The sequence below is a fragment of the Mytilus trossulus genome, chromosome 3 (genome assembly GCF_036588685.1).
Source record: "Mytilus trossulus isolate FHL-02 chromosome 3, PNRI_Mtr1.1.1.hap1, whole genome shotgun sequence".
NCBI lineage: Eukaryota > Metazoa > Mollusca > Bivalvia > Mytilida > Mytilidae > Mytilus > Mytilus trossulus.
The window spans coordinates 76,861,837-77,006,015 of NC_086375.1; the positions used below are offsets into that span (position 1 = coordinate 76,861,837).

At 31.8% G+C, this 144,179-nt stretch overlaps 5 protein-coding genes across 12 annotated transcripts in view; 4 read left to right on the forward strand and 1 right to left on the reverse strand.

Moving 5' to 3' along the window:
• The first annotated feature begins 10,831 nt into the window (after positions 1-10,831).
• LOC134712470 (kidney mitochondrial carrier protein 1-like) lies at positions 10,832-38,526 on the forward strand. Of its 3 annotated transcripts, none has more exons than XM_063574041.1 (11): positions 10,832-10,921; positions 18,430-18,563; positions 19,514-19,661; positions 21,954-22,048; positions 22,552-22,637; positions 23,123-23,221; positions 23,549-23,673; positions 24,522-24,582; positions 35,173-35,280; positions 35,979-36,059; positions 36,836-38,526. In XM_063574041.1, exons 2-11 carry the CDS (start codon positions 18,506-18,508, stop codon positions 36,872-36,874), a joined length of 900 nt encoding a protein of 299 aa, XP_063430111.1. In that variant the 5' UTR covers positions 10,832-10,921; positions 18,430-18,505; the 3' UTR covers positions 36,875-38,526. The 3 variants fall into 3 exon arrangements, with proteins under 3 accessions (XP_063430111.1, XP_063430112.1, XP_063430113.1); XM_063574042.1 differs by lacking the exon at positions 10,832-10,921 and adding an exon at positions 16,572-16,680; XM_063574043.1 differs by lacking the exon at positions 10,832-10,921 and adding an exon at positions 18,309-18,327.
• A 9,323-nt stretch (positions 38,527-47,849) lies between these two features.
• On the reverse strand, positions 47,850-51,998 carry LOC134712471 (ER membrane protein complex subunit 5-like). The gene is made up of 4 exons (XM_063574044.1): positions 51,856-51,998; positions 50,735-50,787; positions 49,671-49,774; positions 47,850-48,947 (listed from the first exon to the last, which is right to left on the reverse strand). The coding sequence occupies exons 1-4, from the start codon at positions 51,926-51,928 to the stop codon at positions 48,866-48,868; spliced, it is 312 nt and encodes a 103-aa protein (XP_063430114.1). The 5' UTR covers positions 51,929-51,998; the 3' UTR covers positions 47,850-48,865.
• A 3,536-nt stretch (positions 51,999-55,534) lies between these two features.
• Positions 55,535-75,451, forward strand: LOC134712472 (uncharacterized). 3 transcript variants are annotated; one of them, XM_063574045.1, is made up of 8 exons: positions 55,535-55,633; positions 59,864-60,011; positions 61,898-62,060; positions 62,859-62,990; positions 66,012-66,155; positions 66,923-67,066; positions 68,134-70,047; positions 71,359-75,451. In XM_063574045.1, the coding sequence occupies exons 4-8, from the start codon at positions 62,885-62,887 to the stop codon at positions 71,517-71,519; spliced, it is 2,469 nt and encodes an 822-aa protein (XP_063430115.1). In that variant the 5' UTR covers positions 55,535-55,633; positions 59,864-60,011; positions 61,898-62,060; positions 62,859-62,884; the 3' UTR covers positions 71,520-75,451. The 3 variants fall into 3 exon arrangements, with proteins under 3 accessions (XP_063430115.1, XP_063430117.1, XP_063430116.1); XM_063574047.1 differs by having other exon boundaries at positions 61,975-62,060; XM_063574046.1 differs by lacking the exon at positions 59,864-60,011 and having other exon boundaries at positions 55,542-55,633.
• A 34,010-nt stretch (positions 75,452-109,461) lies between these two features.
• Positions 109,462-120,682, forward strand: LOC134712475 (basic salivary proline-rich protein 3-like). Its single transcript, XM_063574053.1, has 6 exons — positions 109,462-109,608; positions 112,704-112,752; positions 115,140-115,724; positions 116,121-116,705; positions 118,993-119,158; positions 120,502-120,682. The coding sequence occupies exons 1-5, from the start codon at positions 109,546-109,548 to the stop codon at positions 119,154-119,156; spliced, it is 1,446 nt and encodes a 481-aa protein (XP_063430123.1). The 5' UTR covers positions 109,462-109,545; the 3' UTR covers positions 119,157-119,158; positions 120,502-120,682.
• LOC134712474 (basic salivary proline-rich protein 3-like) overlaps positions 112,386-144,179 on the forward strand; it is a 31,903-nt gene continuing 109 nt past the window's right edge. Inside the window, exons 1-7 of one of the 4 annotated variants that reach the window (XM_063574052.1) lie at positions 136,595-136,814; positions 136,957-137,017; positions 139,784-140,254; positions 140,654-141,427; positions 141,476-141,715; positions 142,621-142,786; positions 144,103-144,179. The exon at positions 144,103-144,179 is cut by the window's right edge and continues 109 nt beyond it. In XM_063574052.1, the coding sequence (XP_063430122.1) occupies positions 136,749-136,814; positions 136,957-137,017; positions 139,784-140,254; positions 140,654-141,427; positions 141,476-141,715; positions 142,621-142,784 (1,776 nt within the window). In that variant the 5' untranslated portion in view covers positions 136,595-136,748 and the 3' untranslated portion in view covers positions 142,785-142,786; positions 144,103-144,179. Of the gene's footprint in view, positions 112,556-132,708; positions 132,909-136,594; positions 136,815-136,956; positions 137,018-139,783; positions 140,255-140,653; positions 141,716-142,620; positions 142,787-144,102 lie in introns of those variants that run through there. The other 3 variants (XM_063574049.1, XM_063574050.1, XM_063574048.1) reach the window with 3 other exon arrangements.

The window sequence follows — 144,179 nt, forward strand, 5'->3', positions numbered from 1 at the left end:
CTGAAAAAAATCAATAGCCCAGCACCTCTACACCCCCCCCCCCCCCGCTCCCCTCCCCCCAAAATGAAGTAAATAGTTGCTGTCTAATTCATTTGAAAAGGTCTTCCCAAATCGACTTGACGTACATAGAAATATTCGCCACTGGTCTTTACTCAAACAACGATTCACGCATAAATCCATGACTCAAAAAGGTGTGGGGTAAATGATATGTTTGTCTAGTATCTCAGATCCGTTAAATAACGTTGGAGAAGATATACCATTTGAAACAAACAGAAAAGATAAACATGTAGTGATCCCTAATATCTCAATCCTTTTTTTCGGTTGTAAGCTCGCTGCTGCAGCTAACGTTTTCTGATGCGTAATCGAGACATCTCTAGTACATGTATATTCAAACTACAGCAAATTATAAAAATGGCTTATATTAAGTAGCAACCACTTTACTTAAAAAAGGGGAAGGGTAATTTTGTTTTTTATCTAAGTCAGATTGTTTTTTCGCGCGTACGTTTTTATTTCTTTTTTTTCGATGGTGGTGATCAAATACATTTTTTCAATATTTAACACTATACTGTATGGGGAAACTCTTGATTCAGATTATTTTTTTATCATCTGTATGACCATTTTTTTTTTTATCAAATTGGGGATCGGAATATTTCCATTCCCACCCCCACCCCCCTTTTAAAGTCAAATGGTTGTTCCCTTACCGCTAGAAAAATTGTCTAAAATTTTTGAATACGTAATGAACATTTAAATGACATATTGTTTACAAGTGGAAACAAATCTTAGGCCGTGTTCACATTGACCTAAACTCGGTGTTGTGTTAGTGTAACTCACACATAAACGAAACATCATTACGTTCTCATTGATAAAACTCAATGTTTATATGTAGTGTTAATCATGTTTTGTCTACATGCAGTCGATAGTCGATGTAGGCCTTGTGTAGGTTAAGTGTACACAAAACTAGGCATTCAGAACTTTAATTTTCCCATGTATATTTAAAAAAGAAGCGATTTGTATATAGAATTGATACTTATAACACTTATTTAGTTATTAATAAAGTTCTTTGCAGAAATATTTGTCCAAACTTGATATATTTATTTGTTATAATTTTTTTTACGTAGCCTTATTAACCCCTTATCAAGACTCATCCATCATCATTGCCGAACACATAATTCATTTGAAAAGGTCTTCCTGAATCGACTGGACGTACGCACTGACCGAAATATTTGCCACTGGTCTTTACTCAAACAACGATTCACTCATAAATGCATTACTGAAAAAGGGTGAGGCTAATTGTTTGTTTGTGCAGTATCTCAAGTCCGTTAAAATACAGTTAGAAAAAAACATAACCCCCTCCTTTTGCTAAATACTCCTTGGAGAAAAAATACCATTTAAAACAAACAGAAAAGATAGAAATGTAGTGATCCTTAACATCGCAATTCTGTTTCTTCGTCTGGTCTGTAAGCAAGCTGATGCAGTCTACGTTTTTAATGCGTAATCGAGACACCTTTAAACTACTGCAAATCATCCAAAATGACTTTCGTAAAGGAGCAACCACTTTATTTAAAAAAGGGGGAGGGGGGTCTGAGTCAGAATTTTTTCTCGGGCGAAAGTTTATATTTATTTATTTTTTCCATGGTACCAATTCAATATTTGACACTATAATGTATGGGCAAACTTTGGATTCAGAATATTTGTGCATTCTAATCATCTGTATGACCCGATTTTTAAAAAAAATCAAATTGTGGTAAAATCACCCCCCCCCCCTTTTTTTTTAAAGTCAAATTGTCGTTCCCTAACTGCTAGAAAAGTTGTTTGAAAATTTGAATTCTGTTCTACTTAATGAACATTTAAATGACATATAGTTTACAAGTGTGAACAAAACTTATGTACAGGTAGCTAACCAAGGTGTATAGATGTGAACAAATTTAATGTGAAACTAGTGTGCATTACATTAAACCAAATGTAAACATGTTTACTGTACACAGCGTTTGATGTGAACACGGCCTTAGCTAAACAAGGTGTATAGATGTGAACAAATGTAATGTGAAACCAGTGTACACTACACTAAACTAATTGTAAACATGTTTACTCTACACGGCATTTGGTGTGAACACGGCCTAAGTCAAAGTGTTTTTAACACAGTAAAACATTTTTGATAATCAATGAGTGCGTCAATGTTACAGTAGTCTGTTTACTGTAAGTTAATAAGCTTGGCCCGATTCATCTGTCATTTATGGAAACTAATTCACAACTTTCTGAGACATTCATTTTTATTTCACCATCAGACATGGAGCTACATTTGTAACTAAAGGAAAACACTCAAATTAAAGATTTGACATGATATACTGAAACTTTCTTATAATCAATTAAACGACTGCTTTTTTTAGATATGTGATTTTTCATGGTCAAACTTTTTCATTGTTAACGGACATTTTGAGATTTTTTATTGTAAAAAATGGTGTCTTTTTAAAGAAATCAATATTCAAAATTTAGAACTTCATCAACATGTACAGGAAGCTGAATTATTGCACATCTATGTACTACTTAAAATTGTACTTCGATCCGTTGCGTCCTTAAAATTTTCTGACCGTTCTAAGATTTAATGTACGGAAATGCGAATTGAATGTTTATGACACACAAAAAGAGAAACCAGAATATCTTGATGACCAAACGTATGTACACGTTTGGGCGATTTAGAGCCTTTCAGAAGGAGTGAGATTCCATCCTTGTTGAAAGCCTTGTGGAGACCTCTAGATTTTTAAATTCCCTCCGTTTTTCTCATGGATGGAGTGTGGTCTCTCTTTTCATTTTCCAATTTACCGAAGGTTCCATATGAAAATTTCCATTGGATCATATCTGTTAAACTAAATGTACAAAACAGGCTCAAGAAAAGGCAAATTTTTTTTTTCAAACCCGAACTAGAAATCCATCTTTTCTAATATAGCACCTCACATTATCGTCAATGAGTTCAGGCATGTGAAAAATTATATAATCATACACAAGAAAGAACAGGCGTTCAGCAATAATTATCTATTTAATATTAAGTAAATATTAACATGTACATGTATTTGATAAAGTACAGATATAACAAAGAAACTGCCCGGTATCCGACGTAAGAGTACACTTTTTACTGCACGCGTAGTCGGGTGCGTTCATTACGAGGACACTTGTACCCAACTACGCGTGAAGTATGAGTACAGAATCGTCCCATGCAGAACATTTTCTATGTTATCCTAGTATATAATCCGACAGTTAAGAATAGAATCTGGTCAAATTTTGAAGTTGAACATGTGGGATTTTTTTTATTTTTGCCACGGACCATTTAATTTTCATGGAGGAAGGGGCCTGGTAGTTTTTAGAAAACAATATTCTGACCCTGATTTTGACTTAAAAAATCTGCTGCCTCAATATTTTGTTATATGAAAAAAAAATTCTCAACAAAAATGTTCCCGTTTATATGTACTAGAAAAAATGTTGGAATGTGAAACGGACGAAGACATAATCTAACAGAAGGACAAATTCCAGTCCTCCCTTTTGTGTATACATATGAGAAAATATTTCAAAGTTATTGATTGAATTCAAATCCATCACCCATACGGTACACATTGTAGTCCGAAAAGATGAAGGACTTCATTCCTTTCAAACACCTTTTTAATTGTTTACTAGTATATTTCTTTTAGTTTTGGATAAAATTGTATAAAGGAAATATTACTATCAAGACGTCCTTCCATAAACCTTTTTTTCTGTTCTGACTTTCAAGAAACGACTACTTTTCGCCCAATCGAAATGGAAATATCAATTCGATCACTTCTCTGTTACGGGCTGTATCATTGCATATGGCGTAATAAAAACCAATCTGGAAATCGTAAATGTTCTCAACCGGGTGATGTATTGGTTTCGATACATTATAGAAACACTATGTTTTTGTTATTTGTTTTCCTTACATATGTCATTTCAACGTCATCTGCCTTTCCCTCTTCTATAATGAAAATGAATAGTTATCCCACGAAAAGACTAAATATCCAATTGAAGATTTGTTTATGGCCTATGGTAGACACCAATTTCTTTTGGTTTAACAATTATTTTTTTAAGAAATTCTTCGTTTTTTTCTGACACTCGTAATAAATGTTTTCAAATCAGAAGTTTTACTAGGCCCAAGTAATGGCAGACCTCTTTATGAGCCTGTCCCAAATCTTATTAGTCTTGTATGCTTTCAATCTTATTTAAATAAGTTATGAGAACTTTTCATATGTCGCTCTGTACATATAAAAAAAATCGAGGAGCTAGTGATTATCACTTATTTTAATAAGATTGATATGCTTTTTAAATGTTAGTTCATTTATATGTTTTGGAGTTGTATTACGTCCATTTCACTGGTACCCATTTTTTTATGTGCTAGCTAAGGCCAACCTCCGGTGCCTGATTTTCTCGCTGCGTTTTAGGTCTATTGGTGGCCTGCGGTTGTTATCTGCTCATTGAACCTTCTTTTGTTAGTCATTGCAATGAAGCAGTTTATTTGTTTATAGCAACCAAAACAATTTGACAGTTTTATAATGTCAATTAATGTTACACTCAATCTATATTTTAATTTGTGAAAAAAAAGGTTAATTATGAAATGTAGAGAAAATGGTTTACTGTCACTTATTTGATTTTTGAATTTGTAACATATTTCTCTGTTTGAAAAGAAGTTTTTTTTTTTTTTTTTTTTTATCAAGGATGATATTATAAATGGAGTTTATGCTAAGTCGATATAATCTAAATGATGACTCGAAGGCAAGTTGACAATTAGAGTACATGTAATTTGAATCAAGCCAGTTTTCTCCTGTTTTAGAATTAGCGTTAATTAGAGGATTTTGTTCTATTTAATGAACGTTTTAAAAGGTCATTGTTGTGTCCATTTTCAGAGTAACTCAGGTTTCTTGATTAACAAACGATTGGTTGGACCTGAAACAGTTACGCGAAATTGGACTAGTAAATTTCTATCTCAAAAGAAGCATTTTGTTATACGCTATCGAAGATAAAAGACTTTAACACATTTTCCATCGTTTTACTGATTACTAGTACCATTTGAGGAGAATCAAGTCATTTCATATTATTCAAGTTAGTATTCTTTGTTTTATTGGCGTTCAATGCTCATTGTATCGATTAATTATTCTTGGATGAACTGTTTGAACTAACATGTTTTGTGTTGTATCTTTTCTTGTATATTTGAATGTTACCACCGATGGTTATAAGAAAAGGTAAAACAGATTATAGTTAGTTACATGTTCATTTGAATTATATGTTTCCATTACATGTATTTGCAAAATAAGGTATGTTATTATTGTTTCCATGCCTTCGCTCATCCCACTTTAGACCACAAGGAACTATGTTGGTTCAGTTCAAGCTTAGAAACATGTTCAGTCCAAATTACACAGCGACTCAATTCTGATACAAACGTAAAGCATTTAACAACTTTTTTCAAAGATTGCAATAAAAATTATTCATTATAAAGTATCACTCTATTTCTCTCATGAATAAAAACATATGAGTGTTGATAGCGAAGTTTCTTATTTTGCAGGGTTTTGGACTTCGTGTCATCGGTAAAATGCATCAAGTATGTGTAAACATTATCCACAGGTTGTATTTGTGGATAACAACCATATGATATACTTGTTTTTGTTTCATCCAATGTAAAACACGTTATGTTATACAATTTTCATTGAATATCAATTTTGCATTCATTGAACCAACAAATGTTCCATATTCCTTTCAGAAACCAAACATGTTTGAAAAATTCCTTGTTAATTCTTGCTCAAATTATTATTTGTTCTCATAGCACCGTCTCGACATTTCACTGTTACTGGTTCAGCATGGTGACCGCAATTGGAATATCCATTGGTAATTTTTGGTGTTGAAATATCTATATTAGGGTTTTTTTCACACAAATCATAGTTATTGTTTTTGTGTATAAATGTCATGCTGTCCATCACAGATCATTAATTGGAACAGTATACTTAATATAATTATTATTTTTCTTATTGCTTCAAACAAATGAACACACTGCAGGTAGAGTTGCTACGATGTCAAATGAGTTTGGGTTCACTGAGTCTTGTTTATTGATAGAAAAAAATCACCGCAAATTTACAGATCGTACAATGTTACATTGTTGGGCTTCGTGTGGTTATATGTAATTTGTTGGTTTAGTTCGTAGGTAAAATCGGAAGAATGATGCATGTAACACGATTCAATTTGAATTATCTCCCGTCTACCATATGCATTGCATAAAAAACACATTACAACCATCAATTGGAAATACTAATGAATTTATTCGATGATTTTGCCAGGCAATGGTTTAACGCCAGAGTGAAGACGTAGTCCCAAGTCAGGAGCATGTAATTTAGTGGTTGTAGTTTGTTGCTGTTTTACATATTTGTTTTTCATTCATTATTTTATATAAAAATTAGGTCGTTAGTTTTCTCGTTTGAATTGTTTTACAGTTGTAATTTTTGGGCCTTTTATATATCGCCGACTACGCGGGCTTTTTTCATTGTTGAAAGCCGTACAGTGATATAAAGCTGTTAATTTCGGTGTCATTTGGTGTCTTGTAAAGAATTCACGCATTGGTAATCATGCCAAATCTTCTTTTTCATTTATCAGAATTAAGAAACTGAATGGGTATATTTTGGCGTTTTTCAATAAAAGCGTAAATTTCAGACCTATACAAAATGGAAAATCAACTTGTCTAAAATTTAATTTCAAGAGTTATTTTGAATACTTCTATAATAGACCTGTTTGTAATCAAAAAGTGCAATCTTAAATATTCTTTAAAATGATATTATTTTCATAATTTGTGTACTGTTTCGTAGGGGACAAAATACGAAACTTCTAAACACACATATTTTTTGCAATTTTAAATGTTTCCTATAGACATTCCAGTTTGTTTACTTTAAATACTAGAAAAATATCATTTTGTTTCTGAATTGGAAAACAATTTTTATCGATAAAGATTAGACCGTACTTCACATATGAAGGCACAACTCATGTTACGTAGTGGACATTTTGATGCGTTTCGTAGTGGACAAAACTGTTTCGTAGTGGACAAAAATTTTCGTAGTGGACAAAAAGTTTCGTAAATGACATCAACCCTATTATATGTTAATAAAAAATAATAAAAATTACATGAAACTAACCCTTGTTATTTGTTTTACACGAATATAATTGAAAAAAGATAAAAACAAGACTGCATGGAAGTGGTAGTGTCCACTACGAAACGTTTTTCTCCCTTACTTGTTTCGTAGGGGACCGTTTCGTAGGGGACGTATTCGCATGTTTTATTTTTTTCCCATAATCCCTATATTGCAATAGTAACAAGACTGGTTGTATTCATCAAGGCATTTATCAAGCTGTACACTGATATTTTTTTTCATAATTTTAAACCCAGATAATGAAGGAGATTTAACCCGTTTCGTAGTGGACATAAACAAAAATACGGTATCACTCTGGTCCAGTTGATGTTCTTACCAACAGCTTAATTGCCGTTATAAAAGCATCACTTGTTTTGTAAGACCCTAATGTTTATATCTCTTGCAAATAAAAATTACATTGATTGTATAAAACTGTTTATTGGCAAATTTTAATGACTTCGTTTCGTAGTGCATATTTTGTGAGGGACACACCTTCTGAAATTAAATAACCTAGATTGAAAGCTGTTTATTAAAATATGTTGGCTGTGAACATACTTTTGAATTATTAAAGAACTTATGTAAAGTAAACAAAAAACATTTATTTCTTCATTTTTTTACGATATTTTAGAGTATGAATGTTGAACAGGCGGTATAGGGACATGCCACTTTGCGGGTTGTTTTGGACCATTCAGGAGTCAATATCTTATCAATCCCTCTAAAAATAAACTGTTTCTTTGCTTAAAAATGTTAAATCTAATTCAATGTACTGACTGCATAAAAAATACTTGCAAAAATCAAACACATTTGTTTTTAAAGTGGCTGGGACAAGAAAATACGTTTTTATTAAAAGTAAATAGTTCGAAATTTGGTGACTATCGGTATGTTGAATGTATCTATACCATCGAACTGGAGATAAAGGATTCAACATATGCAGTTAAGTCTGATGTCTCGACTTACAAAAGGGTTTGTCACAGTGCAAACAAAACTAAACGACAAAGGAGATGCATGATTTCAGCTTCCCAATCGTTAACTTTACATTTCTATATAGCAAAATTTTAGCAGCGCCTGCTGCAGTGCTTACCGGGAGTATAAAACTCCCAGTTGATACGATATTTCAGGGCTTGTGTTTCCTATCATTATTTCCTAGATAGAGGGTTGCTGATTACAATGAAGTATTAAACCAAGAGTTCCAAATGGTGAAGCTGAAATCATTCCTTTGTAGATTTTACATACGCCATAACGAGTTGGTTGATCGTTATGGAATAGTTTGTTTCACATATGGTAGCGGATTTGTTCCTAATGTCGTAACTACATTTCGTCTCCTTTTCACGAATGTGACCTTCCGAATAAGATTTATTTACATGAGCAATTGTTTTATATTGTGTTTTGTGTACTAGTGCCATTTGTTTTGTTCTTTTTTAGCCACGTTGTTGTCAGTTTATTTACGATTTATGAGTTTGAAAGTGCCTTTGGTATCTTTCGCCTCTCTGTTATAATCAGAGATCATGTGAAATCCCTGATTTTTAATGGATTTTGCATAATCACTAATTGCCTGTGTGCAATTCCATTAAATAAAACTCTCCTCCAGTTTTATAGTACATTGATATAAAAAAAAAAATGAATTCAGTATCGTTTTACTTTAACTTATATCATCTCCATATATGTGATAGTGTGTCATTATATGAAGGTGATCCTACAGAAGGATGATATGCTGGCGTACATGATAAAAGTCAGCGCTTTTTTCAAAAACACAATAAAGACAATTCGGTCCAAAAACAACTCGGACCGTTTTAAGCCAAATCTGCAATGCCCTAAAAGCCCTTTCTAATGTAGGGTTCAATCGATTTTTGAAGAAAGACGTCGTTGTCTACCCTGTTTAATCAACCTAATCGTATAACAATAATTTGTATACATCCAAAATAATCTGCATTTCAATACTTTTTTCAGTATTTTAAACGTACAAAAATATGCAAAGTGAAATTTCATTAAATTTATTAAGGAATGTTTGTTTTGAAATAGTAATTTTATTTCTTAAATAAAATATCAGCAATATAATTTGTTAACTGTTTCACTAGCATTGTAGTTTTATTCTTTTACTCGGTAAAACAGTCCGGACTTTCTACTACGTCAAAATTATCTCCTTTTTAGTCAAATTAATATCAATATTTTCTGATCGGTTGTCAGGGGGAATTTTTCGAAAGTTCAAAAATGAATATGTAATTATATTACTATAATTATTTATTTCGTTGAAGGGCAGACTGAAAAGGGAGAGGTTGAAGACTATTCCTAATTACAATAGATTACTCACGATTTAAAAAAAAAAGTTAATATGCATTTTTTTTTTTTTTTAAGATCCACACGTAAAAAACATGTAGTTCGCCTACTCTGTTGGTATGTGGAGAAACCAAATGCACAATTGTGCTGATGGGAAGTCAAAGTTTGTAGCTATACCACTTTTAAGACTCGTTTTACAATCACCTAAACAGAGGAGAAATTTCACTCGATTGCGTATTTCTTCTCACAGACTAAGAATTGAACAAGGTCGTAATCAGGGTACTCTTCAACAAGACAGAATATGTCTCAGGTGCACTTCAAATCAGTGAACTTGATGAAAAATATTTTTTATTTTCCTGTAAATCATCTAAAGGAAAGAGAAATTGTTTAAATTCCACTATTAAGTTCTCGATCATTATGCCTAAACTTTTAACGCATTTGATTTCTCAGTAGCCAAAAAAACTGGGACTATTAAATAGTCCCAGCAAAAAACTGACCATGGCTTCTTAATGTAGAGAATCTTGATATCTATCTGTGAAATAGTTTATGAAGACAAAATATAAATTGAAAGATTTTAATCAGGCTTTCTGCACTAGTATGGTGGGGTACATAACACGTCGTATAAGTTCTATTATACCTTTCTGTTTGTAAAATTTTATCTTTTTCGTAATATGTGCATTTTGGCATGTCAATTAGTATTGCCCCTTGGTGCCTCTTGCAGTTGTGTCACTTTAAATAGTACCGACTCCTCTGCCGACCAGGCACGAGGATGACATACCAGATCATACCAGTTATGTGCAACTTCTTACAATATTATCTTAGTACCATATCATTAATGTCTCGATACACATTTTAATATGATGCACCCACCATGCCATATATAGCACCGCCCCTTGACACCTCCTGTAGTTAAGCTAGATATATAAAGCCTACTCACAAAATTCTTTTTTGTTACTTTCTATAGGTGTGCCTAAGAATAAGGTTTTATATATACTCCTATATAAACGAATATATGAAAACTGTTTTTTTTTCATAATTGTGTTTGTAACCGTATGTATATTATACGGTATTGTTTATCATATTTGTAAAAATTTGGTGGAAATAAAGCATATTCTGCTATACCACGTTTTGGTATGACTCATTGGAAAGGTGAATCACAAATACGGAGATAAGATATTAGTATAAAAGTTCAAACGCAACTGAACAATTTGATTGCTAAAATGATTTTAATTTGTAAAACGTTCATAAAATTGAAGAGATAAAAATACATTTTCACATAATCCTATGATTAAGAATGGAATACCATCACACACTGAGATGCGTTTTATATTTAATAATTTAGAAATCATGGTAATTCCGTCCTTTTGTATTGTGTCGACTTTATTTTTGGGGCCGACTTTGTCCCTGTTCCTATTTAACATCCGGTAATTTCCACGGCTAGACAGTTCTGACTCGGTTCCACATGTACACTTGTTGTAACTGTAAGTACATGTAAAGTTTAAATTATTATCCCAGTTGTCAAAAGTATTAAATGTCAAGGATTCTGTACGTTAAGATACAAACTTTGTATTTTCTATTGGGTTTAATAGGTGAAAATCCACAAAACATGAGAAAATGCATGACCTTGACCTATATTATTTACGCCGCATATTTAATGTAGTCTACATTACCCAGTGAGGACATGTGAATGTTTTGTGATTTATTTAGTTTTATCATTCATGTAACATTTTCAACACAATAAAACCATTATTTAATCAAGGATTCATAGGTAACCGTAATCGAATAGTAAGCTTGCTTTCTTCTTCCCGGTTACGAGTCGAACTCTATTTAGTGCAAGTGCACAGGCACTTGTTTCTATCCATAGGAAGGTCGACTATCCATATAAATATATCTTTTACTTATTTGGATAGACGACCTTCCTATGGATAGAAACAAGTGCCTGTCTATTAAAATGTAATTGACTCCAGTGCATCTCAAACAGACTGGAGTCCACTCCTCTGGCCAAAAGTAAAAGTTCAGCAACAAATGGAAGTTTTTAACGACCTTGACTGGCTATACAGCCCTTGCACGGTCGGTAAAAGTTCAGGAAAAACTGGATCGTATTTTATACACAATAAAATATACTTAAATACAACTACAATGTAAATACACTCCTACTGTCTCTTTAAGATTTGGCTGGGTCCAGAGGATAGTGTTCACTCTGGCCCTGAATTCCTCTAGTAATTCCGATCATTTGGACTCCACTACAGAATTGCAGAGTTCATTGAGGGGGGATAGGACTTTTCAGGACTCCGAGATCGGGTGTTCTTAAGCTCAGGATTTCAGGATTGACCCTTTCGGGATCCGGGAATGCTTTTTTCAGATTTCAAATTTTCAGGACGTCTGGATTTACTTTATTTAAATTCGGGACCTTGGGATGTAGTTTTTTTTTTAAGTCCAGATATTTGAGATCATAGCACCAGACTCTGTTTCCATTGTCTGTGCTGCAGTCATTCCTACTGAAGTTTGTATCATATCAAGGAGAGCTGTCCTGGTAGCAACAATAAACAAAGTGAGCTTCTCGTCTCTGTACCTACCCTATGTCGTGAACAATGGTATAATTTGGTGGGAATTCCAAACCCGGAAGCATATTCCAAAGTTGGTCTTGCTAACGTGGAGTAAGCTGTAGTGTTTGTTGCTGGAGTACACACACCTACCCAGATTTCTCTTTAAGAATCCAAGTGTCTTGGAGGCTTTCCCTATGGTCTGGTTGATGGGATCTGACCAGGTGAGATCTGAACTGATGGTGAACCCAAGATTTTCTCACTGTCTTTTGTTTTTTAATCTGTGTCCATGGAGTGAGTAGAATCTCGTGTTGTTGATGTGGTCCATAGACCCGTATGACTGTACATTTTTCTCTGTGGAAACACATTTGACACTTTTTTTCTCATTTTTACAGCAAGGAAAGATCTTTCTGCAGCTAGTCTGCATCATCTGGTTTCCGAATGCGTTGGAAGAGTATCATTCAGCGGCAAACAATCTAGCTCTTGATGTTGTAGCTTCTGGGTGGTCATTGATGTATGCCAAAAAGAGTAAATTGGGACTTTGAAGCAATTGAGCTAGAAGTAGAAGGAAGAACATTTGTACTTCTTTTAATAGCTCGGTCGGTTAACATGGTTTTTTGTTCATTTTAGGAACAACCCCATGTCCCCTCTATGTAATGACTATTTAACATGTTGAATTGTATCCTGAATTATCAAAAGCTTTTTTTTTCAAAGATATGGGCAATATTCTTGATATTTCATGACACATAGACATGCAGTATTGTCTTATTGGACAATATTTTGCCTAACACAAAAATCACTAAATTACAGTCTGCTGACTTCCAAATAATGTTAAACATCCAGAGAAGGACAAATTTTCATTGTGAAATTATGTCTTTTTATACATAAAGACAATATTTCACAGATAAATACTATAAAATGTTTACCTGGTAAAGGGAGGTAAAAATATTTTGTAGTGTTGAGACAATAATTATATTTCATAGACAGATTGTCATGAAATTGTCTGATGATAGGGAGATTATCAACATACATGTATATCATAATTGATAATATTAGCATTAAAGTGTTTTATTTGATTGTTGGTAACAAATTAACAAAAATTAATAAATAGATACAGGTTTAAACAGAAAACTATTGTTTGCTCATCATGAATGGTAAGGAATTCAGAACACTTTTTCAAACATCTCAGTCATCAAGTTGTACTTTGGGAGGAATTTTTGAAAATCAAATAAGACTACTAAATAAATCAGAAAAAAAGGCTTATTCTGTACATGTTTGTTAACAAAATAATGTAATTTATTTCAAATACTTTGTCTTTGACAAGAAAACAAATGATGCTACAAAAAAAAACCTTGGAACAGATACAGATAAAGTAGGAGTTACATATATACTTGCTAAATACAAATTGATTTCAGTAAATATCAATTTTTGAAATGTGCATGCAGCATGTCTGTGTAGTGTTTTTAATTTTGTAAAATTTGTTTGAGATCTAATTTCATGGACATTTTTTCATAGTGAACATATTTTCCTTCATTGAATATTGATTCAGGATTGCATGGGAAAGGTAGATTTAAGTAAAATGTACATGTATCTGTAACATAGGGAACTATGACTTAAATCTCAATTGGCCTTGGCAGAACATCTGTATTAATATCAGCAGGTAAAGTTCATCAATAAAGCACATGTTGATTCATAAGTATTTGGGATGGTTTTATCATATTTTATAATGTAAGCGATAAACTGACCCTGGTATGACGATGTTGAAAATTTAAAAATAGAAAACCAACAAACCCCAAAAATGATGGAAAATATATTGGTAGACATATATCAACACCAACCATGACCACTGCATTACACCCTTACATTTAGAAAAAAACATCTGAAACCTACATGTATTGTCCTTTACGTGTGAAAGAATTACATATATCTTGAATAGGTAATGAGTAAAACTATAAATGAATTATCTTTCTTGGGACAAAATTCTTGTAAGACTCCTGTCTCTGGATAATTATTTCTTCTTCAATACTTCTAGCTACATGTTTTGAAACAAGTGAGTACACTTTAAGTAATCACATAACACTTGTTTTTTGCTTTGTAATCAATTATATTATGATTACTTGTAATAAGAACATGTCTGATTACTGATTACACATGAATACACTGCAAAATGTAATCTATTACAGCTGATTAAGATTATGGTTTACAATTACCCAATGCCTAGTAATAATTAGATATGGAATTATTAACAGCAATTTATATAATATAAGTGTAAGAAACTAGAAAATCATTTGAATAAATCAGGCAATGTCATATGAATATATTGAACAACAGCCACCCACATAAAATATCTTATTGAGCCAGAAGCTATTTCATATGTCAGCATTATCATGATTATTGATTTGGTAACATTTGTGTAAATTTCCTAAGTTGTATATCACAAGTGTATCACGCTACCAGACCTTCCTATCAGAAATGATGAGCTTAATCTAATAAGACTTGAATCTATAACACATGATGGCTAATTGATTGGGAAGAAGCCAGCTGGAAAAAGTTTAATAGTTAATAAATGCTTCTACTCATACATGTAGACAGAGAAAGGTACTATTAAATGTTTTATTACTCTCACTATGTCTGGGCTAATTATTAAGATTTTTTTCTTGTTTTTGTTTTACCTTTGTGAAATGGGTTTGTCTTAAAAACATGTCTTTGTTATAAGAGTACCATTTGGACCATTTTATTTAGTACTTTATGTTAACATTAATCCCAACTAGTGTAATCTACATTTGTATATTATACATGTATGAATAGTGATAGAAAATGACCTTGTCTTGGTAAGAACAGGTCATTAAGTATAACTGTACATGTACACATTAAATGTACTGGTCAGTATAGGTTATTAAATAGAATTGTACACGTACACTTTACATGTACCATGATATAAATGTGTTAGATGTAGAGTAAGTCTGTCATTTCATTCATGTATACATACATGTACAGGATGTAAGCTAAAAAATAATTATTTTTTCAATTTTTTTATGGGTGGGGAAAGGGAGTAGTTTTGGAAATAATCTATAAACAATAATATTATATTTAAAAAAAGTAATAAAAGTTTTTTATTTTTCAAAATGATATATGGCTTTATTGTGCTTATCATGTGCTTTGTCTACCCATGTCTGCAGAAAACACAGTTTTAATTCTTCAGAAAGTAATATACTTCGGCTAACGTGACGGTACCCAAATTGCACCTATTTTGACAGTTTTTTCACCTACGTTTTTTTATGATCAGGAAAAAAATGTCCATACTGTGTTTATTTTGTAGCCCTATCCTTCTTTGTCATATAGGTACACCAATTTAATTTTTAGTCCATATTGAGTCATTAAAAAATGGGTTTGAATCAACCTCCAAACTTTCCATGATTCTGTAATGAGGAGTACCCAAATTGCATCCATGCTTAAATTTACATCATCAAAAGTCTAATAACCGAGCTTTTGTTTAATTTCTTCAAATATTTTGAACAATTGGATATTTGTCCATGCTTACTATTCATATTTTACGAAATGGATACTTATAATATATTGTATTTGCCAATTTTAAGAAGATGACGTTTTGATGACGTCGCATGGTGACGTTTTCGTACATTTTGTTTTTTTCAGTAAACAGTCCATCTGTTGATAAATACTGTGAACGTTTTGTGTATAACTAAATATGTTTACCTATGTTGAAAGACGGCATAGTATCAAATCATAAAAATACAACTTGTTTAGTCTCTAGGAAATCTTGTAAGATTTTTATTGCTATTTTTTTCTAAATAGGTGCAATTTGGGTACTCGGTGCAATTTGGGTACCCTTACGTTATATATATTGGCTGAACATCAGAGTTATGACTGCAAGAACGATGATGAAAAAAACAGAGTATTTTATTTGCAACCAAATTTTTAATGTTATATTAATACCTATTCTGCTGAAACCTGAAGATCAACCACAGGCACTTGTTTCTATCTATGGGAAGACTCACTATCGTTGATATGGGAAGACTCTCTTTCGTTGATAGCAGGTCTTCCCATGGATAGAAACAAGTGCCTGTGAGATCAACTAATACAGGAGCAGATTTCTTATCAATTATTAAAAGATAACAGTTTAAGATATGAATATATCCTTTCTGCAGCTGCTTTGTCAAGCATTTATTTACAGAGAATCATTTCTTGTTGTATAAATGGAGTGGTTTCTTGTTGTAATATCCTGTGGTTTCTTGTCTAAAGGAGTGGTGTCATTTTCCATTCTACTAAAAGTTCGGACTTTAACTAATTAATAGTTTAATTTAAATTGCTCACAAACATTGTACTTTTAACTACATTTAAATAACAATTCTGTTTATTTGACATCAAAACAAATAATTTATTAAAAGACTTGGAATACTTCCATTTAGTCCACATTCCATTCCAATATTATTTAGCCTCTGTCACCTAGATTTCTTCACCTGGATAGTTTTCAACAAAGATTGACCTATAAATAGATTTAATTCACTTGAACTAATAAATAAGGTTTTAAATATTTGAATATACTGGTCATTATAGGTCAGTCAAGGTTAGGAATTTCCGATATCTAAGATCAGTAGGTCATTTCAGGATTTTTAATAAGATAAAAAAAAATGGCACTGCTATAACATTCATTATTCATTTGTACAACAAGAATAGCTGTAAGTACCAGTACAAAAAATGTATATATCTCATTTAAGTAAACATGTTCATTATGTTAAGGTATTTCTATTTATTTGAAAATGATACTTTTTGTTCAATTGTTTAAATAGATTAGCTGTAAATTTATATATATATTATACAAATTTTAACAGGAAAATTTAAAAATTTTAAGTGTTTTAAAGCTTGAGAAACTTAAGGTAAATACTCTCGGGGGGGCCACTTCAAACTTTTTTTGGTAGGGGTGAGCAGCTGAGACATCAAGTACCCCACCCTTTTCATATATTTTGTTTATCAAAAATATATACCTTATCATATATTAATGAACAAAAAACAGACCTATACACATATTTGGATATTTTTCATCTTCTTGTACATTAGTATTATGCATAAATTTTTAGGTCCCGCTCATTTTACGTTCTTGTTTAGAAGCAACGCAGTCACAATAATCACACCTTGCTTTTCCAATGAATTCGTTACATCTTAAACACTTTCCTCTATTTGCCCCTTTTTTATCTTTTATTAAGAAGAATTTTCAATTTCAAAAGACAATAAAATATGTTTTGTCAGATAAACGTAGTAGCACTTCACATAGTATCACTTTTACTGAGATTAACATTACTTAAAAACTGATAAAAAGTCACATTTGCCGTTCCCTCTTGAAGGACGCTGACACTATATTATGGAATTTCTTTAAATGTTTCATGTATACAAACTTTTCAATGTTAATTAGGTGGAAATGTCAAAATGATTGGATTTATTGCATCTATAACTAACCTCAGTGGAAATACCACATTGTATAAATAGAGTTTAATTGGGTTGACAAATAGCTGATGCATTTACGACTGTGGTTTAACCGCATCAAAAATAAATACGAACATTTGATTAGTTTCAGATACTTATGATATAATCCAGCAAGTGATAATATCAACCTATTGATATATTTAATCTGATTTTCTCACCCTTTTCATATAACATGAAGCATAAAATAGTGACCTATTCCAGCGGCTCATCCCTACCAGTCATTACATAGGAAGTGCCCCCCCCCCCGAGTAAATACTTAACCGATATAGTTAAGTATATATTAAATGTGTCTAACCTACATGACCTATATATTAGATGTGTCTAAAGTAAATGTAATCAATATTTCTAAACTGAGAAAGGAAAGTCAGGAAGCATTACAAATGTTGTTGCATTGATATTTAAAGTCAGCAGACATTTTAAAAAGCTATAAATCAATTTTTTAACACACTGAATATATATAAATATAGAGATTTTTAATGAATCTGTTGTTTTTTGTGTGTACTACATGTATGAAATTCAGCTAAGTATCTTTTTCAATAAATCATATGCATGTCAAGTTTACACATAACTGATGAGCTCTAAAACAGACACTCAATTTAAAAGGAATGTAGCAAAGTATTGATTTTATATTTGTTTTTCTGACATTGCGTAATATTACAATCATTTTAATGAGAAGAAGGAAATTCAATTTGGCTTATGTCCAAAATTGTTATTTACTTGTAATGAAACATATAAAAATACAAAATTTAAAGCTTAAATTGTATTGAAATATATTGACAAAATGTTGAGATTTAAATCCTACATTGAATTGGATTAATAAAAAGGAATGGCTGACATATAAGCTCGTAAGACATTCCATTCATTTGATAAGTAACACACCACCATTTTAGATTAGAAGTTTTTATAGAAGACAGTGTAAATAGACATTCTCATACTTTCTTTTCCAGCTTTTTAAATATAAATACTCATATCTACTAGCCTTTTGTGGAGAAGTTGTTGTTAAAAGTAAAGATAAATAAAGGAATGAACGATTGGCGTCCTTTTCTGTATGGAGGAGTTGCATCCATTGTAGCTGAATGTGGTATGTACATGTATGTCTAGTTAATTTGAAAAGTTTCCTCCCAAAAACAAATGTTCAAATATCCAACAGGTTCAATTAAAAAGATTTTCACTGCGACATTGTTTATGATATATACATTGTTACTTCATAAACATTATAACCATGATTACTATATACATTGTAGGTGCATTTTGTATGAGGCTGATTTTTTGTAAATTTATATTAGTTTTCTGGAAATTAAAAAGTGGTGAAACCTCTTACTTACAAATATAAACCTTTTAATAAATAGAATTAACCATGACAGCAAATGATCATCTACAATGTAAAATCATGATAATATTTTTGAAAAGTAATTATCTGTCTGCTAAATAAAATTAAGAATGGAAATGGGGAATGTATCAAGAGACAACAATCCGACCATAGAAAAAACAACAGCAGAAGGTCACCAACAGGTCTTCAATGTAACAAGAAATTCCCGCACCAGGAGGCGTCCTTCAGCTGGCTCCTAAACAAATATATACTAGTTCAGTGATAATGAACGCCATACTACATTTTAATTTCCAAATTGTACACAAGAAACTAAAATTAAAATAATACAAGACTAACAAAGACCAGAGGCTCCTGACTTGGGAAAGGTTCAAAAATGCGGCGGGGTAAACATGTTTATGAGATCTCAACCCTCCTCCTATACCTCTAGCCAATGAAGAAAAGTAAACGCATAACAATAAGTACTTTTAAAATTCAATTCAAGAGAAGTCAGAGTCTGATGTCAGAAGATGTAACAAAAGAAAAGAAACAAAATGACAATTATTCATAAATAACAACAGACTACTAGCAGTTAACTGACATGCCAAGTGCAATGTAGCCAACACGTCTTATTGGTGAAATTTCCATAAATCAGGAGGTTTAACTTGAAGCTGCTACACGTTTGTGGAGAACTAATTATTCATACTTTAAATGACTTGTTTCAGGTACTTTTCCAATCGATACAACGAAAACCCGTTTACAGATACAGGGTCAGATAATTGACCGAAGTCTTACAGAACTCAAGTACCGGGGCATGTCCCATGCTTTCTTACGAATATTTAAAGAAGAGGGATTACAGTCACTATATTCTGGGTAAACTTTACTTTGTTTCATCTACACACAGGAAGTACAAACATGTCTGTTCAACAAGGGTCCGGAAACGGTCATATTTGCCAGTCATGTCCTAAACTGAAACTATAATGTCCTAAACTTTTAATTGGGATTTAGGTCAAATTTTATTTTTCAACAGTAATAATTTCGGTCATTTCGTTGAGATTGACTTTCAAAATCGCCATTTTGAACATATTTTTGTTTTGTTATCGACTTCCTGTAATTAAACTGCCACTCCAATAAAGTGTTATAATCCTGAGGGCCCTCCTCATAACTATATTAATGCCTCGGGGAGCTATTGGCTAATGATTGCTAATCTCTTTACCTGTGTTTTTAATTCACACCTGGCAATTAATCACAAGCTCCAAACTATTATTATAAAGAAATAAAAATTCCATACCAACTGGCTTTATTTTTTAATTACCCAACAGGTCAGACAATTGTCAATTATGACATGTATGATTTAAAATTAAATTAAAACTTGGTTTAATTTACGTAGATTTTTTTTTTTTTTTAACACACGTGCTTTATTTACTATGTAATACGCATGCTTGAAATTCTCATCCACAGATTTAGACAATTAATCGTAAATTTAAATTAATTTCATCCTAATCAAAGCTAGTGCAACTATTTTAATTAATATTCTTGCACTATTAAAGGTAAATTATTAAAAAGCCGATGATTTCCTGTGATTTTGGTAAACAAAACTAATCCCGGAAATGAGTCCGGAATTGTTTGTTTTAGTATTGTCGCATTTCTTCCGGTTTGAATTTTGACTTCAGAATCGAAAGAAACATAAAGTGATAACTGAGAATATTATTGTTTTGAGTCTTTAAAATCAATTTATTTTTAAACTGTTACCTTCCCTTAATTTGTCTTGATCGATTTTTGGAAAATGGTAGGCCAAATCATTAAGCAAATGCGATGCAACAGTAAAACAAGTTGGTTGATGCTGTGAACATGACGATCGAGTATGAGCATACTCATAATGAGTCTCATGCAGTAATGTGATTTTGACAATCATTTTTTGAAAAGGGGCATCAACTTTTAAGTTGTATGAAAATGACCGAAATTAGGTGGAAAAATTTCCGGATCCTTGCTGTTCAATCAATGTATTGAAAATTACAACCTTTTACAATTTTATGGTAAAGACGCCCTAAACATACTTTTAAAAAATAAGATTGAAATTAGGAATGATCATGATGATCATTAATTTCCTCTTCTGTTTGTGAGAGTCAAAAGGACCTTTTTCATGATGTCAGGATTAAGATTTTAGTTTTGCTGGAATTTAAGATTTGGGTCTTTTCGGTTTTATATTGAGATTTACACCTATCTGGAATTAATTATTAAGGATTGTCTTTGACTTCGATTTAATTTCCTATTAAAATTTCAACCAAGTATTTGCCTGCCTGGTCATTGGTATTGACCCATTTTAAGCCAATGATACAGAACTTTATAATCCTAATTTGAGTTAACTATTAGTTACTGTCTAAAATCACAGTGGGGAACTTTTTAAATCTAAGTAGTATTATTCCATAATCAGTTAATTTTTATCTAAAAGGGATTGTCAATCAGTGACATTAAATCAGATTACCAATATAAACAATTTAATTCTTTCTAATCTGTTTACCAAAATAAAGATAAATATTTTTTTTAAAAGGATTATATTTCAATGAATGGAATACAAGCTGTCTACCAAAATAAATATGTTTGTTTTTTAAATGGACAAACATTTACTTGGAGACATCCTTCATACATTGTACATCATGCACATGGTCCCCTATAAGATATCAGATACTAGAGTGCCTACCATGTAAACAGCCTTTCAAACTACATGTATAAACCACTCATTTAACCATAAGTAGTGCACATGACCGTTTGAGTTTTTGCCTCAATTTAATTAAATGCTAGTTAAAGATATTTCTTATGTTCTGTGTATGATGACATGTCACATGCAACAGTTTTGTTAAATACATATTTTAAATATGAAGGTGTAAAAACCAAAACATAATAGTTTGAGTTACAGTGCAGTAATGCATATACATTACAGAATTAGTGATAGGTAAATTGCATCTTCTTATACTTATAAAGTTAAAAATTGTACTCTGCTACAATCTATTTGGGACAGTTTTCACAAACTTATATTCAATAACTCTATGAAATTATATATAACGACTTGAAAATAAATCCTAATTGACTTTTATCTATGCCTTGATCGTAAATTCTTGTACTGGATACATAAAGTAGCATGACAATTTAATGTTTCTACTTCAGAATTGCTCCAGCCTTACTAAGACAAGCATCATATGGAACTATAAAGATTGGAGTTTACCATACATTGAAAAGAACACTTGTTCCAGACCCAGCAGGTAAAATGTTTTAACTTAATGATCTTTTTTTTATCATGCACATTAAAGATGTTACCTTTTACTGTTAATATGACATATAATTCTTCAATAGACTCTCTAGTGGTTAACATACAAATCTGCAACCATGTCTTTGCAACATATACAACGCAAACGAATATGATATGTTAACAATTAAACTTGAAGCAGTAACCATCAAATATCTAATATGCCAGCATCATATTTGGCGCAGTTCACATATGAAGTTTCTAATCTGGTTGATGCAGCTAAATTAAATGTGCTATCAACCGAATTTTTAATATATTTGACATTATTGTGAGTATACATTTTTGTGTTAGATTTTAATAAGGAAGTTGAAATCCAGCATTTCTAGAAGATAGGAAATATCAGAATCCATATATACTGTTAATAGTTCCTGCTTTGATCAAATAAACTGTACTGCTACATTCTTATTTCTTTTAAATATTTGAACACATTTATTTATATGGAATAAAATATAATTGCAGATGAAACTTTATCAGTTAACGTGTTATGTGGTGTCGTTGCCGGAATCCTCTCCAGTGCAGCGGCCAATCCCACAGATTTGCTCAAAGTAAGTTATAAAATATGCCTGTAATACTGTAGTTCTAATTGAGCAAGTCAAGAATGACAATGACCAAGCTTCTATGTCTGTGCGTGACTAAAGCTGTAAACAATGGTAAAAAACCAAAAAGAACATCTTTCATTCTTTGAATATAAAAAAAAGTTCTAGATATAAGATTTGGTATGAGTGCCAATGAGGAAATGATAAGACAACTTTCCATCAAAGTCACAACTTGTAAAAGTAAACATGTTAAACATAATGGGTCAAAGTGTGGTCTTCAACACGGAGTCTTGGCTCAAATCGAACAGCAAACTATAAAAGGCCCAAAAATTATGCATAACACCATTCAAACAGCAAAACCAATGGTCTAATCTATATAAAAAAATGAGAAACAAGAAACACTTTTGAACCACATCAACAAACGACAATTACTAAACATTAGATTCTACATTGATTAACTGAAGTACATATTAAAATAATATTTTATTTTCAAGGTGCGAATGCAAGTTAAAGGAAGAGAAGGAAGTGGAGAAGACATGTTCCATGCATTTATTAACATTTATAAACAGGAAGGATTACGAGGATTGTGGAGGGTTTGTATATTATGTCATTAAATGATTATTAAGTATACAGGGGTTGATAAGAAATTCAGGGGATAAAGTTGTATTGTGAAGGTTAAAATAAGATTTTTGAATCCGATGATTTATTGACACTTTATAGGAAAATAGGCATAAAAAAAATACATGGAATATGGTGAATACATCAGTTTGTTACATATGCATATTTATATCTGATAAACCTGGTCACCAATACATGTTATTAATGATGAACTATATACTGTCAACATTTTTTTATTTTTTTTCTGTCTCAGAATAGTTGTAGCTATTTACTCTTTACATTAAATCTCTATTTTTTTGCAGGGTGTTGTACCCACAGCTCAGAGAGCAGCCACCGTAGCAGGGGTGGAATTACCAGCTTATGATTTATGCAAAAAAGTTATAGTGCAATCAGGATATCTTGGTGATACAAAGCCAACACATTTCTTGTAAGTTGTCACTTACTGCCTAATGAAATATACCCTAGTTTAAATGATATAAATAAATTTTGTTTTGTGATAGCTTATTGTAGATTAAAAAGATAATAGTAGCTTAACAATCATTTATAATCAAAGGGCAATAACTGCTATATTAATTTTAATCAGAATGATTAAGCTTTCATCTTTTAAAGATGAAGTTAAATAGTACATTGTAATAAAAGAGCAAACAGAATCTGAAATGTTTGTCACAGTATTAAACAGATTGTATTTTCTCTTATCTAGTTTTAAGGGTCATAGACCAAAAATAAAAGATTTTGTTAAAAATTTTACAAAAACTTCTGAAATCAAAAAGATTTAGGACTAGGTTACACATCATGATTTTATATATTTTAGTCTAAAAGATGATTTATTTAAACAAATATAGTTGTACAGTAAAAGTTATTTAAACAAATATACTGTTACAGTAAAATATATGTTTTGTCAAGATATTTACAGTATGTTTTTGGTCCTCCCATTTTATTCTTTTCATTGAAATTAGAAACTTATGCTAGTTTTGACATAAAAAAGATAGCTTTTCTCAAAGTTTTATTTCTTTTCAATGTATTATTTAAACTATGATACATTACGAAAATGGCCAATATATGTTAGTTTGGAATATAGGGTCATAACTGCATAGATTGACTTATATATAACTAATTGAACCTTCTTATTTAATACAGAGCTTTACATTTTCTCAGAAAACATGACCAGATGGAAAAGAGAAAAAAAATTGTATTGAAATTAAAATGGAAAATTTGATGGTACAGTGGAAGCATTATCATTTTGCCTTACTTGAATATGAATGTTTTATTTTGTAGATCCAGTTTTCTAGCAGGTCTGGCTGGAGCTATTGCCTCAACTCCAATTGACGTAATAAAGGTAAAAATTATGTTCTGTTATCTTAACGTTAAGAATAATCAGCTTACACACGCTGCTGCAAATGGTATGATCAAAATCTGAGGGGGCTTCTTATTATATAATCAAATCTGCTATTCAAGCTACCTAAATTATTTCAAGCCTTTATTTGTTTAAAAAGAGATTTTTATGAACTGCCAAGATTTTGTTTTTCTTTTCTGGCATATTTCTCCATTTTTGTTCATGTTTAAAATAAAAATAAAGAAAATGCCTGTGGTAAAGATTAAAATTTAGTATTTATTTAACATCTGACACAGTGTAGCTATAACAGCAAAGTCCGTGAGATGGGAGAAATTCAGGCTCAAATGTAAAGAAATTTTACTGAAAATGGGAAATATGTCATTAAACATTACTGGTTTTAATTGGCTGTCATAAACTAGAACTTGTAAATTATTTTCTGCTTGATAGTTATCCTTTTACAGTTTTGAATTTTCAAAATTTTATTTGTATTTTGGCAAGCAAATATTTTTCTGATCTGGAATTTCAGTTGAAAAGTTTGGAAAACTTTCAATCTTTTTTTATAAAATACAAAATTAAAAATAGCACCAGGAATTTTTAAATCTACTTTTTTGTTTGTTTTTGTGCTTGGCTTCATTATATTTTTTTCAATATTTTGAACAATGTTAGCAGATTTGATTATATGGAAAAATTGACCAAATAGAATTTACATTAGATATAATCTATGCCAAGTTTCGGAAAAATTAAGGAATATGCATAAAAAATTGACATCACTACATGAACACATTGATATTTCTACCTGAACATATTAATTCTATTGTCACTGTAACTGAAGGCTTTGGGCAAATTTTTATTTTCACTAGTTAGCCTTGTTTAATTACAATAACTATTGGCATGTTCAAACAAATATTTTGAGGACTTGCGTAATAACGATTCTGGTGAAAATTTAAATTAGCCCTTGGTTAACATTTAACATGAATTTCATTCTATACCTCATACTTGAGAAAGAGAAAAAATAAATCCTATATTATTAATCATGCACATGCACACATACACTAGTTTACAAGAACTTACATATACATGTATTTATAAAAATACACATTGAAATGTTAGACTCAACTCTTATTGCAATATATTATGGCATACACATAGTTTGGAACTCCATGGAAATAATTAGTAAAGAAATATTTTGATCATACCAAGATAAACCTGAATTTTACAAAGAACAGTCCATTTATTGGTTAATGCTGATTACTTTGTCTATTTTCAAATGTGTATTGTTAGACTAAATTAATATCTAAATAGAATTGTTTTCTATTGAAAAATAAGCTAAAGGTACAGAATTCATTGAATGATTTCTTTTTAAAAAAATTGTGGGGAATAAGCTTTTTTCTTTAATAATTCATAACTATTAAGGTTTTCACTCTTGTTATTTAAATTTAAAAAAAAAGGCTTCTCTTGTGAAAAATAAATTGAAAATAGACAAAGATTATATAGATTGAAAAAAAAGATATCTAAAAATATTTTGAAATATTTGTTTGCAAAATTATATATATTATAAATGAAAATGTATTTACATTTTTGAGTTATTTTGATATTTTTGGATAAGAAATTTGCGATTTTGGTTAACAGATAATTTCAATGCAGACTCTTATTTATTACAATTTTATGTTGACTGCTCCATGTGTAAAATCAGTATAAACCCATGTATTCTATCCTCGCATACCCTAGGCTTTAATCTGAATGCAGATAATTCAAATATTGGTAACCAGGCATCTCCTTGGTAATATTTTTAAAACATTTTTTTTATTTAAAATCTCTTCATGATATTTTGCAACATGACACCCTGCAAAAAAGGAGTTAAATTTCCTAGTTCAATTTAGGCATCCATGGTATATCTGCATCCCATTGCATGTTGCCAAAAAATGGTTTGAAACATCAGCATTTAAGGCAATTTACATGAATTTATAACTTCACTTTCAAGTGTTGGGATCATAAAATCATGCATGATGATAGCTGGGAAAATCTTTCTAGCCTCAGAAACTTGATGCATATTGCATCTTTGTTTGTTCATTCATCAATTGGTACTTTTTGTGACCTGTCTCCTCCATTTATCTAGTAGCATAATTAATATTAAAACTCGCCTGCAATTTTTATACGACCGCAAATTTTGAAAAAATTTTCGTCGTATATTGCTATCACGTTGGCGTCGTCGTCGTCGTCGTCGTCGTCGTCCGAATACTTTTAGTTTTCGCACTCTAACTTAAGTAAAAGTGAATAGAAATCTATGAAATTTTAACACAAGGTTTATGACCATAAAAGGAAGGCTGGTATTGATTTTGGTAGTTTTGGTCCCAACATTTTAGGAATTAAGGGCCAAAAAGGGCCCAAATAAGCATTTTCTTGGTTTTCGCACTATAACTTTAGTTTAAGTTAATAGAAATCTATGAAATTTTGACACAAGGTTTATGACCACAAAAGAAAGGTTGGGATTGATTTTGGGAGTTTTGGTTTCAACAGTTTAGGAATTAGGGGCCAAAAAAGGGCCCAAATAAGCATTATTCTTGGTTTTTGCACAATAACTTTAGTTAAAGTAAATAGAAATCAATGAAATTTAAACACAATGTTTATGACCACAAAAAGAAGGTTGGTATTGATTTTGGGAGTTTCGGTCCCAACAGTTTAGGAATTAGGGGCCAAAAAGGGACCCAAATAAGCATTTTTCTTGGTTTTCGCACCATAGCGTTAGTATAAGTAAATAGAAATCAATGAAATTTAAACACAATGTTTATGACCACAAAAGGAAGGTTGGTATTGATTTTGGGAGTTTTGGTCCCAACAGTTAAGGAAAAAGGGGCCCAAAGGGTCCAAAATTAAACTTTGTTTGATTTCATCAAAATTGAATAATTAAGGTTCTTTAATATGCCGAATCTAACTGTGTATGTAGATTCTTAATTTTTGGTCCCGTTTTCAAATTGGTCTACATTAAGGTCCAAAGGGTCCAAAATTAAACTTAGTTTGATTTTAACAAAAATTGAAACCTTGGGGTTCTTTGAAATGCTGAATCTAAAAATGTACTTAGATTTTTGATTATTGGCCCAGTTTTCAAGTTGGCCCCCAAATCGAGGTCCAAAATTAAACATTGTTTGATTTCATCAAAAATTGAATAATTGGGGTTCTTTGATATGCCAAATCTAACTGTGTATGTAGATTCTTAATTTTTGGTCCAGTTTTAAAATTGGTCTAAATTAAAGTGCAAAGGGTCCAAAATTAAACTAAGTTTGATTTTAACAAAAATTAAATTCTTGGGCCTCTTTGATATGCTGAATATAAACATGTACTTAGATTTTTGATTATGGGCCCAGTTTTCAAGTTGGTCCAAATCAGGATCTAAAATTATTATATTAAGTATTGTGCAATAGCAAGTTTTTTCAATTGCACAGTATTGTGCAATGGCAAGAAATATCTAATTTCACAATATTGTGAAATAGCTAAAAAAAAATTAATTAAGAGTTATCTTTCTTTGTCCAGTATAGTAAGCAAGAAATATCTGCAAGAATTTTTATTTTTAATTGGAGTTATCTTTCTTTGTCCAGAATCAACTTAAATCTTTGTTATATACAATATACAATGTATATTCACTTTATACTACCAACTGATAAATTTAAATAATCTTTACCATTCAGTGATTACAAACAGTTTTTTTACATCTTAATATTTTATGATGTATTTAAATGAGTAGTAATTGATGCAAACTCCATTAGAATATTTTAATTGAAATTAGTTTTGGAATAAGGGAAAGGGGGATGTGATTAAAAAATTGGGTTCAATTTTTCTCATTTGAAATTTCATAAATAAAAAGAAAATTTCTTCAAACATTTTTTTGAGAGGATTAATATTCAACAGCATAGTGAATTGCTCTAAGAGAGTTCATTTGAATATATTCATTCTGTGTCAGAAACCTATGCTGTGTCAACTATTTAATCACAATCCAAATTTAGAGCTGAATCCAGCTTGAATGTTGTGTCCATACTTGCCCCAACCGTTCAGGGTTCAACCTCTGCGGTCGTATAAAGCTATGCCCTGCGGAGCATCTGGTTGAGTATTGTACATGTGTATCTACTGCATTTTTTGTATACAAATGTAACCTGTCCAACATTCAGACAATTTTCTAGCGTGTCAGCATATTGATTATGGTCTTTCAATAATAATAGTTTTTAAAATTCTCTACCTTCAAGACATGCATTTTAATTCCTGCTTAAATTATTAAAACCTTTCATTCTTCCTCTGTTAAGAAACTTCTAACCCAGATTGAATTAAATTTGGCTAGACTAAATGGGATCTTACCAAATTACAATATCCTGTATTTTATTGAATTACTTCCTGTGTTATAAGTTTTGCTGCCAGATCCAGTTCTTCTGTCAGTTTTATATTTCTTCTTTAAACATATATGACTAGATCTTTTACTAGACAATGGTTGGGAGTTTTGCTATTTCATGCAGATTTGGTGGCAATCAAACTTTAATGCCAAAGTTTTATGTTATATCTTCCCATGTTGTGGTATTAAAATTACTTTGATATAGAACTCTTAAGTTACTAAAGTTTCTGCATTGATAATAGAAACTTAAAATACACCTAAAATGAAAAATATCAAGATAGCTCAGTGGGATTATATTATTGTGCATAGCATTTTGGTTATATTTTGTCATAAACTACACATTTTGTCTCCAATATTGTAAACTTGGTCTATTTTAGACCATGTAACATTTTACTAGTTGGTTGTATATTGTTTTATAGCTCGAGTTATGAAGCGACCAGAACACGAGGAATGAAGGAGTGTACCCACGTAGAGGAGGATGTGATTAAGCACTGGGGGCAAGGCTCTGCCCCTTCCCTGCTCTCACACTTCTTATTTATGTGGGTTGTAATGTAGCTAAGTGTAATTAATTCAATCAGTTCCTTTGTAGCTGCATCATATTGTTATATTGACATTGTTACTATTATGTAGTTCATTTTTAAACAAACTAATAATGTGATCAGTAATGAAAAAATTGTCAGATGTGCTGGTTTTTGTACAAAAGATTATTTTATTTTTGTTTAATTAAATTTTTATTATTAAGTTTTTCTTGATCATGTTGATTGCAAATATTTCAAAACATATAGAAAATGAAATTAAAAGGAATTTTGTCATGTGAAACTTCTTTTCCCTGAAACATCTTATTTCAAATCAATCGGCTTAGCGGACTTTGGGTAAATGTTTGTATGGTATCATGATTAAAGGACGGATTAAATAGGGCCATGCTATGTGCAATACTGGCTACCTTAGTAGGATAATGGAAATCTTGAATATAGGTAACCCTTTGCTTAAAATATAAACCAGTTTCCAGAGATATTAAGCATATTTAAGGTTATACATGTATTACACTTTAAAATTGTGCATCTGAAAAAAGGTTATTCTTTAGAATTTTCAATGAATGTTATTAAACTTCAACAATTTTACCGTCTTTTCAGTACTGTACTTAAGCTTTTTGTTGGCAAGCAAAAAATTATTTCAAGTGCCCAACGCCTTCTAATATGAGACTACAAGCTCAGTCAAATTTTTGGGGTCTAACATTTGAAAGGCCAAAACTGTAATATTAATATGCACAATTAATTATTTATGAACTTGAGTTAACATTGATCTACACTTTGTGTAATCTTTCAATAGAAATGAAGTATTAAATTTTTGATAATAAATTTTAAATAATTCAGATAGGTTCATCTTTGTTTTCCTGGTATACAAAATAAGCACATCTGACATTCAGTTGGAAATATGTATTTCCATTATTTGTACTTGGAAGAATATTTTTGTACATCAGATTTGATTAAGATATGAAATACCACATTTGCATGTTTCTTCATATATATATTACATTTTTTTCTGTATAAACTCATATTTTTGCCTAAGCTTTGGTGGAAGTCATGATAGTTAATACTAAGATTTAATGACAGCACTAACAATAGAAGAAGATAACTTTATATTTAATGCTACATTCACCTGCTTTATAATAAGAATATCTAATATGATGAGACTTGGTGGTTAAGTAGTTATCTCTTCACCTTTTGTCTTGGGACTTGTTTTATGCTCATGATTTGGTTTGTTTCTCAGATACCATGGCAACTATGCATGAATTAATATATGTACATGTACGTGTGGATCCAATTTGCTTGAAAAGACCATGGCCCCAGTTTCAGAGTTAAACTGTTTTTCGCACTTTAAAAAATGAGATATTGCTATAAGTATTTCAGCTTTTACTAAGAATTAACTTGAACCATTTATAACATGTGTATATTCCTAGAAGTTTAATCCATTAGGCATAATCCTTAACGGTATCTTAGAATGATTTGTAAGGAAATTCAACAGGTGTTGCTCTGCCCATGTTTTGGTCTCTAAACTTATCAGTCTTGTCCTTTAGAAATTTGATTCTCATGGCTGGGTCTTGATAGTCTCTGCTTAGTTACAAGCAATTTGATCAGAGTCTTTTACAGCATAAAAGAGAGTATAAATATGTGTCTTATTGTGTTTATATTGGGTAGCTGTGTCATTGTTGTTGATTTCACAGATTGTATCCATATTTAATGGGTGTAAGCATGACTGTATCCATCTCTTCTTGCAACACACATTGATACTATAGATACCAGTCTAAACTCTAAAGGTCTATATAATAAATATCTGATCATTATACCTTCTAAGGACATTAGTTCACTTTGAAATGAATATGGTAGCTTGACTAATAGATATAATCAGAGTGTCTTATCATGCTAACAGGTCTCATACAGGAAAGCCGGTAAAATTATTCTGTTCTCATTGAATTGGTCATGCTGATTCTACTCTTTTCTGTGCAATACATTTTTAACTTGGACAGTTGAGCCAAAATAAGTACATGAACTGTAAACTTATATGAATATCTTTCATTGTCATTTTAAAAGATATATGTGTGAAACAGTGAATGTGGTATATATGTTGATAAAGCAAAAAAAAATATTGTTAAACAGTTTCAAGTTTTGATATTTAGGATAATATCTATCAGTTGAAAATCACATCTCAAAGTATAAAGGAGAGTGACTTATCTTTGAGATAAAGTACAATTTTAAGGTGAAGTTCAGGTTAAAATTCTCAAAGCTTAACTTTCAATTGATGATTTATTATAACTCATAACCTGATATTACACAATGTATTTTGAAAATAAATGTTCAGGAATTCTATATAATGAATATGATTCATGGTACAATAGATGCTACCGGTAATTGGTCGGGAAAGCTAAATGTTGGTTGAAAAAAAATTATGTTTTATTCTAAATACAAGACATTTTTAATGTCCATTCATTCAAATACCACAGGAAACAGAATTTCTATTAAAAAAATCAATGTAGATATTTGTCTCCCCTAACTTGAACTTCAACCTCAGCTTGAACTTTGTCTTGATGAAAAGTTGTACTCCAAATTTATTGAAGTAGAAATAAGAAAAAAATATTAGAAATGACTTTGAAAAAATAATTTTCTGTAAGAAAAGAATGCGTTTCAAAAAAGGACGGTCTGTTTGAATCTTTGGTTTATTTAGGCACAAATCAATATATATATATATTTAAACAACATTCAGTAAAATTAGCAAGGGTGTTCAATATGGTCTCGCTTAAGAAAGATTGTGGCAAGCCCTTTTTACATTTATAACCCAAAAGTAAGGATCAGGAAATATACCATTTTTGCCTACAATTCTATTTCTGATGGTCAATGACCAAATGGTATTTCGGATTTAGGTCATGAAAAAAAATATTTATTTTCATGTTTTGGTTTTTAGCTCACCTGGCCCGAAGGGCCAAGTGAGCTTTTCTCATCACTTGGCGTCCGTCGTCTGTTGTCGTCCGTCGTCGTTAACTTTTACAAAAATCTTCTCCTCTGAAACTACTGGGCCAAATCAAATCAAACTTGGCCACAATCATCATTGGGGTATCTAGTTTAAAAAATGTGTGGCGTGACCCGGTCAACCAACCAAGATGGCCGCCACGGCTAAAAATAGAACATAGGGGTAAAATGCAGTTTTTGGCTTATAACTCAAAAACCAAAGCATTTAGAGCAAATCTGACATGGGGTAAAAATGTTTATCAGGTCAAGATCTATCTGCCCTGAAATTTTCAGATGAATCGGTCAATCGGTTGTTGGGTTGCTGCCCCTGAATTGGTAATTTTGAAGAAATTTTGCTGTTTTTGGTTATTATCTTGAATATTATTATAGTTAGAGATAAACTGTAAACAGCAATAATGTTCAGCAAAGTAAGATCTACTAATAAGTCAACATGACCAAAATGGTCAGTTGACCCGTTTAGGAGTTATTGCCCTTTATAGTCAATTTTTAACCATTTTTCGTTAATTAAAGTAATCTTTTACAAAAATCTTCTCCTCTAAAACTACTTGGCCAAATTAATCCAAACTTGGCCACAATCATCTTTGGGGTATGTAGTTTAAAAAATGTGTGGCGTGACCTGGTCAACCAACCAAGATGGCCGCCACGGCTAAAAATAGAACAAAGGGGTAAAATGCAGTTTTTGGCTTATAACTCAAAAACCAAAGCATTTTGAGGAAATCTGACATGGGATAAAAATGTTTATCAGGTCAAGATCTATCTGCCCTAAAATTTTCAGATGAATCGGTCAATCGGTTGTTGGGTTGCTGCCCCTGAATTTTTAATTTTGAGGAAATTTTGCTGTTTTTGGTTATTATCTTGAATATTATTATAGATAGAGATAAACTGTAAACAGCAATAATGTTCAGCAAAGTATGTCTACAAATAAGTCAACATGACCAAAATGGTCAGTTGACCCGTTTAGGAGTTATTGCCCTTTATAGTCAATTTTTAACCATTTTTCGTAAATTAAAGTAATCTTTTACAAAAATCTTCTCCTCTGAAACTACTTGGCCAAATTAATCCAAACTTGGCCACAATCATCTTTGGGGTATCTAGTTTAAAAAAATGTGTGGCGTGACCTGGTCAACCAACCAAGATGGCCGCCACCGCTAAAAATAGAACATAGGGGTAAAATGCAGTTTTTGGCTTATAACTCAAAAACCAAAGCATTTTGAGGAAATCTGACATGGGATAAAAATGTTTATCAGGTCAAGAACTATCTGCCCTGAAATTTTCAGATGAATCGGTCAATTGGTTGTTGGGTTGCTGCCCCTGAATTGGTAATTTTGAGGAAATTTTGCTGTTTTTGGTTATTATCTTGAATATTATTATAGATAGAGATAAATTGTAAACAGCAATAATGTTCAGCAAAGTAAGATCTACAAATAAGTCAACATGACCAAAATGGTCAGTTGACCCCTTTAGGAGTTTTTGCCCTTTATAGTCAATCTTTAACCATTTTTCATAAATCTAAGTAATCTTTTACAAAATCTCCACTGAAACTACTAGGCCACAATCATCTTTGGGGTATCTAGTTTGAAAAATGTGTCCGATGACCTGGCCATTCAACCAAGATGGCCGCCACGGCTAAAAATAGAACATAGGGGTAAAATGCAGTTTTTTGCTTATAACTATGAAACCAAAGCATCTAGAGCAAATCTGAGAAGCAGTTAAATTGTTAATCAAGTCAATATCTATCTGCCCTGAATTTTTCAGATGAATTGGACAACTGGTTGTTGGGTTGCTGCCCTCCAATTGGTAATTTTTAAAGAAATTTTGCCGTTTTTGGTTATCTTGAATACTATTATAGATAGCGATAAACTGTAAACAGCAATAATGTTCAACAAAGTAAGATCTACAAATAAGTCAACATGACCTAAATGGTCAATTGACCCCTTAAGGAGTTATTGCCCTTTATAGTCAATTTTTAACAATTTTCATTAATTTGGTAAATTTATGTAAATTTTTACCAAATATAGTTCTCTGTTACTAATGGGCAAAGTTCATGATAGATATAATTGTAAGAAGCAAAATCGTTCAGTAAAGTAAGAACTTCAAACACATCACCATCACCAAAATACAATTTTGTCATGAATCCATTTGTGTCCTTTGTTTAATATGCACATAGACCAAGGTGAGCGACACAGAGCCTCTAGTTTAATCCCCGTTTATATTGTTGAAAAAAAATGGGAAAAAATTATTAAATTTACCAGTTAAGACATTATTTTTTCATGCACTTTGCTAGTTATCAATTACTGGACAGATACACAGACGCACGGACCAGAAGACATTATGCCCCTCTACTAAAGTAGGATGAGCATAATAATAATGTCTAGATCCTTAAGCAAGGGTTTAAAAATTAATGACAAAATACAGGAAATGGGGATTTCCCAATATTTAAGCAATGAATATTTCTATATGACAAAAGTGAGGCCATTTTGACATGTCCATTTTGTTACAAATTTGAATTATTTTTGGATGACGAATTAAAACTTTAATCATCAATCGATAAGTTGGTAGTCATTATTCTAACTTGTATCATGTTTAAAAATCATGTAAATAGAATATGTAGTTATGTTATTTAAAAATTAAGTTGTTTTGAATTGTATATTATTGTATATTTCGTGAGTTCTGAACATCATTTTTCCTTTTCAGACACGGATGATGAACCAGAAGGTATTAAGACCACAACTGGTGATGAATGGAGGTTCAGCAGCTGTAGGAAAAACTATCTATACATCCTCTGTAGATTGCCTGGTGCAGGTATACTTTCTTCTATATAACTGTGGTATCAAATTTTTCATTTATAGATATCATTTTGTAGAAGTGACGGTGTTTAAGGGATATATGTGAAAGACATAAACAAATTAAAAGTAGATTACTATTATCAATGTTAATTTTATATCTTTCATTGAAAATCAAGTCTTTTTTTTTGCAATTCTGTTAAATATGACGCATCAGGATATTTCAATGATTGTATCTAAATTCATATTGTTTATAAATCATTTCTGGCTGTTCAAAGACAAAAAATTGTATTTTGGCACACTGCAGGGATGTGAATTTAATTTCGATATTCAAGATTAGAATTATTTTGTCTTACTTCTGTTGATTCATTATTATTGGCTGGATACCAATTTTTCGTGAATCACGATTTTAAATGTTCAATGAAATACAAACTTCTATAAAGTTTTATCCAGACTTTGGCAGAATCAAGAAAGCAATTATCCACAAACATGAAATTTTTTCCTCAATCCACAAAAGTTGGTACCCAGGAAAATAAATGAATCAGCAGTATGTAATAGCAAGAAAATGAAATTTAGACCAATGGTAGAAAGTTATCTGTAGGTAAAAATGCATTTTTTACCAATTTTAGCCTTGAATTGGATTGTAAGATATTACATGAATACTAATTGGTTTACTTTATTGAATATGACTAATGAAGATAACATTTTCTGTTTCAGACTGTGAAGACAGAAGGAGTAATGGCTTTATACAAAGGATTTGTTCCAACCTGGGTCAGACTTGGTCCATGGAATATAATTGTATCCTTTTAGAATATTCATTTGCATAAATAACAATAACTATAGAAGTTCTGAATAAATTGATTGATTATATAGGGAGTCACTGAAGCATGACTGGAGCAGGCACCCCTTCCTTATAAAAAGTTCTGAATCCTCTATTGACTTCAATCACATATAGTTGAAACTATGGAAATTATGTTATGTGTAGTGTTTTAAGGGAAAGTACTCTAATTCCCTCATGAAACAAATGGCTCTAGTTCTCAGGCTTTAAAATTGTATTGGGTAACAAGGGCGGACCCAGCCATTTTGAAAAGGGGGGGGGGGGATTCAACTATATGTCCCCATTCAAATGCATTGATCAGCCAAAAAAAAAGGAGGGGTTCCAACCCCGAGACCCCCCTTCTGGATCTGCCACTGGGTAATACAGCACTGCACTATTAAATAAAAAAATTACCTTCACAAATGAACTAAGATTTAATTTACAAAATTATTTGTAAATCATATTTTGAATTATGTTATCTTCCTATAGCTTGGTTCAGTGCATGGTACATGTAACTGAATTGCTAGTAAAAAAAATTGCAAAGAGTCAAATGGGGTCATGTGACAAATGTTGTGAGAGAGATTCTTGAAATAGCCCATAATAAGTCATGGTCGACTCGAATGTGCAACTACCATATAAAATGTGAACTGTAGAAAAGACTTTTAACATTTAAACTTATGGGTATTTTAAGTATAGTTATTCTGGACATGTTGTAAGACATTTTAACCTTGTGATTTATTTCCTTAACATTTACCAGTTCTTTATGACCTACGAACAATTGAAGAAAATCCATTGAAGTCTGTGATATTTTTAATGACATTAAAAATGAATTTTACCGGTAATTGGCATACAGCAAATCAGAATGAACTCCAGAGAAAAGAAAAGGAACAAATATGGTGCAAAAAAGATTTTCGAAGATGAAACATTTGGGAAAAATATGGAATCATCAGCTATATATATACATTTAAAGTTAACTCATGAATTCACTTGAGAAGTATAAAGTTGTTAAATATGAATTATATGTCCAAATTGGTTCATTGATCTTTGTCATTTATAAAATTGTAAGAAAGTCATAAGACAGGAATATCAAGTAAAGGGATTTCCATAAATAATTTCAAGATTGTAGGTTCCGGTAATGTTAAAGTTGAACTTATTTTCAAATTATTTATATTTCTCTTATCATGCTTACTTACCTATTTTTTTTGTATCTTTACACAGTATTTGTGATAAATAAGTAGAGTAGGATGATATTCAGTATTATACAAACTCTGTTAGTCTTTTAAATAACATAGAAATTGAGAGAACTGATATGAAGATATAATTTGCGTATGGTAGAATCTCATTGTTAATGACCAAAGAATATTTTATGTATGTTGAATTTTGTTTGAAGTGAAATCCTAAGACCAAATTTCATATACTCAGTAGTTTCAGTAATTTTGTGTATGTAAAATATGTGTTATTTACAAATATGAATTTTACTCACTGTTGTATGAATTTATTAACTAATACACTCAATTATAAAGAATCGAACAATTTATAAATCTTGTTTGTTTGTTACAAAAAATAATGGTGCAAATTTAGATGGTAGATGAAAAAGATGGTTATTTAACATGAGTAGAGTTAACTTCAAAATTGTTTCTTACTACTTATGTTTATTAAAAGATTATTTATTAACTGTAGATCTTGTATGTGCTTTTAATGTTTTGTACAATAATACACAAAAGATAAAAAAAAAAAATCATTGTGATATGCCTTTATATTTCCAATGTCCTGATAATTTTGGTAACAACCTTAAATAGAAAATAGTTTATAATGAAAGTTTGATAAAACTTGGAAGCTTCCATGTCAATTGCAAATTAGTCAAATATTTATATATTAAAAGTTTTTTGTTCTTTTGCCTTAGTCTGTTTTGATAGAAGACCATTCTTTTCCAACTGTTTTCTGAAATGTGATAGAATTTTAAGAATTTTAATTTATGTTAATAATAAGCAAAATGAAGGATAAAGTTGTTAATTTGTTTTATTGTTGTTTAAGTGTATTAAAAAAATTATAAAGAAAAAAGAAAAGTATGAGTTTTAGGTAAAGTTCAATGTTTTTTTTTCAAAAGTGCAATTCTCTTTATTAAAGTTATGTATTCTTAAAGTGGCACAGTAGAGGCATCATAAATAACTAAAAATGTTTATTTTTATATATTTAAATCTAACATTAAATTCAAAAATGATTTTTATAAAATCATTCCATTTTATATGAAATCTGTTTATCATATTTTTTTATGATACAGAGTTATATAAAAATACCTTTATTTTAATTTTATTGATCTCCATATTTTTTTGTTATAAATTTTGTTTTTCCATATTTGGAAGAGTTAGATAGATGCTTTTTCAGTATTCTATGCAGAGAAAAAAAGTGAATGTTGGCTCTTATTATTATAATAAAAGTATGACAAAACTTTTTGTTTTTTTGTTTTTAGCAATTGTATATAGCCTTCAATATCACTGAACTAGTATATATATTTATTTAGGGGCCAGCTGGAGGACACTTTCCCAGTGCAGAAATTTCTCGCTGCATTGAAGACCTATTTGTGACCTTCTGCTGTTGACTGTTATATGGTCGGGTTGTTGTCTCTTTGACACATTCCCCATTTCCATTTTCAATTTTATTACAAACCCTTGTTCTCTAATCTTCAAACTTTGTCGTATGAATCTCCTCCTAAGCAATCAGTGTTACATTTGCCCCATTTTGTATGAATCCTGCAATTTATTTCTAGTAGAAAATAGGTTTTGTGAATATTTATTTTTAGCTCACCTGGCCCGAAGGGCCAAGTGAGCTTTTCCCATCACTTTGCGTCCGGCGTCCGTCGTCGTCCGTCGTCGTTGTTAACTTTTACAAAAATCTTCTCCTCTGAAACTACTGGGCCAAATTGAACCAAACTTGGCCACAATCATCATTGGGGTATCTAGTTTAAAAAATGTGTGGCGTGACCCGTTCAACCAACCAAGATGGCCGCCACGGCTAAAAATAGAACATAGGGGTAAAATGCAGTTTTTGGCTTATAACTCAAAAACCAAAGGATTTAGAGGAAATCTGACATGGGGTAAAAATGTTTATCAGGTCAAGATCTATCTGCTCTGAAATTTTCAGATGAATCGGTCAACCTGTTGTTGGGTTGCTGCCCCTGAATTGGTAATTTTGTGGAAATTTTGCAATTTTTTGTTATTATCTTGAATATTATTATAGATAGAGATAAACTGTAAACAGCAATAATGTTCAGCAAAGTTAGATATACAAATAAGTCATCGTGACCGAAATGGTCAGTTGACCCGTTAAGGAGTTGTCCTTTATAGTCAATTTTTAACCATTTTCTTAAAATTAAAGTAATCTTTTACAAAAATCTTCTCCTCTGAAACTACTGGGCCAAATTCAATCAAACTTGGCCACAATTGTTATTGGGGTATCTAGTTCAAAAAATGTGTCCGGTGACCTGGTCCACCAAACAAAATGGCCGCCACGGCCAAAAATAGAACATAGGGGTAAAATACTGTTTTTGGCTTATAACTCAAAAATCAAAGCATTTAGAGCTAATTTGACATGGGGTACAATTGTTTATCAGATCAAGATCTATCTGCCCTGAAATTTCCATACGAATTAGACAACCCTTTGTTGGGTTGCTGCCCCTGAATTGGTAATTTAAAGGAAATCTTGCTGTTTTTTGGTTATTATCTTGAATATTATTATAGATAGAGATAAACTGTAAACAGCAATAATGTTTAGCAAAGTAGGATTTACAAATAAGTCAACATGACCGAAATGGTCAGTTGACCCCTTTAGGAGTTATTGCCCTTATAGTCAATTTTTAACCATTTTTCGTAAATCTTAGTTATCTTTTACAAAAATCTTCTCCTATGAAACTACTAGGCCAAATTAATCCAGACTTGGCAACAATCATCTTTGGGGTATCTCGTTTTAAAAATGTGTCCGGTGACCCGACTATCAAATCAAGATGGCCGCCACAGCTAAAAATAGAACATAGGGGTAAAATGCAGTTTTTGGCTTATAACTCAAAAACCAAAGCATTTAGAGCAAATCCAACATGGGGTAAAATTGTTTATCAGATGAAGATCTATCTGCCCTACAATTTTCAGATAAATCTGACAACCCATTGTTGGGTTGCTGCCCCTTTTAAGGTAATTTTAAGGAAATTTTGCTGTTTTTGGTTATTATCTTGAATATTATTATAGAAAGAGATAAACTGTAAACAGCAATTATGTTCAGCAAAGTAAGATTTACAATTAAGTCAACATGACCGAAATGGTCAATTGACCCCCTAAGGAGTTATTGTCCTTTATAGTCAATTTTTAACAATTTTCATAAAATTTGTAAATTTTTATTAACATTTTCCACTGAAACTACTGGGCCAAGTTCATTATAGATAGAGATAAATGTTAGCAGCAAGACTGTTTAGTAAAGTAAGATTTACAAACATATCACCATCACCAAAACACAATTTTGTCATGAATCCATCTGCTTCCTTTGTTTAATATTCACATAGACCAAGGTGAGCGACACAGGCTCTTTGGAGCCTCTAGTTTGTTTATCTCAAAGAAAGCCAGTTCTTTCATGGACTGTATCACATAAATCTTCATCAAGTTCTTTGATGCTGTATATTCAGATGAACCATGAAAAGACTATATGAAGGTCTTTTTACCTGAACTTTGAAGTTTACTGGCTTTTATGTTTTTGTCTCATCTCGCCTACATTTAGGAGGGGAGACATAAGGTGTGGTGATATATGTGGCAGTGACCATGTTAGTTATGTATTAGTTTGTGATTAGGTCCTTTAAGGGCAACAACTAGTGGTAGGTCAGTGATATTTGGTATGCAGTTGTATTCACATAAGCACTCATAATTTCCATGGAGAATATTTAGCCCTGGTTCATTGTGTGAAACTCTTGCTTAGTATACTTATATAATAGTTCTTGAAAAACTGGTCATTATCGTGATATATGGACTGCCCACAGGACAGTGGTATTGACTAAGATAGTGATAATGACTGAGCCGAAGGCGAGGTCATTGTCGCTGTCGCAGTCAATACCACTGTCCTACGGGCAGTCCATGTATCACGAAAATGACCAGTTTTTCAAGAACTATTATGTTTATTTCATTGAGAAACCATGTTTTGGAAAATTTTCATAAATTCAAAACGCCTAAAGCGAACTCGAGTAGTTGTACGATTTCTATGGCAAAGAGTGAAGACCAGTCGTAGTAATACTGTCCTTCATTTTAGTGCAACTTTTCAGTATATAAAAACTTAACCGAGTTCTCTTTAATTTTATGATTAACGAAAAAATATAATAAACAATTCAACAACTTAAATATAATATCAAAAACAGGAACATGTTTTATAAAAGGTACATCTCTCTAAACAGATAAACCACGCACTACCGGTCATTAGCAGAGAAACCACGCCCCACCGGTCATCATCAGACAGAAACCATGCCCCAACGGTCAATATCAGACTGAAACCACGCCCCACCGGTCATTATCATGTAAAAGTTCGTTAACGACCGGTTTTCTGGTCCGTATTGTTCTGTTAATGACCGATGGAATTTAATACTGAAGATTAATGAATGTCTTGTGACCCCTTTTTATACGACCACAAATTTTGAAAAAATTTTCGTCGTATATTGCTATCACGTTGGCGTCGTCGTCGTCGTCGTCGTCGTCGTCGTCCGAATACTTTTAGTTTTCGCACTCTAACTTTAGTAAAAGTAAATAGAAATCTATGAAATTTTGACACAAGGTTTATGACCATAAAAGGAAGGTTGGTATTGATTTTGGGAGTTTTGGTCCCAACATTTTAGGAATTAGGGGCCAAAAAGGGCCCAAATAAGCATTTTCTTGGTTTTCGCATTATAACTTTAGTTTAAGTTAATAGAAATCTATGAAATTTTGACACAAGGTTGATGACCACATAAGAAAGGTTGGGATTGATTTTGGGAGTTTTGGTTTCAACAGTTTAGGAATTAGGGGCCAGAAAAGGGCCCAAATAAGCATTATTCTGGGTTTTCGCACAATAACTTTAGTTTAAGTAAATAGAAATCAATGAAATTTAAATATAATGTTTATGACCACAAAAGGAAGATTGGTATTGATTTTGGGAGTTTAGATCCAAACAGTTTAGGAATTAGGGGCCAAAAAGGGACCCAAATAAGCATTTTTCTTGGTTTTCGCACCATAACGTTAGTATAAGTAAATAGAAATCTATGAAATTTAAACACAAGGTTAATGACCATAAAAGGAAAGTTGGTATTGATTTTGGGAGTTTTGGTCCCAACAGTTTAGGAAAAAGGGGCCCTAAGGGTCCAAAGTTAAACTTTGTTTGATTTCATCAAAATTGAATAATTGGGGTTCTTTGATATGCCGAATCTAACTGTGTATGTAGATTCTTAACTTTTGGTCCCGTTTTCAAATTGGTCTACATTAAGGTCCAAAGGGTCCAAAATTAAACTTAGTTTGATTTTAACAAAAATTGAATCCTTGGGGTTCTTTGATATGCTGAATCTAAAAATGAACTTAGATTTTTTATTATTGGCCCAGTTTTCAAGTTGGCCCAAATCGGGGTCCAAAATTAAACTTTTTTGATTTCATCAAAAATTGAATAAATGGGGTTCTTTGATATGCCAAATCTAACTGTGTATGTAGATTCTTCATTTTTGGTCCCGTTTTCAAATTGGCCTACATTAAGGTCCAAAGAGTCCAAAATTAAACTAAGTTTGATTTTAACAAAAATTAAATTCTTGGGCCTCTTTGATATGCTGAATCTAAACATGTACTTAGATTTTTGATTATGGGCCCAGTTTTCAAGTTGGTCCAAATCAGGATCTAAAATTATTATATTAAGTATTGTGGAATAGCAAGTCTTTTCAATTGCACAGTATTGTGCAATGGCAAGAAATATCTAATTTCACAATATTGTGAAATAGCAATTTTTTTTTTAATTAGAGTTATCTTTCTTTGTCCAAAATAGTAAGCAAGAAATATCTTATTGCAAGAATTTTTTTTAATTGGAGTTATCTTTCTTTGTCCAGAATCAACTTAAATCTTTGTTATATACAATATACAATGTATATTCACTTTTTACTACCAACTGATAAATTTAAATAATCTTTACCATTCAGTGATAACAAGCAGTTTTTTTACATTTTATTTACAGTTTATTGTATGATGTATTTAAATGAGTAGTTGGTATTAACATTTGCAAGTCTCATTTTCATTTTCATGGAGATTATATGGCCACACAATCCTCAAGTCATGGTTCATAGACCCAGAAACTCTTGCAAAATAAATAAGATGTGGAATTTTCTTGTTAAAATTTTTGTTGAGGTAAGTTTAAAGGAAACCAATTCCGATATCAGTCCATTGCATTTAGTATGCAGTTGTATTAGCATTGGCATATCTCTTTTCCACTGAGTTTTTGATCCTGCCCCTAAGTATTAACTTTCTATGAATGTTTTGCATAGTAAACAGGAAAAATTATTGCCATTTCAGTTTTTTCATTGTACTATCAAATTTAAATACAGACAAGACACATCTCTGTGTCATCAGTTTTTTAAGTTGAGTATTTTGGATTTATTATTATTTGTTGAATACTGAATTCTGTGTATTTTGAAAATGCAAATGAACCTTGAATTCACAAAATTTCCTATATCATGTCCTTATCTACAAAGTTTCATGAAATATTTTTGTGTAGATGGAGGAGTTGTGATGACAAACTGATGAAGAAGAATATTTAGGCTGAAGTTCAAAAGATCATAACTCTAATGCTTCATCGCATGTCAATATGCAAATCTACACTACATGTAAATAGTATGACCTTATCTACAAAAAATATACAATTCTGTCATGAGGAGTTGGGATGTCAAACTGTTGCAGTAGTATATTTAAGCCAAAATGATAAGTTCAAAGTGGCATAAATCCTGGGGGAAAAATGATACATAATTTCCTGTTGGTATGCAAATCAACATTGCACGTCCTTATTTTTTTCCAGGTTTCATGCAATTCTGTTGTGTTGTTTTAGAACAGTTGCATTGACAAAAACAAGACTGATCAAAAACATTATACCCTATGAACTTTGTTCCGTGGGGTATGGTTAATACTTTTCACATCTATACTCAGACAGATGTAAATCCACTTTGTGGGAAAAAACGATGAAAATCCGGAAATCGAGCATCACAGGTAACAAGCCAGTCTAAATTATAGTTATTCCCCTGTTGCTCCAAGAGATAACTGTAAATGCTATTATATGCAGATGTAATGTGTAGTCCAATAGGACTACATGCTTGACTAGAGGATTATTATACATCTTTTAATTTTTGTCTGTTTCACGTATGACACCTATTTTGGTTCATAGAACGGTAGTAATGTGTACATGTTCTGTCTATCAGGGTTCTTAAACTTCACTTTGTTTATACATGTATTGTTCAATGTTAAGTTTTCATGATTGGGTCTTTCTAGAACCTGACAAGAAAAAGATCAACTATATTTGGTGTATGGAAAGGTTGTAAAGAACAAGTCCATCTGGTAGGAATCATCTGATCTTGACCTAGTTTACATGTCTTTGGTCAATATTTTTAGGGTACATGAAGATAATTTTCAGTTTACAATTGATAAGTTTAAGTGTTATAATAATAACAAGATCTGGTTATCAAGTCAAAGAGAGCAATATTTAAACTGTTGAGACCTACATTGTGTAGATCCTTCTGGTCTTCATTTAAACTAAACTTGCCAGGAATTGTGTCCTTTACAGATAACAAGCATCCTCTGGTGATCAAATAGAAAATTGTATTCAATTGTGTACTTATGTGCAAGTGTTAGGTCAAAACTTTCCTTTGTTGCTTGCTAAAAGAAGCATTCTTTGATATGAAATTTGTATTATGTAATACAATCATTGTTGAGACTGGTTGATGTGACTCAAGTTATTAAGTCTAGTGATTTATCAATATTTATTAGTTTAAGTTACAAGAAATAGTTAGTATTTAGCCACTTAAAACTTCTTTTAGTACATTTTGCTACATTCTGAGGCACACAACAAGCCAGAAAAAGCCAGGTGTTAACATGCAAGACCAGAGGGCATATGAATGAAGGCACCTAGTTCATTGCCAATTTTGAAAGAATATGACACCTGTTTCACAGAATTTTGGTTCAATGAAATTTTGAAACCTATGTTATGACTAAAACAGACTGATTATTTTATTAAGCATTAGAATAGAGGTAGCAATTTTTGTGTGGATTGTGTCACCACATTATGAAAAGATAACTGTATGTAAACTTGGTTTTAATAATGAAAATATCTGCTGCTCATCACTATTTCGACTCAATAAAACTCATACTTTATGTAGGTCAATAAATAAAATACAATACAGTTATCCTTTAATTATGTGGTGTCATTATCAACAAAAATATTGCTCAAGACTAAAAAAAACACCTTTATCTTGTCTCCTCCAACAATTGTTATTATTCATTAAAATGAATTTCATTATAAACAAAGAAACATTTATATATTGTCAGTTGAGTTTTATTATAAAATCACATTACAAATACAACCAGATGCTCCGCAGGGCGTAGCTTTATACGACCGCAAAGGTTGAACCCTGAACGGTTGGGGCAAGTATGGACACAACATTCAAGCTGGATTCCGCTCTAAATTTGGATTGTGATTAAATAGTTGACACAGCATAGGTTTCTGACACAGAATGAATGTATTCAAATGAACTTAAAATTTTTGTTTTCTCTTAGAGCAATTCACTATGCTGTTGAATATTAATCCTCTCAAAAAAATGTTTGAAGAAATTTTCTTTTTATTTATGAAATTTCAAATGAGAAAAATTGAACCCTATTTTTTAATCACATCCCCCTTTCCCTTATTCCAAAACTAATTTCAATTAAAATATTCTAATGGAGTTTGCAACAATTACTACTCATTTAAATACATCATAAAATATTAAGATGTAAAAAAACTGCTTGTTATCACTGAATGGTAAAGATTATTTAAATTTATCAGTCGGTAGTAAAAAGTGAATATACATTGTATATTGTATATAACAAAGATTTAAGTTGATTCTGGACAAAGAAAGATAACTCCAATTAAAAAAAAATCTTGCAGATATTTCTTGCTTACTATACTGGACAAAGAAAGATAACTCTTAATTAAAAAAAAATTTGCTATTTCACAATATTGTGAAATTAGATATTTCTTGCCATTGCACAATACTGTGCAATTTAAAAGACTTGCTATTGCACAATACTTAATATAATAATTTTAGATCCTGATTTGGACCAACTTGAAAACTGGGCCCATAATCAAAAATCTAAGTACATGTTTAGATTCAGCATATCAAAGAGGCCCAAGAATTTAATTTTTGTTAAAATCAAACTTAGTTTAATTTTGGACCCTTTGCACTTTAATTTAGACCAATTTTAAAACTGGACCAAAAATTAAGAATCTACATACACAGTTAGATTTGGCATATCAAAGAACCCCAATTATTCAATTTTTGATGAAATCAAACAATGTTTAATTTTGGACCTCGATTTGGGCCAACTTGAAAACTGGGCCAATAATCAAAAATCTAAGTACATTTTTAGATTCAGCATATCAAAGAACCCCAAGGTTTCAATTTTTGTTAAAATCAAACTAAGTTTAATTTTGGACCCTTTGGACCTTAATGTAGACCAATTTGAAAACGGGACCAAAAATTAAGAATCTACATACACAGTTAGATTGGCATATTAAAGAACCCCAATTATTCAATTTTGATGAAATCAAACAAAGTTTAATTTTGGACCCTTTGGACCCCTTTTTCCTTAACTGTTGGGACCAAAACTCCCAAAATCAATACCAACCTTCCTTTTATAGTCATAAACCTTGTGTTTAAATTTCATAGATTTCTATTTACTTATACTAACGCTATGGTGCGAAAACCAAGAAAAATGCTTATTTGGGTCCCTTTTTGGCCCCTAATTCCTAAACTGTTGGGACCAAAACTCCCAAAATCAATACCAACCTTCCTTTTGTGGTCATAAACATTGTGTTTAAATTTCATTGATTTCTATTTACTTTAACTAAAGTTATTGTGCAAAAACCAAGAATAATGCTTATTTGGGCCCTTTTTTGGCCCCTAATTCCTAAACTGTTGAAACCAAAACTCCCAAAATCAATCCCAACCTTTCTTTTGTGGTCATAAACCTTGTGTCAAAATTTCATAGATTTCTATTAACTTAAACTAAAGTTATAGTGCGAAAACCAAGAAAATGCTTATTTGGGCCCTTTTTGGCCCCTAATTCCTAAAATGTTGGGACCAAAACTCCCAAAATCAATACCAGCCTTCCTTTTATGGTCATAAACCTTGTGTTAAAATTTCATAGATTTCTATTCACTTTTACTAAAGTTAGAGTGCGAAAACTAAAAGTATTCGGACGACCACGACGACGACGACGACGACGCCAACGTGATAGCAATATACGACGAAATTTTTTTCAAAATTTGCGGTCGTATAACAAACTATCCATGTGTTTTCTTTTTAGTAGGCACATATTATATGCAAGCATTTTTACTTGCTATATTGACCATTCAAATATTCAACTGACAGTTAGGTGGAATACTTATACTGTATACAACTGGATTTTTTTTCAAATAGATTTGTTTTCATAGTGTTTTTCAGGTTTAACAGGAAATTTGGTAACACAAATATTTGGCCAAGTTAGAAATGTTGCATTCTTTATTTTCTTATTTTAAAGGGACATTAACTGCAATGACTAAAATATTTCACTGAAACATTATTCACTTTCAAGACAATGATTCAATCACTTTAAATCCATATGCTTGCAACTTTTGATTTCATGTGTCCTGTAAAGTTCAAATATTGAAAAGAATACAAATTGAAAAAAATGAAATGTTGGACAACCAATTTCATCTACTGCTTGGAAGAGCAGAAAAATATTAAACTCTATTAACAATAAATAGCTATTTCAAAACAAAGAGTTTGAAAGAATTTTTAAGAAAAGGAGAATGACCTGGTACAAAGATGATGCTCAAGCTTCCATATACATGTAATAAAGGGACATAACTCCAAAAAGAAAAAGTGACATCTCACAAATTGAAACTTGATTTTTGTTTTCTTGGTAACCAGCCTGGTGTGCAACTTTCATAACATTTGATTAAGACAATTTTAAGTTTGGAAGGAAATCAATTTTGGTAAAAACGTATGTACAGATCAGATTTACACTTTATGTCCCCATTGCTACATAAAATTGTACCAAAATGACAAAATGTTTAATGATGCTTGTACTTCACATGGACAACATGAAAAACAGTAAAGATAAACATGTAAAAAGTATAATTTAACTATCCACAGGCATGACAGAGAGTTACATTAATGAAAATAATGTTTACAACACATGTACAACAGGTATTGCTCAAATCATTATAATAATCTTTGACCAATAAAAATGATCTTAACATAAAAGATATACAATCAAATAAAGTAATAGTGATTCTGAATGAAAATAAAAGTTCAAGTCTGTTTACAAAAGTATATATTAATTCTGACTATAAACAAGTCTATGAATGAGTAGTTTAGTTTTCCTAATAGTACATTTGCACTTATCATAGGGAACTAACAACATTTTGAAGTTATTTGTTTTTCGATGGAAGTCTATAGCTAACTCCTTTCAATCAAAATTGTCCAATGGAAAAGGAATGATTTTTGTAGATGTATATTATGCTGGATTTATCCTCTGTCTCTGTACAAAGCTACACCTCGGTGGTTAAATGAATACATGGACTGTCTACTACTTAACATGTCCCAAGATCTGAAAAAGATTTCAATAATGAGAATTATTTGATGAGAAAATGTAGATTTCAGAACTTCAAAACTTGTCATAAAAAAAGACATTAATTCCATTTTCAATTAATTTTTCACATCTTAAAACATCAATATATTCAAAATTTTAGTACACAAGAAAATAACAAATACAATTGTACTTCATAATGTTTTAAGAAATAAAGAACAATTGTCTCATTAATAAGTTTGTTTACATAAAACAGATATATATACCTAACTTTGGCCCGTTACCTCAAGCAAAAAGGATGGTACAAGTACATGAAGTAGTAAACTAACAAACATGATAAATTGAACATACATCAGTTTATAGTTGTATATTATATATATAAGTTTATTGATGTTGATATTTTCTGTTGTACATCTGTTTCAATGATTCAAATATGGTATGGATGGACTACTGTATATTATTATAAAGATGTATTATCCCATCACTAAATTAGTTGCATTTAAAAAAAAATTGAATATTTGATAAATCAGAGAACCAAACTTTTCAATAATTATATATTATGTTTTAATTCTCATATAAACTTGCAGCCTCATATGCCCTATATAGGCTGCAAGTTTATATGAGAATTAAAACATAATATATAGTCTCCTACAACATGTAGACTTACTTTTAATGAAAACTTACAATAATTGACATTTTACATTCTAAAAACCGAAAAATTGAAGAATACCACATCTGACTTACTTATTATCAAGGTCAGCATTTGCTCTAATTTCTTTAAATATTCCAGATATATGAACAACACCATAACAGGTCAAAATTAAACCAACAAAACACTGTAAAATTATCTGAAAATACCAAAACAAATAATGTATTAAAATATAATGTCTTGCTTTAGGATATATATAGTCATGATAGTCTACTGTCAAATTAGAAAACCATTCCTTCATAGAAAAAGAAATTTGATTTACTTTTTTGTTCTGTATCTACATTACATTGGTTACCATGTCTGATTCAGATTTACAGTTCACATGCTCTGTTAAAAAATAATAAAAAAAAATCCTGTATCTTAAGATTGATCTTAATGGAGTATAGAATAGTATGGAATTTCTTTCTGTTAATTTGTTTAACTTAAAAAATTTGTTTAATCCCCCACTTGTACTCTGATAAAATTATAAAAGCTATATTGTGAAATATTTAAATTTGAAAAAAGATTACTAATAGATATAGGAAGATGTGGTGTGAGTGCAAATATGTTTTACATCTTTTAACCAATAGACAACTTTCGAGTTCGATGCATTTCCATTAAAATCTCTAGATTTAGTGAATTTCATTCGTGCGTTTAGGGGCGTCATTACTTCCATTCCAATGTTGAGAGAGTGGTTGAAAAACTATAATTCTATATTGTCCGAATTATTCAGCAAATTGAATTCCCAAAATTGACAATCAGCACTGCTGTCATTAGGGAATTGTCAGTAAGTACCTACAGAACAACCATTATTTCTAGTTTATCCTGCACAATGACAACTACTAAGACGCTTGATGAATATTAATAGTGCAGGGGTACAGGCGATCCCCTCTATTTGGTAAATGACGTCATAAAGGGGCGTATAATTGTCAAGTTTTTTCCGGTGACTGATGAACTCAAAAGTGGTCTATTTAATTTGTAGCAAGGCACAATAACTACTTCAATTTTATTTCAAGTGATTGCCTAAATATATTCTTTTTTTTTTTATAATAAATCAATAATCAAAAAACTGCAAGTCACAAGTGCTATCATGAGTATATACATGATAAATACAACTTACATCTAAAGGTAAACTAGTAAATTCTTGTTCTGTAAGTCGTAAATATGTGCGATCTGAAATGAATAATATGGTGTAAATCAAATACATGAAATATATACATTTATTTGTGTGTGTATAATATGGGGACGAAGTCCCCAATAACAGTAGAAAAATCAATTATAAAAAAAAAAATTAAAAAAAAAAAAATCAGGAAAATTTTCCCGAAATTTTCATTGTACATGTACTAATGAACTCAAATTCATTCAATTTTTTTGATGTCATGTTTTAAAATCCTGCATCTGCGCAGAAATCTACAATGTTCTTCCTTTTTCTGGTCTTGTTTGTATGAAACTTAGAGTAAAATATATATTTATCAGTCTGGTATAAAATAGGAAGGAACGCAATACCAATTTCATCTTTAATAATTCCTCGTTACGGTATTTCTGTTTATTTTTTTAACAAATATTTAAGTTACAAAAAAATAATTCATACTTAAACAGACTTCATCCCCATTTACAGGTAATGCCTGCCTCATATTAATTCACAAAATAGAAATATTAAAACAAATACAAACAAGGCCAAAAAAAATATGCAGGTCCTGCAAAACTCGTTGCTGCGCAGGACATGATGGCCGGCAATATCTAAGTCTGCTTGGGCCGCCAAAACTTAATTCCCCTTCAGTCTCGGCAGAGTATTTTGTTTATATAATTGTGATCGTCTTTAATTATTGAAAATTTCCTGTTCACTCGCTTTTTCTTACATCGGGAACCAGTATTTCCGGAATGTGACAGTCTTTTTGTACTATGTTTAATTCGCCCCAAACAATAATTTCCCGTATTCCCGCTATATGCGTGAGACATGGAAGCCCTGTGATAATCCAAGGAAGAATTCATAATTATTTGGACTAGTAATTTGGTAATCAATGTCTAATCGGGATCGACAAAAGGATAAAAAGTTATCAAACACAACTAGTCATTCGTTTATAAAGGACAAAGAAAACATCTTTGAAAATGAAGGGGAAACAAAATTATTTTTTTAGGTTCATTTGTAACCAGTAGCGTGTAGAATCATAACATTGGTTGGATAACCCATTGGGCAACTAATAATGTTTTGTAACTGACACTTCCTATGTAGGGACTTACGTTGCGCAGCAGAATAAGCCGCATGAGCCATCGCCAGAAGGCCTAGGATTACACAAATCTTGCTGAAATTCATTTCATTTTTTCCAACCGGAAGTCCATGTGCGGTGCCAAAAATGAGATGCAATCATACAACAAATTACCAAAACGACATCATAATGCAACGAACTAAAATGAACAAAAATTGTCTTTAATAATCGAGTTCATGTTCGGCTCCTAACCAGCACTGGCCGTGGGAACAGCTAGTATATGGATAATGACTATGACATAATATTTCTAACATAAAATCCATCTTGGATTGTAAAAAAACAGAGAACCAAAGGTCCATATTTTCTATCAAGTTAGCAAAATTTGATGCAGGAATGCAGATATTTAATGTGAATTTTCATTTAAAACTGAGACTACTATGTGTTATAGTAGTCTCAGTTTAAAAGAGCTAATTTATAAGAATTTTTAACTTATAAATATTAATATTTAATATTTGGTTGTTTTTATCTGATATTTTAAAATTGGCATTTTAAGGGGAGGTAACTCTAAAAAAGTGCATTTTCTGAAGGATTCTGTTTGAATTTTCCTATTTTGTATTTTAGCCGGAAAAAACGTACGGTGACCCTATCTTTTCTTTTGATATTCTCAAAGCATTGTCTGAAAGCTATCTTTTCCTTAAGTATTTAACAATTCTATCATTTGTTTAGTTTCTAATCACAAAATGGTGTTTTTTCCTGTATAATCCATACAAAATTTGTCATTTTGTCACGTCCTCTAGCTCGAAAAAATGCGCGGTGACCTATCATTTTTATTATATTTTTCAACATATATCAATAGATACTACGTTTTGGCAAAGTATGAACAAATTCTATCAGTTTTATTTTAGACTCCCATACCACCTTAAATTCACAGTTTTTTGTAGATTCCATGATAACTCGGCCTATAGCAAAATCGGACTATAAAAAAAACTCGGCCCATAACACAATCGGCCTACCAAAATCGGACTATAACAAACTCGGACTACCAGAAGAATATAAGTATGATGATTGAGGTTGGTTTCTTTATTGGAAATTTATTATCAGTACTTAAATTGAAATTACAATACATACATGTATAACACAAACTAAGTGACAGAAAAGCGGGCGTTATAGTCATGATTTACACAAACACTACTTTTAGTTCTAAGCTTAAAGATCTTAATATAATTTTATCTAAATTACACAGCTCTTTAACATGGTTTGTTTTTATTAGTTTAATAAATTTGTACATCGATGGTTTTTCAGGGCTAAATATAAATTGTTCTTAAATCTTTGAAAAAGTGGGCATTTGAGGATAAAATGAAACTCATTCTTATAAAGAATAACATATTAGTGATCTTAAGTGAAATTTAAAAAAAAAGTCATTCACTGTCAATTAAATTTCTCTTTGTTTGTATATACTAAGTATGGACAACAAGGGTTAAACACAATCATTGACATACACACACACGGCAATCATTAAAAAATCTGTTGTCAATCAACATGATAAACGAGAAAATCACAATAGTATTTCAAAAAGAAGTTAATTATCCTTGTTCAAAAATATAAAATTCAGCTCATATAATACATTTATTAAATAAAATGATGGATCTAAGTTTATTTTTATAATACATTTCTATATATTATTTTTTTCAAAAATATTTATAATTATCTCGTAAATTTGTATAATTGTTAATCTATCAAAGTATTTTTAAAACGTAAGAAAAAAACCGTTAACTTCCCAATTAAGTAGTCCGAGTTTGTTCATTATATTTCTGCATATAAATAACGGTAGGCCGAGTTTGTGATAGTCCGATTTTGTGATAAGCCGATTCTTTTTTAGTCCGAGCTGAGACTACTTTAACAGTTAAAGTAAGTAGTCTCAGGTCCGAGTTATCCAGCAGCTGGTTTTTTATATACAGGCAATAGACAATACATTTTTTGGCACTTGTAAACGCATTTACAATTACAGGAATAAATCAGTGGTAATGACCGAATGAATAAACTAGTTAGGAAAATACAAACAATTATGTGAATATAAAATACATGTCAGTTTAATAATAAATCTATTGCAATAGATTACTTCTTGTATTCAAACATATATGGATCTGATCTTTATAGTAATCGTGTTTAAATGGTCTTATTCAAACATAAAACATTATTAAAATCAATTATAGTTAATCTTTATTTGCAAAACATACAAGAACCAATTTTGGCTGTGGCAAATACATTGACAAACAAACATAATGAAAACTAACAATGAGTACAGTGTAGTGACCAAATATGCATGCAAAAAGAATTTATCATGCAAAATATGCCAAGTGTCTACGTATAGCTCAATCGCATTCCATTCAATTCAATTTCAATTTTATGTGTTTTTATTTTCAGTAGAAAACATTATTTTTAACAATTAAAATGAACTAATTTGATCTGAGGGTTACTTTGCATACGGAAAATATGTCGACGAATTGCTTCCTGGAAGCAAGCAATTAAAGATAAGTAAACTTCTTCTAAATGTGGACAAATTAAAGATTTTTTCTTAGAAAAAAGTATAACGTGACGGTACCCAAATTGCACCTATTTTGACAGTTTTTGCAACTGCGTTTTTTTATGATCAAGACAAACATTTCCATTTTGTGTTTATTTTGTAGCCGTATCCTTCTTTATTGTATAGGTACACCAATTTGATTTTCAATTCATATGGAATCATAGAAAAATTGGTCTGAACTAACCTCCAAACCATCAATGATTCTGTAGTGAGGGGTACCCAAATTGCATCTATGCTCAAATTTGCATCGTAAAAAGTCATATAACAGAGCTTTTGTTTATTTTTTTCAAATATTTTGAACAATTGGATATTTGTCCATGCTTACTCTTCTTTTTTAAGAAATGGATACATGAAACATATTGTATTTGCTAATTTTAAAAAGATGACGTTTTGCTTTTTCAGTAAACACTCCCTCTGTTGATAAATACTGTAAACGTTTTGTGTATATCTAAATATATTTACCTATGTTGAAAGACGTGCATACTATCGGATCATAAAAATACAACTTGTTTAGTCTCTAGGAAATCTTACAAGATTTCCACTGCTATTTTTGCTAAATAGGTGCAATTTGGGTACTCGTTGCAATTTGGGTACTGTTACGTTATGTACATAAGTTGTATAATGAAAACCATTCATTTGGTTATAAAAAAGATATGCATAATTTTTTTTTGATTTGAGGTTTCTTATGACTTTAAGCAAACACTAACTTTTTTCAGTAGAGAATTCGAGTTTTATTATACACCTTATCGCTATTTGTCCGTCATTACTGGATATCACACAGGTTCCCGTAAAATTTTGACGTCATAAAACAAAATGTCTGACTCCACAATGTCAATGGAAAAGTGATTGTTGTATTCCTCAGAAGGTTTAGCGTCCGAGTAGGCTAATAGCGATATGAAAAAACTCAAACACAATTTTTTCTGATTTGCTTCTTTTCAAATCATAGGCAACCTGTTATTCAGGTTCACCGGCCGTCTAATCAAAAAAAATATGGGCCGATAATGACCTGCCAGATGCTGTCATACATGGCATGGTGGCTACCACTTAAAAGTTAATTTCTTCTGTTGGTAGTCAGATAAATCATGCTGTCGTAAACTATCCTTTCGGATGACTTTTTTTATTAGTAGTGATAAAAGCCGAGATCACCCGGTAACCATAATCAATGCAGAAACTTGTGAATAAATAAAAAAAATATGAATATATGACAGTCAAAGTGTCCAAATGAAAGGTAGCTTATAAATCTTCAGTACACATGCAATAACAGTTTCTCTTTTAGAGATACATTTTCGTATGTTTGACCACTGACACCCTTTTAATCCTGGAGTCTGCAGAGTGAAGTGCATCATAAAATGTAAAGCAATAGTAATATAATTTTGCAACGCAAAAGTGGAAAAAGGGAAAGGGGAAGGAAATATTGGAGTTTTTATTATTTTTTTCAAGTTCCCAGAGCTTTAAGATAAATTGTTTGTGACTTTTTTGCTGGATAGGGTCTGTCTGCCTCACCTTCATTCCATAATTTTTAGATTAAAAAAAATACTCTCATGGAAGAACATGTTAATGCCTAGTTTGACTCGCAAATAATATCATAAACCAGCTTTCATGGTGATCTGTCACCAAGTTGATCCTTCCCAAATCATTGTCCCATGTTCATTGATGTTGATTTAAAATAATTATTACATGTACATGAACCTGCATGGTCCTTCAATATATTTAACATGTTTACAGTACTTCTCTTTACTGATATCATAAAACATCTATACTACCATTAACTCTGAAACAAATATTTAAAGAAATTTCCAGATGTGATATAAATATTATTAATTTATAAATCTTATACATGTTATAATGGAGCTGGAATCTAAATGGGACATGCAGAACAGCTTGTGAAGGATTAAATTTAGGCCAGATTGGTTTGGGGCTCGAAAGATCAGCTTTCCTAAACCAATGTAAACCATCAATAAATATGTTCAATCATAAGCTTTACTATTAACCATGTGAGGAAACGGCTATTAGAATTATAAATGTATATAGAATAACCATACATTGTCTCGAAATATCAATGTTATTTGTACAAGGCTTAAAAACAGTTAGAAAGCGAGGCTGTGCCAAGCATTTCTACCTGTTTCGAGCTGAGTACAAATAACAAATTGATATTTCAAGACAATGTATGGTTATTCTTTATATACTGCAACTCTTATAACTGTTCTAAATGAACTGTTTAGGGTAAAAAAAACATCGATTTTTGATTTGGAGCGGACAACGTTAAATTTCCGCGAACCTGTATGTTTTATTGACGTCATAAATAAAACTCTACGGAAACCCATTGTCAACGTCATAAACACATATGAATATACAGTCAATGCAATTTGACTGCTCAAATTGCACAGCTGCAGTATATGTGCATGTCATGTATATTATGTGAAAGGTGAATATTCAGAAAAGGCAAGCTTCATGAAAAGCTGACAAGTCTCTGATTTTGTTGTTCTTCATGTCCAAAAAAATAAACCAATGTCTTACATGATACAAATATAAAAATGAATTCAACAGTTATGAAGCAAGGGATATATATAGAAATGACACCTAAATCAAGTGAATATTAATTTGTCAATGAGATAAAACCAAGTGTATTCATCAAATTAGTTATAATTTTCAATTTGCATGTTTGAAATTTACAGAAAATCTCAAATCTATATTTTTTTTATGTTAACAAATCTCCCCCTATTTATGTTCATCTTACCACCCTACTGCTCTAATTAACACATCAAGGTTACACAATACACATGTTATCCCTAACAAAGGTTCTCTTTCATTTTTGGCAAAAGTGGGGGTATTGTACATTTATACATTCTTTGAGAGCTATTATTTTGCCCTGAAATTGCAAAATATTAAACTTTTCAAAATTATCATATGGTGACTTTTTATTGATTATTGAAATGAAGAGGTTGATTACTTGGTATAATCTGGACCCTTTTTTGTGCAGAGAGGTCACTTGTGATGTCAATATATTGTCATATATCATGTATATATATATGATTATATATATTTGACCCAAACAAACCTTTAACTCACAGTCTTTTGGACAAAATAGATATTAACCCAAGCCTAAGTTACCCTAAAAGATATTGAAACACTTAGCTTTCACATCTTTGTTAAATACATCATGGCATTCTTATATAGTAAACTATTTTTGGGTTAAGGCTTGTTTCATGTTTTAATAATAATAATGGCAAAATCTGAAAAATAAAAAAAGTTTAAGGCCCATCATGCCCATAATGGATTATATGTAAGACTAATAAAATTTTGTCTTTTGAACATCTAATGGATTTTTTTTGTATTTAAACTCCATTTTGCTCTAATTAACAGAATCTCATAGATTTTAGACACAATGATTGGACTGATTTAACAATATCATTATTCATATCACGAATAAATCACTTTTTATACGCCCGTCGTCTTTTAGACGGGACGTATTATGGCATACCGTTGCCCGTCCATCCATCTGTCCGTCCGTCCGTCGTCCACACTTCGGACAATAACTCAAAAACACTTTCACCAATTTCCATGAAACTTAAGTGAATTGTTTATATCTATTGACGTAAGCTCCCTTTTTTCTTTTTTTTTAATTTCAGATTTTAAGTTTTGGATTTATGGGGCTTTATTCATAAAAAAGGGGGGATTTTCAACACTTCGGACAATAACTCAAAAAGGATTTCACCAATGTCCATGAAACTTTGGTGAATTGTTTATATCTATTGATGTAAGGTCCCTTTCAATTTTTATAAATTTCGGATTTTACATTTCCGTGTTATGAATTTTTATGCTTAAAAAAGGGGGGATTTTCCAATTTTGGGACAATAACTAACACTTTCACAAAATTTTATGCAACTTTGATAAATTGTTTATATCTATTGACCTTAATAGTGCCAATTTTTTTGTGCATTTTTATTAATTATTTGAGGGGGGGGGGGGTATTTGACAGGGCTCACACTATTTCTAGTTGATCATATAAATTCATTTAAAGCATAAAAGACAAGTTAAAAGAACAACTGGTGTATCATGCGCTAAAGCGCAGCCCTTTATTGTGTTTTGTCATTAAACATGTTTAAACTGTCCAGTTGCCTTTACAAAATTTATGTTTTAGTTGACAAAATGAACATAAATTCTAAACAACAATGAACATGGGGATAAAAGGTTTCACACCACCAATTAAAAGTCCCTATCTGTTCAACCAAATTTTGCAATTTTCACAGCTTTCTAAATACTTTAACTTTTAAGTTTAACTTCAAGGAAACCAGGTATATCCTGAATTGTACATGTATCACCTTTCTACATGCCAATTTTCAATCACCGTTTAAAGTCTTATAAGAAATTTCTGATCTTGAAAACACTACCAAAATAACTCTGGTTTTCTGGAAATCTTAAATTAGTGTACTATATAGCGCATTCATCCTGAATTGTTTATACAAAGTCATAGACAAGTGAATTTTGGCTCAAAATGGTGTAAATGTATCTCCCTTTCACCAAAAGTTTCATTTCTGCAAAGAAGTAGGTCCCGTAAGACCGATTTTGGCCTCAAATTTCAGGTTCATCTGACGAAAGATTTTGACCACTTTTTAAAAACTTAAGTGTCTATTTCATTTATATCAATTAGTCTATGTGAAAGATTTGAACTGATTCAGTTATTAAAAATGATCCGATTTAAGTTCAAATATGAAAAATCTACCAAATACATGTATGCTGAAAAACGTCACTTATCAGATGGTTTTGGTCAAAAATGAAAGTGGCCGCATCCGTGTTCATCCTCAACCTTAATATATGTTATGTATTATCATAAAATACAACTTACAATTTAAAATTAAGGATGAACACGAATGCGGCCACTCTTGTTTTACACGAAAACTGTCTAAAATTTAACTAAAATGCTAGAAATGTGAAGATTTCAGTGATTTAGCATGACTTTATGGTGCTAGTACTCGATATATGTGCATTGTATTGTCAAAAACAACCCATATTTATGTAGCAGAAGCATTCTACTGTCCAATAATTAACTAAAAGTTTACATTTTTACAATTTCGTAAAACTGCTATATTTTGGGGCCCAAAAGGGGTCTTACTGGACCTACTCCTTTGTTGGTTTAGGTTAGCTTAAGTAAACAATGACATCAAATGCACTATTTTTGTCATAGTAGGTCTACTTTCACATTCGTTCTAAATTGAAGGGAGTAATTGGTGGTCTGACACAAAAAGGATTTATAAGGAGGAAAATATATAAATTCCTGTCTCCTGTGATACAAGTTACTTATTCTGTTTGGCGTGGCACCAATTTAGATAAGTTTTAAATCAACTTTCTATAATTCTATGATTAAATGCCAGGTGAGTGATACAGGTATGACAGGTTTATTACAGCACATACAATGTATCAATATAAATATTTAAAATTGAATGATTTATTGTTTCAGATCTCCATCATTTCTGATGTCAATGAAGAAAAACACTGTTATACTCATTTAGCATAGAAAGTCTAGTTTACGTTGTGACCAGGATGAGGGATATAAATGTTAAATATAACTAACCATGAGCAGTAACTGTTTTCATCCTTATTAAAATGTAAGTGTTCTGTAAAAGAGGGACGAAAGATACCAAAGGGACAGTCAAACTCATAAATCCAAAACAAACTGACAACGCCATGGCTAAAAATGAAAAAGACAAACAGAAAAACAATAGTACACGTGACACAACATAGAAAACTAAAGAATAAACAACACGAACCCCACCAAAAACTAGGGGTGATCTCAGGTGCTCCGGAAGGGTAAGCAGATCCTGCTCCACATGCGGCACCCGTCGTGTTGCTTATATATGTGATTACAAATCTGGTAAATAGTCTAATTCGGTAGGTCAAATTCATGAAAGGGAAGGGGATTGTAGTTACAACGTAAGGAATATATCCGATATCATTTGTGAAACGGTTATTCCATAACGGTCAACCAACTCATAATGGCGTCCGTAAAATTTATGAAGGGATGATTTCAACTTCACCATTAGGAACTCTTGGTTTAATAGCTTCCTTGTGAGCAGTAACCCTCTATCAAGAAAATCATGATAGGAAATGCAAGCACGGGAATACCGTATCAATTGGGAGATATATACCCCGTATGCAGGTGCTGCTGGAATGTTGCTACTTAGAAATGGAAAGTTCACAATTGGAAAGCTGAAATCATCTCTTTTGTCTTCAATCGACCCTCATTGTCAATTTCTAGATGTAAGTCAAGATATGAAGCCGGCTTAACTGTATCTGTAGTATCCTTTATCTCCAATTCGATGGGATAGATGCGATCCACATATTCACCAAATTTTGAATTGTTTAGTGAAAGAATGCATCTATATAGCGGAAAGTAGAGTTAAAGGATATTGCTAACTTCTTATCTTTCTTCCTAAGAAGTTCCTGCATGAAGTCACCCTCATAATAATAAAGAAACAAGTCAGCAAGTAGAGGGGCACAGTTTGTTCCCATTGGGATGCCGACAGTCTGTTGAAAAACATGCCCTCCGAAAGTAACAAATATGTTGTTAATCAAGAAATCAAGCATCTTGATAATATCGGTTTCAGAGAATTTTTTGTTTGAATCAGAGTGATTCTTTACAAAGTAGGATTTATCCCTCCCTAAGACAAGATACTTGTATCTACGTTGGCCATTCTTTTTTATGAAGCAAAGTAATACCAACTCTTTTAATTTGTCTTTTAGTTTGGAATGTGGAATACTTATATTTGGGGCTTTGTCTGCGGGGACAACAACATATTTATCATGGAGGTTGGATAGGTTTTTAGCAACATTTGGGTCTTTGAAGATTGACATAGCATGGGCATTGATGGACCCATTCAGTTTCTTAATTCTGATTTGTATTAACGACCTCACTGCCTTAATCCATTCGGATAGAGTGTCTACGTCTTCCTTCTCGCGCTTAGCCCATTGCCTGGCATAATCCTCGACTGAATCCATCAAAATTTTAAAGTTGTATTTCCAATTGATGGATTTAGGCTCACGATATTTTGGACCTTTCTATAACACGTTTCGTAGAGAAGTGTTATTAACAATGTTAAGGTTAATAACGTGGCCAGCAGGATTATATGTGAATTGGGAACTAGCACAAGTGCAATCAGGAGGTTTAGACTTGAAGTCGTCAATATCGAGATCCTGCAAAACGCGTTTGTAATTGAAAATTTTAGTTGCAATAGGTTTGGTATAGGTACATGCATAAGAAATTATTGGTACAGACTGGTCTTTGAAAAATGAAAACCCTGATGTCTGTATGTTTCCCCAATGTCATACAGTTGTAAAGTACTTTGTATATATAGAAGATATGATCAGATATTGGAAGAAAAGTTTATCAATTTATGAATAACTTTTATCAGTATTTATTGGTAATTATCTGTTTTAATGATGAGTTAACCATTTGTAATTTAAGATAAGGTAGTAATTCCTTTTTATTTTTTAGGTCATCAACCCTAGCCTGTTATATAATCAGAATACAATATCAATATAAATCAAAAGGTCTACATGTTTTTCATTAAGATGGTGAATTTGAAAAGGAGACTTTGAAAATGGAATAAGACGTAATTGTACTGTTTATACTGGAGCTTATAAAGGCATTTAATACTGTGAGTACTAACAGCAAGGAGTGGTACTAGTTATAATGTGTGCTGGGAATATATTGTTGATAATCCTGTCAATCTGCAAATATCTACCCATCACCCAAAGTTTTGATTGCAGTACATGTATATATATCCTACAGATTTCATAAGTTTGGAAAAAAACCTGACAGAACAACTTAAATCTCAGTGTATTCGTACACCTGCTATTACTGGTATAAATATTTTTACTCTGACATTAATTTTAAAGTTTCCCAATATAAGTATTAACACTTTTGGGTATTAACAGTTTATTTAAGAATAGTACAAGGCTGTCATATATACAATGTATACAAATGTAGATATAAGAAGATGTAGTATGAGTGCCACTGAGACAACTCTCCGTTTGAGTTTTGATTTGTAAAAGTAAACAATTATAGGTCAAAGTACGGTCTTTAACACACAGCCTTGGCTCACACTGAAAATAGCAAGCTATTAAGGGGCCCAAAAAATGACTAGTGTAAAACCATATAACATGTATAAGTAAATATATGATGCATGGGGAAGCATTCCATAAATGAGAATCCATTCTAACTTGTTGATCTAAAACATCTTATTTATAATGTAAGAATTCATCCAAGGAAAGGTCCTATGGTTAAAAGTCTCCAACTTATGAATAAGGTTTTTCTGCAGACCTCTGTATACATTCCCCATTCATGACATTTCAGTGACTTAGGTTAATGGCTAGAATAATTAAACAATTACAACGATTTACGTTTTAAGCTTGAATCTAAAAAGACATTTATTTTGTAAATTTTAATTCATTAGATAACATAATAGAAAAAACCAGCAGTATGAAGGAGAAAGTGGAAACAGGAGAGAATGATGAAGAAGAGGAGAGTCAGCTAACAGAGTCAAATTTACCTATAGATAAAGGATATGCATGGGTTGTTGTGTTTGGTAAGTCAGTTAGCAGAATCAAATTTACCTGTAGATAAAGGATATGCATGAGTTGTTGTGTTTGGTAAGTCAGTTAGCAGAATCAAATTTACCTGTAGATAAAGGATATGCATGGGTTGTTGTGTTTGGTAAGTCAGTTAGCAGAATCAAATTTACCTGTAGATAAAGGATATGCATGGGTTGTTGTGTTTGGTAAGTCAGTTAACAGAGTCAAATTTACCTGTAGATAAAGGATATGCATGGGTTGTTGTGTTTGGTAAGTCAGTTAACAGAGTCAAATTTACCTGTAGATAAAGGATATGCATGGGTTGTTGTGTTTGGTAAGTCAGTTAGCAGAATCAAATTTACCTGTAGATAAAGGATATGCATGGGTTGTTGTGTTTGGTAAGTCAGTTAACAGAGTCAAATTTACCTGTAGATAAAGGATATGCATGGGTTGTTGTGTTTGGTAAGTCAGTTAACAGAGTCAAATTTACCTGTAGATAAAGGATATGCATGGATTGTTGTGTTTGGTAAGTCAGTAAACAGAGTCAAATTTACCTGTAGATAAAGGATATGCATGGGTTGTTGTGTTTGGTAAGTAAGTTAACAAAGTCAAATTTACTTGTAGATAAAGGATATGCATGGGTTGTTGTGTTTGGTTAGTCAGTTAACAGAGTCAAATTTACCTATAGATAAAGGATACGCATGGGTTGTTGTGTTTGGTAAGTCAGTTAACAGAGTCAAATTTACCTATAGATAAAGGATATGCATGGGTTGTTGTGTTTGGTAAGTCTGTTAACAGAGTCAAATTTACCTGTAGATAAAGGATATGCATGGGTTGTTGTGTTTGGTAAGTCAGTTAACAGAGTCAAATTTACCTGTAGATAAAGGATACGCATGGGTTGTTGTGTTTGGTAAGTCAGTTAGCAGAGTCAAATTTACCTATAGATAAAGGATATGCATGAGTTGTTGTGTTTGGTAAGTCAGTTAACAGAGTCAAATGTACCTGTAGATAAAGGATATGCATGGGTTGTTGTGTTTGGTAAGTCAGTTAACAGAGTCAAATTTACCTGTAGATAAAGGATATGCATGGGTTGTTGTGTTTGGTAAGTCAGTTAACAGAGTCAAATTTACCTGTAGATAAAGGATATGCATGGGTTGTTGTGTTTGGTAAGTCAGTAAACAGAGTCAAATTTACCTGTAGATAAAGGATACGCATGGATTGTTGTGTTTGGTAAGTCAGTTAACAGAGTCAAATTTACCTATAGATAAAGGATATGCATGGGTTGTTGTGTTTGGTAAGTCAGTTAACAGAGTCAAATTAACCTGTAGATAAAGGATATGCATGGATTGTTGTGTTTGGTAAGTCAGTTAACAGAGTCAAATTTACCTGTAGATAAAGGATATGCATGGGTTGTTGTGTTTGGTAAGTCAGTTAACAGAGTCAAATTTACCTGTAGATGAAGGATATGCATGAGTTGTTGTGTTTGGTAAGTCAGTTAACAGAGTCAAATTTACCTGTAGATAAAGGATATGCATGGATTGTTGTGTTTGGTAAGTCAGTTAACAGAGTCAAATTTACCTGTAGATAAAGGATATGCATGGATTGTTGTGTTTGGTTAGTCAGTTAACAGAGTCAAATTTAACTGTAGATAAAGGATATGCATGGGTTGTTGTGTTTGGTAAGTCAGTTAACAGAGTCAAATTTACCTGTAGATAAAGGATACACATGGGTTGTTGTGTTTGGTAAGTCAGTTAACAGAGTCAAATTTACCTATAGATAAAGGATATGCATGGGTTGTTGTGTTTGGTAAGTCAGTTAACAGAGTCAAATTTACCTGTAGATAAAGGATATGCATGAGTTGTTGTGTTTGGTAAGTCAGTTAACAGAGTCAAATTTACCTGTAGATAAAGGATATGCATGGATTGTTGTGTTTGGTTAGTCAGTTAACAGAGTCAAATTTACCTCTAGATAAAGGATATGCATGGGTTGTTGTGTTTGGTAAGTCAGTTAACAGAGTCAAATTTACCTGTAGATAAAGGATATGCATGGGTTGTTGTGTTTGGTAAGTCAGTTAACAGAGTCAAATTTACCTGTAGATAAAGGATATGCATGGGCTTTTGTGTTTGGTAAGTCAGTTAACAGAGTCAAATTTACCTGTAGATAAAGGATATGCATGGGTTGTTGTGTTTGGTAAGTCAGTTAACAAAGTCAAATTTACCTGTAGATAAAGGATATGCATGGGTTGTTGTGTTTGGTAAGTCAGTTAACAGAGTCAAATTTACCTGTAGATAAAGGATATGCATGGGTTGTTGTGTTTGGTAAGTCAGTTAACAGAGTCAAATTTACCTGTAGATAAAGGATATGCATGGATTGTTGTGTTTGGTAAGTCAGTTAACAAAGTCAAATTTACCTGTAGATAAAGGATATGCATGGATTGTTGTGTTTGGTAAGTAAGTTAACAAAGTCAAATATTCCTATAGTCAGTAATTTGGCTAGCGTTTGTCACTTTCGTAATTTAGGAAAGGGTTTTCACATTGACGAAAGTATTTCAAATCAATTTCCTCATTTAAATTTTGAAAGTGTTAAAATATATTCGCATAGATATACTATAAATCTTCCTTTTTTTATGTTTTTGACAAGTTAATGACCCTCAGGTAATTAACATTAGGCTATAGATTTATTTCCATATCAAAATCTATTCAACTAATTGCTACAAAATTTGAAAGCACCAACATCAAAAGATATTGATACATAGAACTTTTTTGAAAATTATAAAGTAATTACAGAACTCATGACTAGGCTGTTTTAAGGATGAAAGGAATGTGGTCTGTATATTGTTGAAAACTATCAGGACTTAAAAGCTATAGACCCGCAGCTATAACATGTACAACAAAATGTATACTTTGTATTACAAATTATTATCATGACTATACACATTCATTGCTTATAAGTTTTTCAACCAATCTTAATATTTAAATACTAGCATTAGAAAATTATACTGAAATGCTTAGTATTCGGTTTGCCATTTATTTCAGCTGCTTCAATGATTCTTTTCCTGGTGATTGGATCTCTGAAATCATTTGGTGTGTTATATGTTGAACTGTCAAGAAAGTACAATGTCAGTAACAAAGAACTCCAGTCTATACAATCATTAACTGGTTTCTTTTATCTGGGGCTAGGTAAGTTATTGTCTTAGTGTCTCTAAATAGCAGCATATTTTCACTTTTGTAAATAATTGATTTTTCGACTAAGAACAAAACACAACCATCATCATCTCTATATATTTTTTATGATAAGGTCACTGTGATCATGGTGACTTAAATTTCTATCATCATACATTTATATAAAAAAGATGTGGTAAGATTGCAAATGAGACAACTCTCTGCAAAAGACCAAATGACATAGATATTTAAAACAACTACAGGTCACCATACGGCCTTCAACAATAAGAAAAGCTCATACTGCATAGTCAACTATAAAAAGGCCCTGAAATGACTGTAAAAAAACTAATGGCCTTATTTATGTTAAATAGAAAAACGTAAAAACAAATATGTAACACATAAACAAACGACAGCCACTGAATTACATGCTTCTGACTTGGAACAGGCACATACATACAGAATCATGTTCATCAGAAACTTGTTTCTTAAAGTGTGGACTTTCACCAATAATTAAATCTCTCACTCGCTCATTTTTTAATGCTTGGTCGCTGCATGCATGGCAGCGACCAAGCATTAAAAAATGAGCGAGTGAGAGATTTAATTTTAATTAGATTGGACTTTCACACCAGTTTTAGAATTGTTTGTAATTTTGAAAAAATGAAAATGATCAGAATTTATAGTAAATTTAAAACAAAATTTCAATGGTCATAACAGTGAAGGGATATTTTTAACAATTTTTCAAAATTATCAAATTTGTTTAAAGAAAACTTTTATTACCCTTGTAGGACCTGTTGGAATTGCACTGAGTATGAAGTTTTCTCACCGAGCAGTCTGTTTTGTTGGGGGATTATTTGGAGGGACAGGATTTTTATTGACAGCTTTTGCTCCATCTTTGGATTACTATTATCTGACATATGGTTGTCTCACAGGTTTGTAAAACATTTTAAGATATATTACATAATAATAAAAAAAGAAATCAGGGGAAATTGATATATCTTTATTTACCAAAGTCATAACAACTATAGGCATACAACATATAAACTACACAAGTATACATAGATAGCAGAAGGTAATGTGTTAAACATATTACATCATGTTAGATCTTAATTTTTGTGCACGAAATATAAATTTACCCAAATTACATAATTCTTTAAGATTATTAGAACTCATTAATTGTATATATTTATACATAGAAGGTTTTCTCCAATAATATGGTTTTATAAAATAAGATCTAAGACCTTGATAAGTAGGGCATTTTAAAATAAAATGCATCTCATCTTCAATGTCGTTTTTACAAAAACTACATTATTCTATTACTTCTTGGAATTGCAGAATAGCGACCACATTCTATAGCTAAATCATGACTACTAAGTCTTATTTTGGTAATACATGTCTTATAAATAACTGGTATTGGTTTACATAAATAATTTTGTAAACAAAAATTTTGAACCATATATCTATAACTTGTACATTTAACTAAATTATTCATTTGGCTGTCAAAATCTTGCTTCAGACAATCAAACAGGCATTGTTAATTATCAAATAAAAACTAGTGGAGAGCTTACTATCTAAGCATAAACCCTGATTATACCAAATATCACCTAAACCTATGCTGAGCAACTCATTTTTGATAAAATACAACCAATTTGTCTTATTATTTGGACATTTTTGTAAATCGTCATATAAAAAAAAAAAAAAAAAAAAAAAAAAAAAATAGAACACCTTTAGATTGAAAAACAACATATGCTTTACTTTTTTAATTTATTTAAAACAAATTGCATTGAATTAAACTATGGGAATTTCTCCATTGTGTTTATGTATGCAGATGTTTTTTAACATTGGATTTGTCCGATCTATGGTCAGGTTGTTGTCTCTTTGACACATTCCTCATTTCCATTCTCAATTTTATGTTTTAAGTCCAGTTTTCTGACATTGTATTACATGTAAATAAATGCATATGTTAAATTTTAAAACAGTTTTTTTGTATTATTTACAGGAATTGGTTATGGTTTATCATTCAGTCCCTGTGTGGTGAGCTTTGTACATTATTTTCACAAGAAACGAGCACTAGCTAATGGCATCGTTACTGCAGGAGGAGGATTAGGTGCAGTAGTACTTCCATATGTTATGAGATATCTGATTGACGTAATGTCACTGAAAGGTTGTATGATGATCTTTGCTGGTATCCTGTACAACATATGTGTATTTGCTTGTTTGCTCAGATCACATAAGAATTATCCCATTAAAAAAAGTAAAGGAAAAAAAGTTAGAGAGAAAATGACACCGTCTGTAGATCAACAAAGTATGATACTTTTAGATGCTAGTGACCTCATTCATTGTGATGATAAAAGTTATATGTCCGTAGATGATGGCAGAAGTCAGAACAGTTATGTTTCAGAGGGAGAATATCTGTTAAGACATGCACAGAAGAAGTCCAAACGAGGAAACAAAATGGCTAATGCTTCTATTGTTAGTCTGAAATCTTTTAATCCTTCTTTGTATACAAATCCAGAAAATATGACAACGTCTCTGTGTTCAGAAGATCAGCTAAGTATAGATATCACTTCCAAGCATGACAAACAAATGACAGCTTCTGTAATCAGTCTCAAGTCATTTGATCCATCTCTTTGTTCTAATCCGGAAATATTGGGTAAATCATTATACTCTGAAAATGATGAGGGAATTGAAAACTTGAAGTATGACAATCAGATTAATGCATCAGTGATCAGTTTGAAATCTTTCGACCCATCTGTATGTTCAAATATTGATGCCATGGGGAAGTCCATTTATTCTGATGATCAACAAAGTATTGGAGTAGCCTCACTCGGTGATACTAGTCGGAAACAAAGCTTAGGAGTTGTCTCTCTTGACTCTACTTCTAGAGAATCAGCGTCAAAAAGTAGATCAGTAAATGAGTCGCAGACAGATGAAGTAGAAGAGGAAAGAAAATCAAAAAGTCACGAAAATGACCAAGACAAGATGAATAATTGTGAATATAAAGATAATGAGAAATTTTCTTTTGAAAATCAAAAGCCTGTCACAAAGTCTCGTAGTCAAGGAAAACGTAGACATTTATCTGCAGGGAACACTAGTTTAAAGGCCATTCTTACCAATGACAAATATAAAATAGATGAAGAGAATCAAATTAAAAATCAAAGTGATGAATGTACTAGCCAGAACAGTTTAAAAGCTGAGAAAGAATCACTTCTGAAAAAGATGATATGGTTAAAAAAAGATGACAAGAAACGTCTTACAGCATCAGTTATTAGTCTGAAATCCTACGATCCATCTTTATGTGCTAGTCTGGGTGTAGTAGCTAGTATATCAATGCAGAGTATACCTCAGACTTTTGAAAGGCTAGATAATAGCAATAGAGGAATTCTTATTGAATCTCAGACTTTAGACAAGGAGGGTTGTTGTTGGTCTTTTAAACAATTATGTATATTCGATTGGAGCCTTTTCAAAAACCCAGTTTTTCTTCTGTACCTTGTTTTTGTTTTTTGTGAATCACTTGGATATTTGGGTATATTTAATATTTTACCTCCGTTTTGTGAAGAAATTGGTGGAACAGACACACAAGGGGCTACGATCATTGCAATTATAAGCATATCTGAGTTATTTGGACGACTGTTCTTTGGATGGTGTACACACATGTGTCCAAATAATTGTAAAACTATATACTTTGGAGCCACTTTCCTAATGGGGTTGGGAATATTGTTCACTCCAGATATGAACACATTTCTACATCTTTCCATATTTGTTGGAATTTATGGATTCTTTGCTGGAGGATACAATGGTGTTTTGTTTAATACCATTATCAACAGTTTAGGATTAGAGAAATTTTCACATGCTTTTGGATTTATTGCTTTTTCTGCATCATTATCATTGCTGGTTAACCCAGTGGAATCAGGTAACTATGAAGATTATTCATTCAAAAAACAGCAATATTTCCTTCATCTTCTCACTTTCTTTTATGGTAAACAATTATACTTATATATTATTAATTCATATATTTTAACTAATTTGATTCGTTCAGGAATAGTCATATAAGTATGTTAAACTTTATTTTCATAGGTAGAAAGAAAACGGTGGACAGCAAAATGTATATTGCACAGTTATTTTTGAATATCTAAAAACTGATATTCTTTGTGATGTCATGTAATGAATTTCATGATATTGTTAAAATTAAAAAAAAAAATATATATATATATTTTATGATCGATTACCGGCATGACTGGTATTTGAAGAAAAAAATTCTCAAATACATAAGACGTACAAAAAAACAAACCATAAAAATTAATGAAATAACTTATATATTGTTATTGTCTAGGAGACAATATGACATCTATAAAATTCAAACAAAATCAAATGATTGAATATATAAATCTCAAAGGTCAATACAGGATATGTAGACCCAATGAAGTATTTTGACCTCAGACTTCATCTTCAGTCAATATACTTCTTTCAGGTCAACAATTCTTATATCAACCTCAAACAAAGGCTATAATTGTATAATAACTGTTAGGGTATGCAAAATTAGAAAATGCAAATAGTACATATTCCATTGAAATAGCATGTTTACATCATATTTGTCACATTTTTCATTGAAACTACAAGTTATGGCTTCGTAAAATTTTGAATAAACCTTGTGAGCATGCTATGAGGCATTGGACAGAGGTAAGAGAACATGGGAATAAGGCTGTGGGAAGACACCAATTTCATTTGGAAGTAAGTTGGAGGGAAGTGGGAGTAGAGGGGGAGAGGAATTAAGAGGGTAGGGAAGTGGGAATCAGGGACCCCTGTCCTCCTCTCTGCTATAACATGTGATGACTTTTCTCTAAATCACTTTGGTGTGGTCAGCCCTTAGGCATGATGGACTGACATTTCTGCATCCAGATTTCATATTATTGGCAATTGGTAGAGCTTTAACTATATTTTAATTGAAAGTTGAACTCAAAGGTTATGATAACCTGATTGCACTTTAGGAAAAAACTGCTTTGAAAATGATATGGGATTGTGATTGGATGTTGTAGTTAGTCATCCCATGTTGAAATATTTATTTCAGCAGAAATGTAAAGGAAATTTGATTCAAATATTTTTAAGATGGTCATATGTAATGATTAAAATCTACTAACAGTACATACATTTTATTGAAATAACATTTGTAATGGCATACCTCGTCCCGAAAGTGACATAAATATATTTGTTTCATATATTTTAGGTTTGATCAAAGATTCAACTGGTTCCTGGATGAATGTGTTTAGGGTGAATGGCTCTGTAGCCCTGTTTGGATGTTTTATGTTACTAATTATAGCATTCCTAGAGAAAAGAAAACCCCAGCAAACCTCTGAGATAGAGATGGATACCACTGTAGAATTGTGAAAATCAGGAGCAGGATCCACAGGAAAATTAGATGTGAAATGTTTCAACTGTAGAATTATGAATCAATGTAGAGTTTGATAAAGTCAAACATTCAAGAATTGGTAAATTTCTGGTAAAGAGGAACTTTTAACTGAGTATTCAATATTATAACAGTGCCATTTTATTGTGTATGTAAAAAAAACTATTATTATTCAACCATATTTAATATTTCAAACATATTACATGTAGATAACATCTACCGGTAAATGAAATTGTATCTGCAGCATCTGTTTTTTTTTAAACATTTTTTTTATTTCTTTATGAGATTATAGTGTAAGTGCCTCTGTTATGGAAGTTTTGCACAGTTTTATTTACAGAAGAGATTAAACTTTTAATTTTTTCATGCACACTAGTACTATTATACTTGGAAGCCTATAGTTATAGAATATACCTCCATATATGGAATGAAAATGACAAATTATTGTTTCATTGGCAATTATACCACATCTTTTTATTTTTGTTCTTGTATAACCTTTTTTTTTTACAGTTTATTTAAGATACAGTTTGAGGTTTAAGTTTTTCAGTCATCAATAATGTTGTCAACATATCATTGTATTTTATGAAAATAAGACAACAGCTTGATTAAGACCGTATCCAGAGGAGAATCAGGATTTTTTCTCCATTTTTGACTGACAATGACTGATAAATGGACTTTGTTTTGGCAAAAAGAAAAAAGATCTTTTGTACACTTAATTTATTCCTCATGAACCTTTAGTAATTTCAATAAAAAAATTAAAAAGCATCCTTTTTTAACATGTACAGTATTATGTTCTATGTTCAGTAAATTATTGCATCATATATTTTTTTCTGATCTCAAAACAACTACACTTAACAAACACTAATCAAAGATATGCTGACTCTTGTTGAAAAAATATGCTACCTTATGCAAGTCTCGTAATTTTTTATTTGAATAGCGTAATTTTTCAGTGGAGTTCATTTTCAGATGAACACACTCCTTGAATATGCAACACCTCCTATACCAATTCAAGAAATCATCAAATTCACCTATAAAACTCTTTTATAGTTGAATGTAATATTTTGATATTTTATCACATTCCTTTCTGATGCTCCATAGCTTTACAATGGAACTCAAAGTTATTAAGAGGTCACACATAACTTCAATCTGTATCTCATTTTCCTCCTCTTAATATTCTTTCCAACTAGACATCAAGTTGTGCATTCATATTTCAATTTTGGTGACATAAATTTCAGTTTTTCAATAGTCGAGGAAAGCATTTAACACGTTTATGTTCAACTGAGAGCTTTTTAAGTCTAGAACAATAAAGAAACAATTTTATTTATAAAGGTTAAAAAAAAAATATTCATGGGACTGTTATGTTTAGTTTTAAGGCATCAATTGTGAATGATAGGAAGAGTTGATAGTACAGAAAAATATATTTTATAATTTTGCTCAGAATTGGCTAAAGTTGCTGAAATTGTAATCCCTTATATACATTTTAGCTGTTGGTATTGGTGAATCAATACAAAGTAAAATATCAAAAGAAAAACATAATTTATAACAGTAGTATCATGCTTCTTTGCTTCTTTGTGTAGCTTTTTTAAACGGAAATGATTATTTGTTTATTCCATATAAATATGTCAGTAAACTTTAGTAAAGAGAAATAAGAATCTCATTTCTTTCATGACTATGCATTGTGTAAATACATTACATAGATACATGTGAACATTACAAACATGATTCTAAAGCTTTTAGTATCAATATGATTTACATTTACATTGTTATTGTTAATTTATATTTTTATTTTAATAAGTTTTTACACTATTTTATCACATAATCATGCATTTTTTATCATCATTATTCCCAAAAAGAAAAATAATTGGTTTTTTTTAACATTTTCCTGAAACATTTTCCTGTGTTTCTTTCATTTTCAAATTAAAATATTTTATAATAGAGGAGTGTTATACAGAAATGGTTAACCCTTAAACTACCTTGCCCTACCCCTTGTATCCATCAATAATACACACACCTCTTCACTGATAACCTACACCCTGAAAATCCTTAGCATTTATAAATGCATCTACTATTTTCAATCCTAAACACCAAATGAATAAATTACATGGGGCAATTTATCACTACCCCCAATTTGCAAATAAACAAAAAAATGTGATTCAATCTGAAAAAAAGATCTGAAAATAATGCTATTTTTTTTTATGTTTCCATGAATTTCGAAAAGTTTGAAGCCCTGAAAACAAATGTGTTAGACAAATATAAGAATATAAATATTGATACCGGAAAGACTAATGTATTTGATACCTCTAATGGTTGTTATATGATAGTTTTGTATTACTTCTTGATTTTTCATATTCAAGAGGCCAAACAAGTGGCTTTGTGATATACCTACCTCTTCTGTCAAAATCAGATAGAATATTTTTTGTTGCAATAATTTAAACTTTTACCAGTGAAAATTAAAACATTTTATTTAACATTCATTAATTGTATATAAAGTATTTAAAATAAATTCAATTATCAAGGTTACTGTACTATCATTGCTTTGTGATAGTTAATGTCTATTTTAGAAGATTTCAATATAAAGTAGTAAACGTTTTTGATGATGCATGCAAAATATAAATACATAAAATAATTGTACGTGCCTTTTTATTGTATTAACATATTATAAATGTGCAATAAAGCTGTTGTATATGTCTTAAAATACCATGCTGAAGTTTTCAGAAGATACCATTCACCAATTGTTGTATTCATATGTTCAAATTCACATGTAAAGACAATCACTGTATATGATACACTATTGTTTGTATTAATATGTCAGTTGCAATATTGCTTTTCTTTCCACTAGATTGAACAAAAGTCTGGATTATTTCCCTTAAGGGAGTGTGTGCAGTGTAGTTTGTTATCTTTCCTGAAATTTTTTAAAATTAAAAATCTTGGGAAATATTTAAGGAAACAATAATATCAGTTGTACTTTTCAGCATTTTGACATTCATTATTAACATTTTACGAAAACTGAACTGTTAAAGGTATGACTTTAAACCAAACAAAAGGATTTTTTATGGATAATGCTTTTTATTTGGCAAGCAAGATATAAAATTTTACAAATATTAACACCAACACAACAACTTTGATATAAAAGGTTTTCAATTTTTGATTTGATTGTCATAAGATTTACAGGTTTCTCCTGATACATTCCTAATTTGTTATGGTCAAGTGTTTCAATGCCAATTAGTGTGTCCCCCCTATGCTAGAAGAGGGCATTATGTTTTCATGTTGGTGCTTTGGTGCTTCCCTCTTCAGGTTAAAGTTTAAAGTTAATGACTAAGGTAGTTTACAAGGAAGTTGTATTCACATCAACTTAGGTCACATGATTATTTCAAGTATATGTCAAATTAAGGTTTTGATCCAAATTTCAAAGTTCACTGCATGAAACTGTAAATGTGATTGTTTGAAAACAAGTTGAATCTCAGGTTAAAGGTTTTTGTTAAGGTAGTTTACCATGAATTTGTTGTTACATCAACTTCAAATTTTGTACACATGTTGTTTATTATGTGATTATTTTTATATAAATGCCAAATTACAGTTATGTAATATGACCCTGATTCCTCTCGGTTTACTGAACAAGGAAAATGACTGTTCAAGCTGCACATTGTGATCATGGCCTACAGACGCATATTATTGCTTCAAATAGCTGACTTAAATATTTAAGAAAGAGTGAGCTTCTGTGTTTAATACTGTTTGACCACGCACCAAGGTAGAATACATTAATTTGATATTTGCATAATATTTTACCAGGCATAATTACTGTTGCTGTGTTTTATTGTTTTTAAGCTTTGTTTTGCTACATTTTATTGTATTGTTATGATATATCAGTAGAATCTCATTTTGTTGTTTACAAGTGCTTATTTGTTTTAGTGAATAATAAAACATGAAAAAGTCACACATTTTATTTAATAACGCCTCTTCCCTTTTGTATCTTAGATACAGTTGTCTGATAGGCATATGACACAATTGTTATTTTTATATTCATTATTATATTAGAGGGAGAAGACAAGTAAAGAAAATATTAAGGATATGTTATTGATACAAAAATTCAAAGGTGCAAAATCCTGAGTATACTTAGAGATCAATATAGTCTTGAATAAAAGACAAATGACTATAGTATGTTAGACTTCAACTCCACTCTGTCTAGAAAATTCCAGTATACATTCATCAGAGAATGTTTTAAAAGATGTTAAACAACATATTTATTTAGTAACAACAAAAGATGTGACTTTATGAAACATTTACTGAAGAAATTCCAGACAAATATATGGAAGGTAAAGAATTTTCTAAGCATCCATATTTTCATCAGTTGAATAATAACATCACTGACGGATCTAGAAATTTTCACAATTGGGGGCCCACTGACTGCCTAAGAGGAAGCCACTCCATCCATGCTTCAGTGACTCCCTATATAAGCTACAAAATATTGCCCAATAATTTTATAATTTTACAACTTGCCAATATTATTTTGAAATTTGCTTCCTAAAAAGGTAACACCACCTTCACTCATTTTTCTGTTAGAATGTTTCCCAATATAAATTCATGGATTATTGCAAACTGTTTTGTAGGTTAGCTATATATTCATGTATGTATGGGGAACAAATTTTATAAACTACTTTTTAAACAAATTGTATTATTAGGGCCCCGACTAAAAGTCGGGTCGCCCTATAGTGATCAGTCTGTCCGTCCGTCCGTCCGTCCGTCTGTCCGTCCGTCTGTCCGTCCGTCTGTCCGTCCGTCTGTCCGTCCGTCCGTAACACTTTCGTGTCCGCTCCATATCTAGAGAACCATTATGATTTCATACTTAATACTTAACATGATTATCAACCAACACCAGAGGGTGTGTCATGTTGTATGTACAACTTTCTAGGTCAAAGGTCAAGGTCAAAAACTTTGGTTTTAGTTGACAACCCCCTGTCCTGTGGTGAAGATCGTGTCCGCTCCATATCTAGATAACCGTTATGATTTCAAAGTTTATACTTGACATCCATTTCAACAACCACCAGAGGGCGTGTCATGATGTATGTACAACTTCCTAGGTCAAAGGTCAAGGTCAAAAACTTTGGTTTAGAGTTGACAACCCCGTGTCCTGTGGGATTGTGTCCGCTCCAAATCTAGATAACCGTAATGATTTCAAAGTTTATACTTGACATCCATTTTAACAACCACCAGAGGGCGTGTCATGATGTATGTTCAACTTCCTAGGTCAAAGGTCAAGGTCAAAAACTTTGGTTTAGAGTTGACAACCCCGTGTCCTGTGGGATTGTGTCCGCTCCAAATCTAGATAACCGTTATGATTTCAAAGTTTATACTTGACATCCATTTTAACAACCACCAGAGGGCGTGTCATGATGTATGTACAACTTCCTAGGTCAAAGGTCAAGGTAAAAAACTTTGGTTTAGAGTTGACAACCCCGTGTCCTGTGGGATTGTTACCGCTCCAAATCTAGATAACCGTTATGATTTCAAAGTTTATACTTGACATTCATTTTAACCACCACCAAAGGGCGTGGCATGATGTATGTACAACTTCCTAGGTCAAAGGTCAACGTCAAAAAAACTTTGGATTTCAAAGTTTATACTTGACATTCATTTTAACCACCACCAGAGGGCGTGGCATGATGTATGTACAACTTCCTAGGTCAAAGGTCAACGTCAAAAAAACTTTGGTTTCAGTTGACAATCCTGTGTCCTGTGGTGAAGATTGTGTCCGCTCTATATCTTGAGAACCATTATGATTTCAAATATTATACTTGACATCCATTTTAACCAACACCAGAGGGTGTGTCATGATGTATGTACCACTTCCTAGGTCAAAGGTCTGTCTGTCTGTTGGTCTGTCCATCGCTAACAAATTTGATCCACACTATATTTTGAGAGGACAGCTGTTATTATTTCATACTTTATACCTGACAAACATTTTTAACTTAACATATATATAAACCAACACCAGAGAATGTGTCATAATGTATGCATCCTAGGTCTAAGGTCAGTCTGTCAGTCTGTCCATCCGTTTGTTGTTCTTAACAAATTGTGTCCTCTCTACCTCTCGAGAACCGTTAATATTTCATACTTTATACTTGGTGGGTCATAATATATTGAAGGCATAATTCTAAAAATATGTGACAAATATCAATTGGGCAGCACCTTTAAACATATTGTTCAAACATCAATCCATACATCCAGAAGTCACCTTAGAGTAGTCAACAATTAGTTCACATCATGCAGTCATATCACTATTATACTATGAAATAGTACTATCACTATTACCCCACGTTATTGACAGAGGGGCCCACAGAGATGGCTTCCATCTCAATGATATCTAGTTCTTTACAATAAACACACGATAAAATCAGAACATTTGGAAATTACAAAGGAGAATGTTAAATGTTTCAACACAATTATGTTCATATATGATCAACATATAATAATAGAATACATTATTGTCAAAACTGAATACCCATGATATTAACCAAAAATGACATTATTTTTCTCCATACACATAATAAAACATACATTTTAATAAGAAATAAAATGGGAATCATATCAACATAAATTAAAAGCTTAACGAATCAACCAGGAATTCATCTTACGAATTTTATAAGATGTGCATTATTACTTTATCTGTTTGTCATGTTAAATATCACTTTACATTTTCTTTCTTAAGTTATCTTTCTTGTATTATAAAATTGATTGTTTAATGAATCCATATTTTCTTTTTCTTTTTTCTTGTCTGGTGTATTAAATTGGAAACCTGGTACCTTTTGTTACCTATTATTCGTGTGTTTCTCTATCCTATATGTACTCCCATTTATTTGTATTTTAATCCTGCCATGTAAAGTTGTCATTTTAATGTTATATTTAACATTGCCATAAAAGTGGGAGGTTCGACATGCCACAAAACCAGGTTCAACCCACCATTGTTTTCTTATAATGTCCTGTACCAGTTCAGGAACATGGCCGATGTTATATTATAGTTCGATTCTGTGTGTGTTACATTTTGATGATTTGTTTCTGTTGTGTCGTAGTTCTCTTATACCGCAGTACGACTAGGCCACGATCGCTCTACGATCTGTGAAAAAATTTAAAATTTTGACAATCGTAGTGCGATCGTGTAGGTCGTATCACGGTCGTGGTAAGGTCTTCATGATCGTGATGATCGTGGCTAACTTTGAACATGTGGTCGTGGCGAAATCAGGTCGTAGTAGAAGCGTAGATAGAGCGCAGTAAGATCGCAAATGTCGCAATACCATCGTAGCGAGAGCGACATCTCTGCTGGATGAGGATGAGTTACTATCAGACCTCCATCTGCCTCAACATCTATCCCTACCACTACGCCAAAGTCTTTTTGTGGCATAACTGTATTGTTTCCGAGAAATCAGACATAGCAGGAATGGAACAGTATTGATACGGAACACGGCGTTGACGTTGTTGCTTAGAACTTAGTGAGGACGCGATATGAACGTAATAATCGTGGTAAGAACGTGCTATAACCGCATTAGAAGCGTGATAAGATCGTGTTGGAATCGGATAACTCGTGGTATGGTCGTAGTGAGAACGTCATAAGCTTAGTAGGATCATGACAATCGAAGAAAGAGCGTGATAAGAACGTGGTAGAATCGTAGTGGGATAGTTGTAGAAGCGTAATGAGTACGTTATATCATTGTGAAAAAAACGAAAATTAATATTTTCATGCTGCTCATATATGCATACCGCGACCTAACCACGATCTTAATAGATTTAATACTAACCAATGTTAAGCGTTGTTTAGTGAAAGATTTCCTTATGACACATTTTCAACATTTCAATATCTATTTATCTCACAGTCTGAGATGGTTTAGATAAATAAACTCATCATAGATACCAAGCTTTAAAATGTGTAGCCAGTCACGCGTTTCATCTTCAAAAGAATCATCAGTGACGCTCGAATAATCATTTTAGAAAGGCCAAAAATGTCCAAAGTTGAAGAGCATTGATGACCTAAAAATGCGGAAGATTTTGCCAAATACAGTTAAGATAACTATTCCTGTGGTAGATTATTTTTTTAAAATTATTTCATCATATGTTTTGTGTTTCATCCGACGTATATATACTCTATTCAACGATCGATCTTTCCAATTCCTCTACATCTGAGATAAATGTACTCCAATACGACATACGATAACAATGTAAGACTGTCCACATAAAATAGAATGAACTTGTGGAGCTGCATTACGAATAGTTTTGAAAATAAAACTTGGTAGGTAACTGAAAAGTGCGTCTACATCAAGTTTTCCAGATCAGTTTTTGATCGCAAAAGTAAATGCTGTGAAAGCCGCTCGCAAATTGTGTTCTGTTGCATACAACTTTGAAGCTGCCAATACGAAGATGAATGGATTGTTGTCTATGTATACCATGAAATCATTCGCAGTAGTATGGTTTTGATGTGCCTCGCTTGTAACTGGTTGGACTTAAATTAAGATGTACTAGTATGTCAAGATACCTGGATACAAGATAACCATATCAAAGGCATTTATGAACCGCATCAATATCAACTGCTTTGTTTCTTTGTGTTCATCTTTGAACGTTCCTGATAAACACTCCAGCCGTATTATGCCGTTTTCAGTTTTAAACTGTCGATACCTCTACTGGGAGACTAAATTGGCCTCGAGGAAATCATCAGCTCAGTAGTCAGTATGTCAGAAACATTTCCAAAACCGTTTGATAAATTATGAAAATTTATACTAGTTTCAACTATCTTGTGCAAAAATTACCTAAGATTAATTTGTCAATCGATTAAGTCATTATTGGTCACATATCACTTTAACTATTTCAATTCTTATACAATCATGACTTTCAAATATTCATTATTGGATGTTCTTTGAAGGTGCATTCAGAAAAGATCATTGGTTGCATTAAATTTATAATGTGTTGTTTTCAATTTTTTCGAAGGGCTAAGTGATCTGAACTAACCATTAATATTAAGAGCAGATGCATAGGGTGGTGGTGATTTTCTTGCCATTTTATATTGGCATCGAGTATCACCGTAGAGACATTTATTGTCAAAATATGCATCTGGTGCAGTAACGTTGGTACCGTTATGCTTCTTACTTCTTGAAATAAATGATGCCAACATAAATTCTAAAATGGATAACCAAACCAATAAACAAACCTGTTGTGCCTGTTTGTATCCAGAATACATACGCTCAGTGAAAATTGTTGCATTTTTAATGATCTGCATGGATTTTAGAATTTGGCAATTTACCGACATTTTAGGTTAATCATTTATCAGGAAATTACTTTAACTTATATGTTTGATCTCATTCTATACACCATTATTAGGGATACTATATTATTAACAACTCTGGTAATTTTACTTTCAGAGAAGCAGAAAACACGATCATAATAGACTATCGATTTATGATTTGACGCATACAGATAAATTTTACTATCAAATATAACAAGATACCACGAACCCCTAATTCTTATCCTCAAATTGATGATTGACTTGCTTTGATCTATATCAAAAAATAAAGTAAACATTTTAAAATACGACTGTTATGGATGCGGTCTAATTTTGAAACAACATTAATTTAAACATATGAGAGAAATATTATGTTTTAATTATGAAGGTATCACGATAATTCAAAAAGCAAGACGTGCTTATATTCGATTTAGAAATGTTTAAAATATTTACAACAGATATACTGAACTTTAGCCTCTAATTCTTCAACAACGTCACACAACTTTGGTTGAATGCACGCCTTATTAAAAAGTAAAAACACGAAGCTTTAACATGCTTTATAATTGAGGTATTTGTTCAGAATAATATGAAAACTTTAAATACCAACAAAGTCTCTTGTCATTGTAGAACAGTTCAAATCTGTTGACATATATGTAATATTATATTTTTGACAATTTGCTATATCAGCTACAAATAAAAGTACAACGTCACAAAAAGTTTGAAGCATACAATTTTAAAAGGTTAAACGCAATGACAAAATAAGAACATTTATGTACGGTATGTCCAAACAGTTTAGCCGTATATCAATTTGTAATTAAGTTAATTGCAGGTCATTGTGTTTGTTAAATAATTTAATATTTTTGTTTCTATCATTTGTGATTTTGTTGGGAATAGCATGAGCTTAAATTGTTTTCAGTCATATTCAAAGATAAGGATTTCTAAAGAAATCTAATTGATATTTTCAGTCTAATTCATTCGTATAAATTATGTAAAATGTACCTAAAAATATGAGATCGTGAAAATATAAGTTCATAAAGATTTAATTTCAAAAGGACAAAGATCAAAACATGATCTCTTTAAAACTATATTGAATTATATGTTTTAAACAATCTACCTAGGTACCCGGTCTGATTATATAAATATAACAATACTACTCACATCACGATTATGTGTCTTTTTAAAAGATAATTGTATGCCTCCCTCACTTATTTTTAATCAAGGTCACAATGTAGGGCACTTTTTTTCAATTTTACTTTTACATTCATTGTAAGTTTAAATCTATTTCACATTTATGTATTGTATGGAACTACATAAATAGAAAATATAAATGGCTTTTTAGAATACAAGACAATGATTTTGTATATAAACACTTTTTATAGATCATTTTAACACGTTTGGCCTACTTTAAAATTATAACCCTGTGGTCTTGTTGTATTTAAAATGTAATAACTCTGCAATTACCTATTAATTGATAAGTATCATCTTTGTTTAATTATTATTTTTGCACTGAGTTATAAATAATATTTAACATAAGAAAATGTCTGTAAAATTCTGTATGTATCTTCTAGTCAAAGACGCCGTTTTGGCCTACACTGCCTTTAGTTGATGGACAAAAATTACATCTATAAGCGAAGGCACAATCTTAGTTGGAGCAAGAAAAATATCAATTAATATTGGATTGTTACATTTACACATTATAAAAAATAGCAAGGAATTTATGTGAATTTGCCTCAAAACATATTTGATGTTGACTCACTGGCTACTTGGTAGATGATTATGGCATTTTTCTTGATTTACAGTTTAAAATGTCCAATGTTAACTCGGCGGTTGTATGCCAGAGTCATAGGACAATACGCCAACTGTTAGTTTGTAATTATATCAATATAACAGTAATTACTTGAACTTTCGATACTAATAGTTATCAAAGGTACCAGGATTATAATTTAATACGCCAGGCCTTGAAGTCATAAAACTTTCAAGTCAGTTATTTGTACTCATCCTCCAAAATCAACCAATCAAAATACTGGATTTCATGTTTCGAGCATGATTTTTGTGCTCCAAGCACAGAACAAAATTTTATGACTTCAACACCAGACGCGCGTTTCGTCTATATAAGAACCATCAGTGACGCTCAGATCAAAATAGTTACAACGCCAAACAAGTACAAAATTGAAGAGCATTGAAGACCCAAAATTCCAAAAAAAGTTGTGCAAAATACGGCTAAGGTAATCTCCTGGGATGAAAAAATTTATGTTTTTCGAAAAATTTACAGTTTTGTCAACAATAAATTTATCAAATTCATTAAACTTATGATATTGACATTGACATCATTTTAGGTAAACAAGTACAAAATTGAAGAGCATTGAAGACCCAAAATTCCAAAAAAAGTTGTGCAAAATACGGCTAAGGTAATCTCCTGGGATGAGAAAATCTATGTTTTTCGAAAAATTTACAGTTTTGTCAACAATAAATTTATCAAATTCATTAAACTTATGATATTGACATTGACATCATTTTAGGTACATCCAAGCTATTTGCAATCTACATAGAAATGGTTGTAAGGTGATGCATTTTGTATTATAAATCATGATCAAGTGTTTGGAATTTAAAGATTGAGATTCAGTAAATTTGTGACCTCTAGCAAACGTTGACCGTATTGGTTTATATCAATTTAAAATACTTTTTCATGAGATCAGAATTCTGTTTAACTAATACTTCCAACATCACGAATTTGTGAAATACGTTCCCAACGACAATTCCTAATCTTCTGTACAATTTTATGGTTTAGTTTATGAGACATCAATATTCTGTGTAACATCAATATATTTCCTAATAAGGGTATCTTTAATTGAAAAAAAAACATAAAACCATTTTTATAGATAAACAAAGTAATTTTCAGTTTGTCTATTTTTGAGACAACAAACTATCACAGTCACAGTTCCAAAACGCACAAAACATCCGTAGATTTATAATTGACGATTTGAAAATTTGTTGTATTAAAAATGAGTTCTCAACTAAAATTTCAAATTCTCATGTACAGTTTTTTTCATACATTCCGTGAAATAACTAGGAAATAGCATATTTCAATGAAAAGATGCTAATTTTGAATAATTTTTCAAAGTATTTCTCAATTTTTTAATTGCTTTCATATTTTGCATAAGGTAGCATCTTTTTATAGTACGTATGCTGTGTTTTATTTTATATGCTTCTGGCATTAAAATTTGATGTAGATGCTGTTGTTAGAATAATAATGTACTAACGCATCTTACTATTACTGGGATGCTAGTTTTGCTTATATTTTGTAAAACTATTTTTTTATTTTTGGGGGATGCTGGATTTCCTATATATTGAAATGCTGGCATCCAGTCATATTGGGATGCTGGCATCCCGTTTTATTGAGATGCTGGCATCCCGTTATTTTCAATGTTTGGGATGCTGGCATCCCGTTTTATTGAGATTCTGGCATCCCGTTATTTTGGGATGCTGGCATCCCGTTATATTGGGATGCTGGCATCCCGTTTTATTGGGATGCTGGCATCCCGTTTTATTGAGATGCTGGCATCCCGTTTTATTGGGATGCTGGAATCCCGTGATATTGGGATGCTGGCATCCCGAAAAAGCTGGATGCTGGCATCCAAAACTGTAGGAGTACAGACATCGCAAAATATCCAAATGCAGTAATCCTTCAAGTTCTGTTTGATATACCGTTGGCCGAATTTCTATAGATGTACTCCAATGCATAATTTTGTGTAATGCAAAAAATAAAACAACAACAAAAATCCGTTTGTTGTTTCTTCCCAGCACTTTATCTAATGACGTCAGGGATATTATGACGTAAGAGGTGGTTTACCATAATGCGTAGAGATTCGTGCAGACACAGTAAACATGAAAAGAAATCAATTCTCAAGAATCACTTATACCGATATAAATATTTTTTGAAAAGTAATTAAAACAGATAACCCTTTTAATATTCTCTTATATATTAGTTTTTATTATGTTTAATACTGAAAGCGCTTGCACTATTTTTTAACGCTAATTGCGGTAAATCCAACCGCATGACGTCATGTAAAAAAGAATGTTTAAAATCGGCGATGTGGACATGGTAGCAACTTGAAGGGGAAGGACGAAAAACACTTCTTTGGCCAGTATGCCGCAATTTATCATCATTTTAATATAACAAAAACATATTCGCAATAGAACGCTATTCATACAGGTAAGTAGATTTGCTTATATTTTACATGCACTTCGTAGTCCGAGATTTCTCAGATTTAGCCATTCATGATCATTCATGAAAATTACAGGCACAAATGGTTAGGCAACAATGATTAATGTCAGTCGTCAGATTCTCCCATGTCGTTGGGGAGGGATGCATTTCGATCCGTTTGTGGTAGCAAATGGTGATTCCACAACTTTCTATAAATGAGATTTCGGGGGTCACTGACTGCCATAACAGAGAGCCCCGATAAAGTCTTCTTTTAATGTTTACCTGTATAATAAACCATTTTTTTTCACACGAAAAAGGAAGAGGGCTGGATCTGCCTATGGTAGCGATGAGCCTCCAAGACAGACATAGGGAATACACATATATTCTTTTTATTTTGCCTTATTGAAGTATGTCCTTTTTCATGAAGTTATGAATAGTTTTGACAAAATTATGATCGACATAAACCCCACTGAGACGATTAACCACCATCAATATGGCCATGGCCAGTAAAAAAATTGGGTCTGCAAAATTGATTTGTTTACCCCTAGACAACCTATAGGAAAACCATTAAAATGCATCACTGGTAAGAGTCTGAGTTCAAGAAAAATAAAGTATGAAAAACTTAGTTTAAGATTGATTTTCGGTCCAGAAAATTGAATGTGTTGTTTGCCTCTTTTTTGAAAGGGTCTAAAACTAGTTAACTTGTGCCCGTCCGAGATTACTTTGAGTCTTGACTTCCTACGCTCATGGGCCTAGCTTGTCTTGCAAAACAGCCGTTTGAAGTGTGAGCAGTATCTGAGTAATGGTACGATTGCTAATGAGACATTTCTCCACCGGACTGAGACCAAATAATATAGCACTAACATGACTAAGCAGTTTACAATTAAATGTCAGCATATGGCCTCCAACAATGAACAAAATGTAAATATCGCTCCAAGAGTTTGTGTTCCAGGACTAGGCTAAAATTTAAAAAAAACACACACCAATTACATCATTATGACATCATACAAATGTACATGAATATTTACTTTCTCCTAGTGTTGTGATATTACAACGAAAAATTATTTTTGATAATCTTTCATATAATTATTATTTCTCTTTTCAGCATTTGTAAAGAGTAAAGAAGTGGCTTCACCTTTCTGGTTACTATTCATGTGTTGTGTATTAATGTATCGCAACACTTTATAGTTATTGGACAGGTTAAACTCAGACGACGAATCATACAAACAACACCAGATCATTTGTGATTCCAGCTGATTTCAGATTACTAGCAATACATGATAATAGAAAGTTTGAAAGTTCCAGTTCGTGTAACTGATTTGATTAAATGATTACCAAATATTGAAATATCAAAATACAGAAAAAAAGATACAAGTTTAATTATGATTGTAATAAAAAAAAAGTTTTGTTAATGAAATGAAAGACTCCAGTACTAAAAGATGCTGACATAATGTACTGACACATTGGAAGATGAATACAGCAAGTCCAGATATACTGACAATATCCAGTACGTACAGATCAAAGACACTGCACCAGTATCGATAATAGATTTTTTTTTAAATATTGCATTGTGGTACATGTTTTATGGTATACAGACAATAGTGCGGAAAACAAATCTCCTTACTTTATACATTAAATGCACCTCATAGTTTATAGCATCTTCATAAAGGTACAATCTCCAATCTGTTTTGTAGAGTGTATGTCCTGGAAGACTTAGTTAATCAGACATTCCAAAGGTTGATGGTTATTGGGCAATTGCATTAAGCTTATTTTCAAAAAAAATATTCTATGAACATTCGAAACATGAGCAGATTTGAAAATTGTAGTCCTGATGTCATATATAAATGTATTGTCTCGAGACCATTATACATGTAGTCAATAAAATGTATACATCATGTCTTTCATAATGGCAATCAAAGTCAGAAAAATAACAGTAAAACTGGCTTATTATTGGAAACTTACCGCTAGTACATTGACATAATCTTATAAATATCAAATTGTTAACATCAGCATTCACATGGTAAACTAGCACTTTACAATTCAGACTAAGTTTGTTGGTCAAGTATTTCACACTCTGACCTATGATGTCACATTCTCAATATACATTAAACTGGCCACTGGACATGAACCAAGACAAAAAATATAATATTCATGGCATTCATCAGTAGCATTGTTTTTATGTTTACTTGATTGTTTTAATATGCATTCAACACACATCAAAACCTTAGGAAATTTTCTGGGTGTTATATTGGTGGCTTAATACTAAAATCAATTGATTCGGTAGCAGGATTTAAATTCGTATTTCATAATGAAAAATGGTACATGTCTGCATGGTTGTGATGCCAGAATCCCTATATTTTGGGATGCCAGCATCCAGCATCCCGATATGTTGAGATGCCAGCATCCCGATATTTTGGGATGCCAGCATCCGGATATTTTGGGATGCCAGCATCCGGAGATTTTGGGATGCCAGCATCCAGATTTATTGGGATGCCAGCATCCAGATTTATTGGGATGCCAGCATCCGGATATTTTGGGATGCCAGCATCCAGATATATTGGGATGCCAGCATTCAGATATTTTGGGATGCCAGCATCCAGATATTTTGGGATGCCAGCATCCAGATGAATTGGGATGCCAGCATCCATATATATTGGGATGCCAGCATCCGGAGATTTTGGGATGCCAGCATCCGGAGTTTTAGGATGCCAGCATCCGGATATATTGGGATGCCAGCATCCGGATATTTTGGGATACCAGCATCCGGATATATTGGGATGTCAGCATCCAGACATATTGGGATGCCAGCATCCGGATATTGTGGGATGCCAGCATCCAGATATATTGGGATGCCAGCATCCAGATATGTTGGGATGTTAATTTCCGTATATGTTGGGATGCCAGAATCTATAAATAATTGGAAGCCAGCATCCAAACGTTGAAGTATTTAATGGACTTCAATATGAAATTTAAAGAATTACATCAGCATCTATCAAAGGTGGAGATGCAATTTCAATTTTGTTCTTCATTATCCGCAGACACTTTTCTTAAATATGCCATATACAGAAATAAGAAGTGCTTTTTATACAAAACAATTTCACAACTACAAAAGTTATTAATATAATTGAGAGAGCATCCATAATCTTTGAGAACCAATAAAATCTATAATGCAGCATCTACTATTCATAGAAATAAATGAATCAGTATGATTTTTTGTAAAATGAGCATATGTTGATACTAAAACAAATGCAATATAGTAGAAATATTCCAAATATGGAACATGGCCGTAACATTTTCTCTGGACATTGAAATATTTAGTAGAATATAACATAATTTTACCTTAAAAGTTCAAAAATTGTCAAAAAAATTCTCTTTTAGCATATGAGAAATACAAATTTTAGTTGAGAACTCATTTAAACAACACCTCCGATTTTAAATCTATTTTTTTTTTATCATCTTCAGTTTTAAGATTTTATCCATGTATTTTCCTATTAAATAAATAAAAAAAACATTATTTACTTATTATGAAACATAATAAAAAACCTAAACTACATAGTAGAGCCTGTATGTAGACCGGAGAGACAAGAGTGGTGAATTTTGCTTCCTTTCGGCTTGCTTACATTTTTCTCAAATGAAGTTAGTATGATACCACTATAACTCATTCCGACATGTTGACGCCACATGACTTATAACACACACATAACTAATGATTCCGACTTATCAGCAACAAAATAACTTAACAAGGGATGTACCATATGCGCTTCCATAGATAGTTGAAAATATAAAAATTCATCAAATACAGCAGATTTCTGATTTTGCACACAAGATGCGTGTTTTCTTAACAAAAGACTCATTAGTGGACGCTCGAATCAAACATCCAAAAAGGAAAAAAAGCACAATGTTTAATAGCGTTGAGAACCACAACTTCTGAAAGGTTTACAAAAAAATCAGTGGTGTTTCGAGGAATTTTAAAGTTTTATAAACAGTTGATTTACTATTAATACGATAATTCATATTGCATATGGTATTTGTTGGATATTTCATATACATATATATCATAATAACATATGTTTTGGTGTTTGTTACAAAGAAATCCTCAACTGTTCCATAGGCATGAGGAGCAGACAGAAAGGCTTTCAAAAAACGGTTCTGATTTAGATTCATGATAATATTACATACTAGGCTTAATAAACTAGATCTGACTAAGCCTGTTAAATCTGGCAAACTTTTGAATGCATATTTCATATTGTAATTTTATATCACTTATGTGAAGGACAGAAATTAACAGATGCACTCATTTAATATGTAAAGTGTAAAGTGTAAAGCCTAACTTTGTACACGGTCACACAGTTTCTATACAATACAACTTGAGTCTTACATCACGATTGTGGGACACTTTAGAAAAGAAAAGATATTTGTGAAACTCCCCCACTGTACATATTTAGGGTCACAAAATGAGACGCCAATTATTTATTTTAAATGAACAAACTTTCATCTAAGTCACCCTCTAGGCATACTTATATTATTGAAGTATGAAAATAGAACCGTAAATGACTTGTCAATGATCTTGTAAATAAACAATTGAACATTATTTTAAAAAGTTTTAATTTCGTTAGAATTTTGTAATTATTTCTTTTCGGTCAATTTATATCTCAAATTTGTACATCATTGTCTAATCTATATAAATATGAGAGCAAAGTATGTGTACCTCACATTTTTATAGGATGGTACTAGTGAACACTTTTCCCCCTACAATCACGTAAAACAGATTTTAATTACAGACTACAGTGATACCGTTTTTCAAATCGCATAAATTCATTGAAAAGAAAAAAGAAAAATACAAATCGAGGGAATCGACTGGATTCCATAAATAGGAAAACTGAGTGCATGTCCTGTTGTACATTCATCGCCCTTTTTGTTAATCCCCACTTAGTTAGAATATCATACATATTGAAAAATGAAATGCAAATGGATAAGAATCGATAATTGATTTAAAATTATATATTTTATATTTTATATATTATATTATTAAATATCAGATTTCTGAAGTTATGTTACTATTGAATCTAAGAGCTCTCCATATCGTGAGCGAGCATACCTTTTATATTTGCTCTGCTATAAAACCTGGTCTGTTGTCTGACACATTTAATTCGTTTTTCTTTCTAACAATAACATTCAAGCATTTTCAGATCATTCGCAGTAGTATGGTTTTGATGTGCCTCGCTTGTAACTGGTTGGACTTAAATTAAGATGTACTAGTATGTCAAGATACCTGGATACAAGATAACCATATCAAAGGCATTTATGAACCGCATCAATATCAACTGCTTTGTTTCTTTGTGTTCATCTTTGAACGTTCCTGATAAACACTCCAGCCGTATTATGCCGTTTTCAGTTTTAAACTGTCGATACCTCTACTGGGAGACTAAATTGGCCTCGAGGAAATCATCAGCTCAGTAGTCAGTATGTCAGAAACATTTCCAAAACCGTTTGATAAATTATGAAAATATAAACTAGTTTCAACTATCTTGTGCAAAAATTACCTAAGATTAATTTGTCAATCGATTAAGTCATTATTGGTCACATATCACTTTAACTATTTCAATTCTTATACAATCATGACTTTCAAATATTCATTATTGGATGTTCTTTGAAGGTGCATTCAGAAAAGATCATTGGTTGCATTAAATTTATAATGTGTTGTTTTCAATTTTTTCGAAGGGCTAAGTGATCTGAACTGACCATTAATATTAAGAGCAGATGCATAGGGTGGTGGTGATTTTCTTGCCATTTTATATTGGCATCGAGTATCACCGTAGAGACATTTATTGTCAAAATATACATCTGGTGCAGTAACGTTGGTACCGTTATGCTTCTTACTTCTTGAAATAAATGATGCCAACATAAATTCTAAAATGGATAACCAAACCAATAAACAAACCAGTTGTGCCTGTTTGTATCCAGAATACATACGCTCAGTGAAAATTGTTGCATTTTTAATGATCTGCATGGATTTTAGAATTTGGCAATTTACCGACATTTTAGGTTAATCATTTATCAGGAAATTACTTTGACTTATATGTTTGATCTCATTCTATACACCATTCTAAGGGATACTATATTATTAACAACTCTGGTAATTTTACTTTCGGAGAAGCAGAAAACACGATCTCTAATAGCCTATCGATTTATGATTAGACGCATACAGATAAATTTGACTATCAAATATAACAAGATGCCACGAACCCCTAATTCTTATCCTCAAATTGATTATTGACTTGCTTTGATCTATACCAAAAAAATAAAGTAAACATTTTAAAATACGACTGTTATGGATGCGGTCTAATTTTGAAACAACATTAATTTAAACATATGAGAGAAATATTATGCTTTAATTATGAAGGAATCACGATAATTCAAAAAGCAAGACGTGCTTATATTCGATCTTTAAAAATGTTTAAAATATTTACAACAGATATATTGAACTTTAGCCTCTAATTCTTCAACAACGTCACACAACTTTGGTTGAATGCACGCCTTATTAAAAAGTAAAAACACGAAGCTTTAACATGCTTTATAATTGAGGTATTTGTTCAGAATAATATGAAAACTTTAAATACCAACAAAGTCTCTTGTCATTGTAGAACAGTTCAAATCTGTTGACATATATGTAATATTATATTTTTGACAATTTGCTATATCAGCTACAAATAAAAGTACAACATCACAAAAAGTTTGAAGCATACAATTTTAAAAGGTTAAACGCAATGACAAAATAGAACATTTATGTACGGTATGTCCAAACAGTTTAGCCGTATATCAATTTGTAATTAAGTTAATTGCAGGTCATTGTGTTTGTTAAATAATTTAATATTTTTGTTTCTATCATTTGTGATTTTGTTGGGAATAGCATGAGCTTAAATTGTTTTCAGTCATATTCAAAGATAAGGATTTCTTAAGAAATCAAATTGATATTTTCAGTCTAATTCATTCGTATAAATTATGTAAAATGTACCTAAAAATATGAGATCGTGAAAATATAAGTTCATAAAGATTTAATTTCAAAAGGACAAAGATCAAAACATGATCTCTTTAAAACTATATTGAATTATATGTTTTAAACAATCTACCTAGGTACCCGGTCTGATTATATAAATATAACAATACTACTCACATCACGATTATGTGTCTTTTTAAAAGATAATTGTATGCCTCCCTCACTTATTTTTAATCAAGGTCACAATGTAGGGCACTTTTTTCAATTTTACTTTTACATTCATTGTAAGTTTAAATCTATTTCACATTTATGTATTGTATGGAACTACATAAATAGAAAATATAAATGGCTTTTTAGAATACAAGACAATGATTTTGTATATAAACACTTTTTATAGATCATTTTAACACGTTTGGCCTACTTTAAAATTATAACCCTGTGGTCTTGTTGTATTTAAAATGTAATAACTCTGCAATTATCTATTAATTGATAAGTATCATCTTTGTTTAATTATTATTTTTGCACTGAGTTATAAATAATATTTAACATAAGAAAATGTCTGTAAAATTCTGTATGTATCTTCTAGTCAAAGACGTCGTTTTGGCCTACACTGCCTTTAGTTGATGGACAAAAATTACATCTATAAGCGAAGGCACAATCTTAGTTGGAGCAAGAAAAATATCAATTAATATTGAATTGTTACATTTACACATTATAAAAAATAGCAAGGAATTTATGTGAATTTGCCTCAAAACATATTTGATGTTGACTCACTGGCTACTTGGTAGATGATTATGGCATTTTTCTTGATTTACAGTCTAAAATGTCCAATGTTAACTCGGCGGTTGTATGCCAGAGTCATAGGACAATACGCCAACTGTTAGTTTGTATTTATAGCAATATAACAGTTATTACTTGAACTTTCGATATCAATAGTTATCAAAGGTACCAGGATTATAATTTAATACGCCAGGCCTTGAAGTCATAAAACTTTCAAGTCAGTTATTTGTACTCATCCTCCAAAATCAACCAATCAAACTACTGGATTTCATGTTTCGAGCATAATTTTTGTGCTCCAAGCACAGAACAAAATTTTATGACGCGCGTTTCGTCTATATAAGAACCATCAGTGACGCTCAGATCAAAATAGTTACAACGCCAAACAAGTACAAAATTGAAGAGCATTGAAGACCCAAAATTCCAAAAAAAGTTGTGCAAAATACGGCTAAGGTAATCTCCTGGGGTGAGAAAATCTATGTTTTTCGAAAAATTTACAGTTTTGTCAACAATAAATTTATCAAATTCATTAAACTTATGATATTGACATTGACATCATTTTAGGTACATCCAAGCTATTTGCAATCTACATAGAAATGGTTGTAAGGTGATGCATTTTGCATTATAAATCATGATCAAGTGTTTGGAATTTAAAGATTGAGATTCAGTAAATTTGTGACCTCTAGCAAACGTTGACCGTATTGGTTTATATCAATTTAAAATACTTTTTTTATGAGATCAGAATTCTGTTTAACTAATACTTCCAACATCACGAATTTGTGAAATACGTTCCCAACGACAATTCCTAACCTTCTGTACAATTTTATGGTTTAGTTTATGAGACATCAATATTCTGTGTAACATCAATATATTTCCTAATAAGGGTATCTTTAATTGAAAAAAAACATACAACCATTTTTATAGATAAACAAAGTAATTTTCAGTTTGTCTATGTATGAGACAACAAACTATCACAGTCACAGTTCCAAACATAAAACATCCGTAGATTTATAATTGACGATTTGAAATTTTGTTGTATTAAACAACACCTCCGATTTTAAATCTATTTTTTTTTTATCATCTTCAGTTTTAAGATTTTATCCATGTATTTTCCCATTAAATAAATAAAAAAAAATATTTACTTATTATAAAACATAATAAAAACCTAAACTACATAGTAGAGCCTGTATGTAGACCGGAGAGACAAGAGTGGGGAATTTTGCTTCCTTTCGGCTTACTTATTTTTTTCTCAAATGGAGTTAGTATGATACTACTATAACTCCACAATTATGTGTATAAGGGGCCCTTTCATGTAGCTAAAATATCGCATCATTAATAGCATCTCCTTTTTTCTATGTAGAGAATGAAAATCTTTAGCTAGTCTTCCACCCAAATGATCAAATGATGTGTTAAAGCCAATTTACATTAGGCGAGGGTTGTTACAGGATCCAGTGGAATATCTATATGTCCTATATATTGTTTTCAATTTATCATATACACCTCGCCAAAAGTTTAGCAACACCTAAATGTTTTTGCTTCAACATTTTGTTTTACAATTAAATCTGAAACTGCTTTGTTTCCATATATTTTGTTAATCTATTGTTAATCGACTGGTAAAAATTTAGGTCTGGATTTTATTCCTAGGTACATTAACAACAGGTTTTCGAAAGCTATATACACGTTGTTTTCCTTCCAAGTTTAGTGCAATGAAATGCTACTGTTAACCGCAGATTAAATTGTGCCAATTTACGTGCCTGTAGACAAATCAAAAGACCATTGCCGACTCATATGCATCGGCAGGCTCGACATCAGTGGTCACGTGATCACCGCAATAGGAATTTGAAACAATGGCGTAAAGTCCATTGGTCTGCCGAGTGCAGATTCCTCCTACATCATATTGATGGGCACATGCGAGTATGGCGCTTTCGGGATACAGCATGCAAGAAATATCACATCCTTGTAATTTTAGCGTTTGATTTTGGGGGTTGACAGTTTGGGGATGCTTTGTATTCGACTGAAACATTTACCTTCATGGTCTGGATGGGACTATAAATGGTTAAAAATGTCGCGATAAAATCATCCGAGAAATCGTTGTGCCACAATTTGACAATAACAATCTTGCAACTAGACAGATATTCACGGACAATAATGCTAAACCACACAGAGAACGCATTGTATCTGATAATTTACGTCAAGAAGCAGTTGGCACGATTCCTTGGCCACCCATACCACTGGATATGGGTTTCATTTAGCATGTTTGAGATGATATTGCTCGAAAAGTCAATAACAGGGTTCAGCTTAATAACCAAAAATGTCTTTAGAATAATAACAGAATCCGTCTTAGGTTAATTTTGGCGGAGGTTTAATTTATAAAACCATAAATGGACTGTACTATTTAAAGAAAGGAATTTTATAAATCGCATCGGTACCGATGTACTGAGCTAATGATATACTTGGGGATGATTACTAAGTCATTATATCTATATTAACAAGTCGACATTGTTATGCAATTATTTCCTCATCATTCCGACAAGTTGACGCCACATGACTTATGATTCCGACTTATCAGCAACAAAATAACTTAACAAGGGTTGTACCATATGCGCTTCCATAGATAGTTGAAAATATAAAAATTCATCAAATACAGCAGACTTTTAATTTTGCACACAAGATGCGTGTTTTCTTAACAAAAGACTCATTAGCGGACGCTCGAATCAAACATCCAAAAAGGGAAAAAAAGCACAATGTTTAATAGCGTTGAGAACCACAACTTCTGAAAGGTTAACAAAAAAATCAGTGGTGTTTCGAGGAATTTTAAAGTTTTATAAACAGTTGATTTACAAATAATACGATAATTCATATTGAATATGGTATTTGTTGAATATTTCATATATTATAATAACATATGTTTTGGTGTTTGTTACAAAGAAATCCTCAACTGTTCCATAGGCATGAGAAGCAGACAGAAAGGCGTTCAAAGAACGGTTCTGATTTAAATTCATGATAATATTACATACTAGGCTTAATAAACTAGATCTTACTAAGCCTGTTAAATCTGGCAAACTTTTGAATGCATATTTCATATTGTAATTTTATATCACTTATGGAAGGACAGAAATTAACAGATGAACTCATTTAATATGTAAAGCGTAAAGGTTAAAAGTCTAACTTTGTACACGGACACACAGTTTCTATACAATACAACTTGAGTCTTACATCACGATTGTGGGACACTTAAGAAAAGAAAAGATATTTGTGAGACTCCCCCACTGTACATATTTAGGGTCACAAAATGTGACGCCAATTATTCATTTTAAATTAACAAACTTTCATCTAAGTCACCCTCTAGGCCTACTTATATTATTGAAGTATGAAAATAGAACCGTAAATGACTTGTCAATGATCTTGCAAATAAACAATTGAACATTATTTAAAATAGTTTTAATTTCGTTAGAATTTTGTAATTATTTCTTTTCGATCAATTGATATTTCAAACAACACTATATTCTCAAATTTGTACGACATTGTCTAATTTATATAAATATGAGAGCAAATCATGTGTTATTGAGTACCTCACATTTTGATAGGATGGTAGTGAACACTTTTCGATGCCACTGCTGGTGGACGTTTCGTCCCCGAGGGTATCACCAGCCCAGTAGTCAGCACTTCGGTGTTGACATGAATATCAATTATGTGGTCATTTTTATAAATTTCCTGTTACAAAACTTTTAATTTTTCGAAAAATTAAGGATTTTATCCCAGGAATAGATTACCTTAGCCGTAAATTGGTACAACTTTTTTGAATTTTTGGATCCTAAATGCTCTGTAACTTTGTACTTGTTAGGCTTTACAACTATTTTGATCTGAGCGTCACTGATGAGTCTTATGTAGACGAAACGCGCGTCTGGAGTATTAAATTATAATCCTCTTACCTTTAATAACTATATTCGCCCTAGAATCACGTATAACAGATTTTAATTAAAGACTACCGTGATACCGTTTTTCAAATCGCATAAATTCATTGAAAAGAAAAAAAGAAAAATACAAATCGAGGGAATCGACTTGATTCCATAAGTAGAAAAACTGAGTGCATGTCCTGTTGTACATTCATCACCTTTTTGCTAATCCCCACTTAGTGAGAATATCATACCTGTTGAAAAATGAAATGCCAATGGATAAGAATCAATAATTCATTTAAAATCATATTTAAATGTATTTTATATTTTATATATAATATTATTAAATATCATATTTCTGAAGTTATGTTACTATTTAAATCTTTGAAGCTTTGTTGTTAAATAATTCGTTTCTATGTTAGTTGGCGTTTGATATTTTTACACTTGAGTGTTCCTGTTGTTCCTTTGTTTTCCTCTTAATAGTTGAGGGGTTATATTCGATTTTAGTTTGTAACCCGGATTTGTTATATCTCAATCAATTGATGACTTTTGAACACTGGTATTCTACTTTTGCCTTTATTCATTATACTACGATCGAGAACATAGACGCATTTAAGATGATAAAATTGCTTAAAGTAAAGGCAATATTTAGTTTAAAAACCGGTCTTGAAGTTTTTCAAATTTGTTACTTTTCAGCTAGACCAAAAGATAAAATCATAACACAAATTCCGAACTCAAAGGTAAATCAAAAAAACGGGAAACTCAATGAGTCCTCCACCAAAAATATGGGAAAAACAAATGTCATATTTCTGACTTTGCAGAAGAAAATGGTATGTTAAACCTAATTTTATACCTTTACACCTTTGAATGCGAATAAAACACTAGGTTTGTTCTAAGAGATATAATATGGTGCACTCTAGTAGCATTTTTTGATTAAATAAGAGTGCTATTTTTCTAATAATGGTTATTTAACAAAATAACTTCTTCAGCCATAAAAAGTCTATACAAAAATAATGTTATCCTCTGGATGAATCATTTATTTTTAATGAAAAAAAAACGAAATTCAAGGGAAGTTCAAAGCGGAAAGTTAAGTCATTTACAAAATGGCAAAACCAAACGCTCAAACACATCTAACAAATCGAAAACAACTGTTATATTCCTGACCAAAAATGGATAAACAGTAAAGTTTCAAAAACACACAAGGACAAAACGGGTAACTTTTACTCGTAACTTATATGAAAAACAACGCCAGTATCTAGAATCTGTAATTCAAGACCATCATATATTATTTGTGAAGTTGTCACGAAATATGTATCAACCAGGTCTTACAGACGTTTTTTTTTGTTTTAAAAGGATAAGACGTTCTTTGACTTACCCCTGGTTTTACAAATATCTATATGTGAAATTAAAAGATCTGGTGTCTTTGATATTCGTCTTTGATAAGTAGCTCAGACACTTACTAAAATAAAAAGAAGTCGACAAGGAGAGGCACACATTTTGTTCCCATAGGAAAAACGACATATTTTTTTTTAAAAAGTCTGCCTTCAATTTCAACAAATGTGTTGTCAAATGGAAAATCCAGCATAATGATGACTTGCTCCTCTGTGTAGCATGTTTTACCTTTTAGTTTACTTTTAACACAAAACATGCCATATGGTATCCCAAAGTAACAAATTTGTAGCGTTGTGGATTATTTCTTTCAGACGATATTTCAATTTCCACACGGGGAATGGTGGTATACATGGTAAAACAGCAAATATTTTGATCGAACTAATTTCAGAAAAAAGATTGAGATTTATACTTATGTTTTGCTATATTTCTGAAGACCAACTTAAAGTACAGATTATTTTTGTCAATTTAAAAGATAGTTCTGTAGTCTTAAGATTTAAAACAAGGTTTTATCCACCATTTTTCTACATTTGCAAATGCCTGTACAAAGTCTGTAATATGACAGTTGTTTTCCATTTGTTTGATGTATTTGGGCTTTTAATTTGGTCATTTGATAAGATACTTTACTACTTGATTTTCCTTGGAGTTCAATAATAACGAATGTCAATGAAGTGTGTTCGCCGACTTGAATGTCAATGAATTATGTTCGCCGACTTGAATGTCATAAACGTATTACGTCTTACTTTTTAACTTTGATGGCGGATTCTTTTCAGTCAAAGAGAACATATGAAAATATTAAAGTAATAGAAAAAAATTGATATCATAAATGATTGTTATGTTGTTTCATTTTATTTAATGTTGAGTTTATAAATCTAATTTACCAAATACGATTTGAAATTAATAATGCCTTATTTATCTTTCCCACGTTTGAAATTTGAAGTTTATTGACTTTTTTTCACAATATAGGTTATTACATTTATGTATTGTTCTTGCTTTATATATTTTGTTTTCGCATGTAGATTTCATAATTTTTCAATGGTTGTTTTGAACAACATGCTTATAGAAGTTGCGGACTGATTCAATTGAATGACTGAATGTAGTTTTAATAACATTTGTATATGTTTAGCAGTAACCGTATCACGTAATAGCCAGTTGTGGCAATGAATGTTACTTTCATTTAGTCATTTGATAATTTTGGTTAAAAAAGAAGGACACGTTATATTTTCCTGAATCATAGTTTTTACTATATAAAAACATGTGTACATAGATTTTCTTTTAAAAGGGAATCCTTTATTTTAATTTTTTTTAAATGTCAGTTTTTAAAAGTGATATATTATAGGCCAATGTACGGTCTTCAACGCGGAGTCTTGTCTCACACCGACAGCAAGCTGTAAAGGGCCCCAAAAATGACAAATGTAAAACCATTCAAACGGGAAAACCAACGGTCTAAAAAAGGGGACGAAAGATACCAGAGGTATAGTCAAACTCATAGATTGAAAATAAACTGACAACGTCATGGATAAAAATAGTAAGACAAACAGACAAATTATATTACAGAAGATACAACATAGAAAACCAAAGACTAAGCAACACGAACCCCACCAACAACTGGGGGTGATCTCAGTTGCTCCGAAAGGGTAAGTAGATCCTGCTCCACATGTGGCACCCGTCGTGCTGCTTATGTTATTACAAATCCGGTAAATAGTCTAATTCGGTAGGTCACATTCGTGAAAATATAAGGGTATTGTAGCAACGACATGAGGAACATATCCAATATCATCTATGAAACGTGTATTCCATAACGGTCATCCAACTCGTGATGGAATCCGTCTTATCTACATAGAAAACAAGAAACGAGAAACACACATGAAACGCATCAACAAACGACAACTGCTAATTGCAGCGGGTTTAAGGTTTAAAAGTACCAACCTTCCCCCGTTTATGAAACAATGTTGATTGCAAGAATATCAGCAATAGCATACGGATAACGAACAAATATCATATAAGATACGTTACTGAATCTGTTCAAGTGTGCTTAAAATTAACCATTTTCTTGAAAACTATCAAACTCGTACAGCAACAAAAATATTATTTTATCAAAAACTATTTAAATCTTCATAATTAATCTATGTAGCAATATTGATTCAAGTCGTTCGTAAAATAATCTTCTTATATATTGCTGGAAGTAATTTTCAATGTAATAACAAGATGAATCACTTAAAGTATCTATAAAGTAGAGTTCAAGGCGTAACAATACAAACAAGCAATGTTTTTGAACAAGAAAGTTAAAAAAAATCTGAAAAATCATGCATACAGGAAAACCAACAGTCTAATAAATATCAAAACGAGAAACAAGAAACACTTAAGAAAAAAGTAAATTCACAAAACAACTGAACTCCGAGGAAAATTCCAAACGGAACGTTCCTAATCACATGTCAAAATCAAAAGCTCCAACATATCAAACGAATGGACAACACCTGTCATATTCATGACTTAGGTCAGGCATTTTAGAAGTAGAACATGGTTTTATAGCGTACTAAACCTCTCACGTGTATGACATTCGCATAAAATTCCATTAAATTGACAGCGATGTTTGAACAAAACAATTGTTTGTCCCTAATATTTTATTAACTGTGCATTTACATTCAGATATTGCATATCAAACTTATTCTTTCATAGCGTGTTAAAATTTACGTTTTTTTTATTGAGTAAAGCCAGCCAATTATATTTTATCGTGTGTTTTTCTATGTTGTGATGTTATGCTATTGTTTCAGAAAAAGGGAGAAGGTTTGGTACCATTAAAACGTTTAATCCCGCTGCAAATGTTTGCACCTGTCCTTAGTCAGGAATCCGATGTACAGTAGTTGCGTTTGTTTATGTAATTTATACGTGTTTCTCGTTTCTGATTTTTTTATATATAGATCAGACCGTTGGTTTTCCGGTTTGAATGGTTTTACTCTACTAATTTTGGAGCCCTTTACAGCTGCTTGTTCAGTGTGAGCCAAGGCTCCGTGTTGAAGGCCGTACATTGATCTATAATGGTTTATTTTTATAAATTGTTTTTTTGGATGGAGAGTTGTCTCATTGGCACTCACACCACATCTTCCTATATCTATATAATAGGTAAAAATGTCAAACATAGAGTTATAACGGTCAACATGTGTTATAACCTTAAACAAAACCACATTAACAAACGACAATCCCTGAACATCAGGTTCCTGGCTCAGCAAAGACAGATACAAACAGTGCATCGGGTTTAAACGTTTTAATAGATAGGCGCCAACCTACATCCAACCTGAAACAATAGTGTTATATCACAACATATATAGACACACTATAAAATATTAATTGAAATGACTTAACTCCCCAAAAAGAGACATTTAAAAACCACCAAGTAATTATACACTGAACGAATGAATTTGATCTTTGACACAATCTGAATACAATATTAATAAAGCAAGAGGGTTAGATGTAAAACAATATAAGAAAGACAAATGCAACCAAAGGAAATACCAACTTACACAAGGAAATTCAAATAGATGGGGCTATAATATTTGTTGATTTTACAAAAGCTTTTGATTCTTTGGAATGGGAATTTATGTTAAGTGTTCTAAAGCATTTTGGTTTTAATGAATCATTCATATCATGGGTGGAAACATTATATAAGGGAATACAGACGTGTGTAATAAATAATGAATGGGTATCCGAAATTTTTGAAAACTCTAGAGGAATCCGTCAAGGGTGTCCTTTATCGGCTTTACTTTTTGTTTTATCAGTCGAAATTATGGCCGAGCGATTGAGGCAAACCTCAGACATTAAAGGTTTTCGTGTTACTACAGATAATAAAACACATAGCATTAAAATATCACAATTAGCTGATGATACAACTCTGTTTTGTAGTTCAAAATCAGATATATCTAAAGCTATGAATATAATTGAAACATTTGGCTCTTTCTCAGGGTTAAAGCTAAATCGTAATAAAACAGACGGAATTTGGATTGGGTCGCTTAAAAACAGCGTAGATAAGATTGAAGGCATACGCTCGACCGACAAACCCGTCAAAGCTTTAAGTATTTATTTTGGTCACGATAAACTTCAATGTGAAAAGTTAAATTGGGAACCTAAAATAGATAACATGAAATCATTAATTAAACATGGGAAAAAAGAAAATTAACAATGGTTGGGAAAATATTGATCATAAAATCTTTAACGGAGTGGCTATTTGTCTGGCTAGCCGGACGAATAGTGCCAGGGCTATTTGTCCGGCCATGGTAATGCGCATGTCATATCATGTGCGTTCGGACGCGGGTGTAATATTATCTTCAGTAGCACCAAGGGGGCGTGTGTAATCTGATCACTGATATTCAATTTGAAGATGGCTGAAAACGGTGATACCAATATTTGTGATATTTTTTGCAGTTTTCGGAATTTGACAATGGAATACGATAGTATGAACTCCCAAGAATGATATAATCTTATAAAAGTGACTCTAAAAAATTGAAATCACAAGGAAAATGGAAAATAAAAGATAATTGATCGGTTTTACAAAATTATTCAACTCGCTACAGCTATGTAAATGGTGGAAAATATGTTCAAAGCAAGAGTAGTTGAGAAAGGCCTTTACAATTTTGCATGTCTAACTGAATGAAATTTAGCTTATAGTTTTATTCCAAAAATGAATCTTGCATGTAGTCTTCAAAGTAGTACATGTGGGGGGGGGGGGGGGGGGGGGGGGTGAGGCTACAAACTTGAAGTGGGGATGTTGGAAATATGATTATAAAAAGTGGGGTATTGAAATACACGGGACAACAAAGATTGGATCAGGATAAAAATATTTTAAAAATGTTTGGGGGGGGGGGGGGGGGGCATTATAGAAAAATCTCTCACCTTTCACTTAAAATATGGATAACTTTATTGCAAGGGGTCTATAATTCTCTTTGACAGCAACAGACATAATAATTTTGTACCTTTTTCAGCTAGACAAAATCCTTTACGCTAACTTAAAATGCATAAGTCAAACACTACCCAAATTTGTTTTACAAGTACATTTGTAATTTCTTCTCTCTTCTTATATTAAAAATATATGATATTTTATGATTTTTTTCAATGTATTGTTTATCCGCTGGACTATAGACTAGTATGAAGAAAAAACTTACAATTACTAGTATTAACAAGATTAGGCCCTAAGACTTAAGATTACAAACATGTGTTACCCCCTGGTGCTGGTGAAGATTATATTACACACACACTAATATTATAGTGACATGCGCATTGTATTGACCGGACAAATAGTCCTAGTACTATTTGTCCGGCTAGCCGGACAAATAGCAACTGCCAATCTTTAATATTACCAAAATTTACATTTTTGGCTACTTCGTGTAAAGTTCCAGAGATTTACTTGAAAGAAATTGAAAGCTGCTGTTTCAAATACATTTGGGAAGGAAAAAATGACAAAGTAAAAAGAAACACACTTATTGGAGAATACCAAAAAGGGGGATTAAGAATGATCGATTTTGACAGTTATTTTACAGCACTGAAAGCCTCATGGGTCTCAAAATTAACAACAACCAATATGTCGAATTGGAAGATTATTCCTACTAAATATTTTAACAATCTTGGTAAAAACTTTCTTGTTTTTAACATGAATTTAGATAATATTAAATCAATAGATAGACTTGGAAAAATACCCGACTTTTATTTACAAGTAATTTCAAGTTGGGTTAAAACAGGAGGAGGTTTATCAACATGTTCTAATCACTTCTCTAATATTAGAAAACAGATTATTTGGGGAAATAAATATATTAAATATCGCAACAAATGCTTGTTTTCCCCGAACTGGGTTAAAAGTGGATTGGTTTATATAAACGACATGTTGGATAGTCAAGGAAATTTATCCGAAAGTTTTATTTTAAAAAAGTTAATTAATAAAACAAACTGGATTGCAGAGTTTAAGATGTTAAAATCCTGCATCCCAAAAGAATGGATGCAAGTTTAAAAAAAAGAAAACTCCGTTAAGAGTAAAATCAATATATGTAAGGTTAAATTAAGATGGCAAAATAAACAAATTGAAACAAAAGATATCAATAATAAAATACTCTATACCACTTTAGTAGATAAAAAATATACAAAGCCAATCGGTATCAACATTTGGACAAGATATTTAAAATTAGAATACGTACCACAGATGCCATTTGTATATGATTTTATATTTAAAATTTTAAAGGAAAATAAGTTGAAAATTTTCAGATGGAAACTGCTTCAATATATCATTCCTACAAAGCAGCTACTATTAAAGTGGAAAATATCTGAGAACGATAAATGCAACTCTTGTAAAACAAAAGAAGAAGATTATTTGCATTTCTTTATTACGTGTTCATTTTTGAAAGATTTTTGGGAGAAAGTACATTATCTTCTAGCAAAAATGAATTTTCAAAACAAGATATTGGCAAAACATATAGTATTTGGATACAAAATATCAGATCAAGGATATAACGGTTTAAATTATTTCTTGACAATTTTAGGTTTTTGTATTTACAAGTAGTACTATGTGTCAGAGCAAAAGCTGAAATTTTTAGATGTGTATGCTATGTTTATAAAGGAACTACGAAGGTTTATGAATGAGAACAAAACAATATCTCAAAATGTATTTTTCATAAAGTTAAAAAGATTGATATAATTGATGGAAAAAAATAATGTTTATATTTATTTATATTCTGCGTATTTTCCTGGGTACTCAGAAAGTATTTCACAGGGATACTTTATACTTTATTGAAGCTTGGACAATGAAGTAAAGTTGTAACAAGCAATTTGATGAATAAAGAATATTTATTTGTTGTAAAAAAAAAAAAGGAAATTCAAATAATTGTGTAGTAAAGTTTACAACGAAGTACGGGAATATAATATATAAATTCTACCACTGCATCGAGTGTAATACGATATTTATCCACTCGAGACAGTAAAATTTTGCCCGAGCGTTTTAAACATTTAAAATTTAACTGTCGAGAATGAAAAATCGTATCACACGAGATTTGGTGATGGAATCTTTTTCTCTAATGATTTTCTAACATTATGCAGGCAAACTTATTCCTTCTTTTCGAATGATCTGCAAAAAGATGTGTTCTTTCTATGTGACGTCATCAGACATGGTCGCCTTTTTCATGCTGTCACAATAGGAAATTCAGAGGAAAGCAAGAAAATTCGGATTTTAACCAATGAAGTACTGAGATCAAACGAACCACACGTTGCTTAAATTTTTGTATACAATGGGTGCAGAAAACAATAAATTGACGAAGATTTAGAGAAACAAATGTATTACAAAAGAAATGATTTTATTGTTCTTAGTTCGAGATCAGAAGTGAAAATTTATCGTCATACCAAACACTTGTCAAAGGTGTCAAATTTTAAAAAAAGTGAGACGAAATGTATAAATAAGTATACAGTAAATAACAAAAATGCATTACACATGTTATCAATAGATCAAGATGGATACTTATCATCAGATTGTACTTAAATGAGCTATACGTAGGGTGTAAAACATGGATATGAACTGTTTACCTTTCCAGAGCACCTGATTTGTCACAATTGGAAATTTGCAAATATTTCCGGAGCACCATAGTTCCCCCCAAGTTTTTGGTAAATTTCGTGTTGCCCAACATTTAGTTTTCTGTTCAGCTTTCTTTTCGTTGTTTTTCGTTTTATGTCATTGTATTGTCAGTTTGTCTTTGAGTTTCAACCACACACTTTATCGGATGTAGATGTTTAGCCGTTTGACAACGATTTCAATCATTGGGAAGCTTTATATTTCCATAAAAAAAAATAGAACTTTGTTAAAAAGTTCAGCTGATTTTTATAGAGTTATCTCCCTGTAATGTTCTGTACCTCTTTAAGAGATTTTAAGGTGCCCTTGGTCTCTTCTGTTTCTTTCGTTAAGCACTTAATTATCTATACTCTAATGACTTAAACAAATAACTGTTTTTTATTCTTGCGTTACAGATGATGGTTAATTAAGAAAGTTGCTTCGGACGTACACGTAGATGTGTAAGAGTTCTAAATATCTTTATAGATTAACGTTTGTCATCTCAACAAGAATGATTTTCTCGCTTTAACCGGTACGGCAATTGAGTTGAGATGACCAATGATAATCTCTTTATCGCTATTTTACCTATGAAGAAGTTGTAAATTTCATTGACAGCGCCCTTAGTTTCTAGCGATAATTTAACATAGCTCTTTACTCGGTATGATCAAAGGAAATTCTCGCAAAATAGTGATTAATGACTCTTATCATTTTTACTCTAAACTGCTTAATAATTTACACCCTTTGAACGGTTATTATTTTCTAATGGACGTTTAGTTTATTCTTCCACCTCGATACATTGCAAGATAGACATGCATGATAGCAATTGATTTCAATAAGGACAGTTGCACTAGCACAAATTCAAAATTAAATGTATAGATGCATTTTGAATATACACAGCTCTCTGATTGATTGTAAATGTAAATAAACTCATTATAGCTACCAGGACTAAATTTAGCATATACGCCAGACGCGCGTTTCGTCTACAAAAGACTCATCAGTGACGCTCGAATCCAAAAAAAGTTAAAAAGACCAAATAAAGTACGAAGTTGAAGAGCATTGAGGACCAACATTCCTAAAAGTTTTGCCAAATACAGCTAAGGTAATATATGCCTGAGGTAGAAAAGCCTTGTAACTCATTATTTTTTTTTTATCAAAAAAAGCTCATTCATCACAGGTTTTGATGTATTTGGCACAACCTTTTTGTAATTTTGGGTGCTCAGTGCTATTCAACTTTGTACTTGTTTGCCTTTTTACCATTTTGATCTGAGTTTAACTGATGACATAGCTCTTCATCTTTTATATAAGCTTTGGATTTCAAGTATTTTGGCCACGAGCATCACTGAAGAAACATGAATTGTCGAAATGCGCATCTGGTGCAAGAAAATTGGTACCGTTATTTTATTATTTAGACGAAACGCGCGTCTGACGTATTGAATTATAATCTTTGGTACCTTTGATAACTTTTTGTGCGTGAACACTGCATGCTAAAAAATCACCGTACGTAAGCAATACTTCATGTGTGTCTATAAATGGACTTTTAAAATAAAGTATGGTGATTATCATGGAAGCTTAACTTAACTTATTGAATTTCTAAGGTTCATTATGACGACAAATAATTTGTTCAAAACGACTACACAATATATTCTCGTACAGTTGTTTAAATTCAATAAAGGACTCGTGTGTTATTTAAAAATATTTTTTTTATCAAATAATTGTTGAATATACAAACCGTTAACTCAAAAGAAACAAAGTTAACAATGTACAATAAATACATTTCTTTATCGCTTTATATGTATAAATTGTTAAAATTAATCTCTGTTACAACGATTCTCCATTTAAATATTTTAATAAAATAGAGCTCAAGGCTAGAAAATATTAACAAGCAAAGCAAATAAATGATCAGAATATAAAAAGACTTTTGAAGAGAAAATAAAAACATTAAATAAGTAATACAAAGTTTCAACGCTTCATTATACGTAATACTTAAGTATTTTCAGTTACCATACATTATTCAAAATAAAATATAAGCATTTAAAACATATGCCATTTGAACCCTTTGATGTCTGATATTTAAGGATATTTATGAAATACTTTCGGAAATGTATTAAGAAAAAAGGACAGGGATCAATTACATATCACTGAAAACCAAACGTGCCACATTCAATTTAATAAGTTAGCATTAAAAAAATCTTCCCAAGACTAATTTGAAAATAAAAAGGTGTTTATATCAGGTTAATTTCCCTGTGTGTTGGTTGTTTTAATTGTTTTCTTTAAAAATTAGTTTCTGTATGCCCTTTTGTATTTTGGTGTATTAAAAGCTTTCCCTTGTTCTGCGATTGAGCAGCCCCCAGTCCTAATAAACATGTGTTGTGTAGAGTTTAATATACCTACAATAACCAATAAACTCATCATAGATATCCAGGATTGTATTTTATATTTACGCTAGACGCGCGTTTCGTCTACCAAAGACTCATTAGTGACGCTAGAATAAAAAATGTTAAAAAATCCAAATAAAGTACGAAGTTGCCGGGCATTGAGGACCAAACATTCCCAAACGATTTGCCAAATACAGATAAGGTAATCTATGCCTGAGGGAAAAAAACATCTTAGTATTTCAAAACTTCAAAGTTTTGTAAACGGTGAATTTATAGTTTGGAGCATACCAATGATAACTCAAGTCAACGCTGAAGTGCTGACTACTGCAAACCGAAACAAACGTTGGTGAAATGCCAGTCCCCAAAATACAAACTATACTTTCATGAAAGTAACATGTGCTTTTAGTACAGACCCGATAAAAATGACACAATAAGAACAAGGTTGTGTCCCCCCACTTTTACAGAACCTATTGGCAGATCGTTACGGAATATCGGCGATATAGACAACCCATTGGTAGATCGTTACGAAATATCGGCGATATAGACGACCACAGATATCTTTCATATATCTAAAAAACAGAACCTTTATTTTCTCGCTCATGAATAATCCGCTGTTGCTAGAAAATTGTAAACTACTTTTGCCCTGTGCCATATTCAAGCACTTGTCAGAACTTGACGACGTTACAAGTTTTTGTTTATCCTATAGAAAATGTGTTGCTGACTATAGATCCTTCATTTTGTATGTTAAAACTATTTAACAACTTTTCTTTAAGTTGGAGCAGTTTAAATCTTGGCATGTTGTGTTGAAAGTTATCTGTTTGAATGAATTACCCGTCATTCGTTTATAAATATTTCCCCGCTTTCAAGACAATATCCTATAGTTTGATATATACACTAACTAGTATTATCTCCAATTAATCAAACTAAACCCATTTTATTTTTTGAAATTTCTTGGTAACTTTTTAATATGGTTTTTGTACCTAAACAGAAAACATATTAAAAAATGGATGGTTCAATGTAGTTCAGAAAACGCAACACACAAAAATGATTAAATAACACCAACCAACCAAAAATATGCTTTGAGGACTATTTACAGACATTTTCGGTTTTTTATAATCAACCCTTATTTCTCAATTTTAGGGGGACTGACATCCTGACATAAATACTATCCATTTCGACCTTAGACGAAAATATTAAGCATTTTTCTCACGATTTAAATTTCTTAAAATGGAAATGAAAAAGATTTAAATGATAAGAATAAAAACGTGAGCTTCTTATATATTATCAAGTCTTTTTTAAAGATACAAACCACGGTACCAAAAGTATCTCAATCTCAATTAAAGGACAGAGGTCAATATCACATCATGTGATATCTTTAGTTCAATATCTAACTCTATTTATTATTTTAGTCCCTTTAAATATGACATGAAATCGTGATTTTGTTTTTAACGAATAATGCAAGTTTAAAGTCAACACAAATCTCCATTGTAGTATAAAACTAGAGAAGTTTCTCTTGTGATCACCAGAGATCAAAATGAAACTAACATTAGTAGTTGTCCTTTTAGGTTTCCTGTGCATTTCACAAGCCTATTCTAGGGTAAGTTCTCATTTCTTTAATCAGTGTAACTTAGTGTGATAGTTTTTGGATAACAAAAAAGGCAGTACTTTAAAATCTACTGCAAACTTTAAAATTACATTTTTTTTACATGACATCACAACGAAATGTGTTGTAAGTAACATGCGAATCTTTTATTTAAAAATAAAAAAATCCAAATATACTTTTAAGCTTAACCGCCAACACGTTCGGTAAATTGGCATTTTGAGCTTATGTAAAACATGTAGATCCAACAAGCTATATCAGACAAATGAAACTTTTTCTTCGGGAACTTTCTGGTTTTTTTTATCCTTTTAATTCGCCAAAAATAAACTTATTATATATACCAGGATTGAAATTTTGTATTTTCGCCAGACGCGTTTCGTCAACAAAAGACTCCTGTAATTATAAACATAGATACGAATTACAGCTTGATTTTATCAATATGTTATGCAATAGATGTTCACAGTTTGCTGTGAACCCTGAATTTTTTATGCAACTTGAAGTTCTGCACACACAAATATTGATTTATGATAGATTGCTTGGTGATTGCATTACGTTGCACCATTAATCAATTAATCAATCAATCATACATCAAAATTTGAGTGTGCAAAACTCCTATATTTCTTACTTATAGTTGTTAGGTTAAAGGCTGTAAATAGATAAATGTCACCAGAGGCAGAGTGGTAATTTTAACTCAGTTTGCTGTTCATAGTACCTGTTGTTGGGTTGCTGTTTCATTTACTCCACATTTTCTTTTATCTATATTCGAGATATAGATGTACTGAATCTTTGTATGTTTACAAAGCACCAAATGCCTCTATAGCGAATGGTCACTATATCTAAGTAGCAATCTAATTTGTTTAAAATATATCACACCATGCTTATTTGTCAAAGATCTGACACTACGGTTCACTTGATTCACTTTTAACATCTTCTGGGCATAGCGACATCAAAGTTCTGTATTTAATTGATGAAACGGGCAGCTTAAAGGCAACTACAACAATTGTTAATTCTAACGCTGTCATATAGACTAGTATAAAAAAAGATAATCATTAGGAAGTGTTTCTTCTTCTCAGGACATCAAGAAACTGCACTCTCTTTAAGAAACTGTATTGTTTTGTGGCTTTTAGATTCCTCTTGGTATAAACAGGAAACATACATGCACTAGATTTAATGACTTTTGTACACATTAAGTACCAAAAAATGGAGGAAATGGATTTTAAAAATTGTCTGTAATTGCTGTGTGTGTATTTAGTTTGTCAAAGACTCAATTTTGCAAGTCAATTTTATTTTCACTTGAGAAAGTTGTTATACTTTTTTTTATTTATTTAATGTTTTTACTAAATTAAATCTATTTTCATTTGGAACTTAGTGGTTTGCCATTGTTTGGATATGTTGTTGGAGTTTATTCATACCTTGAAAATACCTTGCTGGGAGGGGGTTCTATGTTGGAACAATAACATAAAATAAGCCCAAGATTAATTAATCTTTTCAATCCAATGAACAGGGTCAGTGTGGGTGTGTTTTACATATAAATATATAGCCACGGAAGCAAATTACAAACAATACGAATAGATTCTGGTATCACACCTCATGTACATGTGTTAGATATAACGGATAAGCAAATAAATATGTAATTGTTTATAAGGCCATTTATAAGACATGGCTTTAGATCGAAGCTGAACAAATTAAAGGGGACATATAAGAACAAAGGTTAACCCAAGCGCATGTTCATGTTCGTTAACTTAGCATTGCCTTTGATTGTTTTCTGTAATATCCTTGTTTTAACTAAATGGAAAATATGGTGTCGATATTAAATCTAATATAGATTCTATTTAACATACGCACAACGTATAAGAAGATGGGGCACTTGTCCCAATGAGACAACTCTCTTTTCAAGTCACAGTTTCTAAAAGTAAACCATCATAGCTCAAAGTACAGTCTTGAAAACGGAACCGTATTGGCTCACACCTAACATCAAGCTATAAGGAAAGACTTGGATGGAGAGTTGTCCCAAAAGCGCGAGGTTTGGCTAGTCACAAAACCAGGTCCAACCTACCATTTTTTTCTTAAAATATCCTGTGCCAATTCAGGAAAATGACAGTTGCTGTCTAGTAGTTCGTTTCTGCTTGTGTAGCATTGTCGGTTTTTTTTTTGGTTGTAATTCAGTGTGTCTGTTATTTTGTTGTGTTCCTCTTATAGTTGACGTGTTTCCTTTGGTTTTAGTTTGTATTTTTTTTTTCATAATAACTGACTTGCGAGTTGTTTTAGTGGTTATAAAAAAAAATAATTGATTCAAGATCACTCTGGTCGATTTGCGAGTTTTTTTTTTAAATCGTGTTTTAAAGATCATACCAATAACTAATGAAAACCTGAACTTTTAATGTTTTTTTTTAATTTTTCAATTTATTGTTTATCTAAAATGTTTGTTCGGTATACATTTTTAAAATAGACCTTCTTTTTGGTTAGCCCTTTCGTTTAAATCAAAGACACACGCGTCATCCTTTGATAACGTTTATTACGAAAACTATTCTCTTTCTTTTATTCATTTAGTTACTATATTTAATATTTATTTTTGAAAAATGTTTTATTTTCTTAAGGGTTTTATAACATAAGTTTCTTTACAAGGTATAACAATGAGGCTATAAGAACTGAATGTAAAACCTTTAGGGTTGAATAAAAAGGTCATGGTTTACCTTAAGTAAACTGTTTTATTTAAACCCCATATCCCTGACAATAGAAAGAATAGCTGTTTGTGGATGGGGGTAAATTGAACATGACCAGCGTGATCACCAGATTAAAATTGACAGTTAATGCGTCACAAATCATGAACAAGAAGTGTATAAAAACAAGTAAGAGAAATTAAATATCAGCATACACTATGAAGACTACCTTGTTTATCGTGCTCGTAGGGAGTTTGTGCCTAGCACATGCCTCTTTCAACAAGGTAAGAAGTATAGCATGCTTATACTTTTCATTTAGACTTTGCTGACATTATTTTATATTATAAGCTGATATTTATTTTGCAATATTTTACTATTGTCGTGTTCGATACAAACGGTTAATCTCTCTCTTCTGTTTTTTTTTTTACTCAGGAGGAGGAAGAATCTTTTTTGGAATGGATAGTTGATCAAGCAAGGAAAGGTAAGATGCTTTTTATGTATAGTGCGATCTGGTATGACTTACTTTTCAAAATTAAATTCTGACACTGCTGAGTTAATCAAAATATTTTTTAACTATCTCAACAGCATTTAAAAGTTAATTAAAATATTTTTTATCATGAGTAAATGCTGATTCGTGCGTATTTATTTCATATGTCCTTTAACGACAAGATACTTAAGAATACCACAGCAACACAATAAGTGAAACAATAGAATTTAACTCACAAATCAAAGGAGAAAAAACGTTTTACAAAATATATATTTGCCAGCCGCATCATTTTAATACATATACCTCAAATTTGGATTAAGCGGTTTTCTCAGTACCAGAATCTACAAAAAATTATCATTAAACGCTTTCAATTTTGAAATGATAAATCCCCCACCTTATTAGCAATAAAACAACTTCACTTGAATATGAGATATATAGAGAATAATACATGGCAAAATCCGTATCATATGTCGTATCATCCCGAGACATCAATATCAGCCCGAGGGCCTTTAGGCCCGAGGGGTGATATTGGTCGAGGGTGATACGGCATGTGATACGGATTTTGCCATGTATTATACACTTTATCATATATTTCAACAGAAGAGTATTATATTATATGAACTGTTTTCTGATCCATAGCACTGGGTTACCTTCAGTTCTGCTTTTTTCTTGTTTCAAAGCCTTAAAAAAACTGCTCAATTATTTATACGAAGCACCTGGGTTACCTTACAATCTGTTGTTTTAAATATTTTGTTTATTATTGTATTTATTTGAGTGTTTTGTATGTTTATAGTTGCATTTAGTGTGCCAAAAAATATGTTGTAAAAACGTAATGTTCGTGACGTCACATAGAATATGAAAACTTAACGTTCCTGACGTTACATACTAAACAATGACGTCATTCAAAAAATTGACCTATTTTTTGGAAATTTTTTCTAAGCAAAAAAAAACTAAAGAACTGACTTGATGTATAAAAAAAAAAAAAAAAAAAAAAAAAAAAAAAGGTATGCGATACGGATTTTACCATGCGATACGGGGTATGCGATACGGGTTTAGCCATGCGATACGGGGTATGCGATACAGGGTAGGTGATACAGACTGGAAAAAAGAACCTTTATTAGATATACAAAATAGCTGTATTTTGTACTAAATATATGATAAACATTTCTAAACTCATTTCGTCCTACTTCAAGCAAAGTTTGTAGGAAGATATCAAGACTTTATTGATATATAAATTTTCTTGGGAACAGACACTGTTTATCATTTCAATAACTTTGCTATTTGTCTTTATATATTAAGACTGTTCAATCAATTTTTTGGTTACATCTTTTTCGCGAGGCTTGGTATTTGTACATCCCGCAATTGGGTTATTGTGCTGTGGTAATTTTTTGTGTTTTGTCTTTCATATTTGTTTATGTGCTTTGTCTTTTTCCGAAAATCTGACAAAAAATTCCGAAACATGACAAGCAGACATCCTTAAAAGAAGTCCGAGTTCGATGTCAGAATAGGTAACTAAAGAAACCAAGCTAAATGACAAACATTCACAAATGAGCAAACTACTACTAGAAATTACTGACATGCCAGCTTCATACATTAATTAAACTGACTGACAGATTACGTCCTCATCATATGAAAATCAAGTGCAATCCCTCCCGTTTGGGTTTTAATATTATATAATCATAAAATATATGACAAGAACATAACCTATATCATGCCAACAACTGGTTTTAGAATGAGTGTGTTTACTTCTGATGCAAAGGCCATATCATGAGTGAATCAATATTAGCTATACCAAAATATGCAATCCTTAATGACTTGACACCAGTATCGTAACTATATTCTTTCAGAATAAGTCTGTTTCAAGGTTTGTTAGCTTTTGAGGGGAATGCCGACATTTTTGTGCTTTGTATAGAATATAACCATCAATTTGGATTTATATTTACGAATGATGTCCCTGTACCTATGATGAAATTTAGTAAATGTTTTGACTAGTTCTTGATATCGAAAACGCTGGCGCAATAATGTTTCAGTAATAATGATATTTCTTTCGTTGAAATCAAATACGTTGTTATATACACGAGCAAATCGAACAAGTTGAGTTATTTAAAGACCATAAGATAGTGGCAAGGGAACGTCACCATCTAAAAATGAATTATTAACAATAGGTAAAAAAAAATCGTCTCTTTTTCTTAAATTTTGGTAAAATGCTTCCAGCTAAAGATATAAATATCAAGATCCAGGAAGGAACGGTTTTCATTGTTATTATTAGCTTTTAATTATTTAAAGTCAGTTCGGCAGGATACATCTCTTTAGTGTACATACTAATAAGGTCGTCATTATTGATAGCCACTATATCATCTTAAAAATGCTTTTTTTTTTAGAACAAAACGATAATGACAGACCAAGACCTTCAGGGCAACCAGAAAAAGATGGACCAAGACCCTCTGGACGACCTCCAATGAAGGGAAAGAATGGAAAAGGACAAAAACCAGAAGAGAGAGAACTTGAGGGTGACAGACCAAGACCAAGTGGACAACCAGAAATGGATGGACCAAGACCCTCTGGAAGACCTCCAATGAAAGGAAAGGGAAGAAAAGGACCAAAACCAGAAGAGAGAGAACTTGATGGTGACAGACCAAGACCTTCAGGACAACCAGAAATGGATGGACCAAGACCCTCTGGACGACCTCCAATGAAAGGAAAGGGAGGAGATGGACCAAGACCCTCTGGACGACCTCCAATGAAAGGAAAGGGAAGGAAAGGTCCAAAACCAGCAGAGAGAGAACTTGACGGTGACAGACCAAGACCAACTGGGCAACCAGAAAGAGATGGACCAAGATCATCTGGAAGACCACAAATGAGAGGTCAAACTCCCAAAAAGGGAAAAGGTCCGGATACTCGACCATCAGAAAATAATCTTGACGAAATGCTACGTGAACTTGAACTTGACATTGAAGAGTTAGAAGGTGCGTTTTCAGTGATTACATTTCAAAACATAGAATTTATTTGGCTTATTACCTTTTACAGGTTTGTACCATGTCAGAAATTATTTTGCCATTTGTTTGCAGTTTGAGTTTGAGTTTGGTATTTTTGTTATTTTCCTTTTTTCGCTCATTCTTGCCTTCAAAAATGTCGAATTCATTTGACTAATGTATAATTACATAATTGCAGAGGTTAATGGTTCTTTTTTACAATTTATAATGACAAGTTATGTCAATTTGCATTGATTTAGTGACCAATCGATAGTTGAAACAAATACTGATATATTTTACATATATATATTAGTTTACATATATTGTCTGTGTACAAACAGACCAAGAACAAACAAAAAATATAACAACAACTTATTCCCTTTTTTTCAGAACAAAATAATATTGGTAGACCAAGACCCTCTGGACAACCAGATAGAGATGGACCAAGACCCTCTGGACGACCTCCAATGAAAGGAAAGGGAAGACAAGGGCAAAAACCAGTAGAGAGAGAACTTGACGGTGACAGACCAAGACCAAGTGGACAACCAGAAATGGATGGACCAAGACCCTCTGGAAGACCTCCAATGAAAGGAAAGGGAAGAAAAGGACCAAAACCAGAAGAGAGAGAACTTGATGGTGACAGACCAAGACCAAGTGGGCAACCAGAAAGAGATGGACCAAGACCCTCTGGAAGACCTCCAATGAAAGGAAAGGGAGGAGATGGACTAAGACCCTCTGGACGACCTCCAATGAAAGGAAAGGGAAGGAAAGGTCCAAAACCAGCAGAGAGAGAACTTGACGGTGACAGACCAAGACCAACTGGGCAACCAGAAAGAGATGGACCAAGATCATCTGGAAGACCACAAATGAGAGGTCAAACTCCCAAAAAGGGAAAAGGTCCGGATACTCGACCATCAGAAAATAATCTTGACGAAATGCTACGTGAACTTGAACTTGACATTGAAGAGTTAGAAGGTGCGTTTTTAATGATTACATTTCAATACATACAAATTATTTGGCTCATTGACTTTTACAGATTGTCCGAATAACTTGAATTATATCAAAGCTTATCTGGAAAAAAATCCAGAATGAATACATTATAAATACGGTAACACTTCTTACAGAATTAAGAACGGTTTTATTTGTTGACATGCATATTAATCATGTGGTCATTTTTATAAATTTCCTGTTTACAAAACTTTGAATTTTTCGAAAAACTAAGGATTTTCTTATTTCAGGCATACATTACCGTAGCCACACATTTTTGGAATTTTGGACCCTCAATGCTCTTCAACTTTGTATTTGTTTGGCTTTATAAATATTTCGATTTGAGCCTCACTGATGAGTCCTAGTAGACAAAACGCGCTTCTGTGGAACTAAATTATAAACCTGGTACTTTTGATAACTTTTTATTTTGTTTTGATATTTAGGGTTTAAAAAAAAACAAATTTGATTTATAGTGAACAAGATACTTACACACTATTGACTGCTGTACACATTGTTGTCAATATAATATAATTTTAATACAATATTAGATAGCTATATAAACATTTTAGCACACCAATTTTTTACATTATGAACTGCTGTATCATGTCAGAAATTTAACAGTTATTTTCCATTTTTAGCTCACCTGGCCCAAAGGGCCAAGTGAGCTTTTCTCATCACTTGGCGTCCGGCGTCCGTCGTCCGTCGTCCGTCGTCCGTCGTCGTCCGGCGTTAGCTTTTACAAAAATCTTCTCCTCTGAAACTACTGGGCCAAATCAAACCAAACTTGGCCACAATCATCATTGGTGTATCTAGTTTAAAAAATGTGTGGCGTGACCCGGTCATCCAACCAAGATGGCCGCCACGGCTAAAAATAGAACATAGGGGTAAAATGCAGTTTTTGGCTTATAACTCAAAAACCAAAGCATTTAGAGGAAATCTGACATGGGGTTAAAATGTTTATCAGGTCAAGATCTATCTGCCCTGAAATTTTCAGATGAATCGGTTAACCTGTTGTTGGGTTGCTGCCCCTGAATTGGTAATTTTGAGGAAATTTTGCTGTTTTTGGTTATTATTTTGAATATTATTATAGATAGAGATAAACTGTAAACAGTAATAATGTTCAGCAAAGTTAGATTTACAAATAAGTCAACATGACCGAAATGGTCAGTTGACCCCTTTAGGAGTTATTGCCCTTTATAGTCAATTTTTAACCATTTTTCATAAATCTAAGTAATCTTTTACAAAAATCTTCTCCTCTGAAGCTACTGAGCCAAATTAATCCAAACTTGGCCACAATCATCTTTGGGGTATCTAGTTTAAAAAATGTGTTGCGTGACCCGGTCAACCAACCAAGATGGCCGCCACGGCTAAAATTAGAACATAGGGGTAAAATGCAGTTTTTGGCTTATAACTCAAAAACCAAAGCATTTTGAGGAAATTTGACATGGGATAAAAATGTTTATCAGGTCAATATCTATCTGCCCTGAAATTTTGAGATGAATTGGACAATCGGTTGTTGGCTTGCTGCCCTCCAATTGGTAATTTTTAAAGAAATTTTGCCGTTTTTGGTTATTATCTTGAATACTATTATAGATAGAGATAAACTGTAAACAGCAATAATGTTCAGCAAAGTAAGATCTACAAATAAGTCAACATGACCTAAATGGTCAATTGACCCCTTAAGGAGTTATTGCCCTTTATAGTCAATTTTTAACAATTTTCATTAATTCGGTAAATTTATGTAAATTTTTACCAAATATTTTTCTCTGTTACTAATGGGCAAGGTTCATTATAGATATAATTGTAAGAAGCAAGAACGTTCAGTAAAGTAAGAACTTCAAACACATCACCATCACCAAAATACAATTTTGTCATGAATCCATTTGTGTCCTTTGTTTAATATGCACATAGACCAAGGTGAGCGACACAGGCTCTTTAGAGCCTCTAGTTTTTATGGCAATAGTTTAGATTTCGAGTTTGAATTCGGTATTTTTGTTATTTTCTTTTTTTCGTTTATTCTTGCCTAAATTTATGTCAAGTTCAATTGACTCAAGTATCATTACATAATTGCAAATTGGTCAGTAATAAATTTTTTTAGAACTTCTATAACATTTACTGTCAATTTGCATTGATTTAGAAAAGCAATCGAAACAAATACTGATCGATATGCTTTACACATATATATTAGTTTAAATATATTGTCTGTTTACAAACAGACCAAAAACAAACAAAAAATACAATAACTACATTATATTCTCTTGCTGTGTTTTTTCAGAACAAAATAATAATGGAAGACCAAGACCCTCTGGACAACCAGAAAGAGATGGACCAAGACCCTCTGGAAGACCTCCAATGAAAGGAAAGGGAGGAGATAGACCAAGACCATCTGGACGACCTCCAATGAAAGGAAAGGGAAGAAAAGGTTCAAAACGCATTTAAAGGTAGAGACTATTTTAGTGTATTGAATAGACAAAACCAGAAGATGCCCGCGAACTCGATGTACAATTGGGCAGGTGTTTAAAAAAGGGTTTTTAAATTTCGCGGGCGGTATAATTGACTGGGCATGCGCGATAGCGTATATGACAAAGACCGATAACTATCTCTGAAATTGGATATTTTTTCAAATTTTGGAATTTTCAGTGGGAAAAAATGTTTCAAAGACAAATCTAGGAAGTACACAACACTACATAATTCTTCATATAACAACTATTTCCGACTTTGTATAGTTTCAGAGGAGTTGCGTTTCAATGAAATCGGTCTCTTCCTATCATGAGTAGTATGAATATAAACCAATGAAAGTAATTTGTAATGATTCGTGTGCGTATAAGTCGTCTCGAAGTACGTAACATTCAAACATTCTATGGTATTTAATATTATTTTGGAAATAGATAAAAAAATGAAAAACTATCACATGTTAAAAAAGGACAAGCATCTGAAACGTTTAGTCACTTAAAATGAGTTATTCCCATTAATTAAAAACATTCATTTCCACTTTAACAAGAAACATCGTACACATGTATTGAATTTCTGTATCAGAATTTGGTGATTTCAATAAATAGAATTCTTGACCATTTAACTTTAAGGATGATAAGCGGGTATTGTTTAATCGTAAAAAAAATTGGATCTTCAATTTGAGAAAGAAAAGAAATATTGTGGTCAAGAGGACGACGAAAATTCCATATTTCCCGTACTTTATAGTGTAAAATTTTGAAGAAGAAAAAAATTATTGATAGCGTAAAAAAAAAAAAATTTTTTTTGACTCAGACAAAAAAACAGTACCCTCCCTTACAAACAAAATTAGCGTACTACACTGGAATGTGACCGTAAGAAATCTTTATATTTTCATTCTTTAGTAAAGCAAGATAATAGTTGATTTGATATTTATTCCGGTGAAAGTCAAAATCTACATGTGATATAACAGTAAAATAGCAAATTCAACTTACAAAGAATATCGCAATGAAATGTTTTAAAAATTCCTTGAATAGATAAAAAGAGTTCGACTGTGGTCTGCTCTATAGTTGGGTTGTTGTCTCTTGTTGACATATTCACCATTTCAATTGTCAATTTTAATACGTATGTGTCATCAGCATCGGATGTTATTCACCAAAAAAAAAAAAACATCATCGAGACGTATACTATTTTTCAGACCTAGGAGGAGCTATTAGCAGGGGCCATTTATTATATATACGATCATATACTAGTAGCTACAAAAAACATGTTTCTATAGTTTACACATTCCTCTAAGATATGTTTACACAATACACCTTTAATTTTATAATTGCAGGATAATCGACCGATGTTATCGTTGGTGGATGAACATGTGTTTACAGCAGCAACCATTTTTAAAATTTTGAAATGTTAGTGAACATTTTCCCATTACATTATGTACTTTTGTAATTAGCATGTACTATCATTGTGAAATAATTTAATTTCAAATAACTTCTCTTATTAAAGTTTTAGCACAATTTGTTGTTCTATATTTTCTTTGACTATCATACATATGAGATAATTTAACGAAAAAGTATCATTTAACGTAAGGGAACATGCCAATTTTATTGCACCAGATGCGCATTTCAACATTAAACGTTTCTGCAATGATGTTCGAGGCTAAACTATTTGAAAAAAACAAACATATACGGATATTAAAGGGAAAACGGTAGAATTTAATCTGCCATAGGCGACAATACTAACATTTTCTAAATTTACCAGTTTTTATAATAAAAACTTGGATAAAACAGTTATGTGTGGTGTTTGTACTTTATTACTGTATTCTAAAAATTGAAGCCAAATAGTATCATTTCCAACGGAGCTGGTTTATGTTATCCATGCCCATCGTCATTTTGCACCAAATTTATGAAATTTTGGAAGCCTTTACAAATAATTCTCTAGAAAATATTTCAATAGGGTTTTAAATTTATATTGTAAATATACAAACTGCAGTTATTCATAGATAAATAAAAAAGATATTTTACCCTTACATCCAATCACAGCGCTCATAAGTTGACTTCCTTCACCTGTCTTGGGTACACAAAAGGGTACACAAAAGGCCAACCTAATGCTGGGAAAATGTAATACTACCGTTTTCCCTATAGAGATGATAAAACCAACAAGAAACTAAAGTATAACCAATTCCGGACAAGGAGCAAACGTGTTGCACGAGGGAGTTATGGTCTATTGATTTTAAATGATACCAAATATTATATAGCATCATTTTTCAATCATACAATATCTATATGTTCATGCAAGTAACGTAGTATTGTGTACTAGGGCTAGGGTTATACCCTCTGAGACTTAAAATCCACCAGCGAAGATATCGACCCACTGGTATTTTAAAATAACATTGACTGAACCGAATTTAATACACCAGATTATTTAATAGACTGGTACGTGCTGCTCAGTGTTTAGTTTTCTATCATGTCATTTTTGTACTATTGTTTGTCTACAGTTGGTCTTTTCTATTTGGCCATAGCGTTGTTGTTGTTTTCAACTTGTGAGTTTGAATATCCCTCTGGTTTATTTCGGCTCTCGTTCTCAAGACATCTATTATTCAGTACATAAATGGAATAATTAAATTAATACAAGACTAACAAAGGCCAGATGCTCCTGACTTGGGACAGGCGCAAAAATGCGGCGGGGTTAAACATGTTGGTGAGATCTCAACCCTCCCCCTATACATCTAACCAATTTAGAAAGTAAACGCATAACAATACGCACATTAAAATTCAGTTCAAGAGAAGTCTGAGTCTGATGTCAGAAGATGTATGTTTTGACGGTATGATACCAAACCTCTAACAGGAGGACTTGTGCTTGCCTTTTCATATGTTGAAGACATAATCTTTCAATTAGTTAAATTAAGGTCTAGAGCTGGCATGTTAGTAATTGTTTGTTCATTTATGTATCATTGTCATTTTGCTAAGTTACTTTTGTTACCTATTCTTGCATCGGACTCGGAGTTTTATTTAAATGTGCTTTACTGTGCGTATTGCTGTGTGTTTGTTTGTTTTTCTACATTGGCTAGAGGTATTTGGGAGGGTTGATATCTCACGAAACATGTTTACCACCGCTCATTTTTGCGCCTGTCTCAAGTCAGGAACCTCTTGCTTTATTTTTAAACAACATAAATAAATATTTATTTCAAACATTGGCTTGTTACAATATCCTACAGGAGTCCATGCTGCTCCTGAGGTTCCCTTTTACAATCCACTAATCACTTAGGGTAGTGATAAGTTGTAAGATATATATTACTTGTGTTTTTACATCATATATATATATTAGATAATATCACTTAATCACTTAATATGACTAGTCATATGTTTTCTAATAGTTGCTAAAACATTACTTTTAATTTTCAAACACACTCTTTTATTGAACTCATTGAGAAAAATTGAGAAGACATTGACTTTTTTGTTTTTATATCAGATATGTAGTAGGCTTTGTAAAATGAAAAATCCACAATTGTTAAAAAATAGTTAACGTCAAAATATTTATTCAGAAGTTCTATATCCAAATACTAAGTGTCTTAGTTTTATCTTTAAATTTATTTTACTATTTTTTAAAATTCATTTATTTTATATAAAAAAAAGTTTTAAATACGGACACAGCATAAAGAAGTGATCATCATCTTCTTCTTGTGTACACAAATTACAAGAACTATTGTTTACATTTTTTCACCTGCGTAAAAGTTTCTTTGTAGGTAGAATATATTGTAGTAATTTCCATCTAAATATTATTCTAAAAGAGGGAAAAAAGATACCAAAGGGACAGTCAAACTCATAAATCTAAAACAAACTGACAACACCATGGCTAAAAATGAAACAGACAAACAGACAAACAATAGTACACATGGCACAACATAGAAAACTAAAAAATAAACATCACGAACCCCACCAAAAACTAGGGGTGATCACAGGTGCTCCGGAAGGGTAAGCAGATCCTGCTCCACATGTGACACCCGTCGTGTTGCTTATGTGATAACAAATCCGTTAAATAGTCTAATTCGGTAGGTCACAATTATAAAAGGGAAGGGGATTGTAGTTACGACGTAAGAAACATATCCGATATCATTTGTGAAACGGTTATTCCATAAAGGTGTACCAACTCGTAATAGCTTCCTTGTGAGCAGCAACCCTCTATCAAGAAAATCATGATAGGAAATTCAAGCACGGGAATATCGTATGAATTGGGAGATATATACCCCGTATGCAGGTGCTGCTAAAATGTTGCTACTTAGAAATGGAAAGTTCACAATTGGAAAGCTGAAATCATCTCTTTTGTGCGGTGGTAAAGTTTTGTTTTCAACCGACCCTCATTGTCAATTTCTAGATGTAAGTCAAGATATGAAGCCGACTTAACTGTATATGTAGTATCCTTTATCTCTAGTTCTATGGGATAGATGCGTTCCACATAGTCACCAAATTTTGAATTATTTAGTGAAAGAACATCATCTATATAGCGGAAAGTAGAGTTAAGGGATATTGTTAACTTCTTATCTGTCTTCCTTAGAAGTTCCTGCATGAAGTCAGCCTCATAATAATAAAGAGACAAGTCGACAAGTAGAGGGGCACAGTTTGTTCCCATTGGAATGCCGACAGTCTGTTGAAAAACACGTCCTCCGAACGTAACAAATATGTTATCAATTAAAGAATGAAGCATCTTGATAATATCAGTTTCAGATTTTTTTGTTTTAATCAGAGTGAGCCTTTACAAAGTAGGATGTATCCCTCCCTAAGACAAGATACTTGTATCTACGTTGGCCATTCTTTTTTATGAAGCAAAGCAATACCAACTCTTTCAATTTGTCTTTTAGTTTGGTATGTGGAATACATGTGTAAATAGTAGAAAAGTCAAAAATGTGTTAATACTGTTACAAGATGAAAGAGAGTTAGATTGTATGTACTCTAAAAGATCTTTGGAATTTTTAAGTATCCACATCTGGTTCAAGCCACCTCTGGAATAGGCAGTTTCACAATAACTTTGAAGCCCGTCTTTGATTGCTGATAAAATAGATGTTAATAATTTAGAAAGAGGTTTCGTGGAGCACTTTGAAGACCCACAATATACCGTTGTTTGTAAGGACACTTATGTAGTTTATGTATCCAATACAGTGATGGAAGATCCAGTTCTTCATATTTGGTTGAAATTTTAAAGGAACATAGCACAGACCTATGATTATCCAGGATTTCCTCTTTGGTAAGTGTCGTGAGGGTATATGTTGAGTTTCCAAGTGAATTATCAATACCTAATTCGTTTATCAAGCAGTTAATGTAATGACTTTTACACACAAAATTGATGTTAATTGGGGCGGTATCTGCGGGGACAACAACATATGGAGGTCGGATAGGTGTTTTGTAACATTTGGGTCTTTAAAGATTGACAAATTCTGATTTGTATCAACGACCTCGCTGCCCTAATCCATTCAGAAAGAGTGTCTACGTCTTCCTTTTTGCTTAGCCCATTGCCTGGCATAATCCTCGACTGAATCCATCAAAATTCTAAGGTTGATTTCCAATTGATGGATTTAGGCTCACGATATTTCGGACCTTTCGATAACACATTTCGTAGAGAAGTGTTATTAACAATGTTGAGTTTACCGGTAATAACGTGACCAGCAGGATTATATGTGAATTGGAAACTAGCACAAGTGCAATCAGGAGGTTTAGAGTTGAAGTCGTCAATATCGAGATCCTGCAAAACGTGTTTGTAATTGAAAATTTTAGTTGCAATAGGTTTGGTATAGGTATAAGAAATGATTGATACAAACTGGTCTTTGAAATAAGGAGGTATTTTCGAAGTTTATTTTCTTTTATTTATCTGAATAAAAATTTATATAAATAGTTTTGATAAAGAAAGAATTCAAAACAGTGTGGTTGTGGCCATTGATAAGGACAATTTAGGTGAACGTTTGTATGTAACGATCACTGCTCACTATGCACTTATAAAAGACTCTTAAACTATGTGGTCACCAAAGGTTCTCAACACCTAAATAAAGTAATTCGAAAAATTAATCAGAAATAACACGATGTTTTGATTTTACATAAATTATATAAACCGAAACATTAAGATTATTCCTGATTAATTTTTTGAATTATTTTATAATTAAAGGCGTTTAGAAACCTTTGGTGACCCCAGAGTTTAAATGTCTATCGTAGGTATGTCGTGAACAGGGTGTAACAGTACAACATTAGAACAATTATAAAATCAATTGAAAAAAAAAAAACTACAAAGTAGCTAACAAACATTGAACAAGAAAAAAAAAAGACCGGACGTGGCAAGATATTTATGCATCACTTAAGATGATAAATACACGCAGTAGCAAAACAATGTATGTACAAAACAGCAAACGAAAACCAATATGATAGACAACGACCAACGATAAACACCGACAGGCACATTTGGAATGTTGCTGAGTTTTAACATGTTAGCTAGCGCCTAATTCTCCCGTAATCTGAGACAGTGACGTAGCAGCATGACATACAAAAAGACAATTGACATTATTCGAAAAAGGTCTGAATCATCAGATTTACCTAAAGACTTATTTCGGTTATTTTCACATGTCTGTCCAAAGTCAGTAAGATCGTCAGTAGTCAGAAAGATTTATTGATGCATCAATTTAATAAAAAAAAGTTTTATTTTCATCAACTAATGTTATTTTTTTTTATTGAGTGTGTAATTACAGAGCCTTTATTGTTTTGTTAAATCAATTCGCAAGTTTTAAATACTCATGATGTTTTAGAGGTTGACATATAAACACCTTTATACTGCAATCAGCCATTTTACTATACAGATATACGTATAAACGTAAGCTTTATACGTCAATGACCCCAACTAACCTATAAGCCCCGCCTCCTTATTGTATTTCATCAACCACGTCACGACCATGACAACGTAAAGTAACAATGGTCAAACTTTTATGAATTTAAACTGTTATGTCTTCAGATTGGTTAAATATATACCATGGTTATCAAATGCTATTAATAATTTCATTTCCCCCTTCTAATTCCTTAATATGTCAATGTTTTACCGCCTGGACTACGCTCATAGTGAAATACCTCAAAATGTTACCCCAAGAGGGAAATTCCAAGCACTTTTTTGTAACAATTTTTGTTACATAGTTTTTTCATTATTAAATATTTTTTTCGATTTCAGTAGAAAGATAATATACGTATAGTGTCTTGAAATATGAAATTTATTTGTATTCAGCACGAAACGGGAAAATGCTCGGTAGAACCTCGCCTTTTTAACGTTTCTAAGCCTCATACAAATTAATTTCAGATTTCAAGACACTATACGTATATTGTCTAAGCATATTGTTAGAGACTGTATGTTGTCCTCTAGTTGTATGTTGGTTGTTTTGATGTATAACCACATTTGCACTAAAGTGAATTTTGGTATTTTCCGTCTCTCATAAATTCCTTATTTATGTTACAAGGCTCAATAATTGTGTTTTAGTTAAAGATTGAAGATTAAAGAATTACGAAAGGAAAAAAACTCACTGATCCTTCATATTTTTTAAAAGACGCATGCTAACTTTCATAGGAACCTTGTGATATTAAAAGTTAATGTGGATTTATTAAATTTGATTGATGAAAAATTGGGAAAAGATAACTTTGCCTAATAACCCGGAAGCCGATAAACTATTAAATGAATTTCTCAAATTTGTTTAAAAATGAACTAAAATAAAAGATGTAGCCCGACTTTAAAGAGTTTTTTTCTATTTGTTAAATCCTTCTACTTGAAACTGTAAATGAAAGCAACAGTAGCATACCTCTGTTCAAACGTCATAAATTGATTACGAAAAAACAAATCCAGTTATCATTTATTCACTTATAGGGTCTTTGCATCGGAACTCAACATATTTATTTAAAAAACCAGTTGTTGGCATGACACGGGTTGTGTTCTTCTCATATATTTTATAATGGTATGATACTAAACCCCTAACGGGAGGGATTGTGCCCGATATTCATATGATGAAGACATAATCTTTCAATCAGTGTAATTGACGTCTGGAGCTGGCATGTCAGTTATCTGATGTGACGTCATTTTTTATTTTTTGATGATCTGTTTTACGAATTCAGATGACGTAATTTTTTTAACATTTTTTACAATTTCAAATACGACGTCACTTGGCATTGAGGTATAAACTTATTTGGATGTGTCTACTTTTTGTGTTGCAAATGTCTGGTTATGTAATGTATTTCAGTTTTATCATGCACATTCTGGTAATCAATATAAAACCCTGGCCGTTTTTGGCACAACTTTTTTTTTATCTTTTGGTCCTCAATGCTGTTCACCTTTGTACTTGCTTTCAAATTTTTGTATCTGGGCGTCACAAGTAGGTCTTGTGTGGACAAAATGCACTTCTGGCGTATCAAAATTTTGAACTTGTTGCCTTTTGTTTTCGTGTGTTTCTTTGTCAACTGTGTTCTCCAATTAATTTATATTGTAGTCCTGTGGTGTTGTGTTGTAATTTTGATGTTATATTCCACATGGCCATAAAAGAGGGAGGTTTGGCATTCCACAAAACCAGGTTCAACCCACCATTTTTTCCTTTAAAAATGTCCTGTACCAGGTCAGGAATATGTTCATTGTTAAATTTTAGTTCGTTTCTGTGTGTGTTACATTTTAACGTTGCGTTGTTTGTTTTCTTTTATTTTTGAGTTTAAATTCACATTGCGATAAGACGTGTCACGGTACTTATCTATCCCAAATTCATGTATTTGGTTGTGATGTTATATTTGTTATTCTCGTGGGATTTTGTCTGATGCTTGGTCCGTTTCTATGTGTGTTACATTTTAGTGTTTTGTTGTTGTTTTCCTCTTATATTTATTGCGTTTCTCTTGGTATTAGTTTGTTACCCTGATTTTGTTTTTTGTCCATAGTTTTATGAGTTTTGAACAGCGGTATACTACTGTTGCCTTTATTTATCTGCTAGTATTCTGTTGTTATTTATGTATTATTTTCATTTTGTTTCGTTTCTTTTGTAACATCTTCCGACATTAGTCTTGGATTTCTATTGAACTGAATTTAAATATGCGTATTGTTATACGTTTACTTATCTACATTCACTAGAGGTACCAGTCTTGTATTACAACTCCAATTTCCGGTTCTTGTCAAAACATGGAGGGAAACAAAACAGTGTGATAGCCGAACCTGACGGCATTCACAGTATTTTTTTTATTTTTTTTTTCTTAACTCAATTGTTTCTGTTTGATTATAGGTTTATGCTGAATTGAAACATATATATATATAAAAAAATCTTACATCTTTTGGGGATATCAATCCAGGAAAGTGGAAGGATATCATGTTTATTGGAAGTGGTGCGTGCGGCCTAGTAAAAATAGCAAACAAAAGAAGAAAAAAAATGTTTTGACTTCAGGATTGCGTAACTTTTTATTCTTATTGGCAAGACCCCCCTTTTTTTATTTATTAAATCACAATTTCACATTAATACATACATGATATGAACATGAAATATTTTTTCTTTGTAGCATTTTTATTTTTTTTATTTTCAAAGATCAGCTGTTTTACATGTAAGCCTATGGATCAGTCAATTACAAGACTGTAACCTAGAGGTATGGGGTATGGTTGAGAACTTATAAACATGTTTAACACCTTTCACATTTTTGCGCCTGTCCCAAGTCAGGAGCCTCTGGCCGTTGTTAGGTTTGTATTATTTTTGACTTTAGTTTCTTGTGTATAATTTGAAGTTTAGTATTGCGTTCATTATCACTGAACAAGTATATATATTTATTTATGAGCTAGCAGAAGGTCGCCTACGGGTGCGGGAATTTCTCGCTGCATTGAAGACCTGTTGTTGACCCTCTGCTGTAGTCTATTCTATAATAGGGTGGTTGTCTCTTTGACTCATCCCCCATTTCCATTCTAAATTTTATTACAAACTACAATCAAATGAAACACATTCACTAGAAGAAGAAACAACAGATCACTGAAATGCAACAAAAAAAGTAAAATTTTTAAGAAAATACAACATAAATAGAACAAACTACTAGATAACAACTGCCATGTACAGGACATTTAAAGAAATAATGTGAGTTCCACCTGGTTTTGTGTTTTGTAGGCGTAAAACCAAAGACAATTACACATAAGTATCAAAATACAATGACACGACGTATAGACATTGACACACTGATAAAATATGAGAAGATGAGGTAAAAGTGCCGATGAGACAACTCTCCATCCAAGTCACAATTTCTAAAAAGTAAATCATAATTTGTCAATGTACGGTCTTCAACATGGAGCCCTGGCTCACACCGAACAGCAAGCTATAAATGGCACACAAATTACTAATGAAAAACCATTCAAACAAACGGTCTAATCTATCCCAAAAAGAAGAAACAAGAAACACATTGTTTGTTTATATAATGATTAAGATGATAACACAATGTTTACTGCTGTATCCCTATTTTTGACATTTTTACCTATTGTGTCTGTTTGTTTTGTTCACACATCGTTGTCAATATAATGGATTTAATGCGACTGTCATACAAGTGAGAGGTTTAGCTAGCTATAAAACATGTTCGATCCACCCTTTTCTACATATGAAAATGCATGTACCAATTCAGGAATATGATAGTTGTTATCCACTCATTCGTGTTTGAGCTTTTGATTTTGTCATTTGATTAGGTACTTTTCTTTTTGAATTTTCCTCGGAGTTAATTTTTTATGTGATTTTAATGTTTATGGGCCACATAAACAAACGGCATACGGGGCGCCAAATGTGGTTTTGTACAAAATTCAATTCTGTCATAACAATATCATTTTTGTCTTACAAAACTATGTGCTACAGACTTGTTTTGTGAGAACTTCAATTTTGTGATGACAAATATCATTTGTGTAGACAAAATTCATTTTTGTCATGACAAAATTCATTTTTGTAGACAAAATTCATATTTGTCATGGCAAAAGTCAATTTTGTCTAAAAGGTATGCAAATATAAAGATATTTGCATACAAAATTGACTTTTGTTACCTGATATGGAAATTAAATCACAAAAATTGTGTGAGGTAAGATTCAATTTTGTGAGACAAAATTGACTTTTGTGAGACAAAATTAACTTTTGTGAGACAAATTAACTTTTGTGAGACAAAATTAACTATTGTGAGACAAAATTAACTTTTGTGAGACAAAATTCAATTTTGTGAGACAAAATTCAATTTTGTGAGACAAAATTCAATTTTGTGAGACAAAATTCAATTTTGTGAGACAATAATCAATTTTGTCAATTTTGTGAGACAAAAATCAATTTTGTCAATTTTGTGAGACAAAAATCAATTTTGTCAATTTTGTTGAGACAAAAGTCAATTTTGTTAATTTTGTTGAGACAAAAGTCAATTTTGTCTCACAAAATTGAATTTTGTCTCACAAAATTGAATTTTGTCTCACAAAGTTTTGTCAATTTTGTTGAGACAAAATTCAATTTTGTCAATTTTGTTGAGACAAAATTTAATTTTGTCAATTTTGTTGAGACAAAAGTCAATTTCGTCAATTTTGTTGAGACGAAAGTCAATTTTGTCAATTTTGTTGAGACAAAAATCAATTTTGTCAATTTTGTTGAGACAAAAGACAATTTTGTCTCACATTTGTCAATTTTGTCTCACAAAAGTCAATTTTGTCAATTTTGTTGAGACAAAAGTCAATTTTGTGTAACAAAAGTTGATTTTGTATGCAAATTAGTTCACAGAAACCAAACTTAACTAATTTGAAAACAAAATTGACTTTTGTCGCCCAATTTTCAAATTAGGAAACAAAAGTACAGTCTGTGTAACAAAAATGAATTTTGTCATGACAAAAGTGACTTTTGTCCGCTGATAGATAATTTTGTGTGACAAAATTTTAAATTTGTAGTATGATACAAATTTTGTTAAACTGAACTCATTTTTGTTGAACAAAAGTCACTTTTGTCCGTAAAAATTGAATTTTGAGTACAAAACCACAAGAGTCCCATTCGGCGCCCCGTACGGCAACAATCGGACAGGTGCAAACAAATGCAGCGGCTATAAACGTTATTAAGAGCGCAAACCTTCACTCGAAACAGCAGCACAACATTACAACATAAAAAGACACACTATATAAAAACTGCTCATTTTACGTCTGGCTAATGAGTATATATCTCCCAGTTGGAACAACATTCTAGGGCTTGCGTATCATTCCCTTGATATAAAATTGCTGAAAAAAAGACGCTATTAAACTAATAGTTACAAATGTCTAAGCTAAAATCATCCCTTAGAAATATTTCGGACGTCATCATGGGTTGAATTGTCCGTTATTTAATATCTGTTTCACGGATGACAACGAGTATGATCGCATTGTCGTAACCACAATATTGATCTCCTTTCCTGTTTTTACTGTTGTTTGTCTTTTTTTTTTTATACCATGGCATTGAAAATTATTCATCGAATTAAAAGTAATAAAATACTATACTATTATTTTCATTATATGATATAAAACCATCCGTTTATTTTATTTAGTTGAATTGTTTTGCAATAACTCCTACTGAACATAATATATCTATTCATTATTTTACAGAAGTTATTTTATGGGTTATTGTATAATTTTGTTTAATCTAGAACAATTTCACGTCATTTGTACGTCTTTAGAATGCAATTATAGTAATGACAATAGTTATAAACAAACATTTGAAATAAAATTGTGTCTCCTCAATATAATGACAAAAGTTATTGTTTGAATTAGTATAGACTGAAACATTGAAATAATTTAATTACATTGTCAAATATTCATTTCACTTTTGTTTTTTGTTTTTTTTTTATCCTTAAGAAAATGTGTTGCTGATTATAGATCCTTCATTTTGTATGTTAAAACTATTTAACAACTTTTCTTTAAGTTGGAGCAGTTTAAATCATGGCATGTTGTGTAGAAAGTTATATTTTCGAATGAATTACCTGTCATTGATTTCGTTTAAAAATATTTTTCCCGCTTTCAAGACGATATCCTATAGTTTGATATATACACTAACTAGTATTATCTCTAATTAATCAAACTAAACCCATTTTATTTATTGAAATGTCTTGGTAAGTTTTTAATATGGTTTTTGTACATAAACAGAAAACATATTCCAACAAATGGATGGTTCAATGCAGTTCAGAAAACGCAACACACAAACATGATTTAATAACACCAACCAACCAAAAGTATGCTTTGAGGACTATTTACAGACATTTACGTTTTTTATAATCAACTCTAATTTCTCAATTTTAGGGGGACTGACATCCTGACATAAATACTATCCATTTCGACCTTAGACGAAAATATTAAGCATTTTTCTCACGATTTAAATTTCTTAAAATGGAAATGAAAAAGATTTAAATGACAAGAATTAAAACGTGAGCTCCTTATATATTATCAAGTTTTAAAAAAAATACAAACCACGGTACCAAAAGTATCTCAATCTCAATAAAAGGACCGAGGTCAATATCACATCATGTGATATCTTTAGTTCAATATCTAACTCTATTCATTATTTTAGTCCCTTTAAATATGACATGAAATCGTGATTTCGTTTTTAACGAATAATGCAAGTTTAAAGTCAACACACATCTCCATTGTAGTATAAAACTAGAGAAATTTCTCTTGTGATCACCAGAGATCAAAATGAAACTAACATTAGTAGTTGTCCTTCTAGGTTTCCTGTGCATTTCACAAGCCTATTCTAGGGTAAGTTCTAATTTATTTTAACATAATAATTTAGTGTGATAGTTTTTGGATAACAAAAAAAAAGCAGTGCTTTAAAACCTACTGCAAACTTTAAAATACAAACATTTTTTTTAATAGACCCATAGTACCCGTCGTTGGGTTACTGTTTCATTTCCTCCACATTTTCTTTAATCTATATTCAAGATATAGATTTACTGAATCTTTGCATGTGTACAAAGCAGCCAATGCCTCTATAGCGAATGGTCACTATATCTAAGTAGCAATCTAATTTGTTCAAAATATATCACAACATCCTTATTTGTCAAGGATCTGACACTACGGTTTACTTAATTCACTTTTAACATCTTCTGAGCATAGCGACATCAAAGTTCTGTATTTAATTGATGAAACGGGCAGCTTAAGGTGGTATGGATGTCTTTCACTATCTTGGATTGTAAAAAAACAGAGAATCTAAGGTCCATATTTTCTATCAAATTAGCAAAATTTGATGCAGGAAAGCAGATATTTTATGTGAATTTTCATTTAAAAGAACCAATTTATAAGAATATAACTTAAAAAAAAAATATTTTTACAAGTATATATTTTTTTTTTAATATTTATAAATTGGCAATTTAAGGGAAGGTAACTCTAAAACAGTGCATTTTCTGAAGGACTCTACATGAAAATTTTCTATTTGTCTTTAAGCCGGAAAAAACGTACGGTGACCCTATCTTTTCTTTTGATATTCTCAAAGCATTGTCTGAAAGTAATCTTGTCCTTATTTATTTTACAATTTTATCATTTTGTTTAGTTTCTATTCACAAAATGTTGTTTTTTCCTGTATAATCCATACAAAATTTGTCATTTTGTCACAACCTGTAGCTTGAGAAAATGCGCGGTGACCTATCATTTTTATTATATTTTTGAACATGTATCAATAGATACTACATTTTGACAAAGTATGAACAAATTCTATCATTTTTATTTTAGACTCCCATACCACCTTAAAGGCAACTACAACAATTGTTAATTCTAACGCTGTCATATAGACTAGTATATAAAAAAAAGATAATCATTAAGAAGCTGCACTCTCCTTAAGAAACTGTATTGTTTTGTGGCTTTGATTTAGATTCCTCTTGGTATAAACAGGAAACATACATGCACTAGATTTAATGACTTTTGTACACATTTTAAGTACCAAAAAATGAAGGAAATAGATTTTAAAAATTGTCTGTAATTGCTGTGTGTGTATTTCGTTTATCAAAGACTCAATTTTGCAAGTCAGTTTTATTTTCACTTGGGAACGTTGTTATACTTTTTTTTTAAATTTTTTTAATGTTTTTACTAAATTAAATCTATTTTCATTTGGAACTTAATGGTTTGCCATTGTTTGGATATGTTGTTGGAGTTATTCATACCTTGAAAATACCTTACTGGGAGGGGGTTCTATGGGGGAAAAAATAAATATGCAATTGTCAAATGGTAAAAAAGAAGCAATGCCTGTTCTTGTTTTCTTCTTGTTTATTATACCGACCCCAAGCTAAACTGTTTTTGTTCTAATTATTATTTTTTCACGCACCATTATTTTGCATTTTTTATAAGTAGACATAGGAAGATGTGGTGTGAACAGGCATGAATTTAGATCGAAGCTGAACAAGTAAAAGGGGATATATAAGAGCAAAGGTTAACCCCAGCGCATGTTCATGTTCGTTAATTTAGCATTGTCTATGATTGTTTTCTGTAATATCCTTGTTTTAATTAAACGGAAAATATGGTGTTGATATTTGCCTTCCAAATACCGTTTCGATCCTTAACATCACTGAAGAGACATTTATTGTCGAAATCCGGATCTGGTGTACTAAAGAAATATAGACACCGTATGTTTGTGGCATAACATCGGGGCTACAAGTTAAAAATGTTTTTTGTTTAGTATCAAATTTATATTAAGATACATTTTGTTACATCTTGTGATCAATTTTATTTGGCAATCGCCAATGGCAGTCAGTAGGGTTAAAGAACATCAGTTGTTCGACCTTTAAGTCAAATGCGTTTTGTTTAAATATACTTTTTCACTTTTTTGGTATTTTGTAAAATATTGTTTGTGCTGTTTTTAGACCCTTCTACAACGAAATTTGTTTTACATGCACACGTATAAAAATTGCGGTTTTTATCCAACGCAACCATAGGTTTGAACTTAGTTTTCAATTTCAATTTAAATACATGTGCATGTAAAACAATTTCGTTGTAGAAGGGTCTAAAAACATCTCCATGCCTGGTATATATATAAGAAAAGGGGGCACTTGTCCAAATGAGACAACTCTCCTTTCAAGTCAAGTGGGGTTTTTTTGGTTGTAATTCAGTGTGTTTGTTATTTTGTTATGTTCCTCTTATAGTTGATGTGTTTCCTTCGGTTTAAGTTTGTAACCCGGATTTTAATTTGTCTAAATCGATTTATGGAAACAAAGCGGTATACTACTGTTGCCTTTATTTAGGACAGGTGAATTGTCGTACATATATCTGTCTACTGTTGAAGACATGTGTGATGATATCGTTACGTGTCCTGGTATTTAGTGTAATTGTCGTACATATATCTGTCTACTGTTGAAGACACGTGTGATGATATCGTTACGTGTCCTGGTTTTTAGTGTAATTGTCGTACATATATCTGTCTTCTGTTGAAGACACGTGTGATGATATCTTTACGTGTCCTGGTTTTTAGTGTAATTGTCGTACATATATCTGTCTACTGTTGAAGACACGTGTGATGATATCTTTACGTGTCCTGGTTTTTAGTGTAATTGTCGTACATATATCTGTCTACTGTTGAAGACACGTGTGATGATATCTTTACGTGTCCTGGTTTTTAGTGTAATTGTCGTACATATATCTGTCTACTGTTGAAGACACGTGTGATGATATCTTTACGTGTCCTGGTTTTTAGTGTAATTGTCGTACATATATCTGTCTACTGTTGAAGACACGTGTGATGATATCTTTACGTGTCCTGGTTTTTAGTGTAATTGTCGTACATATATCTGTCTACTGTTGAAGACACGTGTGATGATATCTTTACGTGTCCTGGTTTTTAGTGTAATTGTCGTATATATATATCTGTCTACTGTTGAAGACACGTGTGATGATATCTTTACGTGTCCTGGTTTTTAGTGTCGTTGTGTAGACGAATTTATACAATCTCATTTTATTCATAATAATTGAATTGCGAGTTGTTATAGTGGTTTATAGAAAAAAAATAATTGATTCTAGATCACTCTGGTCGATTTGCGAGGTTTTTTTTAAAATCGTGTTTTAAAGATCATATCAATAGTTAATGAAAACCTGAATTATTTATATTTTTTTTAATTTTTCAATTTATTGTTTATCTAAAATGTTTGTTCGGTATACATTTTTTTTACAAGATACCTTCTTTACCGGTACCTTCTTTTTGGTTATCCCTTTCGTTTAAATCAAAGAAAAACGCGTCATCCTTTGATAAAGTTTATTACGAAAAATATTCTCTTTCTTTTATTCATTTAGTTACTATATTTAATATTATTTTTGAAAATGTTTTATTTTCTTAAGGGTTTTATAACATAAGTTTCTTTACAAGGTATAACAATGAGGCCATAAGAACTGATTGTAAAACCTTTAGAGTTGAATAAAAAGGTCATGGTTTACTTTAAGTAAACTGTTTTAGTTAAACCCCATATCCCTGGACAATAGAAAGAATAGCTGTTTGTGGATGGGGGTAAATTGAACATGACCAGCGTGATCACCAGATTAAAATTGACAGTTAATGCGTCACCAATTATGAACAAAAAGTGTATAAATACTAGTAAGAGAAATTAAATATCAGCATACACTATGAAGACTTCCTTGTTTATCGTGCTCGTAGGGAGTTTGTGCCTAGCACATGCCTCTTTCAACAAGGTAAGAAGTATAGCATGCTTATACTTTTCATTTAGACTTTGCTGACATTAGTTTATCTTTTAAGCTGATATTTATTTTGCAATATTTTACTATTGTCGTGTTCAATACAAACGGTTAATCTCTTCTCTTTTTTATTACTCAGGAGGAGAATTTAAAAGAGAAAGAATCTTTTTTGGAATGGATAGTTGATGAAGCATGGAAAGGTAAGATACTTTTTATGTATAGTGCGATTTGGTATGACTTACTTTTGAAAATTTTTAATTATCTCAGCAGCATTTAAAAGTTAATCAAAATATTTTTTATCATTAGTAAATGCTGATTCGTGCGTTTTTATTTCATATGTTCTTTCCAGTTTCCATAACGACAAGATACTTTGAATACCACAGCAACACAATAAGTGAAATAATAGAATTTGACTCACAAAGCAAAGGAGAAAAAACGTTTTACAAAATATATATTTGCCAGCCGCATCTTTTTAATACATATACCTCAAATTTGGATTAAGCGGTCTTCTCAGTACCAGAATCTACAAAAATTTATCATTAAACGCTTTCAATTTTGAAATGATAAATCCCCCACCTTATTAGCAATAGAACAACTTCACTTGAATATGAGATATACATTTCTTAACCCATTTTGTCCTACTTCGAGCAAAGTTTGTAGGAAGATATCAAGACTTTATTGATATATAAATTCTTTTGGGAACAGACACTGTTTAGCATCTCAATAACTTGCTAAATAGTCTTTATATATTTATAATCAAGACTGTTTAATCAACTTTTTGGTTATATCCTTTTCGCGTGGCTTGGTATTTGTACATCTCGCAATTGTGTTATTGTGCTGTAGTAATTTTTTGTGTTTTTGTCTTTCATATTTGTTTATTTGCTTTGTCTAAAGAGTTTCTACATGCTATTTTTTTGTGGTTAATAAATTTGTTTGCTTTATAAAAATGATGATACTTACACAATATCGCTGTACCCCATGTTTTTTCATTGCCCCTATTATGTCGTCCTGTTTGTTTAGCTCACAAATTGTTGTCAATATAATGAAATCTTACCCAATACAATTTTGGCTTGCTGTAATACCAGGTTAAACACACCATTTTCAACATAATGAAATGCCTGTACCACGTCAGGTATATAACAATTGTGTTACATTCCTTTGATGTGTTTTGATTTTGCCATTTGTTAAAAGATGGAGTCGGAGTTCAGTATTTTATTTTCCTTCCCTTTTTTGTCCATTTGTCTACATTTATTTCAAGTTCGTTTGATTATTGTATCATTACAAAAATCAGGAAGATAGTTTTTTTTTAAGAATTTTTAATGATATTCAATGTCAATTTGCATTACTTTAGTAAAACTTTTTATAGTTGAAACAATAACTTTTTACATTATTTTACATATTTTGCATTTGTACAAAAGACCCCAAAAAATATATAATAAATTAAGAAGACAGCAGCCGAAGTCAACCAATGGGTCTTCAACGCAGCAAGAAAATGCTGTACCCGGAGGTGGTTCTCAGCTGGCCCCTACATAAGATGGTGTAATAGTGTTAAAATGGACGTCACATTAAACTCCAAAACATATATATGAGCTAAAATTATAAAAAAAAACTAACAAAGGTCAGAGGTTACTGCCTTGGGACAGGCGCAAAAATGCGGCGGGGTTAAACATGTTTTGTGAGATCTCAACCCCCCTATTCCTCTATCCAATGTAGAATAAAGAAAAACATAACAATACGTAAAAACACAGGTGAAGGATGTTTGCTGCTGAGTTTCAAAATAAATAACTTTTCATAAAACTAGTATGCATTGATAAAATTAAGCAAATAAAATATAGGGTTCAATGTGCTTATTTTCGAGATATTAGCCAATGTTATTATTAAAAAATAAATAAAATTTTATAAGACTTTTACAAATGACTTATAATTATACATGTAAAATATTTATAAAAGAAAAATGGGGGTTCATGGGGAAAAGTTTTAATGCATTCAAATGGATAAAACCAGAGGATTCCGAAAATCTGACAAAAATTCCAAAACATGACAAACAGACATCCTTAAAAGAAGTCCGAGTTCGATGTCAGAATAGGTAACCAAAGAAATCAAGCTAAATGAAAAAGATTCACAAATGAACAAACTACTACTAGAAATTACTGACATGCCAGCTCCAGACATGAATTAAACTGACTGACAGATTACGTCCTCATCATATGAAAATCAAGTGCAATCCCTCCCGTTTGGGTTTTAATATTATATAATCATAAAATATATGACAAGAACATAACCTAAATCATGCCATCAACTGGTTTTAGAATGAATGTGTTTATTTCTGGTGCAAAGACCATATCATGAGTGAATCTATATTAGCTATACCAAAATATGCAATCCTTAATGACTTGACACCAATATCGTAACTATATTCTTTCAGAATAAGTCTGTTTAAAGGTTTGGTTAGCTTTTGATGAGAATGCCGAAATTGTTGTGCTTTGTATAGAATATTACCATAAATTTGGATTTATATTTACGAATGATGTCCCTGTACCGATGATGAAATTTAGTAAATGTTTTTACTAGTTCTTGATATCGAAAACGCTGGCGTTATAATGTTTCAGTAATAATGATATTTCTTTCATTGAAATCAAATACGTTGTTATATACACGAGCAAATCGAAGAAGTTGAGTTATTTAAAGACCATAAGATATTGACAAGGGAACGTCACCATTTAGAAATGAATAATTAACAATAGGTAATAAAAAAAATCATCTCTTTTTCTTACATTTTGGTAAAATGCTTCCAGCTAAAGATATAGATATCAAGATCCAGGAAGGAAAGGTATTCATTGTAATTATTAGCTTTTAATTATTTAAAGTCAGTTCGGTAGGATGAATCTCTTTAGTGTACATACTAAGGTCGTCATTATTGATAGCCACTATATCATCTTAAAAATGCATATTAATTTTTATTTTAGAACAAAACGATAATGACAGACCAAGACCTTCAGGGCAACCAGAAAGAGATGGACCAAGACCCTCTGGAAGACCTCCAATGAAGGGAAAGAATGGAAAAGGGCAAAAACCAGAAGAGAGAGAACTTGAGGGTGACAGACCAAGACCAAGTGGACAACCAGAAATGGATGGACCAAGACCTTCTGGAAGACCTCCAATGAAAGGAAAGGGAAGAAAAGGACCAAAACCAGAAGAGAGAGAACTTGATGGTGACAGACCAAGACCTTCAGGACAACCGGAAATGGATGGACCAAGACCCTCTGGACGACCTCCAATGAAAGGAAAGGGAAGGAAAGGACCAAAACCAGAAGAGAGAGAACTAGGACCAAAGCCTTCTGGTCAACCACCCAGAAAGGGAAAAGGTCCTCGACCATCAGAAAATAATCTTGACGAAATGCTTCGTGAACTTGAACTTGACATTGAAGAGTTAGAAGGTGCGTTTACAGTAATTACATTTCAAAACATAGAACTTATTTGGCTCATTACCTTTTACAGGTTTATACCATGTCAGAAATTATTTTGTTATTTGTTTACAGTTTGAGTTTGAGTTTGGTATTTTTGTTATTTTTCTTTTTTCGCTCATTCTTGCCTACAAAAATGTCGAGTTCATTTGACTAATGTATAATTACATAATTGCAGAGGTTAGTGGTTCTTTTTTACAATTGTTAATGACATTTTATGTCAATTTGCATTGATTTAGTGATCAATCGATAGTTGAAACAAATACTGATATACTTTACATAGATATATTAGTTTACATATACATGTATTGTCTGTGTACAAACAGACCAAGAACAAACATAAAAATATAACAACTTATTCCCTTTTTTCAGAACAAAATAATATTGGTAGACCAAGACCCTCTGGACAACCAGATAGAGATGGACCAAGACCCTCTGGACGACCTCCAATGAAAGGAAAGGGAAGACAAGGGCAAAAACCAGAAGAGAGAGAACTTGAGGGTGACAGACCAAGACCAAGTGGACAACCAGAAATGGATGGACCAAGACCCTCTGGACGACCTCCAATGAAAGGAAAGGGAAGAAAAGGACCAAAACCAGAAGAGAGAGAACTTGATGGTGACAGACCAAGACCAAGTGGACAACCAGAAATGGATGGACCAAGACCCTCTGGACGACCTCCAATGAAAGGAAAGGGAAGACAAGGGCAAAAACCAGAAGAGAGAGAACTTGAGGGTGACAGACCAAGACCAAGTGGGCAACCAGAAATGGATGGACCAAGACCCTCTGGACGACCTCCAATGAAAGGAAATGGAAGAAAAGGACCAAAACCAGAAGAGAGAGAACTTGATGGTGACAGACCAAGACCAAGTGGACAACCAGAAATGGATGGACCAAGACCCTCTGGAAGACCTCCAATGAAAGGAAAGGGAAGAAAAGGACCAAAACCAGAAGAGAGAGAACTTGATGGTGACAGACCAAGACCAAGTGGACAACCAGAAATGGATGGACTAAGATCCTCTGGAAGACCTCAAATGAAAGGAAAGGGAAGAAAAGAACCAAAACCAGAAGAGAGAGAACTTGATGGTGACAGACCAAGACCAAGTGGACAACCAGAAATGGATGGACCAAGACCCTCTGGAAGACCTCCAATGAAAGGAAAGGGAGGAGATGGACCAAGACCCTCTGGACGACCTCTAATGAAAGGAAAGGGAAGGAAAGGTCCAAAACCAGCAGAGAGAGAACTTGACGGTGACAGACCAAGACCAACTGGGCAACCAGAAAGAGATGGACCAAGATCATCTGGAAGACCACAAATGAAAGGACCAAGGCCTTCTGGTCAACCTCCCAGAAAGGGAAAAGGTCCTCGACCATCAGAAAATAAGCTTGACGCAATGCTTCGTGAACTTGAACTTGACATTGAAGAGTTAGAAGGTGCGTTTTCAATATTTACATTTCAAGAAATACATATTATTTGACTCATTACCTTTTACAGATTGTTCGAATAACTTGAATTATATATATAACCAGAATGAATACATTATAGATACGGTAACACTTTTTACAGAATTAAGATCGGTTTTATTTATTGACATGAATATCAATCATATGATCATTTTTATAAATTTCCTGTTTTCAATTACAAAACTTTGAATTTTTCGAAAAACTAAGGATTTTCTTATTCCAGATTTTTACTTGTTTGGCTTTATAAATATTTCGATTTGAGCCTCACTGATGAGTCCTAGTAGACGAGACGCGCGTCTGGCGTACTAAATTATAATCCTTGTACCTTTGATAACTTTTTATTTAGTTTTGATATTTAGGGTTTAAAAATAAATTTGATTTATAGTGAATAAGATACTTACACACTATTGACTGCTGTACACATTGTTGTCAATATAATAGAACTTTAAGCGATACAATATTAGCTAGCTATATAAACATTTTAGCACACCATTTTTTACATTATGAATTGCTGTATCATGTCAGAAATTTAACAGTTATGTTCCATTTGTTGTTTTTTTATTTTGGCATTTGTTTACAGTTCGAGTTTGAGGTCGGTATTTTTGTTATTTTCTTTTTTTCGTTTATTCTTGCCTAAATTTATGTCAAGTTCAATTGACTCAAGTATCATACAAAATTGCAAATTAGGTTTTTTAGAATTTCTGTAACATTTACTGTCAATTTGCATTGATTTAGAAAAGCAATCGAAACAAATACTGATCGATATGCTTTACACATATATATTAGTTTACATATATTGTCTGTGTACAAACAGACCAAAAACAAACAAAAATACAACAACAACATTATATTCTATTGTTGTCGTTTTTTTTCAGAACAAAATAATAATGGAAGACCAAGACCCTCTGGACAACCAGAAAGAGATGGACCAAGACCCTCTGGAAGACCTCCAATGAAAGGAAAGGGAGGAGATAGACCAAGACCTTCTGGACGACCTCCAATGAAAGGAAAGGGAAGAAAAGGTTCAAAACGCTTTTAAAGGTAGAGACTTTTAGTGTATTGAATAGACAAAACCAGAAGATGCCCGCGAAATCGATGTACAATTGGGCAGGTGTTTAAAAAAGGGTTTTTAAATTTCGCGGGCAGTATAATTGACTGGGCATGCGCGATATCTCTGATATTGGATATTTTCTCAAATTTTGGCATTTTCAGTGAAAAAAAATGTTTCAAAGACAAATCTAGGAAGTACAAAACACTACATTAATCTTCATATAACAACTATTTCCGACTATGTATGGTTTCAGAGGAGTTGCGTTTCAATGAAATCGGTCTCTTCCTATCATGAGTAGTATGAATATAAACCAATGAAAGTAACTTGGAATGATTTGTGTGCGTATAAGTCGTGTCGATGTACGAAACATTCAAACATTCTATGGTATTTAATATTATTTTGGAAATAGATAAAAAAAAATAAAAAAGATATCACATGTTAAAAAAAGGACAAGCATCTGAAACGATAAGTCACTTCAAATGAGTTATTCCCATAAGATAAAAACATTCATTTCAACTTTTACAAGAAACATCCTACAAACATATTGAATTTCTGTATCAGAATTTGGTGATTTCAATAAATAGAATTCTTGACCATTTAACTTTAAGGGTGATAAGCGGGTATTGTTTAATCCTAAAAAGAAATTGGATCTTCAATTTGATGAAGAAAAGAAATATTGTGGTCAAGAAGACGACGAAAATTCCATATTTCCCGTACTTTTTAGTGTAAAATTTTGAAGAAGAAAAAAATTATTGATAGCGTCAAAAAAAATAATTAAAAATATTCTGACTCAGACAAAAAAACAGTAACCTCCCTTACAAACAAAATTGGCGTACTACACTGGAATGTGACCGTAATAAATCTGTATATTTTCATTCTTTAGTAAAGCAAGATAATAATTGATTTGATATTTATTCCGGTGATGGTCGAAATCTACATGTGATACAACAGTAAAATAGCTCAAATACTCAACTTACAAAGTATATCGCAATGAAATGTTTTAAAAGTTCTTTGACAAGATAAAAAAGTTCGGCTGTGGTCTGCTCTATAGTTGGGTTGTTGTCTCTTGTTGACATATTCCCTATTTCAATTATCAATTTTTATAACGCATGTGTCATCAGCATCGGATGTTATTCACCAAAAAAAAAAACCACCATCGAGACGTATAATATTTTTCAGACCTAGGAGGAGCTATTAGCAGGGGCCATTTATTATATACTAGTAGCTACAAAAAACATATTTCTATAGTTTACACATTCCTCTAAGATATGTATACACAATACACCTTTAATTTTTATAATTGCAGGATAATCGACCGCTGTTATTGTTGGTGGATGAACATGTGTTTACAGCGGCAAGCATTTTTCAAATTTTGAAATGTTA

Excerpts from the sequence above, each read along its gene's own strand:
- LOC134712470 (XM_063574041.1), top strand. The coding sequence starts at position 18,506 with ATGAACGATTGGCGTCCTTTTCTGTATGGAGGAGTTGCATCCATTGTA. Across the intron at positions 22,049-22,551 it reads ACTTGTTCCAGACCCAGCAG|ATGAAACTTTATCAGTTAAC; the intron begins GTAAAATGTTTT and ends ATATAATTGCAG. Across the intron at positions 35,281-35,978 it reads CTGTAGATTGCCTGGTGCAG|ACTGTGAAGACAGAAGGAGT; the intron begins GTATACTTTCTT and ends TTTCTGTTTCAG.
- LOC134712471 (XM_063574044.1), bottom strand. The coding sequence starts at position 51,928 with ATGAATTTCAGCAAGATTTGTGTAATCCTAGGCCTTCTGGCGATGGCT. Across the intron at positions 49,775-50,734 it reads TTACTAGTTTACCTTTAGAT|ATAATTTTACAGTGTTTTGT; the intron begins GTAAGTTGTATT and ends TGGTATTTTCAG. Across the intron at positions 48,948-49,670 it reads AATGCTGACCTTGATAATAA|ATCTTGGGACATGTTAAGTA; the intron begins GTAAGTCAGATG and ends AATCTTTTTCAG.
- LOC134712472 (XM_063574045.1), top strand. The coding sequence starts at position 62,885 with ATGAAGGAGAAAGTGGAAACAGGAGAGAATGATGAAGAAGAGGAGAGT. Across the intron at positions 62,991-66,011 it reads TGCATGGGTTGTTGTGTTTG|CTGCTTCAATGATTCTTTTC; the intron begins GTAAGTCAGTTA and ends CATTTATTTCAG. Across the intron at positions 66,156-66,922 it reads TTTCTTTTATCTGGGGCTAG|GACCTGTTGGAATTGCACTG; the intron begins GTAAGTTATTGT and ends TTACCCTTGTAG.
- LOC134712475 (XM_063574053.1), top strand. The coding sequence starts at position 109,546 with ATGAAACTAACATTAGTAGTTGTCCTTTTAGGTTTCCTGTGCATTTCA. Across the intron at positions 109,609-112,703 it reads TTTCACAAGCCTATTCTAGG|GAGGAGGAAGAATCTTTTTT; the intron begins GTAAGTTCTCAT and ends TTTTTTACTCAG. Across the intron at positions 116,706-118,992 it reads TGACATTGAAGAGTTAGAAG|AACAAAATAATAATGGAAGA; the intron begins GTGCGTTTTTAA and ends GTGTTTTTTCAG.